At 48.4% G+C, this 144,179-nt stretch overlaps 1 protein-coding gene and 2 non-coding genes across 3 annotated transcripts; 1 reads left to right on the top strand and 2 right to left on the bottom strand.

The window, feature by feature from the left end:
- Positions 1-28,597: 28,597 nt before the first annotated feature.
- LOC114812591 lies at positions 28,598-28,735 on the top strand. Its single transcript, XR_003760242.1, has one exon. It is a non-coding gene; the product is annotated as a small nucleolar RNA SNORA7 (small nucleolar RNA).
- A 15,174-nt stretch (positions 28,736-43,909) lies between these two features.
- Positions 43,910-106,956, bottom strand: ACTL8 (actin like 8). The gene is made up of 3 exons (XM_029066301.2): positions 106,908-106,956; positions 47,730-48,183; positions 43,910-44,983 (listed from the first exon to the last, which is right to left on the bottom strand). Exons 2-3 carry the CDS (start codon positions 48,093-48,095, stop codon positions 44,219-44,221), a joined length of 1,131 nt encoding a protein of 376 aa, XP_028922134.1. The 5' UTR covers positions 48,096-48,183; positions 106,908-106,956; the 3' UTR covers positions 43,910-44,218.
- Positions 64,768-64,905, bottom strand: LOC114812759. Its single transcript, XR_003760407.1, has one exon. It is a non-coding gene; the product is annotated as a small nucleolar RNA SNORA7 (small nucleolar RNA).
- Positions 106,957-144,179: the final 37,223 nt, after the last annotated feature.

A 144,179-nucleotide genomic window follows, 5' to 3' on the forward strand; every position in this document is an offset into this window, starting at 1 on the left:
ATCTCTACGTGGACGTTATCCCGTCACCTCAAGCCTCACGTGTCCAAAACAGAGCTCCTTATCTTCCCATCCAAACCCTGTCCTCCCCTGACTTTCCCACCACTGTAGATGGCACCACCGTCTTCCTGCCCCCCAAACCGGCAACGTTGGTGTTATGCTTGGCTCCTCTCTGTGCCTTCTCACTGTGCCTCGATCTCAACTATCTCATCTCCGACCCCTAGCCCACGTCCTGATTCTGGCCTGGAACGTCTTCCCTCCTTAAATCCGACGGACGATTACTCTCCCCCGACTCCAAACCTTATTGAAGGGACATCTCCTCCAAGAGGTGTTCCCAGACTAAGCCACCCCGCCCCTTTCCTCATCTCCCACTCCTTCTGTGTCACCCTGACTTGTTCTCTTTGCTCTTCCCCCCCCCCCAAGCCCCATAGCACTTATGTACACATCTGTTATTTATTTATATTGGTGTCTGTCTTCTCCTCTCTGGACTGTAAGGTCGTTGTGGGCAGGAAATACGTCTATTTATTGTTGTGTTGTACTCTCTCAAGCAGTTAGTACAGTGCTCTGCACACAGTAAGTGCTCAATAAATACGATTGAATGAATGAATGAATGAATGAGTAGACATGTTCCCTGACAAAAGCCAGCTGACAGTCGGGAGGAGGGGCAAACATTAATTTAAAAAAGTCATGGATATGGACATAAGTGTTGTGGGGCTGAGGAAGGGGTGAATAAATGGTGCAAATTCAAGCACGAGGATGACGTAGATGGCCGAACACCGGGGCAGTCTGAAAAAACTCTCCCTGGGCATCTCTACGTCCGGTAGTGACAATCCAGGGTGTTTTCCTCCTGTGACAGTCCTTGCCAAATGGGGGAGACATTCCTTCTTCCTGACAGAAAAACAGACATTTCCACACCTTCACTTCAGCATGTACAGGAACAGATCCATCCCCACTCCTCAAGAACCTCCAGTCGTTGCTCATCCACCTCCGCATCAAACAGAAACTCCTCACCACTGGCTTGAGAGCACATAATCACCTTGCCCCCTCCTACCTCACCTCCCTGATTTCCTACACCAGCCCAGCCCACACATTTTGCTCCTCTAACACCATCCTCAATCTGTACGTCGACCTCATCTTATCTCACCTCCTACCCTCTGCCCACTTCCTTCCCCCTTCAAATCCGACGGCCTGCAATCCTCCCCACCTTCAGAACCTTATAAAAATCATGTTTCCTTCAAGAGGCCCTCCCCGACCGAGCCCTCATTTCCCCTACTCGCTCTCCCTTCCGCATTGCCCGAGCGTCTGGATCTGTACCCCTTAAGCCCTTGATATTCACCCTACCTCTCATATATTTATCTGTAATGTATTTTAATACATTAAAATAGTTAATACGCATTTTAATACATTCTCCCCCTACAGACTTTGCTCCTCGTAGTCAGGGATCACGTCTACTAATTCTGTTAATCTGTACTTTCCCAAGCGCTTAGAACCCCTCTCAGGATCGCGCCCGGAGACTTTCCGGTACTCAGCCAGTCTCGGCTATGGGAGGGAGAGTCAAGGAGAGCCACGCCCATTCCATTCCTAGCACGGCCAGTGACCAGTGAGGGGAAGGCAATCCGTTACAGGTTAGAACTCACCTTTGCTGGGCAGCGGCGGCACGGGAGAGATTTGAGGCCGGAGGCTCGGGTTTACGGTACGGAAGGAGGCGACGATTAAACCACTTCCGTATTTTTACCAAGAAAACTCTACGGATACACTACCAAAACGATCGCAGATGGAGGTGGGCTGTTCTGGAGTCGCTATACGTCGGAGACGGCTCGACGGCATAGGACAAGTGCTTAGAATAGTGATATTTCAGTACATACCATTGATTGCTTGATTGAGACTGTCTCCCCGCCAAGACGAGCCATCACCAACTCAACCCTCTATCATCTTTTCACAGTGCTCGCTTTTTTTTTCCCAATAATAATAATAATGTTGGTACTTGTTAAGCGCTGACTATGTGCAGAGCACTGTTCTAAGCGCTGGGGGGGATACAGGGTGATCAGATTGTCCCATGTGGGGCTCACAGTTTTAATCCCCATTTTACAGATGAGGTATCTGAGGCACAGAGAAGTGAAGTGACTTGCCCACAGTCACACAGCTAGCAAGCGGCAGAGCCGGGCTTTGAACCCATGACCTCTGACTCCCAAGCCCAGGCTCTTTCCACTGAGCCACGAAGTACTTACTACTCCAACAGGGCTGGCAAAAATACTGTAATCCCTAGGGAAGCAGAGTAGGAGGACCTGGCTTCTCTTCCCATTATTGCCACTTGTCTGCTGTGTGACTTTGGGCAAGTCACTTCCCTTCCCTGGGTCTCGGTTACCGCATCTGTAAAATGGGGATTTAAGGCTGTGGGCCTCCCGTGGGACAGGGGCCAAGTCCAATCCAATTTACTTGTAATAATAATAGTAATAATAGCATTAAGTGCTTTCTATGTGCCAAGCACTCTTCTAAGCACTGTCGTAGATACAAGGTAACCAGGTTGTTCCACCCCATCAGCATCAGGTTGTATCCACCCCAGATAAGTCACTTCACTTCTCTGTGCCTCAGTTACCTCATCTGTAAAATGGGGATTAACTGTGAGCTTCACGTGGGACAGCCCGATTACCCTGTATCTCCCCCAGCGCTTAGAACAGTGCTCTGCACATAGTAAGTGCTTAACAGATACCAATATTATTATTATTCTTAACAGTGCCTGGCACGTAGTAAGCACTTAGCAAATACCGTTATTATTATTATTAGTGGTAACTGTCGAGTAGTAGTATTTATGGAGGGCATACTACGCAGAACACTGTACTAAGCGCTGGGAGAGAATATATAGGGGAAAATTAGACATGATCCTGGTGGGGTGGGAGGGGTTAGGCTCACAATAGTCCCGATCAGCTTCCTGACCAAAGCTTTGTACTGACCAGACTCCTCAACATCCTGGTCTCCGTGATGAAACTGACAGTAATTTAACACCCACAGACCTCCGGGAGACTGGCAGCCGTTTCCCTGAGCGAAGAGAAAATAGCTCTGAATTCAACCTGAAATCAACAAATGCAAAGCAAACCCACTCGGTGCTCGTGGACTTTCTGTTAGCTGGCTGCGGGAGGGAGGGTTAAGGTTAGGGATAGAGTCAATAACTGAGTATCCTGAGCAGAATCCAGCGGATGGAATGCAGTCTAAAGTCATTCCTGATGTGATTTAAAAGGTATCCGGGAGACCTGAAGTGATTCGGGAGAGGAGAATTTATCGGATGACAGTATTGAAGACTTTCAGAGTCTCCTTTCTTCATCAACTGGGTTGCGACTGGACAGAGAGTACGATTTCATAAGATGGGTGTTAAATCCTTGATTCCAGTGTTACCATCAGGATCAGTGTATTATATAAAAAGGGGGACGTCTCCCGTTTTGAAATACACTCAGTTATGCCCAGTGTGTGTTTCCACTACACACTTTTAGGTAAAAAGGAGACAGCAGAATTACCGAATGTTCTTCCAATAACCCAGGTCTATCTTAGATATGGCACTGCACACTGCTGGAAGAAATGGTTGCACATGTGGTGTGTTTTTTTTAATGATTCATTTGTTAAGGGCTTACTATGTGCCAAACACTGTACTAAGCGCTGGGGTGGATACAAACTATTCCGATGGGACACAGTTGATGTCCCACATGAGCTCACAGTTTTAATCCCCATCTTACCGATGAGGAACTGAAGCACAGAGACGTTTAGTGACTTGCCCAAAGCACTTGAATCTTCTCCAGAGCTTAGTACAGTGCTTGGCACGTAGTAAGTGCTTAACAAGTACCACAATTATCATTCAGCAAAGAAGAAATCCAGAACCCAATCCCATCTGCTCACAATGTGAAATGGGGAAAATATCTAGGAAAGAGTCAAAACAAGGATAGAGAACAGCTGCTTAATGGAAAGAGCACAATCAGGAGTCTTGAGTTCTAGTCCCGGCTCCACCACTTGTCTGCTCTATGACCTCGGACAAGTCATGTCACTTCTCTGAGCCCCAATTACCTTATCTGTAAACTAAGGACTAAACAGCGTGGGAAGCAGCGTGGCTCAGTGGAAAAGAGCCCAGGCTTGGGAGTCAGAGGTCATGGGTTTGAATCCCGGCTCTGCCACTTGTCAGCTGTGTGAGTGTGGGCAAGTTACTTTACTTCTCTGTGCCTCAGTTCCCTCATCTGTAAAACGGGGATTAAGACTGTGAGCCTCACATGGGACAACCTGATTACCCTGTATCTACCCCAGAGCTTAGAACAGTGCTCTGCACATAGTAAGCGCTTAACAACTACCATCATTATTATTATTAAGCCCGTGAGCCCAAAATGGGACATGGACTGTGCCCAACCTGATAATCGTGTATCTTAGTACAGTCCTCTGTGCATAGTAAGGGCTCAGTAAATACCACTGATTATCTACTCCAGAGCTTAATACAGTGGAAAATAGTAAGCGCTTAACAAATAATCATAAAAAAAAACACGCAATAGATGAGTGCTGAAGCCAGGATAGGAATTCAAGCTATCTGAGTCCCGATTCTGTGCTCCTATCAACTAGGCCATGAGACTTCCCCTACATGGCTCTGGAATCAGGGTTCCTACTATGACATGGGTTTTCCTTAATCTGAGATCTAAAGAACACAACTCCCGCATTCTAGAAAAAGTGGAACTATACTTGTAATATATATATATATATACATATTAAGCTCTCAATATTTGGGAGATACAAAATAATCAGAATTGACACAGTCCCTGTCCCAGATGGGGCTCACAGGCTAAGACGCAGGGAGGTTAGATATTTTATCCCCATTTTACAGATGAGGAAACTAAGGCACAGCAAACTTAAATGAGTTGCCCAAGAACACACAGCAGGCAAGGGGAAGAGCTGGGACTAGAATCCATTCTTTCTGATTCCTGACTGTATTTTTTGTTTTAGGCAACTGTATTCCACCCGAATGTGATCCCAACCTAGATATTTTCTACTTTTCACACATTTTAGTGTATTTGCTAAGTGCTTACTATGTACCAGGCACTGTACTAAGCTATGGGGAAGATAAGCACCTAGTACAGTGCTCTGCACACGGTAAGCGCTCAATAAATACGACTGAATGAATTAAGCTAATCAGGTTGGACACAGTCCATGTCCCACATGGGGCTCACAGTACCAGTTCCCATTCTACAGATGAGGCGACTGAGATACAGCGAAGTCAAGTGACTTAATAATAATAATAACAATCATTATATTTATAGAGTACTTCTTATGTGCCAGGCACTATACTAAGCACTGGGGTGGATAAAAGCAGATCGGTTTGAACACGGTCACTGTCCCAAGTGAGGTAAGTGAGGCCCAGAAAAGCAAAGTGACTTGCCCTAGGTCACACAGCAGAAAAGTGGTGGAGTCAGGATTACAACCTCAGTCCTAACTACGGGGCTTGTGCTCTTTCCCTTAGGCCATGCGAACTCTGTGCACAGCTGGATCTGGGTTTTCGATTTTGCCTTAGCCGACTGGGACTTCCTGGCTGCAAAGAGGGCTTTATGAAATCGTTCACCCTTCTTGACTCTGTTCAGTCAGTCAGATGATGGTATTTATTGAGCGCTTACTGTGCGCAGAGCCCTGTACTCTTTGCCTGGGAGAGTACAGTACAACAGAGTTGGGAGACTCAATCCCTGCCCTCAAGGAGCTTGCAATCCCATGGGGGAGATAGACATTAGAATCAATTGCGTATCAGGGAAGGGGCAGGGAGCACGGGTGGGGTATCAAAGTGGTTAGGGGGTTCAGCTCCAATCGCACAGAAGGAAGGGAGAATGAGGTGGGGGGAGTATGTCACCCTCCCTCAGATCATGGTTTTCTGTCCCCTCAGATTAGCCTCTTTCGGGCTTTTTTTCATCACCGACCGTCTTCAAGCTCCCCTGTTCCCAACTTCTCTCCTAACTTTTAATTCTCCTTTTCAGCGATTTGGCAAATGGCCTTCCCAGAGTCCTCTATTCCTCATCCTTTCGTCCTGCAATTTCGATGCCCTTCCTTCTCACCCCCATTATCAGCACCTACTTCTCGACTCTCTGCCTCTCTCCGGGCGCCCGTTTTGATTTCGCCCTATTTGCCAATGAGCTTATTTGTGCCAGGAACACTTCCCGATCTCCGTCTCCATCCCCGGAGGATGTCCGGTTGAGGCTCACGGCACGCATTTCCTCCTCAGACACCTCTTGGCTAAACCGACCCTTCCACATCGACTTCAGAGCCGTTTAATTCGGTCTTCTTGGACCAGGATGATTATTAACTTCTACTGCAGCATTCCGTAGTTTGAACCGTGCAACTCATACCCTGTCCTGTCCTCGAGACCCAGGGGAAGATTGTCTAACTCCTCTGGCGTCATTAAAGGCCCCTTGCAGCTCAACAAACACCGACCCCTTTTGAAGCCCATCTTCCGTTTCCTCAATGAACCCTTTGTGTCTCCTCGTCCTCAGCCTGCTACGTTGGCCCGTTTCCCTTGTTCTATTTTCCATGGGCTCTGATATTTAATGCACAAGATAAGGGTCACTTCTCTCGCAGAGATGAAAGCTCAGCTCTCTGCCAACAGCCCTAAATCCCCTTTTGCTATAAACCCAACGCTCGCATTTCTGCCACTGATATTTCCTGCTGTGTCGAAGAAGACGCGATCGGCATGGTGCCGCTGCCCACCCCCCGCCCCAGCTAGGCCAGCCCACCGCTCTCTCATCTACAGAAATATCCTAAAACTCCACCTCTTCCAACAGGCTCCATCACTTCATTCATTCAATCGCATTTACTGAGCGCTCACTGTGTGCAGAGCACTGTACTAAACACTGGGAAAGTAGAATTCAGTGACAAGCACAATTCACTTACCTGCTACGTGATCTGCAACGAGCTACTTAACTTTTCTGGGCCTCAATTTCCTCGTCTGTAAAACGGAGCTTAAATACCCACTCTCCCTCCTATTTAGACTGGGAGCCCTGTAGGGGAGAAGGCTTGAGTCTGACCTGATTTCAGTGCTGGGCACACAGTAAGTACTAATAATGATAATAATGTTGGTATTTGTTAACCTCTGACCTCCCTTCTTCCTCTCTCGCCCCGCTCCGGTCTATTCTTCACTCCGCTGCCCGGCTCATCTTCCCGCAGAAACGATCTGGGCCTGTCACTCCCCTTCTTAAACAACTCCAGTGGTTGCCTATCGACCTCCGCTCCAAACAAAAACTCCTCACTCTAGGCTTCGAGGCTCTCCATCACCTTGCCCCTTCCTACCTCTACTCCCTTCTCTCTTTCCACCGCCCACCCCGCACGCTCCGCTCCTCCGCCGCCCACCTCCTCACCGTCCCTCGGTCTCGCCCATCCCGCCGTCGACCCCCGGGTCACGTCCTCCCGCGGTCACGGAACGCCCTCCCTCCTCACCTCCGCCAAACTGATTCTCTTTCCCTCTTCAAAACCCTACTTAGAAATCACCTCCTCCAAGAGGCGTTCCCAGACTGAGCTCCTCTTCCCCCTCTACTCCCTCTGCCATCCCCCCTTTACCTCTCCGCAGCTAAAGCCTCATTTTCCCCTTTTCCCTCTGCTCCTCCACCTCTCCCTTCCCATCCCCACAGCACCGTACTCGTCCGCTCAACTGTATATATTTTCGTTACCCTATTTATTTTGTTAATGAATTGTACATCGCCTCGATTCTATTTAGTTGCCATCGGTTTTTACGAGATGTTCTTCCCCTCGACGCTGTTTATTGCCATCGTTCTCGTCTGTCCGTCTCCCCCGATTAGACCGTAAGCCCGTCAAACGGCAGGGACCGTCTCTATCTGTTGCCGACTTGTTCATCCCAAGTGCTTAGTACAGTGCTCTGCACATAGTAAGAGCTCAATAAATACTATTGAATGAATGAATATTTGTTAAGCGCTTACAATGTGCAGAGCACTGTTCTAAGCGCTGGGGTAGATACAGGGTAATCAGATTGTCCCACATGAGGCTCACAGATGCCCATTTTACAGATGAGGTAATTGAGGCCCAGAGAAGTTGGCCCACCGTCACACAGTACCTAAATAGTACCTAAATACTATTATTTTTATTAATGAAATCAATGGTAAGAGTGACATTTTCATCATTACCATTAATAAATAATAATGATGGTATTTGTTAAGCGCTTACTTTGGACCAGGCACTGTTCTAAGTTCTGGGGTAGATACAGGACAATCAGGTTGGATACAGTCCCCGTCCCACGTAGATCTCACATTCTCAATTTTCCATTTTACAGTTGAGGCAACTGAGGCACAGAGAAGTGACGTGACTTGTTCAATATCACACAGCACACAAGTATATTTACGTATTTGTTAAGCGCTTACTATGTGCCGAGCACTGTTCTAAGCGCTGGGGTAGACACAGGGGAATCAGGTTGTCCCACGTGGGGCTCACAGTCTTAATCCCCATTTTACAGATGAGGTTTACTGAGGCGCAGAGAAGTTAAGTGACTTGCCCACAGTCACACGGCTGACAAGTGGCTGAGCTGGGATTTGAACCCATGTCCTCTGACTCCAAAGCCCGTGCTCTTTCCACTGAGCCACGCTGCTTCTCCAACACAACACACAACAACACACAAGTGTTAGAAGCCGCGTGGCTTAGTGAAAAGAGCCCGGGCTTGGGAGTCAGAGGTCATGGGTTCTAATCCCGCCTCTGCCACTTGTCGGCTGTGTGACCTTGGGCAAGTCACTTAACTTCTCTGTGCCTCAGTTACCTCATCCGTAAATGGGGGTGAAGTCTGTGAGCCCCCCATGGGACAACCTGATTACCTTATATTTACGCCAGTGCTTAGAACTGTGCTTGGCACATAGTAAGCGCTAACAAATACCAACATTATTATCATTATTACTATTATTAAGTGGTGGAGCCGGGTTCTAATCCCTTCAGACTCCCAGGCCCATTTCTCTATCCACTACACCACGCTGCTGCTCTCAATAGTAATAATAATATAGCTTTTCTGATTGGGGAATATAAACCTAACAGCCACCTCTTCTTCTTCAAACGCTATCTAGTCGTTTCCAACCCATAGCGACTCCGTGGACACACCTTCTTCAGAATGTCCCATCTTCTGTTTAAAAGTCACTCTGGTAGGTGTCGTCCATAGAGTTTTCTTCGTAAAGCGATAGAAGTGGTTTACCGTTCCGTTCTGCTGCACACTAAAAATTTGAGTCTCTGCCCTTGTCTTTGATCAACGTCTTTATCACTTGATCATCCACCTTTGACTCTTTCCCCTGCCGCCCAACACGGGTCAATTGACACGGACGCTTCATCTTAGAACTTCATTTAAGGGCAGGCCTATATAGCATAGCCCTGAGCTGTATCAGTGACCGCAAATTCTCCTGCCGCTATAAAGCATAGATTCATAAGAGAGAAGAGTTATCCTTAATCCCTAAGAAATTCACTTGAGTCAGAAGGTCACGGGGTCTAATCCCGGCTCTGCCACTGGTCTGCTGGGTGACCTTGGGCAAGTCACTTCAATTCTCCGAGCCTCAGTTCCCTCATCTGTAAAATGGGAATTGAGACTGTGAGCCCCATTTGGGACAGGGACTGCGTCCAACCTGATTTGCTCGCATCTACCCCAGCACTTAATGCCCGGCACATAGTAAGTGCTTAACAGATACCATAATTATTATACCACTTGAGGGTTCCTCTGACCTTTATCTTTTTTTAACGGTATTTAAGTGCTCACTATGTTCCAGGCACTGTTCTAAGCACTGGAGTAGATACAGGATAATGTCCCACATTCATTCATTCATTCAATCATATTTTCTGAGAGCTTACTGTGTGCAGAACACTGTCCTAAGAGCTTGGGAGAATACAATATAACAATAAGCAGACACATTCCTTGCCCACAACAAGCTTACAGTAGAGAGGGGGAGACAGACATTAATATGAATAAATAACAGCTATATATATATATAAGTTCTGTGGGGCTGGGAGGTGGGGGATGAATCGAAGGAGCCAGTCAGGGCCACACAGAAGGGAGAGGGAGAAGAGGAAAGAAAGGCTTATTAGGGGAAGGCCTCTTGGAGGAGATGTACCTTCAATTCCCATTTTACAGATGAGGTACCTGAGGCACAGAATAGTGAAGTGACTCGTCCAAGGACACACAGCAGACAAGTGACCCAGCCAGGACTTAGAACCCAGGACCTTCCGATTCCCAGGCCTGTGCTCTATCCACTAGACCACGCTGCTTCTCTAGGAAGTAGCAGGTGTTGGTCTGGCTGATGTAGAAATTCACTCCTGTTTTCGTGGGTCATATGATATGGAGCTGCCTTCCGAGTGCCCACAGGCTGTCCTTGCTCCCTGCCCTCTAACCGGACCGGACTTGGGATGATCGGGGCACCGTTAAGTCCAGGTTTCTCACACCAGGGTCCTAAAAGCCCCGGGCAATTCCTTTTTGGGTTAAGAACTCTCTTGGGGTTCCACACCAGTGCACCTCAACACTATCGGCTGTAATCTCCTTGTTGGCAGGGATCCCATCTAGCCCAGCATTAGTACAGTGCTCTGCACCCAGTAAGCACTTGATAAATGTCATTGATCGACTGATTGATTGTCTTCATAATTTACCACCGTCCTTTCACTGAAGTCATGGGGAGGATTCAGAGTCCAGCTATCCAGTCCTGTCTTTTTAAGGATTGGCAGCTGAGGTTTGCAGGCATGTCAAATCCCCCCCCCCCCCCCCACTGGGACACCCTGATGGCAGCCACCTCTCCGAAGGTGCAGGAGACATACGTTCAGATGACTTGGGCACTCTCTTCAATTATAAACAGACAATTAGACAGATGATTAGCATTTGAAGTTTCCAACAGTAGTTGTATAACAGAATCTTAAACTGGTTCTGATCCGGTACCGGTCATGAATTTAAATCCAGGGTTACTGCCTCCCCTTCCCCTGCCAAAACACTGCTATGCTTCCTTTAGAAGCTCTTCTGCGGGGTCCCCATATATATATATATATATATCCCCTTTCTGATAGTTCTCCCCACGGAAAATCTACGCTCGGCCAACACCAGCCTCTGGAAGCCTGAAGGGCTGATTCTCCTCCTGGCTCTGGACTTTCCTTCTACTTTCCTAGTCCTTCCTCCTTACCTAATTCTTCCCTCTTCATTGGCTGGGCTTCAGCTTCGCTCTCCAACTGGATGATTGAGAGTCAATGCGAAAGAACTTTCCTTCTTGAAGGGGTCTTGAGGAGAGAGAAGTCTCTCTGCCCTACAAGCCTCCAGGCCTTAATTTGGACCTCCCAGGATCCTGCAGACCATCAGTGCATTCATTGTATTTACTGAGCGCTTACTCTATGCAGAGCACTATATTCAGCACCTGAGAGAGTACCAAGGAGCCTAGGAATAATCAAGTCATTTGTTTAGCACTTACTAAGTGCAGAGCACTGTCCTAAGCGCTGGGGTAGATACAGGGTAATCAGGTTGTCCCATGTGGGGCTCACAGTCTCAATCCCCATTTTACAGATGAGGTAATTTAGGCACAGAGAGGTGAAGTGACTTCCCCAAGGTCACACAGCAGACGAGTGGCAGAGCGGGGATTAGAACCCACAACCTCTGACTCCCAAGACCATGCTCTTGCCACTAGGCCGTGCTGCTTTTGGGACAACCTGATTCCCCAGTATCTACCCCAGCGCTTAGAACAGTGCTCTGCACATAGTAAGTGCTTAATAAATACCAACATTATTATTATTATTATTATCATTCTGGATCACATACCCCTCCAGACTCAATCAAGCAATCAATTGGAATCATTGAGCTCTTATTGTGGCTCAATGGAAAGAACATGGGCTTGGGAGTCGGAGGTCATGGGTTCGAATCCCGGCTCTGCCACTTGTCAGCTGTGTGACTGTGGGCAAGTCACTTCACTTCTCTGTGCCTCAGTTCCCTCATCTGTAAAATGGGGATTAAGACTGTGAACCTCACGTGGGACAACCTGATTATCCTGTAATTCTACCCCAGCGCTTAGAACAGTGGTCTGCACATAGTCAGCGCTTAACAAATACCGACATTATTGCGAAGCAGCATAGCTCAGTAGAAGGAACATGGACTTGGGAGTCAGAGGTCATGGATTCGAATCCCGGCTCTGCCACTTGTCAGCTGTGTGACTGTGGGCAAGTCACTTCACTTCTCTGTGCCTCAGTTCCCTCATCTGTAAAATGGGGATGAAGACTGTGAGCCCCACGTGGGACACCCTGATTACCTTGTATCTACCCCAGTGCTTAGAACAGTGCTCTGCACATAGTAAGTGCTTAACAAATACCAACATTATTATTATTGTGTGCAGAGCACAATGCTAAGCACTTGGAAGTCAATAAATGAATTAGCCCACGTGTACCCTGTCTTCAAGAAGCTTATGATTGAACAAAGAGACAGTCACTGAGAAGAATAACAGAGAGAATTATTCAATCAGATTCATCAAGCACTCACTAGGTGCAGAGCACTGTACTAAACACTTCGAAGAGTACAACAGAATTAGCAGACACGTTCTCTGCCCGTAACGAGCTTATAGTTTAGAGAAACCTCTACGGGAACCCTGAGGAGGAAGAAGTGAGTGAGAGAGGAATAGAACACGGGCAGCTCCGGCTCAGAAGCGTTCACATCACTGAGATATCCTGTTAATCGTCCAGTGGATCACAAAGTTGCGGGAATCTGCTCTGCTGAAGCCCAGTGGAGTAGAAGAATTTTCAATAACCCTCCGGTGACGTGTGCTGCAAGCACGGGGACAATTTCAGTGAAACGGGGATATGATCGAACACATTCATATCGGCCTTCCCACCGCCCGAAAGCCAATACCCACACTGCGGAAGAGGTCGATACCGGCCTGTCGACGTTTAGTCGCAGAACTCAGCCTGATGGCTGCTGATGCAAATTTTTTACCAGTGCCACGAGTTCGCTTTCCGATACAGGTTTCATTTAATCAGAGAAGAATACCGACAACTGTTCTCCAGTGGGGCCCTGAGAGGGATGCAGAGATGAATTAAGAACCCCATGGACGTCCTCTGACGGCTTGAGCAAAGGCTGGGCAGTGGGGAAAGAAGGCTGCCTGGAGGGACCCCACTCCACCATTCAGTGCCTTCAGGCAGGGGCAGGGCTGACTTGTGGAAGTCACTGAGGCTTTTTGGTTTTGTTTTTAATGTGTCATGTACCGTACTAAGCGTTAGAATGGATACAAGAAAATGAGGTTGGACACAGTCCCGACCCACACAGGGCTCACGGACTTATTCCCCATTTTACAGATGAGGTAACTGAGACGCAGAGAAGTGACTTGCCCAGGGTCATACGTAAGGTTCGTGGTGGAGCCGGAAGTAGAAGCCGGGTCCTCTGACTCCCAGGCCTGTGCTCTTTTCACTAGGCCACGCTGTTTCTCAAGACTCTCGCTGTAGGAGGCAGAGGCTGCTCAGGGCAGGGGGCTTCCCATAAAGCCTGAGGAAAAAGCTTTTTGTGGAGGGGATGAAGTGTAAGGGAGAAAGCCAAGGCCTATTCATCACCAAAACCTGTTTTTCTAACATCACTGTTTATGTTTCAGAACACGGGAGGCTCAAGAGTGGCTGAGGAGAGCACTCCCTAGTGAATTACAAGCTCCCTCCCTGGTGGTCCGTTGGAGAGATTCTGAATTTCGGCCCTGAAGCCTGTGCTCGAAGACTGTTCCAGAGGTGCCAGACTGGGCCTGGGACAGCCTGCCCCTTTAAAAGGTAAGTTCCTAGAGGAGCGGAGTTTAAAACCCATCAGGTTCAGGTCCTGGGGAACTGGGCAGAAGTGGGAGGGAGGGTTTCGTAATTGGAAATCTTAGGAACAGAGCTGCTCCTCTTAGCACGGTCCCCACTGGCATCCTCGGCTCCTCATTGTTCACCCTCAGAATTGTACCCCTACTCTTTCCGCTAGCCCGTGGGAAGCAGCTTGGACTAGCAGAAAGAACACGGTCTTGGGAGTCAGAGGATCTGTGTTCTAATCCCGGCAGCCTGCTGCGTGACTTTGAGCAAGTCACTTACCTGTACCTCGGTTCCTTCATCTGCAAAATGAAGATCCGATTCCTGTTGTCCCTTCCACTTAGACTGCGAGCCCCATGGGGGACCTGCTTATCTGATATCTACCCCAGTGCTGAGTACAACGTTTGTCACATAGGAAGCACTTGACAGATACCACAGTTAGTATCGTTCCTGACGACTTTTTTCCTGCTGTCAGTGTTGCAGGTGAAAAGCTTCAGGAAATCAGCGACCCCCAACGACTCTTTCCCAACGTCCAACCGGCCAGCCACCTCTGAGTCCCTCCTGGTATCTTTCTGCTCCTCCATTGCTTTTTCTATAGAATGAATCATTCAAAAGCCCCTGTCACTGACAGTTACCTGCCATGACCCCTCATCCCCCTGACGTCAGGTTGACCCAGTCCACAGGGAATTGAGACTAAGTTGCAAGGTGAACCATCTGAATCATCCAGAACTAAAATAATTACCCTGAACGGTCAGGGTCATTGTGGTTAGTGCTCCTGAATTCCTGCCCCCGCCCCTCGCTTCCCCGCGACAGAGGTAAGGACAGAGTGTTTCGACTCCGTACCTTCTCTGGCGCTCCGATTCCAAATCCTAAACCACAACAATGATCCGACAGTGCCTTAGAGTGGAAAGAGCTCCCAGATTCAGTTTGCCCTCCAATTTTTCAGATGCTCTCAGCAGGAGAGGTACATTTTTATGACAGAACAGTGACTTGTCCTATTAAAAGAATAATTTAATTAACTTGAAGAAATGCAATTAATTTTAATTGTTCGTGATAATTCATTGTTTAATACGATATTAATAATTATTAAAATCCTAAAGCCTAGTAACTGTCCTATAATAGGATAATTAAACACTCGTGTGGGAGACACTTAATTTGTAGTGCTTCCAAAATCACTTTAGTCTTCAGAGGGAAAGCTCGGTGCCCCAGTCAGAAGGTGCGTGTGCTCACGAAGGCACCGAAGGGGTTTCTGGAGGTTGTGACTTTATTTTAGTCTTCGAATTTCATTTACTTTTGAAGAAGAACCTTGTGGTGGATCAATGGCTGTGGAATGAATAGAGCAGAGAGTTCCCTGGGGGGCTATTATACTTAACCCTTAGATTCACAGAATTCCATGGCAGGAAGGGACCTCCAGGTCATCTAGTCCAACCCTCTGCCTCCACATAAGGCTACCCATCTGGAATTGTGTCCTATTTTGAGGAGTTTGAAGAGAGAGACTTTGGTTCTTAGAAAGGACCTGGGTTCTAATCCCACCTCTGCCACTTATCTGTTGTGTGACCTTAGGAAAGTCACTCGATTTCTTTGGCCTCAGTTACCTCATCTAGACCACTGGCCTACAGTAGAATGAATTAGTGTGTCTCCTGCTATTGCTCTCATTCCGTTCCTGCCGAATGGGCTGACTATGAAAAAGAGAAGGAAGTTACTTGCAGGATGAAAAACACGCTGACCGATCAAATGTGCTTCCTCCCTTCACCCCACCCCAGATCTCTGGGGGTTTGGGGGGCGGGGGGTTTGGCTTTTAGGTTTGGGGTTTTTGATTTTTTTATGGGATTTGTTAAGCACTTATTATGTTCCAGGCACTGTACTAAGCACTGGGATAGATCCAAGGTAATCAGGTGGGTCACAGTCCCTGACCCACATGGAGCTCATGGTCTTCATTCATTCATTCATTCATTCATCCATCCATTCAATAGCTTAATCCCCATTTTACAAATGAAGTAACCGAAGCAGAGCAGCTAAGTGACTTGCTCAAAGATCACACAACAGCCAAGTGGCAGAACCGGAATTAGTACCTAGATCCTCTGACTCCTAAGCCTGTGCTTTCTCCACTAGGCCATGCTGCTTCTCCGTTCTCCTCCAGTTCCACTCACTGTCAGTAAATTAATTCATTAATGTTGGTATTTGTTAAGAGCTTACTATGTGCCGAGCACTGTTCTAAGCGCTGGGGTAGACACAGGGGAATCAGGTCGTCCCACGTGGGGCTCACAGTCTTCATCCCCATTTTACAGATGAGGGAACTGAGGCACCGAGAAGTTAAGTGACTTGCCCAAAGTCACACAGCTGACAAGTGGCCGAGCCGGGATTTGAACCCATGACCTCTGACTCCAAAGCCCATGCTCTTTCCACTGAGCCACCCTGCTTCTCTAAAGCAGCATTTCTTACTGGAAGAGAGTAAATCTCTCTTCCAGAGACAGACACCTTCAGCAGTGCATATAAAGACTCATTAATTATTCATATGCATCAGTTTTATGATAAGAACAGTACTGATGGTATTTGCTAAGTGCTTACTACGCATCAAGCACTGTTCTAAACACTAAGGTAGATACAAGGTTAACAGATTGTCCCACGTGGGGCTTACAGACTTGTTAAGACTGTGTCTTAATCTTAATAAATCTTAATAACTGTATGTGCCGGTCCCTATTCTGGTGAGCAAATGACTTCACATTTTCCAGTGCTCTCAGGGAAAATCCATCTACCTTTGGCATCATCAGAGGCCGCAAGCAGAGAAGTTACCAACTTGGCTTACGGTTTTTTTCCCTCTAGACTCTAAGCTCCTTGTGATCAGAGAATTTACCCACCAATTCCGTTGTCTTGTATTCTCCCAAACATTTAGCACAGCGCCCTAAACCCAGTAAGTGTCCGATAAATACCACTGTTTGATTGATTGATTCACCGTCTCTACCTTCCATCTGCCGAACCCATTCAGGCGGAAACGGGAACCCTTTCGGGAGGAGGATAAGGAGGGCACCCTGCAAGTCTTTGGCCAAGCACGGGAGCCACTTCTGAGGCATTGTTTTTTATTTAAAATAATAATCGTTGTGGTATTTAAGTGCTTACCATATGCCAAACACTGGGCTACGCGCTAGAGTGGATAGAATGCAACCGCGCTGAGAAGCAGTGTGTCAGTGGATAGAGCACAGGCCCGTAAATCTGGTTCTAATCTCTGTTCTGCCACTTGTGTGCTGTTTGAATTTGGACAGGTCATTTCAATTCTCTATGCCTCAGTTACCTCACCTGTAAAATGGGAATTAAGACTACGAGCCCTATGTGGGACAGGGACTGTGTCCAGCCTGATCAATTTGTATCTACCCCAGCGCTTAGAACAGTGCCTGGCACATAGCGAGCACTTAAATACCATAAAGAAGAAACAGTTTGGAACAGTCCCTGTGCCACATGGGGCTCACAGTCTAAGTAGAAGGGAGAACAGGAACCGAATTTCACTGATGTGTAGATTGAGGCACTGAGAAGTTAAGTGACGTGCACCATTCACACAGTAGGCAAGTGGAAAAGCCAGGATTAGAACCCAGGTCCTCTGACTCCCAGCCCCGTTCTCTTCCCACTAGCCGATGCTGCTTCTCGTTGTCCTGGATTGCCCTATTAACCAGAGTGGCTTAATGGAAAGAGCAGGGCTTTGGGAGGCAGAGGTTATGGGTTCTAATTCCGGCTCTGTCACTTGCCCAAGGTCACACAGCGGGAAAAGTCACTTAACTTCTCTGCCCCTCAGTTCCCTCATCTGTAAAATGGGGATTAAGACTATGAGCCCCACATGGGACAACCTGATCACCTTGTATCTACTCCAGTGCTTAGAACCGTGCTTGGCACATAGTAAGTGCTTAACGAACGCCATCGTTATTATTCTCTCGTGTCCTCTGTCCTGTGCCCCTCCTGGGTGGGTCCACTGAAGCAAAATGGGACACCAGCCTCTCATCCACACTGAGAAGCAGCGTGGCTCAGTGGAAAGAGCCCGGGCTTGGGAGTCAGAGGTCATGGGTTCGAATCCCGGCTCTGCCACTTGGCAGCTGTGTGACTGTGGGCAAGTCACTTAACTTCTCTGGGCCTCAGTGACCTCATCTGTAAAATGGGGATTAACTGTGAGCCTCACGCGGGACGACCTGATGACCCTGTATCTATCCCAGCGCTTAGAACAGTGTTCTGCACATAGTAAGCGCTTAACAAATACCAACATTATTATTATTGTTATCCGGACACTGATCGCCAACGGGTCCTGAAGTTACATGTACCAGTCCCTATTGTGGCGTGCAAATGACTTCATGCACACCACGCTTCCTGCTTACCAGACAGGGCCCCAGAGTGCTCGAGTCAATGACGGTCCCTTGGGGGTCTCCAAGGAGTCACCCCTTCCCCACCAATCAGCGGAGGCAGCATCTCCCACCTCCAGAAGCCCTTCATCCCCTTTCCAAAAGCTGCCTCTTCCTGCAGCTCTCGTCCGAGCCATCCCTAGAAGCCTGGAGAGAATGCAGGACTTTCAAGACGGGAAGGTATCTCAAGAGACCACCCGGTCCGGGCTCCTGCCTCCAGGCAAAGCCACACACAACCGGGCACAGCCGGGTGCCTCTGGATGCCCAGGGAGAGCCCTCATTCTTTTGTCTCTTTCCAGATTGCATTCTCACCAGGCGGTGGCCGTCGCTAATGTTTGACTTTGTATGGGGCCGGGCATATCATCCCAGCTAAATCAAATAGTAAATGAGAATTTCAGCTGCCACGAAACCTCCGTGATCAGTGCTCCGCGGGAGCAAGAAAGCCGAAAAAAGGAAGTCACAGTCAGGACAAAACTGAAGTCCAACCTCCAGCCTCCGGGGTGAGTGAATGCTTAGCTGTTCAGTCTTCTCTGTTAATCAATCAATGTTATTGATTGTTTACTGCGTGCAGAGCACTGTACTAAACAGTCGAGAGAGTACGATACAAGAGTTGATAGACACGATCCCTTTAAATAACTTGCAATCTGGTGGGGAAAACCGACATTAAAATCAATGACACCTATTAATAGGTTGAGAGTATAACATAATTGTGATTCTTCAGTCACTTCATCTGGGGTTTAATATTCCGGAGAGTGAGAAAGGGCTTCCTTGTGTCTAACCAAATTCCCTCTTGCAGAATTTGAATCCCGTTTCCTCTTGTGCAGGAGTCAGATGGGTGAAGAAACCTATCCTAATCTTGACCGTGGTTATTAAGTCTTCCCTCAGTCACTGCCTCTCCTGGCTAACATCACTCCACACTCAGCAGGTCCCAGGTTAGATTTCCGCACGAAGGCCCAAGGCCGTTAGGCCCCAGGAAGGACCAGGAGCTGCTAAACCAGTACTACTCTTTTCTTCCCTCTCTCTCCTCCTTTCTCTTTCTCCTCCTCTCCTCTCTTCCCTCTCCTCCTCCCCCTTCTCTCTCATCCTCCTCCCTCCTTTCTCTCTCTCTCCTCTTCCCTCCTCTCTCTCTTCCTCCTCCCCTCCCTTCTCTCTCTCCTCCTCCTTCCTTCCCTTCTTTCTGTCTTCCTCCTCTTCCTCTCCCTTCTTTCTCTTCTTCTTCCCCTCCGTTCATTCTCTCTTCCTCCACCTCTTTCCCACAGAGAACCCCTAAATTAATCAATTAATAATGATGGTATTTGTTAAGTGCTTACTATGTGCCAAGCACTGTTCTAAGCGTTGGAGTAGACACGACGTAATCAAGTTGTCCCAAGTGGGGACCACATTCTTAATCCCCATTTTCCAGATGGGGTAACTGAGGCACAGAGGAAAAAAAATGTTGGTATTTGTTAAGCGCTTACTATGTGCAGAGCACTGTTCTCAGCGCTGGGTTAGATACAGGGTAATCAGGTTGTCCCACGTGAGACTCACTGTTAATCCCCATTTTACAGATGAGGTACCTGAGGCACAGAGAAGTTAAGTGACTTGCCCACAGTCACACAGCTGACAAGTGGCAGAGCCGGGATTGGAACCTGGCTCTTTCCACTGAGCCACCCTGGGAAGTGAAGTGATCTGCCCAAGGTCACACGGCAGACAAGTGGCGGAGCTCGGATTAGAACCCACTTCCTCCGACTCGCAAGCCCGCGCTCTTCCCACTAGGCATGGTGGGAGGTTTTTGAACCCTTGGAGCCCCAAACCTACTAATTTCCATAGGCCAGCCTATGCCACGGCTCATATAACCGTCCTAAGTGTTTAAATATACAATTTATTTGAAGGAATTATATGCTTCTGGCTGCTTTTAAAATGGAGAAAAGACCCCCTACAGAACTGTTTACTTTCCTCAAGTGGTATAAAATGTGTGAAGAATTTGTTCTTGTCCTCTAATTGCACCGTCTGTGCTGGGAAAGGGCTCGATCCTATTTTTTTTTTTAAATTCCCTCTCCCTAAATGTAGGAATTGGGAAGCTCCAGGTCTGTGCTCTGAGCTGGCTGCCCTCTTCGACCCCGTCTCTATCTCCCCCCCTCCTCCTCCACCCCGGGCCTTCACTAGGAACTACATCCACATGGACTGTCCTGTTGGGAGCGATAGATTCTTGTTCTTCATCCTTCATTATTATTTATTTTAATGTCTACCTCCCCTCGTAGACTGTAAGCTCACTGTGGGCAGGAAACGACTCTACTGAGAAGGAGCGTGGCCTAGTGGAAAGAGCACAGGCCTAGGAGTGACAGGACCTGGGTTCTAATCCCCGTTCCACGATTAGTCACTTCACTTCTTTCTGCCTCAGTTCCCTCATCTGCAAAATGGGGATTCGGTACTTCTTCTCCCTTCTATTTAGATTATGAGCCCCATGTGGGACATGATTACCTTCTATCAACCCCAGTGCTTAGAATAGTACTTGGTACATAGTGAGTATTCAACAAATTTGACAATTATCATCACCATTTTCACCTCTGGTGGTCACACCTAGAGAGTTGGCGGTATTCTACCAGTTTTGACTATGGGAGGGAGCGTCAAGCAGAGGCATACCCATTCCATTTCTGGCTCGGGCAGTGGCTAGCGAGTGGAAGGCAGTCGGCTACAAGTCAAAACTCACCTGGGCTGGGCAGCAGCGGCATGGGAGAGAGTCAAGGGCGGAGACTCAAGTTTCCTGCACGGAAGGAGGCGGTGGTAAACAACTTGCATATTTTTACCCAGAAAACTCTGTGGATACACTACCAGAACGATTGCAGTTGGAGGTGGGATGTTCTGGGAGAGATGCGTCCACGGCGTCGCTATGGGTCGGACACGACTCGACAGCATAAGACAACAACAACAAATTACCGCTATTATTATCTCCTTCCCAGCTCTCTCCTCTGCTCCTCTGCGCCTACTGTGGGCTTGGCTGTGTACCCCTTAAGCATTTTGATGCTCACCTCAGCCCCACAGCCCTTATAATCTGCTGTTTCCCCTATCTATATTTTATGTTAACGCCTCCCACTGTAGACCGTGAGCTCATGTTGCACTTTCACAAGCACTTAATAGACTGCTCTGAACAGTAAGAACTCAATAAATACCATTCACTGAGAGATTGATTGGGCAGGGATCATATCTTTTACATCTGTTGTACTTTCTCAAGTGCTTGGCACAGTGTGTTGCTCCCAGTGGGAACCATTCAATAAATGGCTTCGCAGTCACTTCAGGTCGTGCCCATTTGGCAGGTGGGTCTGTTTCACCTGCTTTGGGCAGCATCATTACCAGGCGGGGGGTCTTATAAATCCCCATTACTCGGAGTCCTTGGTCACCGAGGTAAAACCCCTCTCCTCTGGCCCCCAGAGCTCCATATGCCCCTCCCCCCTGCCAACCACCTGACACCGCCCAGTCCACCCTGCCCTGCCAGCCAAGGTCCCCAACACTGCCAGCCCATCCTCCAACCCTGCCAGCCCGGCAGCTGCCACTGCCAGCCCGTCTCTTGACCCCGCTAGCCCATCTCCCAGTACCACCAGTCCCTCTCTTCACCCTACCAGCCTGTCCTCCTACTCTGCCACCTCATCCCCCCACCTTGCCAACCGGTGTCCCAATCCCACCAGCCCATTTCCGGACACTGCCAGCCCAGTTCCCCACCCCCGCCGCCCCATCTCCCGACCCGGCCAGCCAGTCCCACAGACTCTGCCAGCCCATCCCCTCACTCTGCCAGCTGGTCTAGTTTAGTCTACCACCTGGCTTTGCCTAGGAGTCTTCTCCCTATCTTTCTGCTCAATCAATCATATTTATCGAGCACTGACTGTGAGAAGAGCAATATGCTAAGTGTTTGGGAGAGTATCATGTAAGAGAGTTCGTAGATGTTTCCAGCCCACAGCAAGCTTATCGTCTAGAGGACAGTAATGGAGGAAACTTAAAACTGCTCATACTCTTGCCTTCTATTCCAATGCTACCCTTCTCACTGTAACTCCATCTCACCGCCGACCCCTAGGCCACACGCTGCCTCTGGCTTGGAACTTCGCCCCTCCTCATATCCAACAGACAATTACACGCCCCCTCCCCCGGCCTTCAAAGCACATCTCCCCCAAGAGGCCTTCTGTGTCTTCCTTTCCTCTTCTCCCACTTCCTTCCGTATCACCCTGACTTGTTCCCTTCTCTTCATCCCCCATCTCAACCCCGCAGTATATATCTGTAGTTTATTTATATTAATGCCTGTTCCCCCCCCTAGACTGTAAGCTCTCCATTAGCAGGGAATGTGTCTGTTTATTGTTATACTGCATACACTACCAAGTGATCAGTACAGTGCTCTGCATACGGTAAGTGCTCAATGAATACGACTATTCCCACTTCTGCCCCACTCCTCTGCCGGGCTGTGAGCTCCTTGAGAGCAGGGACTGAATCTACTTACTCTATTGCACTCTTCCAAAGGCCTTAGCACAGTGCTCTGCACACAGCTCAGGATTCCTCCCGCCACAGCCTTGCCCCAGTTTCCTCCGGTGAGTCAGCACACAGCCCTCACCCCCAACGCGGGCCTGGAAAAAGGGCCTAAGGAGGAAGCATCTCTGCTGAGCTGTTTAACACCTATGGCTATTCATTCAATAGTATATATTGAGCGCTTACTATGTGCAGAGCACTGTACTAAGTGCTTGGAATGTATAAATCGGTAACGGATAGAGACAGTCCCTGCCCTTTGACGGGCTTACAGTCTAATCGGGGGAGACGGACAGACAAGAACAATAGCAAGAGATAGAATCAAGGGGATGAACGTCTCATTAAAACGATAGCAAATAAATAGAATCGAGCGCTACCTGCCACAGCAGTGGAAGAACACGTCGAGCTGGGCCTCCTTGCCACGCTCCTCCTCTCCCTTTAACCCTAAGCAGGGAATACATTAACACCTAATTAATTCCTTACAAGGGGAAAGCAACAAAGGCAGCGGAAATCCCCAAGAGAGTGGAGGCTATAGAGGCAGGGCATCTGAGCACTTCGAGGGATTGGGTCCTGTCTGTTCTGTAGGTTCAAGTGTTATTCTCCGGTATGCCATAATTTTCCTGTAGGCGCACCAAGTCTGAGGCCCATTGGGAAACTCTGGGGTGTCCGGTCGAAATGGGTCAGAAAGTGTAGATATAGCGAGGAGACATGGTTCCTGGTATTGCCCTGATCCCTCTCTGCAGAGGAAGTTGAGAACGAGCTCTGGGGACCGGGACCACCCGACCTCATCATCAGGGGGAAGTTGGAGCTTGACCAGGAAGGCAGGGTCTTGCTATGACTGGGCAATCATTCAATCAATCATTTTATTGAGTGCTTACTCTGTGCAGAGCACTGTAGTTCACGCTTGAGAAGTACAATATAACAATATAACAGAGTTGGTAGACACATTCCCTGCCCACAGTGAGCTTACAATACCCCTGAACTCTGTGACTCAGGAGGGAGCCTGATTGTATCTATATTTGGGGGTGGATGGGAGAAGGGAAAGCTTGTCTTGTCTTATGCTGTCGAGTCATTTCTGACACACAGCGACACCACGGACACATCTCTCCCAAAACGCCCTGCTCTCCATCTTCAGTCGTTCTGGTAGTGTATCCACGGTTTTCTTGGTAAATAATAATAATAATAGTAATAATGTTGGTATCTGTTAAGCGCTTACTATGTGCAGAGCACTGTTCTAAGCGCTGGGTTAGATACAAGGTAATCGGGTTGTTCCACGCGGGGCTCACAGTCTTAATCCCCATTTTACAGATGAGGGAACTGAGGCACAGAGAAGTTAAGTAACTTGCTCACAGTCAGCTGACAAGTGACAGAGCTGGGCTTTGAATCCATGACCTCTGACTCCCAAGCCCGGGTTCTTTCCACTGAGCCACGTCGCTTCTCACGCTGACCAGCATGGGGGAGTTTTGACTTGTAGCAGGTTGTCTTCCACTCTCTCGCCACTGGCCAAGCTAAGGATGGAATGGGCAGGCCTCCTCTTGACTCTCCCTCCCGTAGCCGAGACTGATAGAGCACTGGAGACTTTCCAGGCAAGGGGAAGCTAGTGGGGACTCAAAACACAATTCTGTCCCAGGTTCGGGCAAACTTTGGAACTGCCCTGTACAAATGTCTGCCCTATCATTAGGGGGAGCCCCAAGGACATATTGTGAGTGTGTCTGTGGAGGGATAGAGATGAGAACTCTACCCATGTGACCCCCCAGCTCATAGATCCTTCCTCTAGGTCACAGATTCCCTGGGCCCCATCCCTACATCCAGTGCCAGAGCAGTAGGTGACTAGGATCCCAATCCTATATAAAAAAGGGGCAGAGATTAAACTCCCTCAGATTTAGCCAGAACCCTTTGCTTCACACTCACCACCATCTATAAATGACAACCACGTTCGTGGAATTCCAAAATCCCTCTGGAGTACGAAGATAAGGTTGCGACAGCAGAGGTGAGAGGAATGTGAGGCAGGGAGACCACAGAAAGCCATGTTCCAGAATTAAGCCAGGTATTCCTAAACCCACCATAAATGCTTATCCTATATCCTTCTCTCAATTTACATCTCCTGGATTAACTCTCCTTTTGGCCCAGGGCTGTTAGATTTCGGGGGGAGATGGGGTCTCTGTAGTCGAGAAGCAGCACGGCTTAGTGGGTAGAGCTTGGGCCTGGGAGTCAGAAGGGCCTGAGTTCTAATCCCGACCCCATCACTTGTCTGCTGTGTGACCTTGGGCGAGTGATTGAACTTCTCTGCACCTCAGTTACCTCATCGGTAAAATGGGGATTAAGACTGAGCCCCATGTGGGTCTGTGTCTAACCGGATTATCTTGTATCTATCCCAGCACATAGTAAGCACTAAACAGATATCATTTAAAAAAAAAAAAATTCTCATCTAAATCAATATCACTGAAGACAACACCGCTGTCCTCCTGTCTAATAAGCCCACAGTCTTGACATCTGCCTAGACTCATCTTTCTCATTCAACCCGCATATTCAGCCCGCCACCGACTCGTATCAGTTCTACCTCCACCACATCTCTAGAATCCACCCCTTGCTCTCCATCCAAACTGCTATCCTGCTGATCCAAGCACTGATCACTTCCCGCTTTGACTACTTCATCAGCTTTCTGGCTGACCTCCTTGGCTTCAGTCTCTCCCCACTCCAGTGCATCCTTCACTCAGCTGCCCTGACCATTTTTCTAAAAAGATCACTCCTTGCACATTTCCCCACGTCTCAAATCCCTCCAGTGGTTACCCATCCATCTCTGCATCAAGCAGAAACTCCTTACCTCAACTTTAAGTCACTCCAATATCTCTTCCCTTTCTATATAACCGTGTACATAATTATGGATTTATGAGGGTGGGAGGGAGGGTCATTAGCTCAAGGCCTTTGGCAGCAGGCCCTAAAACCCCTGAATTAGTCCGGCCCCGCCCCAGGCCCTGATAGCCAGATGCTCCGTCGAATCTCATCCCAGCTCTATCCCAGGCATCGTGGGGCTGAAGCTGAGCCTGGGGACCTTTGCTTTAAAAGGTTCCAAACAACTAAGCCAGCTCCTTTGTGCCTCCTGGCTTTAATATCTTCTCTATCAGGGCTCACCCATGCTTCCACACCTTTAAAAGTTTCCTTCAGGTAGACAATCTCCCACCGGGCCTATGACCTAAATCAGATGTCAAGGGAGCCGGGGCCTGGATGAATCAAATCAAGCAGAGTGAGAGCCTACTCTCTAACAGCTGAGGCTGTAATGCAATAAAATGAAGTGAGAAAGGAGCAGGCATACTCCCGTATCTGCCCAAAATGCTGGGCAGGGAGAAGCTGAAATGGGAGAAGCAGTGTGACCTGGTGAATAAAGTACAAGTCTAAGAGTCAGAGGAAGCAGATTCTCACCCTAACTTCACTACGTGTCCTCTATGTGACCGTGGGCAAGTCAGACCTATTTCTGAGCACATTCTGTGTGCAGAGCACTGTACTCCGTGCTTGGGAGAGCACAATAATAACAAGGTATAACAAATACGATCCTTCCCAAAATGACCTTACAGCCTAGAGACAAGTTTACAGTCTAGGGACTCTGTGTCTCAGTTACCTCATCCGTAAAATGGGGATTAAGAGTGTGAGCCCCGTGTGGGACAGGGACTGGGTCCAACCTGATTAGCTTGTATCTACCCCAGTACCCAGTACAGTGTCTGGCACAAAGTAGATTCTGAACACATACCATAAAAAAATTGGGTACCTGCTCCTTTAAGTGTTAGACCGAGTCCGTCCTTTGTAGGTCTGTTCACGGTTTCTCCTGGACTGTAACAGCGATGCTTGCTTTTTAGCAGTAAAGTGGTAGTGCACTGTAAAAGTTTCTAAGAAAGGGCTCAGATTAAAGGACAAGTACACAACACCTTAGAGCCCATTTAACAGCGAGAGGGAGTCAAATCTCTGAGTTCATCTGAGTTCCTGTATGGGCAGTTATGGGCAGGGAACGTGCCTTCTAATTCTGTGTATTGTGCTCTCCCAAGCACCTAATGCGGTGCTCTGCATGTAGTAAGCACTCAATAAATACCACTGATTGACTGGTTCCTCTCCAGATTTTTCTGTGAGCCTACAGGTAAGTCAAATCAACCCTCAGTCTCAATTGTCTCTCCATAAAATGAGGTCCCCCGTGGCGGGGAAAAAATAATATGAAGAAGAGTGCTTGCATTTTCCAAGGTTCCACAAATCCTGGATACATAAAGCTTAAAAGATTCACAACCACAAAAATGCTACCAGCCCCTTGTTTAATCCAAAAAGTACAAACAAAAGACTTTTATTAACTTTCATTACATCTGACTCTTCTGTGGCGAAAGGCCGTCAGACTTGCGGGAGCTCTGACTTGTTCTCGAGCAAGTCCTACTTCCAACACCCCATTTGCCCACTTCCCAGTAGCGAAAAGTCTGGCTTATGTCTCACACTGCACCTCATGCCCTGAAGTACCAGACCCAAAATCGCAGACGCTCCTTCTGCAACCTCGGCCCAGACAGCTGCCTCCTGCTTCTGTGATCTCTCCTTCCTTCGACATCCATTCGGCATTACATCCTCTCTGGGTAAATTCTCGGTTCAGAGCATTTAGAGAGAGAATTTCAGAACTGAGCATGGGGAGACTATGAAGGAGAGTAAATTAGACACGATCCTGGCCCATGCAAAGACCGACAATCTAAGCTTGTTGTGGGCAGGGAATGTGTCTGTTTATTGTTGCGCTGTACTCTCCCCAGCCCTTAGAACAGTAAGCGCTCAATAAATATAATTGACTGACTAACCAGGCGATGGATATAAAAGGAGGGAAAGAAACGGAGACAAGAAGCGGCTTGGCCTAGTGGAAAGCACCTAAGGCTGGGAATCGGAAAGCTCGGACTCCAGTTCCGGACTTCCCACTTGCTGGCTGTGTGTCCATCATCAAGTCATTTCACTTCCTCCAACTCCTACTCTGAAAAATGGGGATGAAATACCCTCTGGACCGGAAGCTCCTTGTGGGCAGAGAACGCGTCTACCAACTTTGATATATCGTACTCTTCCGAGTGCTTAGAACAGTGCTCTATACACCGTAAGGGCTCAATAAATATGACCAATTGATTGACTGATTGACTGTTCTTCCCTCCTCCTCAGACTGTGAGATCCTCGTGGGCCAGGGACCATCTCCAACCTGATTGTACCGTATTAAGCCCAGTGCTCGGCACATAGTAAGTGCTTAACAAACACCACAATTAAATGATGAAAACAATGAATTGCAAAAGAAAACCCTGTTATGAACAGCAAGCGCTCATGTGAGTTTCAGACAAGGGGGGCATTATCAGGAGCAGCCGTCTAGGCCAGAGCCCAGCAAGTGTGGCCTTCCCAAACTTCCAATTGTTTGTACTGAGGGTGACACCTTGTCTGGGTTCCTGCCCGGGCGGGACCGGTCCCCACGGTTGTCCCCGCTCCCACCACTTTAGAGTGTCTTGGAACAAAGTAGGGAAGCTTTGGGAAGCAATGTAGTCTGGTGGAAAGAGCACAGGCCTAGGAGCCAGAGGACCGAGGTTCTAATCCCGGCTCTGCCACTTGACTGCTGTGTAACCTTGGGTAAGTCATTTCACATCCTCTGTGCCCCAGTTCCCTCAGCTGCAAAACGGGGATTCAATATCTGTACTCCCTTCTACTTAGAAAGGGAGTTCCCATGTGGGCCGGGGACTGGATCCGGCCTGATTAACTTCTATCTAATAATGTTGCTATTTGTTAAGTGCTTACTATGTGCACTGTTCTAAGCGCTGGGGTAGATACAGGGTATTCAGGTTGTCCCACGTGAGGCTCACAGTCTTCAGCCCCATTTTACAGATGAGGGAACTGAGGCACAGAGAAATGAAGTGACTTGCCCACAGTCACACAGCTGACAAGTGGCAGAGCGGGGAATCGAACCTCTTTCCACCGAGCCACGCTGCTTCCCAGTGCTTCCCCTCTCAGGGTTGCACCTGGAGAGTTTCCAGTACTCTACCAGTCTCGACTACAGGAGGGACAGTCAAGGAGAGATATAGCCATTCCATTCCTAGCTTGGATAGTGGCTGGCAAGTGGAAGGGAGTCTGCTACAAGTCAAAACTCCCCTGTGTTGGGCAGCAGCAGCTTGGGAGAGAGTCGAGGGCGGAGACCCAAGTTTCCTGCACAGAAGGAGGCGATGTGAAACCGCTGCCTTATTTTTACCAAGGAAACTCTGTGGATCCACTGTCGGAATGATTGCAGACGGAGGTGGGGTGTTCTGGGAGAGATGTGTCCATGGCGTCGCCATGGGTCGGAGATGACCCTACAGCATATGACCGGACCCGGTGCTTTGAATAGCGCTTGGTACATAGTGAATGCTTAACAAAGATCATTCAAATAGAAATCACGGTCTCTCTCTATTCCACTGCGGCTGCTGCAGCCTAACCCTATAGGGCCTTCCTCTTTCCCGTCTTCTCACCAAGGAAAAGTGGGAAAAGACCCCCACGTTTCCAAGTTCCAGACCAAACCCCCCCCCAAAACAGGCACAATTGACCCATGTCAGGGTCACCCACCTGCTCTCTACAAAGAAGGTCCTTTCGTAATCACCATGGCCCATCTCATCCAGGGTCTATTAAACTATTAAAAACCACAACGAAAGTTCCCAGAACCACCTTCACCCTCCCCCATTCAAACCGCCGCTCCTTCAGCCCCAGTGGTGGTCACGACACAATTTCCCAGCAGAAGTCAAACCCGGGAAGTAAGGGGGCCGGAATTAGACTGTGGGTACGGCACGGAGCGAGTCAATACTGTGTGACGTCAGAACTCAGGAAGGATGCGGGGGAATAAGAGTGAGAAATCAATCCAGCAAAACTGCCTGAGTCTGTCAGGATGCATCCACCTCCAGTGGGAGCCAATGGAGAGGTGTGGGTGGAAGAAAGAGGGGGTGCAGGTGGTGAATGGTGGGAGGGAAACAGTTGTATCGAACATCTGCAAGGGGAAAAATCCCCACAACATGCCTTTGTTGGTCTGTAAGACTTGCACCAGGGAACTGGATTCTGAACCAGTATGGCCCAGTGGATAGAGCATGGGCCTGGGAGTCTAATCTCGGCCCCACCGTTGGCCTGCTGGGTGACCTTGGGAAGTCATTCGATTTCTCTGTGCCTCGGTTACCTCATTTCTCAATTGGGGATTAAATCCTCTTCCCTCCTACTCTCTGAGCCTCAGGTGGGACAAGGACCGAGACCAGCTTGATTAACTTGAATCTCCACGGCGCTTAGAACAGTCCTTGACAGATATAAGCGCTCAAAAAGTCCTATCATCATTAGTTATTATTATTCTGGGCTCCATCATTGATCTCGGACAACATCTTTCCCTCTCCAGGCCTTAGTTTTCCTAGCTGTGAGATGTAATAGTCCCTGACTCTTCATCTCTCACAACTGCTTACTAACTCTCTTCCCCACTTCAAAGCCCTACTGAGAGCTCACCTCCTCCAAGAGGCCTTCCCAGACTGAGCTTCCCCTTTCCCCTCTGCTCCCTCTCTGCTCCCCCTCCGCCCTCTGCTCCTCCCCCTTCACCTCCCCTGAGCTAAGCCTCCTTTCCCTCTGCTCCTCCCCCTCTCCCTTCCCCTCCCCTCAACCCTTTGCTCATTTGTATAGATTTTTATTCCCCTATTAATTTTGTTAATGAGGTGTACATCCCCTTGATTCTATCTATCGTGATTACGTTGTCTTGCTTTTGTCCATCTGTCTCCCCCGATTAGACTGTGAGCCCGCCATTGGGCAGGGATTGTCCCTATCTGTTGCCGAATTGTATATTCCAAGCGCTTAGTACAGTGCTCTGCTCATAGTAAGTGCTCAATAAATACTATTGAATGAACTTCTCAAGGCGGCTATGGGGTCGGGAGGAGGTGGGGACTCCTGTAATCTGAATGAGTGGTACTTTTTTTTAATGTTGTTTGTTAAGCACTTACTATGCGTCAGGCACTGTACTAAGCACTGTGGTAGATAATAATACTAATAGTAACATTTGTTAAGAGCTTACTATATGCCAGGCACTGTTCTAAGCGCCGGGATGTACACAGGCTAATCAAGGTGAACACAGTCCCTGTCCTATGTGGGGGCGCATAGTCTTAATCCCCATTTCACAGATGTGGTAACTGAGGCAAAGAGCAGTGAAGTGACTTGCCCGAGGTCACACAGCAGCCAGTGGAGGAGCTGGGATTAGAACCCAGATCTTTCGGACTCCCAGTCCAAGCTGCTTCTCGATATTGTTGGGAAGTCCCCAAGTATGATATTTATTCGAATCTCTCCATCCTACCCAAATCAATCTATAAAGCTGTTTTCCAGCACAGTCGCGGATTCATGTGTACAAGCATCATTCCTACTGCCAATATGAGAAGCAGCACGACATAGCGGATAGATCACGGACCCGGGAGTCAGAAGGTCATGGGTTCTATTCCCGGCTCCGCCCCTTGCCTGCTATGTGGCCTTGGGCAAGTCAATCACTTCTCTGTGCCTCAGTTACCTCATCTGTAAAATGGGGATTGAGGGTATAAACCCCACGTGGGACAGGGACTGTGTTCAATCCGATTGGCTTGTAACCACCCTAGCACTTAGTACAGGACCTGGTACACGGTGAGTGCTTAAATACCAATAAATTATTTTGGTACTTTGGGTCATATTTTCCAGATCCTAGAGGGGTAATTCTTATTAATACACTCTTTTCCTTCTTCCTCCTAACTGAAAATTATTCTGTTGCCTATCTTCCCCATTAGATTGTAAACTCCTCGAAGGCAGGGAACTTGGCACAGAGTAATCACTTAACAAAAACCACAGTTTTTAGAGCTTTAGGGTGTACTACTCTACTGTCCTCTCCCAAGCACTTGATGATGATGATGTGATGTATTAAGCGCTTACTACGTGCCAAGCACTGTCCTAAGCGCTGGGGTAGATACAAGGTAATCAGGTCGTCCCACGTGGTGCTCACAGTCTTCATCCCCATTTTACAGATGAGGTAACTGAGGCACAGAGAAGTGAAGTGACTTGCTCAAAGTCACACAGCCGGCAAATGGCGGAGCCGGGATTAGAACCCACGACCTCCGACTCCCAAGCCTGAGCTCTTTCCACTGAGCCACGCTGCTTCTCTAGTCCACACTCCTTCGCTTAGTCCAGTGCCCTGAACCCAGCAGGAGCTCGATCAGTACTACTGAAGAACTGATTGTAAATCAACACAGGGAGCCGCATACGATCATAGCAGCATTTCAAGAATTTCAAGATACAGAAGTGGAGACTGGAATCGGAAGTGGAAAGATGGGGACAGAAAAACTAGGTCTCATGGGAGACTGGGAAGCATAATGGCGTAATAGAAAGAGCACGGGCCTGGGAGTCAGAAGGTCAAGGGTCCTAATCCCGGCTCTGCCGCTTGTCTGCTGTATTACCTTGGGCAAGTCAATTCACTTCTCTGTGCCTCAGTTATCTCACTGTAAAATGGAAATTGAGGCTGGCTATGTGGGACAGGGATTCTGCCCAACCTGAATAACTCCTTTCTACCCCACCACTTAGAACAGTGATTGACGTATGGTAGGCGCTTAACAAATACTATACTAAAAAAAATCCAAGATATATACCCCTTCTGAAGCACCCTTCGCACTCAGATGCTCAGGCCAAAGCTCACAGTTTACAGGAATTCTTCCATTTTATGAACGCTGTAACGGCCTCTAGGTGCATAGTGGTGCGTGGAGGGGGACTCCGTCAGGCGCCGTATGAAGGATCTGCTAGTGAGTCCACCCCCCCCCCACCCCCGGACCTAAGCACGCTGGTGGATCCCGCCCATCCGCTCACACAGGGCACATCATCTCATCACCAGTGGTATTTATTGAGTGTTTTTTATAGGCAAAACACTGTCCTAAGAGCTCAGGCGAGCACAATACAACAGAGTTGGTAGACATATTCCCTGCCCACAGCGAGCTCGCCACGTAGAGGGACCGTGGCATGTTCTGGGTCTCTCAGAGGCCTCCTCCACCCTACGGCCGGGGGCAGCCTCGGATCTGCGCTGGGGTTAAGGGAACCGAAGATGCCCGGCTCCGGAGCTGGCCCTTCTCAATGGGTCACCATGGATCGTAATTCCCCCTCCTTCCCCGTGCAAGTCAGACTTGCACTGCTCCGGGAAGCAGCCCCGGCCTTTCCATTTCCCACCAGGATCCATCCATGGCTCTGAATGACTCTCACCCATATCTCTACCTCTGCAGTATGATGACCCGCAAGTCTGACTGGGTTACTATCGCTTTCATCATCATTAGTAAGACTATTATTGACACATTTGTTCGGCGCTTTACTCTGTGACAAGCACTGTACTACACGCTGGGGGTTGATACAAGACAATCAGGTGAGGCACAATCCCTGTCCTTCATGGGGCTCACAGTCTTAGTAGGATTTAATCCCCAAGGAAACCAAGGCCCGGAGAATGCAAAAGGTCACACAGCAGGTAATTGGCAGAGTCAAGATTAGAACCCAGCTCCTCTGACTCCAAGTCAGGGTTCTTTCCATTAGGCCAATTAATGGAATATATTAAGCACCATTTACTAAAAATAATGGTATTTGCTAAGAACTTACTATAGGCCTGACACTCAACTAAAAGCTGGAATAGGTGTAAGAAAATCAGGTTAGGCATCAGGCACAGTTCCTGTACCGCACAGGGCTAAGAGGGAGGGAAAATGGGTATTTAATCTCCATTTTACAGGTGAGGAAACTGAGGCACTAAGAAGTTAAGTGATTTGCCTAAGGTCACACAAGTGGCGGAGCTGGGATTAGAACGCAGGTCCTCAGTGTCCCGGGGCTATGCTTTTTCACTGGGTCATCAGTGCACTGAGTTAGATCGGATTAGAAATGTTTCAGCACCGTACACTGATGCTTGCAGGCATGGGGAGGAGGCGGCCCAGGGACAGATTATAACCACTTACACATGTTTCCTGACCCCCACCCTTGAAAAAAAATGGTATTTTTTAAGCACTTACTACATATCAAGTGCCGTTCTAAACCCTAGGGTAGGTACAAGTTAATTAGGTCGGACACAGTCCCTATCTCACATCGAGCTCCCAATCAAATTAGGAAGGAGGACAGATATTTGATCTCCATTATACAGATGAGGAAACTGAAGCATAGAAAAGTGAAGTGATCTGCCCAAGGTCACAGAGCAAGCAGTTGGTAGAGTCGGGATCAGAACCCAGGTCTTCTGAATCCCAGGGCTCCACTCTATCTGCAAGGCCGACGGGCCCTCTCATTAGACACGGAGGGATCCCTCAGCCTCAGCTGAGCAGTGTCGGGGTTTTTGATGACAAGTGGAGTTTAATTATTTATGACCAGACTTTACAGCACTCTGGCGGCCCCACCGCAGCATATTTTGTAGAAGCAATGAAGTCTCAGCAAAGCGAGAGCTCGCCTCGGCTCCCGCCACTAAATCTCTGCCAGAGAGTAGGCGCTGACAGGCTTCCCCTCCCCTGCCCTTCCCTGTCCCTCGCTGGGGGAGAGTTACGGATTTGCACGTTCAGGAGGCTGGTGTGGATAGCTGATTGGAGGAGGAGGAGGCGGCCCCTGTCACTTAAACGGCCCCCGACCTGGTCCCTCACGAGACCACCTTGCAGGTGACCTGTGAAGAAGGCGGACCCGGGTGGAAAGGGGCACGGGACCGGTCTCAGTGGTGGGGGAGGGCCCGGTGGGGTCGGGTGACTGCAGGATCGCAGAGCCGGGAGGAGGGACTGCAGCTGCTCAGGTCCAGGGCCCAGATCGCAGCGGGCCGGGGGGAGCGGGGAACCGGCACTAGCCGGGGATCCGACCTTTAGGGAGCGTCCGGCCCGGGAGGGAGGGAGGGCCAACAACCTTTAGGTTTTTCCCCTATTTCTTATCCTCCCCACGCCTCCACGATGTTGCAAGGCAAAGCGGCGTAGCCTAGTGGAAAGAGCCGAGAACTGGACGTCCGGAGACATGATTCCATTCCCAACTCTAACACTTGCCCACTGTGCGATCGTGGGCTAGTTGCTTGGTGGCTCGTTTGTTCTGTGGTACTTGTTAAGCACTTACTATGTGTCGAACACTGTTCTATGTGGCTTGCCCAAAGTCAAACCACAAATGGCAGAGCAACTGCCGGAGGTGGGATTAGAACCCAGATCCTCTGAGTCCCAGGCCCGTGCTCTTTCCACTAGGCCATACTGCTTGTCTACTAGGCCAAGCTGCTTAATTTTTCGGTGCCTCAGTTTCCTCACACATTCAGTGAAGATGATATTGCTGTTTCCTTTCCCCCCCACCCTTTAGGTAGGGAGCTCTCACCACTGGACAGGGACTGCGACGATCAAATGATCCTGCATCTGCTCCAGCACTTGGCTCAGTGCTGGGCACACAGAAGGCGTTTAACAAATACCGCCATTACTGTCGTTATCCTGACAGTGTACAGACCTCTCCAGGTCCCAACTGCCTCGTTCCTGCAAGGCAACACCAATGAGGCTGGGCCAGGGAACAAGTGCTAGCCAAAGTGGCAACCAAATCACTGTACCGCGATCTCATCTATCTCTCCACTGACTTCTTCCCCACACGCCCTACCTCTGGCGTGAAATGCCCTCTCTCCTCAAATCTGACAATTACTCTCTCCCTCTCCAGAGGCTTATAATAATATTTATTATTATGGTATTTGTTGAGTGCCCACTATGTGCCAGGAACCGTACTAAGCCCTGGGATAGATACAAGCAAATTGGGTTGGGCATAGTCCCTGCCCCACACGGAGCTCACGGTCTCAATCCCCATTTTACAGATGAGGTAACTGAGGCACAGAGAAGTGAAGTACTTGCCCAAGAAGGCACATCTCCTCCAGGAGACCTTCCCTAACTAAGCCCTCCTTTCCTCTTTTCCCTCTCCCTTCTGCATCTACCTGACTTGCTCCCTTCATTCATGACCCCCTCCCAGCCCCACAGCACGTATTCATTCCAAGCCGACTTGTTCATTCCAAGCGCTTAGTACAGTGCTCTGCACATAGTAAGCGCTCAATAAATACTATTGAATAAATACTATTGAATGAACTTACGTAGAAGTCTGTAATTTATTTAATGTCTCTCTCCCCCTTTAGACTGTAAGGGTCACTGTGGGCAGGGAATCTGTCTGTATTTTTATATCGTATTCTCCCAAGAGCTTGATAGAGTGCTCCGCACACAGTAACTGCTCAATAAGTACTACTGAATGAATAAATGAAAGTCGGGGTGGGGTGCAGTGATAGAGACAGTCTCGCTGAGCTACAGTTGAAGCCTCGTCTCTTGTGAGTGGGGCTTTGGAGAATTACTCAGTCAGTGGGATTTAATGAATGCTTACTGTGTGCAGATGATGATGATAATAATAATAATTGAGGTATTTGTTGAGCACTTACTACATTCCAGGGACTGTACTAAGCCTTGGGGTAGATACAAGATAATCAGATTTGACACTGTCCCTCAAGGGGTTCACAGTCTTCATCTCCATAATGTAGATGAGGAAACTGAGGTGCAAAGAAGTGAAGTGACTTGCCCAAGGTCACACAGCAGACAAGTGGTGGAGCCCAGGATTAGAACCCAGGTCCTCTGACTCCCAGGCCCATTCTCCTTCCACTAGGTCATGCTGTTTGGGAGAGTACAATACTGCAGAGTTGGTAGGCCTGTGCCCTGCCCTCAAGGAGCTTAAAGTCTAGTGCTAATAATACTAATAATAAATGTGGTATTTGTTTAGCACTTACTACGTGCCAGGCTCCGTACTAAGCGCTGGGGTAGATACAAGGTAATTGGGTTGGATACAGTCCCGGACCCACGAGGGCCTCCCCGTCTCAATCCCTGTTTTACAGACGAGGCAGCTGAGGCACGGAGAAGTGAAGTGACTTGCCCAAGATCACACAGCAGACAAGTGGCATGAAGTCCAGGGAAGAAGAAAGGCAACTGATAAACTAAGTACGTGTGCAGGGCACCGAGCTGGGCACTGGGGGAGACGAGCAAAAGAAAGGAAACACGTTCCCAACCCTGAGTTTACATTCCAGACTTGCTGACTGTTCCCAAGTCATCTTGGAGCCCGAGAGCTAGTTTGTGCCAATATCGGAAGCCGCAGAGGGTCCAACGTTGAAAGCCCAGAGTCAAGAAAGCTAAGCCTCCATCGTGCCGGAAACAGAGCGGATAGCGGATCCAGACACTTGCATCGCAGCTCCAGAGTTAGGGACGTGGACATCTGCCAGTCAGGAATTTGACCTTTGACGTTCGCCACGAGGCCTGAAGCCCCTTGTAGAGAAGCCCGGCTCGACCACTTGTCGGCTGCGTGACTTTGGGCAAGTCACTTCCCTTCTCGGTGCCTCGGTGACCTCGTCTGTAAAATGGGGATTAAGACTGTGAGCCCCACGTGGGACAACCTGATTCCCCTGTTTCTACCCCAGCGCTTAGAACGGTGCTCGGCCCATAGTAAGCGCTTAACGAAGGCCAACGTCATTATTACTTTCTCCTGGCTTTCATGTTCTGTTCCGTGGGGGCTACACATCCCCCTCCCAGGGGAGTCTGGATCAGAGCTATGTGGGTGAAGACCCCCCCCACCACTCCCATCCTCTTCCCTCCCTCCTCCCCGCCTCTGCCCCATCCCGTCCCTGTTTACCTTCCTCCTGGCTAGGTGTTTTTTCATTTCCATTATCACTGCAGAGCTGCAAGAACTATAGCCCAGCGAGCAGAAGTCTATTCCACAGTGACAAAGGGGAAAGAAAAAACCTTAGCAGCTAAGTTCTGGCTGCTCAACCTTTATTAGTGGTGATAAAAGGCAGAGAAACGAGAGCACAGTTTTCATCTCCCAGGTGGAGGCTGCAGTCCCAGGAATTAGTCATATTTTGACTGGTGGAGTTATGGAATTTATAATGGATGCCCTGGAGAAATTAACTATGGATTATAACCCCCGCTTCCCTGCTAGAACTTTCGCAGGAGGGCGAGAGCAGGGTCTGAAGCTCGGGCTCTCGTGGGGTCTCAACGGGGAAGGCAAGGAGCAGGTAAATGTGCTTGGCTCCTCTCCCCCGCCCCTCAGGTAGCCGGGGGCTTCGAGGGGGAACTGGAGACCTTCCTCAGACCACCCAGGACACTCTGGGAATTAAGTCATCGACCACATACGCAGTCCCACTGAAGTCGGAGGCAGGCTTCTCACTCAGTCCATCAATCAGTGGCATTTACTGAGTCACTGCTATGTGTAGGGTACTATAGTAAGCCCTTGGAAGAGAACGATAATAGAACTGGGAGACCTGATTCCTGAACTCCTCTCTAGACTGTGAGCTCCTGTGGGCAGTGGACTTGTCTATTGTGTCTATTATGATGATAATATTTGTTAAGCGCCGACTATTTGCCAAGCACCGTTCTAACTCCCGGGATAGAGAAAGGCTAATCAGGTTGGACGCCGCCCCTGTCTCTTTTGCGGCTCACAGTCTCAATCCCCACTTTACAGATGAGGTAACTGAGGCCCAGAGAAGTGAAGTGACTTGCCCAAGGTCACGCAGCAGACAAGTGATGGAGCTGGGGTTAGAACCCAGGTTCTTCTGACTCCCAGGCTCCACCAGGCCATGCTATGTCCCTATTATACTCTCCCAAGGGACTAGTACCGTGCTTGTCACATGGTAGGCGCTCAATAGGTACCCATCATTGACTGTAGGACTTTACAAACCTCAGCCTTCGATGAGAGGGCAGAACCTGATCCTTTCATTGACCCTTCCCCCCATACACATCCTTTTATCCCATAAGACGTGGCGATAGAGATGCAAACTTATAGTGCCTGTCACTCGGACTGCCTTGGAAACTTTAGCACTAGAAGGGAGAGACCACAAAGCCCCAAGACTACTCCTTGGACCTTCCCTTAGTCTTGCAAGTTTGAAGGCCCAGGGTTACTTTGGGTTGGCAGAGTCACGATCTTCCCCATAGCCGCCCCAGCACCTCTGATTTCCACACCAGGGAAGACCCACGCAGCGGACCCTTTTGCCTCGGACAGGCAGACATTGCTAAAACATTACCAGCTGCAGCCAGAGCCTCAAAGAGAACCCAGCGGACCCTATGCGGTCTCCCTCATCCTGGCCTGGATCCCCTCCCCAGAAGCATAAGGAATAGTATGACCCAGCAGGCCCAGGGAAGTCCTTTTCTATCCCTCATGTAGCAGCCCCCCAAAAAATATGATGCTCCTTTCCTTCCTGAAATACCGCCGGCCCGCAGGCTCCTCAGCCCTGACTCCCCCACCAAATCTCCTACCTCTCCTGAGTCTTGGTTCTTCCGTACGCCCTTCAGGCCTACGAGGAGGGCCACGGGGCCACATCTCCAGACTCCCCCAGCTCTTCCTGCTGCAGCTCAGGTTCACTTCCCTTGTCCCGTTCTGGCCTAGCCCCCCTCCCCAGCCCAACGGAGGAAACTCCGTCCCTCCACGGAAAAAGCTGCCATCTCCACCGGGCCGACAACCTACGAGGTTCCTGTTGCATGATGGAGGGGGATGTGGCGGGCACGATGAGGGGCGGGAAGAGTGTAGCCAGGCCTCAAGTCCACGGACCCCAGACTAAGGGCCAGCCCCAGGCGCAGGTGGGGAAAAACATCCACCTGTTGGAACTGAAATAGGAGCTGCTTGGCCAGACAGCGAAGGCCTGGCCAACAAGCAGCAGCTGGAGTAGTGAGAGACAGCAAACTTTCCCAGACAGACCTTTCTGCTTTCCTGCACTGCCAACCCATGCAGGAAGATTACCGGTACCCAAGATGCACATTCACAATGAGATGAACAAAAAATGGCCCTGCTTTTACCACACACCTGGCCTAGACAATTACTGACCTGTGGCTACTAACTCTGAAAAAAAAAAATCAAGGTGGTTTTTTTTCCCCTATAGAGGTATTATTCCAAGACCCTCTCAGAATCGCACCTGGAGTTTTCAGTGCTCCACCAGGTACGGCTATGGGAAGGAGAGTCAAGCAGAGGTGTATCCATTCCTTTCCAAGCTCGATCAATGGCTGGCGAGTGAAAGGCAATCTGCTACAAGTCGAAACTCACCTGTGCTGGGCAGCAGCTGCGTGGGAGAGAGCTGAGGATTTGAGGGCAGAGACTCACGTTTACTGCGTGGAAGGAGGCGGTGGTAAACCACTTCCATATTTTTACCAAGAAGACTCTATGGATACACTATCAGAACTATGGCAGATGGAAGTGGGGCGTTCTGGGAGAGACGAGAGAGTCGCTATGGACCGGAAATGACTCGACAGCATAAGACAAGATGTTATCCCCAAGTGTCCTCATATTTCTTATTTCCTCTTGGCCCGCAGAATGACCCTGTGAGGCAGGTAGAAAGGCAGATACTAGAATCCGCATTTTGAAGATGAGCAAATTGAGGTAGAGAGGGGCCCAGTGCCTCATCAGCGTGGCTCAGTGGAAAGAGCCTGGGCTTGGGAGTCAGAGGTCTGTGAGTTCAAATCCCAGCTCTGCCACTTGTCAGCTGTGTGACTGTGGGCAAGTCACTTCACTTCTCTGGGCCTCAGTTCCCTCATCTGTAAAATGGGGATTAACTGTGAGCCTCACGTGGGACAACCTGATAATAATGTTGGTATCTGTAAAGCGCTTACTGTGTGCAGAGCACCGTTCTAAGCGCTGGGGTAGATACAGGGTAATCAGGTTGTCCCACGTGAGGCTCACAGTTAATCCCCATTTTACAGATGAGGGAACTGAGGCACAGACCCTGTATCTACCCCAGTGCTTAGAACAGTGCTCCACACATAGTAAGCGCTTAACAAATACCAACATCATTATTATTATTATCCAGGTTCACCCAGCTGACCGCTAGCAGATCCCGGAGTGGAACCCCAGTCCTTAGCTTCCTGGTTCTCTGCCACTGCATCATGAAACTGAGGGCAGCTAGGAGAGGCAAGAAAATGATCTTCTTCTAACTCCTACGCTAAGGAGCCATTCCACCCCCCAAATTAGAGCTCATTCTGCTCCCTAGGAAGGATTTGAAGTAGAGAAGCTGTAGGGAAAAGCAGGGGCAGGTGCAAGGGGGGAGTGGGGGGAGGAGAAGTGGTCACTCTTACCCCGAGTCCAACTATCAAACTATCAAAGGGCCCCCCCAAGCCCACAAAATGGAGGGGCCTGTGGAACCATCCAAAATACCACACCAATAAAATGCTATAAGCCGGTGAACTACTTTGGGCTTATAGCGTAGAGGACAGAGCACAGGTTTGGAAGTCAGAAGGTCATGGGTTTTAATCCCGGCTCTACCACTCGTTTCCAGTATGGGAAAAATCACTTCACTTTTCTGTGCCTCAGTTACCTCATTTGTAAAACGGGGACTAGGACTGTGAGCCTCATGTGGGACGGGGACTGTGTCCAAACCGATTTACTTGTATCCACGCCAGCACTTAGTACAGTCTCTGGCACATAGTAAGCACTTGAGCACCACAGTTGTTGTTACTTTTCAGGGCTGCGCCCCTCCACTTTGGCACAAGTAAGCACTTACTGAGTGCAGAGCACAGTATTAAGTGCTTGGGAGAGTCCGTGCATTTCTTCCCCAGTGTTAGCACATAGTAAGCATGTAATAAAGCAGCATGACTTAGTGGGAACAGCACAGGCTTGGGAGTCAGAGGTCGTTGGTTCCTCACGTGGGACAACCCGATTCCCCTGTATCTACCCCAGCGCTTAGAACAGTGCTCTGCATATAGTAAGCGCTTAACAAATACCAACGTTATTCTAATCCCACTTTCTCCACTTGTCAGCTGTGTGACTTTGGGCAAGTCACTTCTCTGGGCCTCAGTTACCTCATCTGGAAAATGGGGAGTAAGACTGTGAGCTCCACGTGGGACAACCTGATTCCCCTGTATCTGCCCCCGCGCTTAGAACAGTGCTTGGCACATAGTAAGCGCTTAACCAATACCACAGTTATCATTACTATTACTACTATACTCTAATCGAGTGTCTGCTCCTGCAGGGGAATGAACTGCTCCAGGCCACACAGGGGAAGGAGGCAGCCAGTCCATACATCTGCTGATAATAATAATGACGATGGCATTTGCAAAACGCTTAGTATGTGCCAAGTGCTGTTCTAAGCACTAGGGGAGATACAAGGTAATCAGGTTATCCCACACTCTTACTCCCCCTTTCACAGACGAGGTAACTTGAGGCACAGAGAAGTTAAGTGACTTGCCCAGAGTCACACAGCTGACAACTGGTGGTGCCGATCCAGTCCCTTCAGGTGTGAAGCCCCCAGCTCGGATCCTATGGGGATCCTTTAGACCTGGACGGAATAAGGACCAGCCAAAGCTGCCCTTGATAACGATAATAATAATAACGGTACTTAGTAAGTACTTACTATGTGTCAAGGACTGTTCTAAGCACTGGGGTAGATTCAAATTAGTCAAGTTGGACACAGTCCCTGTCCCACATAAGGCTCACACTCTTAATCCCCATTTTACAGATAAGGTAACTGAGGCCCCGAGAAGTGAAATGACCTGCCCAAGATCACACAGCAGATATGGGGTGGGGCCAGGATTAGAACCCATGACCTTCTGACCCTGGCCTGTGCTTTATCCACGCCGTCTACTGTAGTTCTACCCAAGTGACCACTGCCATGTTTTAAGTCTCTCACCCCCCATGCAACTCCTGCTCACCTGTTCACCGTTCCTGCCCCCTATAACCTTCTCAATTCCTGATCTCATGAGGGAAAACTTCACAGTTGCCCCATATGGCCCCCAAATGGACCACCTCACTCTTCATCCCTCCCCAGTCAACACCGTGGAAGAGGTCCATACAGTCTCCCGGTAGCAGCTGCATCTCTGCCCTGGCTGCTGGTCGGCTGTGCTGGAGTGCGGGAGAAGGTGGCGAGCCAAGAACCATCGTCGGGCTGTGACTGTCCACCCAGCTGTCAACTAACGTCCTCCGGGGGGGGTCTCTGGCCAACCGGCCCTCCGACAACCACTCAGTCTGCTAATACTCGTCCAAAGCCGCAAGGCCTAACAACGAGGGAAAGTGGAGAAGAGGGATTTTTCCCAGACAGGGAGGCAGCACAGGGAGGTGGAAAGGGGTAGGAAGAGAATGAGAAGGAAGAAAAGGGAGGAGGAGGGCGTCTCTCTCGGTAGGTGGAATCTACCCCTCCAACCTCAGCCCAATCCCTACTCCCCCCGCCAAATCATTAATTTTCCTCTTCCCCTACCTTCGCCACTCACTGTGTTGGGCCCCTCTGACCCAACGCCAACCCCCCGAATCCAAGCCGATCCTCTGTAGCCATTTTTCATTTTGTGGACCTGGACAGAGCCGGCCAGGACCTTCCGAACACTCAATCGATGATATTTATTGAGGACTTAGTACCGTGTCCAACCCGCTTTGCTTGTATCCACCCCAGCTCTCAGTACAGTTCCTGGCACATAGTAAGCGCTTAAATACCGCAGTTATAATTATTACGCACAGAGCACGGTGCTAACAGTTAGGAGAGCACAATGCAACCGAATTAGCAGACGCGTTCCCTGACCGTAACAAACTTACTCCTCCCCACCTGGCCGAGTCCGGCCTTCGGTCAACTCGCGCTCACTGACGGCCCCGCTCAGCATCGCTAATCTGCTATTTTTAATTTAATTGGGAAGTCAGATGAGAGATTTGTTCCACGGTGAGGGAGTTCTAAAAGCCGGAGAGGAGAAGAGTTCTTAATTACACAGCCGCATTTGATGCTCAAGCATAAAGGTTAAACTTCATATCTGGATTTGATGAGAAAGAAGAGTTTGTTCTGATCCCCACCTTGCCTGAAGCGGAGGTTAGAAGGGAGCCTCAGTCCAACTTTTCCCGAGATAGATGTCTCTCCTTTTAAGGAAGCCCTCGGCTCTGACCTGCGGCCACAGAGTTCCTCCAGCTGCCCGAGTAGTGATAATAATTGTGGTTAACCACTTACTAGGTGCCAAGCACTATGCTAAGCACTGAGGTAGTTACTAGGTAATCAGGTTGGACCCAGTCCTTATTCCAAATGGGGTTTCAGTCTAGCGGGGAGGGAGAATGGTTACTGCAGTCCCATTTTACAGATGAGGAAACTGAGGCACAGAGAAGTGACTTGCCCAAGGTCACCCAGAAGACGAGTGATGGAACTCAGATTAGAACCCAGGTTTCCTGTCTTCCCAAGGGAAGAATCCAAGGCAACACATACAGCAGAGACTTTGGTCTCCACCGCCCTGCAGTTGCTTTCGAGTTCACGGAGGGATCAGACCCTAGTCCCAGTCTGCCACTGAGGCCCCTGCCCTCTCCCCCCATCTCCCCCTCCACACACACACACCATCTGAGACGATACATGCTTCCGTTTTTATTTTACAGTTCCCGTATAAAAATATAAAAACACTCCTGTACCTCCCAGCCGCCCTCCCTCGATGTGGACGAGCGACGACCGAAATTAAAGCGCGACCCGATAGACCAACCGCCCCCCCCCCCCCCCCCGATCGGGTCCTGCGGGTCCCCTCAGTCATACAGGGGTGGAAGAGAAGCCCAGATGGATTCTGACATTGCCCTAAGACCCCACCCCAGGAAGAAACATAAAACCTCCCTCTTTGGCCCCAGCCCCTCCAGGACCAACATCCGGCAAAGACGGTCACCCTTCACGGGGACTTTTTCTGAATCATCAACGATCCCATCTCATCATAGTCCTCACGGGTCACCCACATGTTCTGGAAGGTGGACAGGGCGGCCAGCATGGACCCACCCATCCAGGTAGAGAAGCAGCCCCCCGGCGCGTTAACCAACTGGACTCTGGCAGTGGGCGGGGCCAGGGCCGTCATCTCTTTCTTCATGCGCTCCAGAAAGCCGCAGAAGCGGGTGTTGCCCCCGGAGAGCACCAGGTGGGAGAAGAGGGAGTTGTGCAGGTGGGCATCACACAGGGCTACAGCTTCGAAGAGGCTGTGGTGTAGACCACAAGAGCCCTGCCCCAGGAGGAAGGGCCGGAAGAGAGCCTCGGGGCAACCGAACCGATCCTCTTCCGGAACGGAGATCGCGTTGCCATCGGGGAGCTTGTAGGTCTTGATGGAGGGTGCCCTAGCGGAGTTTCGCATGGCCATTTCGAAGTCTCTGGCGACGTAGCACAGGTCCTCCTTGATGTCCTGGATTACCTGCCTTTGGGCCAGGCTGCAGAAAGAGTACATGGGGCCCAACAGTCTCTTCATGAGGAAGTGGGAGAGGTCGTGCCCCCCCAGCTCCTGGCTCAGGGTGGCGTGCGGAATGCCGAAGCCCTGGTGGACGGGCACCACGTGGGTGGCGCCCGCCCCAGACTCCAACACCACACCGGTCACCAGGCCACACGCGTAGAGTGCCAGCAGCCCCTGAACGCCCAGAAACGTGCTCGGGACGTTGAAGGTCTCAAACATGATCTAAGGAGAGAAGGAAAGAAGATGGCACGCTGGGGAGAGGGGCTTCCAGGAGCGACAAGGAGTCCTTCTAGCTTCACACTCCTCTCCAAGCCCAGTTTTCCACCCATGGCTTCCCAAATTTCTCTTGGGAAGGAAAGGTGTCTGCTCCTCATCTCTCTCTCCTCCTCATCTATCTCACTGATGACATCTCACCCGTGTCCTGGAACACCCTCCCTCTTCATATCCGACAATTACCCTCCCCCTCTTCAAAGCCGTATTAAAGACACATCTCCTCCAAGAGGCCTAAGCCCTCTTTTCCTTTTCTTCCACTCCCTTCTGCTTCGCCCTGACTTGCTCCTTTTAGTCACGCCCCCTTCCTCCCTGCTCCACAGCACTTTTCTGGCTTGGTGGGACGAGCACGGGCTTGGAAGTCAGAGATCCTCCGTTCTAGACCCGCCTCTGCCACCTGTGTGACTTTGGGCAAGTCACTTAACTTCTCTGTGACTCAGTTACCTCCTCTGTAAAATGGGGATCAACACTGCGAGCCCCACGTGGGACAGCCTGATTACCTTGAATCTACCTCAGTGCTTAGAACAGTGCTTGGCACATAGAAAGGGCTTAACAAATACCATCATTATGTACATATCAGTAGTATATTTATATTAAATGTCTGCCTCCCCCTCTAGACTGTAATCTCACTGTGGGCATGGAATGCGTCTTATATTGTACTCCCCCAAGGGCTTAGTACAGTGCTCTGCACACAGTAAGTGCTCAATAAAATTGATCCTCCAGCCCATTTCCGCAACTCAGTTTGACCTTTGGGCCACTTCTTTTAAGACTAACCCAGGTCTCCCCTACTACTATTTAGATGAACCTTGCTTGGAGATTAGACTTCACTGTGCTACTTCCTAATCCTAAAAACTTCTCCTTGCAGCCAGATACAGTTAAGAAAGAAACCTTAGGCATCATGACTAGTCCCCCGACTAGACTGTAAGCCCATCCGTGGGCAGGGATTGTCTCCATCTGTTGCCAAATTGCCCATTCCAAGCGCTTAGTACAGTGCTCTGCACATAGTCAGCGCTCAATAAATACTATTGAATGAATGAAACTGTCACCAAAGCGTCCCAGGCATGACCAGGGGGCCCGGGCTAAATGACGTTTTGGATGGTTTTTAAGTCCTTCGCCACAGTGGAGGAGGAGAGCAGATAGTCTTTAGAATAAAGGAGGAACAGAGTGGAAATTTCATTTTAAGTCTCTCTCCCCCTCTAGATTGGAAAGTCCTTGTGGGCAGGAACACACATCTACAAAGCCGCGTGGCTCAGTGGGAAGAGGCCGGGCTTGGAAGTCAGAGGTCATGGGTTCTAATCCCAGCTCTGCCACTTGTCAGCTGTGTGACCGTGGGCAAGTCACTTCACTTCTCGGGGCCTCAGTGACCTCATCTGTAAAATGGGGATGAAGACCGTGAGCCTCACGTGGGACAACCTGATTCCCCTGTATCTCCCCCAGCGCTTAGAACAGTGCTCTGCACGTAGTAAGCGCTTAACAAATACCAACATTATTATTATTATCATCACTCTGTTGTATTATAGTAGATCATTCCATCATATTTACTGAGTGCTTACTGTGTGCAGAGCTCTCTATTAGAGAAGCAGCGTGGCTTAGTGGAGAGAGCCTGGGCTTGGGAGTCAGAGGTAATGAGTTCGAATCCCGCCTCTGCCACTTGTCAGCTGTGTGACTGTGGGCAACTCACTTCACTTCTCTGTGCCTCAGTTCCCTCATCTGTAAAATGGGGATTAACTGTGAGCCTCACGTGGGACAACCTGATGACCCTGTATCTCCCCCAGCGCTTAGAACAGTTGCTCTGCACAGAGTAAGCGCTTAACAAATACCAACATTATTAAGCACTTGGAATGTACAATTCAGCCCAAACGCTCAGTACAGTGCTGTGCACAGAGTAAGCACTCGACAGAATACCACTGATTTATTGGCAGACTGTTGCAAAGACAGATTTGTCTCCTGTATAGTTTGTGGTGCTGCTTTTCTTTTGTTGTTACCACATTCTTATATTGAGACTGTCAGCCCCTTGAGCACCGGGGACCATGTCTAATTCTCATCTCTGTAACTTATCCTGTAGACTGTAAGCTCCTCACGGCCAGGGGTCGAATCTACCGATTCTGTTGTATTGCCCTCTCTCAAGTGCTTAGTACAGTGCTCTGCACAAAGTAAATGATTAATAAATACCACTGATTTCCCTCAATGCTTAGTACGGTGCTTCACACACGGTGGATGCAGAATAAAAAAATAATAATAAGTAATAATCGTGGTATTTAACCACTTACTATGCGCCAGGCCCTGTACTAAGCACGGGGGTGGAGGCAAGCTAATCAGCTAGGACGCAGTCCCTGCCCCACATGGGCTCACATTCTTAATCCCCGTTTTACAGATGAGGTAACTGAGGCACAGAGAAATAACTTGCCCACAGTGGAGGAGCCGGGATTAGATATGACGACTCCTATTCCTTGCCGCCTACCCCACCCAAGGAAATTAACCCGGTCCCTTTACCCCGTGCCAGCAGGGCTCTGCCCAAGAGGGTGTTAGGAGAGGCAGCCTGGCCTTCTTCTGCAAGCATCTGCCCAACCCACCCATCCGACCAGCACTTCCTTGTTCATTCCAAGCGCTTAGTACAGTGCTCTGCACATAGTAAGCGCTCAATAAATACTATTGAATGAATAGTAAGCGCTTAACAAACGCCAACACCGTTACCCACCTGCAACAGTTTATCACGATCGGCCGCTCTGTTCTTGGGGGACTCGGTGAGCAGCACGGGGTGTTTCGTCGGCCTCGCGTGGAGCTTTTGGAAAACGTAACCCCACAGCCTCTCCATCTCGTCCCAGTCCGTGACCACCCCCCGGGTAACGGGGAAGGTCAGGGCCAGAGTGGGGCCCGGCTCCAAGAGGCTCCGGGAGGTCTCCCATCCCGTCAGTATGTTCCTGTTCTGCAGGCCGGAGGCCGTCATGTTGTCTGGGGAGATCTGGATGCCGACGGCCGTGGGCACCACCAGTTTGGGAGCATTATCCCCCGCAAAACCGGCCTTGCACAGCCCCGTCCCATTGTCGATGACCAAGGTTGTCATTGTGGTGGGTGCTGAGTCAGGCCAGGGGTGACAAGGAGAGGGCAAAGAGCCTGGGACACAGGGTCTGGTGGGAGGGCACCCTGGAGCTCTGGAAGAATAAGAAAAAAGAAAATTAAAAAAAAAAAGTCAGATGGACTTGGATCCCAGCACCGGCAGGGATGGGCCACGGAATGGGTTTTCCCTCTTAGAATAGGAGATTGTAAAATTGTCTGTTCCTTGAGGAAACGGATTTTGCTTTCTGCTCCGGAGCTCTTTCCATCTGATCAGGCTACTTAATAGAAGGTAATTCCGACTGTTTCTCATCTCACCTGTTTGTACCCCAGCTCAGGAGTGGGGGAGAAGTGAGGCTGCTTGCACCTATTCTCCAGGCGGTGTCCCGTGACTGCCAAGGGCCATCTTCCCCCTTGACCCTATTGCTGCGTGACTCCGTGATGCCATATTGGCAGTCCGAAAGAAAATATCCAAATGTCCCACGACCTAGAGATGCCTTCCATCTGGGGCTGTCCCCAGAAGAACCTGTGTGAGAGCTGGCTCCTTGGTCAATCATATTTATTGAGCATTTACTGTGTGCAGAGCACTGTACTAAATGTTTGGGAGAGTCTAGAGGTGAGAAGCAGCATGGCTCAGTGGAAAGAGCCTGGGCTTCGGAGTCACAGGTCATGGGTTCGACTCTCGGCTCTGCCGCTTGTCAGCCGTGTGACTGTGGGCAAGTCACTTCGCTTCTCTGTGCCTCACTTACCTCATCTGTAAAATGGGGATTAACTGTGAGCCTCACGTGGGACAACCCGATGACCCTGTATCTCCCCCAGCGCTTAGAACAGTGCTCTGCACATAGTAAGCGCTTAACAAATACCGCAATTATTATTAACATTCCCTCCACGCCCTGCCCCCGCATAGCCCCTCAGCAGAAATTCTGCTTACCTATCTAGGATCCTGAATCAGCCTGTCAAAAGGCCCAGCATCCCCTTTATTTAATAGCATTTGTTAAGCACTTACTATGTGCCAGACACTGTACTAAGCACTGGAGTAGATACAAGGCAAACACGTTGGATACAGTTCATAGCCCACCTAGGGTTCACAGTCTTAATCCCTATTTTACAGATGAGGTAACTGCGGCAGAAGAATTGATGATATTTAAGAGCTTACTATGTGTCAAGCACCGTTCTAAGCGCTGGGTAGATACAAGGTGATCAGGTTGACCATATGGAGCTCACAGTCTTAATCTCCATTTTACAGATGAGGTAACTGGGGCACAGGGAAGTTGAGTGAGTTGCTCAGAGTCACAAAGCTGATAAGGGGCAGAGTCAGGATTAGAACCCACAGCCTCTGACTCTCAAGCCTGTGCTCTTTCCACTAAGCCAAACTCCTTCCCCAAAGTCACAAAGCAGTCAAGTGGAGGAGCCAGGATTAGAACCCAGGTTATTCTATCTCCTGAGAGCACAAAGCAGTGGAGATAGAGACTCCATAATACTCAAGGCTTAATAACTTAAACAATACTAATGATAATTATTAAGTGCATACTATGTACCAAGCAGTATACGAGATCATTCCTGTTCCACACAGAGTTCACAGTCCAAATAAGAGGGAGAACAGGTATAGATGTTGAAGTATGGAAAAGTTTATTGATTTGCCCACCGTCATACAGCAGAGACAGGATTAGAACCCAGGTCCTTTGACTCACAGGACTGTGCTCTTTCCATTAGGCTACACTGCTTCTCGTGGCATACTGAAAAGGGCACCGGCCAGTATGTCAGTGTACAGACTACAGTGCACTGTTCTAGATGTGTAGGAATTTACAACAAAATGAAGATTCATGGTTCCCTGCCCACAGGATTCTGACATTCTAATAAGAGCAGACAGAAAAAGAGATGTAATCAGCAATATATATTAATAGCAATTGGAATTATTGAATGGACAATTGAATAAGCAACCGTTAAGCAGGTGGGGAGTGGGATATCAATCCATTCATAGTGTATATTGAGGGCTTACCGTGTGCAGAGCGCCGTGTACTAAGCACTTAAAGAGACAACATTACAATAGCTGGAAGCCATTCCCTGCCCTCAAGGAGCTTACAGAAGTGCCAGAAGTTGCTACTTTGGAGATGGTTCAAGCTGTGCTGTTGGAAATGAACTGGGGAAGGATTGTTGGAGGAAATGGCAATTTAGGAGGGCCTGGAACATAGGGAGAGCTGTGGTCTGTCAGGTGTTTTGGGGGGAGGGAGGTAAAAGGAAAGAGAAAGGGGATGCGGTGATGCAAATATTTCCCAACTAACTTCTCCCCAGTGACCACTGGGGGAATAGTGTGTTGGCAAAAGTCTCTGCCAGTGGGAACGTGCTTGGGGGTTGGGCATCCTTCACCAGGAGTCTGGAGATTGGCTAAATCCCCAGGTACTCGGCTTTTGGGAAGGAAATAGAGAAAAATTTGACCTGCTTATAAAGGGCCCCCTAAGCAAACAAACACCACAGGTAGGAGGATTTCTCCATCCATTGCCACAAACCACAACAATGAGAGGTCTTGGTTCTCTCCTAGTGGGTTATTGGCTTTTGGAGATACTCCAGTCAAGGACTCCAAGTAAATCCTCTCTCATGCCGATAGAGCCCAGAATAGGCATAATAATAGTAATAATCAATAAAATAATAATACTTGATAGACACTCACTAGGTAGTATGTTTAGATACAAGATAATCAGTTCTGACTCAGTCCCAATCCCCAAGAGGCTCAGTCTAAGGGGGTGGGAGAACAGGTATTGAATCCCTATTTACAGATGAGGAAATTGCTACCCAGAGAAATGAAGTGACTGGCCCAAGATCCCACAGCAGGCAAGTAATAATAATAATAATGTTGGTATTTGTTAAGCGCTTACTATATGCTAAGTACTATTCTAAGCACTGGGGTAGATACAAGGTAATCGAGTTGTCCCATGTGGGGCTCACAGTCTTAATCCCCATTTTACAGATGAGGTAACAGGCACAGAGAAGTGACTTGACCAGAGTCACACAGCTGATCAGCGGCGGGGCCGGGATTAGAAGCCACGACCTCTGACTCCCAAGCTCGGGCTCTTTGCACTAAGCCATGCTGCTTCGGCAAGTGACGGAACAGGCATCCGAAACCAGATGGTGCCACTCCTAGGCCTGTTCTCTTTCCGCCAGACCACACTGCTTCTAGCTGTGGTCACAGGAGCCATATCCTGGAAAATCTCTCTTCCCACCCTCCTTAGATGGCAAATCCCAGTGCTGCATCAGAAAGCTTTTCGATACCCCTGCATCTAATACTGGCATCTCCAAAGGCCTCTATTAAGGACATCTGCAGCCGATGCAATGTCGACTTGATTTCCCTGCCAAGTCTGCCCGTCCCTTTCATTCAGTAGTATTTGAGCCGTTACTATGTGCAGAGCACTGTACTAAGCGCTTGGAATGAACAAGTCGGCAACAGATAGAGACGGTCCCTGCCGTTTGACGGGTTTACGGTCTAATCGGGGGAGACGGACAGACAAGAACAATGGCAATAGAGTCAAGGGGAAGAACATCTCGTAAAAACTTTGCCTCAGTTGTCCTGCACTCCCCTCCCCACACCCACCCCCTACCAGGCATACCCAGACCCACTTTCACCCAAGAAGAAAGCCTACTTGGAGCAACAAGTTTGGTGAATCAAATTCCCAATTCGCTCCAACGGTCTGCACCACATGAGAGATTTTCTGTGGTATTTCTCCAGCAATAGGCTGCCCCTAAATTGAAGTCTGCACCGAGTAGCTCTGCTGACAGTGATAAGGACCGTTAACATCACTCGAAAAAGTGTTCAGGGGAGGACAATGCTAAGTCTGCTCACTGGCTCTCAGCTGGAACTTACTAAAGTTAATCTCTTCGGGACACGCTAACTCAATTGCCGGCAAATTTCCGCTGCAGAATCCAGGGGCGGGGTGGCCCGGACAAAGGGATCCCGAGGCTGAGGGGCCGGTGGGGGTGGCAAAGTGATATCGACAAGGAAGTGAGAAACCCTGGGCGTTTCCAAAGGGTAGGAGAGTTGTCCTTCCGCTCAAAAGATGACACTCTCAGAGAACTACTGCCGGAGGACTTCATGATACTAATAATAATGATATATGGTATTTGTTCAGCACTTACTATCCCAGCTCCGCCGCTTGTCAGCTGTGTGACTTTGGGCAAGTCACCTAACTTCTTTGTGCCTCAGTTACCTCATCTGTAAAATGGGGATGAAAACTGTGAGCCCCAAGTGGGACAACCTGATCACCTTGTATCCCCCCAGCGCTTAGAACAGTGCTTTGCACATTAGTACGCGCTTAACAAATACCACGATTATCATCATCAGGCACTGTACTAAACTCTAGGGTAGAGACAAGACAATCAGGTTGGACACAGCCCTGTCCCATACGGCACTCACAAGAGCGAGAACGGAGAACGGGCACTGAATCTCTCATTTTGCAGATGAGTAAAGAGGCACGGAGAAATGAAGTGACTTGCCCAAAAATCAAACAGCAGGCAAATGGCAAGGCCAAAATAAAAGTCCAAAAGCCGTGCCAAGACAAGCAGTATCCTCATTCAGCCGATCCATTAATTTGAACCCCGAATGCCCTCTATAGCGGTTTGCAATTTGAAGCATCCCCTAATCCCCAGTGGACCAAATGAAACGATGTTCTGACCACCGGGGTGGAGGAAGGGGGTGTGGTTGCTAAGACGCCTCTTCGCTCCTCCCTCGTCCGCCAAACAACACACTGAGAACACTTTTCAGGCCAAAGAAACTAACTCATAGCAGCTCTGATCTCCTGTGGTTCAAGGGAGGCAGCACATCGCTCAAAACTGTTTTTTAGAGAATCCCCTGAAGTCTAAGGGAATGAGATTTTACTTTTACCAAGTACTCTCCCCCACCTAGCCCCTCCAAGCAACATTCCTGGCTAGAGCAGACCACAAAGGGGAGAGCAACAAGTTAGTTTTACCCTCCCACTCTTCTTCCCACTGCTGAAGAGCCAGAACTCTAGCCTGGATAGGTCAGTCGTTTGATCCAGTTTGGCATTTCCTGGAGCAATGGACATATAAGCACACAGGCAGCTTCACACATTGACAAGTACATTAAAAATCAGTTGCTTTATTTGATCTCAGGAAAAGGACTAGAAAGAGAGTTTCCCAATGGTATTTGGCATTTGATCTCAGGTTAGTACTAGCCGCTAGTGGCTATTAGAGAACCTCTCTCCGTATCACGGATCCATCAAGTCAGAGAAGCAGAGCTTCTCAAAATAGCTTCCGAGGTAGAAAGGGAAGGAGAGCGTTAGGCCGAGCGTCATTATCCCCCAACCTTGGCTTTGAACGAAGACCTTACTTTTAAAGGAGACCAGTTCCCAATTCTCCAAATCCCCATATACAAAATCCTCACCATTAATCAAGTGACCTCTCTCGAATACCCCAAGTCAGGACGGCAGATGGACCAAGCTTGATGACCAGAGAAGTTTGAATCCTATAGAGTGACAAACCATCACAGCTCTTCTAATTAGCATCTGGATTTCTTTTGTGCATCCTGTAACGGAGGGAGAGAGGAAGCCAAGTAGCACAGAAGGAAATGACACCCAACTTGCATGAGGGAAATACGGGGCTTTAATCACTTCTTTTCTTAACCTCATTGTACCTTGAGGTATTTTAACATTACTCTCCATAGCAGCAAGGATTGATTGATGGTCTCTTGGCATTCAGAAACCCTGATTAATGTAAAACTAACCAGTCGTTCTGAACTCTGGGGAATTAATCACTTAAATGTGGGAATTACTCAATAAACCGTTCAAACACGCAATAAACCAAGCCATTAAAAATTAATCGCTCGACATCTCTGCCATGTAAACACAGCTAATAAGATTCTGGCAGCCAGGAGTGTAGGGGGGAGCGGTGGGGAAAGAAAAAAAGGAAAAAGGAAAAAATAAAAAGAGGTTAACCAGCTGCGTAAGGCAGATGAAGCGAATGGAGGAAACCCAGGAAGGCAACCCCAGCATATGTCACCCTCTCCTTTGGGCATCTTCCAATTCACCAGCTTTTCCCTTCAAGAGGGAATGATCATTGATCAAAGCAAGGAGGAGAGGGAGCTGTACCTCACCCAGCCAATCTCAGGAGAGAATATGATTCTCAGGACTGTCAGATGAGTCTCCTGCCTGAAGGCAGCAGGATGGGTGAGATGACCTTTCCAAGTTCTTTCCAGTTTAAAAAGACAATCGGATTCCCGCTAAGAGGACTTTCATCATTTGCTGAAGCCATCTCCTTATGGTCCCTTTCAGCAGAAATTCATTCTTGGGGGTGATGAACTTTGGAAGGGCCATCAGTGGGTAAGTCCCACACGGGAGGGGTCAGCTTTGACTATCCAACAGTCCCTTAGTGAATGGTATTTATTAAGAACTTACTGTGTGCAGAGCACTCTACTAAGGGCTTGGGCGAGTACAATACAGAGTGATGGGAAATGAATCAGGAAGGTTTGCTAGAGGATGTGGGATTTTAGGACAGGTTTAAATGTGGGGAGAGCTGGGGTCTGTCTGATGTGGGGAGAGCTGGGGTCTGTCTGATGTGGGGAGGGAGGGAGTTCCAAGTCAGGGGAATAGTATGAGTGAGGAGCAGGAGACAGGAGAGTTGAGATCAAGGTATAGCTAGGAGATTGGTTTGGGAGTAGTTAGGACAGTGGATTGGGTGATAGCTGAAGACAGCTGATGGGGAAGACTGGGCCAGATTGTGGAGAGCCTAGAAGTAGGTTGTGACAGCCCCAAAAAGCCATTGGAGAGTTTTGAGGAGGGAGGAGACTGTGGGCAGAGCAATGCTCCAGCAAGATGCTCGGAGCAACAATTTGCAGTATAGATCGGAGGAAATAGAGACTGGAGGCTGAGAGAGCCGGGAGGAGTCTGATGCAGCAGTGCAGCTGTGGAAAGACCAGAGCTCATACCGGGATGGGAGCAGATTGGGAGCAGAGGAAGGAGTGGACTCGGGAGATGCCGTGCAGGGAAAATTTGGCAGAAGACTGAACATGAGAGTTGAGCAGTGGCAAATGGTGGAGGATGACACCAAGGTTGGGGTGGGGAAGATAGTGGTGGTGTTAGATTGGAAAGTGAGATGCAGGAGTGGGGGAAAGATAATGAGTTTTATGTTTGACATGTTGAGTTTGAGGTGCTGGCAGGACATCCAAATGGTGTCCTGCAGGCAAGAGGAAATAGACAATTGTTAAGGGAGGAGGGAAGACATCTGGGAGTCATCTGCAGAGAGGTGGTGGCTGGAGACACGTGAGAGAGTCAGGGTCCCCAGAGATTAAGTGTAAAGCAAGAAAGAGAGAGAAGCAGCCTGGCCTAATGGATAGAGGACAAGCCTGGGAGTCAGGAGACTTGAGTTCTAATCACATCTGCCACTTGCTTGCTCTGCCACTTGCTTGCTGTGTGACCTTGGGCAAGCTGCTTAACTTCTCTGGGCTTTCATTTCCTCTTCTGCAAAATGGGGGTGAAATACTTGTTCTCCCTTCCCCTCAGACTGTGAGCTCCATGTAGAACAGGGACTGGGTCTCACCTGACTGCACCGAATCTTCCCAGCGCAAGATACCTAGGGAGCACTTAAAATATACCACAGTTGTCAGAAACCGCAGTGGAGCTTTCAGGGACGGGAGTGATAGAGAAGGAATCAGTGAACGAAAGCAACCTTAACAACCCAAGACATCCTCTTGGCTTCCAACCTCCCACTTTAAAGAGCCTCCCCATTAAAGTGTCAGTGATATCTACTCTAGGTGTATATATGCACAGATTTATTATTCTATTTTATTAATGATGTCTATATATCTATAATTCTATTTATATTGATGCTATTGATACCTGCCTACTTGCCCTTCTCCCACCTTTAAACTGTGAGCCCATTATTGGGTAGGGTTTATCTCTGTTTCCAAATTGTACTTCGCAAGCGCTTAGTACAGTGCTCGGCACACAGTAAGTGCTCACTAAATTCAAATAAATGAAAGAATGAATACTCTCCTCCTACTTCTCTGGCCTTCTTCCGTTCTGCCTCAAATCCACTCTCTGCTACCTCCTTCTCCCTCCCAGCCTCTCTCTCCCAGTCACCCACGTAGCTCAAACGGGTACTTGGCCTCGTGTATAGAGCCCAGGAGTCAGAAGGATCTGGGTTAATAATTATTGTGGAATTTGTTAAGCGCTTACAAATGTATCAGGCACTCTACTGAACACAGGGATAGATTTGGGATGATTGGGTTGGGCACAGGCCCTGTCCCATTTGGGTTTACAAGTTCTAATCCCAGCACCACCACATCTGCTGTGTGACCTCAGGCAAGTCATTTAACTTCTCCCTGACTCAGTTATCTCATCTGTAAAATGGCGGTGAAGACCGTGAGCCCCACGTAGGACATGGATTGGGTCTAACCTGACTAGCTGGTAACTATCCCAGCGCTTAGTACAATACTTGGCACATCATAAATGCTTCAATAGCATAAAAAAAAAACCACAGGTGATGGGAGCAGCACCTTTCCATGAGCCAACGTTCCCACCCTGCAGCTCCTCTCAATGAAAAGTCCTCCCAACTCAGCAGGGCGGAGGGGAGAAAACGTTCATTTCCAGCAGCTTCTGCCGATCCCAGGAAACTTCCTGCTGAGTCCGCCTTACTCCATTAACTATGTAAGTTTTCAATCGTAGGGGAGCCCATCAGGAAGAATAACAGCCACCCCCACCTCACCACCCTCCCCAAGCCAGGACTGTGCCCAGAATTGTTACCATCCCGGAATGGGAGACAGCTGAATTTCTCACCTGAAAGATCTGGCGGGTTCACTGGGGTTTACTTTCCCCATTGGAATTTGGGGGCGATAAAAAAGCCTGTCCTAGAAATGCAGGCACTGCAGAAAGGATGGGCTGGAGTGAGCCTGCACTGGTCATCCCCAGAAAGTACCTCACATGAACCGTCCTCAAACGAATGACTCATAAGCAGGGATGGAGTTGTTCCAGGCCCATTCCTAGGGTGAATGATGGTGATGGTCAGGAAATTATTCGGGAAGAATCTCATCTAATGCCTCATCTAAATGCCTTTTGCTGCAGAGTAAACTCAGCTCAAGCAGGAGCCTTGGAAGGATTAAAAAACCAGGGGCAGTCAATAGGAAACGCATCCGTACAGAAAGTGATCCCTGTGTGTACGGAGGTGATGATGGTGGTATTCGTTACTGGCATATTCTGTGTCAAGCACTGTTCTAAGCGCTGGACAAGATAGAAGCTAATCCATTTGGAAACAGTCCCCATCCCACATGGAGCTCACAGTCCTAATCCCCATTTTACAAATGAGGTCACACTGAGGCACAGAGAAGTGAAGCGACTTGCCCAAGGTCACACAACAGACAAGTGGCAGAGCCAGGATTAGAACCCAGGTCCTTCTGACTCCCAGGACCATGCTGTCTATCCACTAGGCCATGGACAGATTGTCAGAGACGGATCCCAACCCCGTGAATAAAACCACCTTGGTCAGCACCTTCCGTCACAGGACAGATATACACATGCAGTGAAACATTTGGATCACTTCGGGGAGTGTGCAGGTTAGATAACTTCTTGTGTTTTTTATTTTTTCCATCTATGTTTCCTCAATTACATTCAAGAGGCTTCCTGATTTCTGACAGCCTGTTTGAATTTAGGAGTATCTTTGCTTGGTCCCGTTTCAGGGGAAGTACCCACTGAGGCAAATGTGGTCAAGAGGTTCTCCCACATATTCAATCTGTCCCCAAATCCTGCCTGTTCAACCTTTACAACATTGCTAAAATCTGGCCTTTCCTCTTCATCCAAACTGCTTCCATGCTGATCCAAGAATTTATCCTATTCCACCCGATGACTGCTTTGCCTTCTTCCTGACCTCCCTGCTTCCCGTCTCTCCCCTCTCCAGCCCATACTTTCTTCTGCAATGTATGAACTCCTCAAGAACCTCCATTAATTGCCCATCCACCTCTCTGTCAAAACAGAAACTCCTTTCCGCTGACTTAAAAGCACTCAGTCACCTTGCCCCCCTCCCCCCACCTCACCTGGCTGATTTCTCTCAATCAATTCATATTTATTAAGCGCTTGCTGTAAACAGAGCACTGTACTAAGAATTTGGGAGAATACAATACAGAGTTAGTAGATATGTTCCCTACTGGAAACAATCTTACCATCTACAGCATGCTCACTTCACTCCTCTAATACCAACCTACTCACTGTAACTTGATCTCACTTAACTCACCACTGATTCAATTAATTGTAATTACTGAGCCCTTACTGTGTGCAGAACACTGTACTGAGAGCTAGGGAAAGTACAATGTAACAGAGACGGATGACACGTTCCCTGCCCATAACTAGATTACAGTCTAGAGAAAGGAGCCTACAGTTTAGACTCCTCTCCCAAGTCCTGCCTCTGGCCTGGAATTCCCCTACACCACTCCGTCATGTATGACGGACCATCCCTCTCCCCACCCTCAAAACCTTTTTAAAGTTAGCATCTCCTTCTTTAAGCCCCAATTTCCCCTTCTCCCTCTCCTTTCCGTATCAACCTCACACTTGGATTCGTACTTTTATTCATCCCGACCCTCAGTCCCACAGCACTTATGTACATATCCAAAATTTAATATCTGTTCCCCCCTCAAAACTGTAAACTCAGCCCGTCAAAGGGCAGGGACTGTCTCTATCTGTTGCCGATTTGTACATTCCAAGCGCTTAGTACAGTGCTCTGCACATAGTAAGCGCTCAGTAAATACTATTGAATGAATGAATTGATTGATTCTGGGACCAGAGCTGGTTTTGGAAACTGAGTCCCTGTTTTGGGTGAAGCTGTAGCATCAGTGCACTCCTGCAGTCACCCAACTGTGAACGTGCCCATGGGCAAGCCCGAAATCGAGTTCTCGGTACAGACACGGGTCCAGGACCCTTTTCAAATCGATCAATCCATGGAATTCATTGAGAACTTTCTGTGAAGAGCACTGTGCTAAACATTTGGAAGACAACAGTGGAATAGGCATATGTGATCCCTATCCTCGAGGAGTTTTACAGTTTAGTCGGGGAGACAGGTGCTAAAATAAATCACAGGTAGGGGAAGGAAGAGAATATTAGGACATGGACAGAAGTGCTGGGAGGGTGGGGGTGAGGAAGTACTAAATTGTTTAGGGGACGTGGAGATTTTTTAATGGTATTTGCTAAAATCTTACTCTGTGCCAGGTACTGAATAAAGCACTGGAGTAGATACAAGCTAATCAGGTTGGACACAGTCTACGTCCCAAATGAGACTCACAGTCTTAATTCCCATTTTAAGGACGAGGGAACTAAGGTAAAGAAGTTAGGTGACTTGCCCAAGGCCATATGGCAGACAAGTGGCACAGCTGGGATTAGAACCAGGTCTCCTGATTCCCAGGCCTGTGTTTTACCCAGTATATGCGGCATCTCCGCCTTAACTGCCCAGACAACACAGTAGAGATGAGAAGCAGCCTGGCTCAGTGGGAAGAGCCCGGGCTTGGGAGTCAGAAGTCATGGGTTCGAATCCCAGCTCTGCCACTGTCAGCTGTGTGACTGTGGGCAAGTCACTTCACTTCTCTGGGCCTCAATTCCCTCATCTGTAAAATGGGGATTAACTGTGAGCCCCACGTGGGACAACCTTATTACCCCGTATCTACTCCAGCGCTTAGAACAGTGCTCTGCACATAGTAAGCGCTTAACAAATGCCAACATTATTATTATTATTGTTATTATTAAGAGAGGAAAAGTAGGGTGGAGAGATGAGACATTAGTCACCTTGGTCACCACCCTTTGCATATCATCATCCAGAGCTCCTCTTTAGCCATCTCTTGGCCAAGCTAGCAAAATAAGCCACCGTTCCAAACGTCATTACCTTTCACTAATACAACCCGGGAGTCAGGATGACAGGTTTGTAACCCCAGCTCCACCACTTACCTGCTGCGTCACTTGGCGACTCTCTGCTTCAGTTTCCTCATCTGTATAATGGGGACTCAGTACCAGTTCTCCCTCCTATTTAGACTTTGAGTTCCATGTGGGTCAGGTACTGTATCCAACCTAAGTTGTATCTAGCACTACCCGAGCAGGGTCTAGGAGTCAGAGGACCTGGGCTATAATGCTAGCTCTGCCACTTGCCTGATATTTGACCTTGGCCAAGTCACTTCACGTCTCTGGACTTCAGTTTCCTCACCTGCAAAACGGGGATTCAATACCTGTTCCTCCTCTCTTTTGGACTGTGAGTTCCAAATGCAATAGGGTCTTGTCCAAGTTGATTACTTTGTATCTATTCCAAAACTTAGTACAGTGCTTGGCACATCAGCACTTACCACAATTACTAATTATTATTAGTAATAGTAGTGAATAGCTACTGCTTCACCATTCCTCCCTCCATCCTACACTGGGCCCTCTCCTTCGAATGAGGATGGGACACAAACAACACATCATTAGTTTAGTTCCTGCTTGGGGAGGTAACAAGCAAACAAGCAGTAACCAGCACCGTCAGCTGAAAGCAGTTTTCACAAGAGACCCAGACGATTAAAAGGATGGGAACTTAACCAGATGAGCGAGCTTCTTTGCAGAGGAAGAATTTCCATTTTTACCCAGGGTTCCCAATGGAGGAATTGGTGTGCTCTGCTAAGCATGTTGCCGGTGTGGTGAGATGAACTACCTGAAGAAAGAGCTCAGATGGAGTTCACAGGACAGGGCCTCTGCCTCAAGTGTCTGCCCGGTCCACTTGATCTTCAAAGTAGGATGGTTACGTAGCCATGTCCTTCTCCTCTTTCCTCTCCCCTCAACCCAAGATGGACAGAATGAAGCACTTCCCACAGACAGCCTGGGAATAGTTGCTTCAAAACAGTATCAGATTCCTGGGGACACTCTCACTCTGACTTAAGAAGAGAGAACAGTTTGGCCAGAGGAACCGACTTAAGTAAGCGTGCCTTGAACCCTGCAAATTAATATCATCCGCAGACTCGTCCCCTTCCTAAACAACTCCTCAAATCAGAACCAGGATCTTCGCAGGGGGCCCCAGGACTGGGAAGTGACACTCCGTTGACACACAGCCCTAAATCCTGCTACAGAGACTGGACTCCCGTTAATGTCCATTTGGATTCTAAAGCCCTTCCTATAAGTAATTATGGTAATTAAGTGCTCACAGTGTGTCAACTGTATTTACTGAGCAGGTACTTTGTGCAGTCCACTGTACTAAGTGCTTGGGGGAGTGGAATATAACAGAGTTGGTACACAAGTTCCCTGCCCACAATGAGTTTACAGTCTACAGGGAGATACAGGCATTAATATAATAAATGAATCATGGATATGCACATAAGTGCTGTGGGGCTGAGGGAAGGATGAATAAAGGGTGCAAATCCAAAGACACAGGTGACACAGAAGGGAGTGGGAAAAAAGGACATGAGGGCTTAGATAGGGTAGGCCTTTTGGAGGATGTGTATCTTCAATAAGGCTTAGAAGGTAGAGGGAGTGATTGTCTGTTGGATATGAACGGGGAGGGTATTCCAGGCCACAGGCAGGAGGCGGGTGAGGGGTCGACGGTGAGATAGATGAGATCGAGGCATTAGAGGAGCAGAGTGTGCAGACAGGAGTGCAGCAGGAATTCAGGAAAGTAAGGTAGGAGAGGGCTGGGTGATTGAGTGCTTTGAAGTCCACGGAAATAAGTTTCCATTGGATACCACACCTTCTCACTCGCCTCCTCTCCGACACTCCTCTTCCCCATAAATCTGTTGGAGAAGCAGTGTGGCTCAGTGGAAAGAGCACAGGCTTGGGAGTCAGAGGTCATGGGTTCTAATCCCAGCTCTGCCGTTTGTCAGCTGTGTGACTTTGGGCAAGTCACCTCACTTCTCTGGGCCTCAGTTACCTCATCTGTAAAATGGGGATTCAGACTGTGAGCCCCACGTGGGACAACCTGATCACCTTGTATCTCTCCCAGCACTTAGACCAGTGCTTTGCACATAGTAAGTGCTAAACAAATGCCTTCATTATTACTATTCCCCCACAGAGACCTCCACTCTCAACCCCTTTCATCTCTCTCAATGCATCACACCCCACCTAGCCTCCATACCCACTCTTAATGACCAAACTGATGCTCTCAACACCACCCTCTCTACTCATCTCACTCGTTCCCCTATCCCTTCATCACTCTCGCACCACTAACCCCCTGCCCTGGATCGCCTGCACTGTCTGCCTCCTTCACCCTTATGCTCGAGTGGCTGAACACTACTGGAAGGAATCTAAACCTCAGGCCAAGCTGGTTCACTTGAAGTGCGTCCTTTCTTGCCGAAACTCTGCCCTCTCCTCTGCCCAGCAAAACTATTTCTCTTCCCCTGTTAACACCCATGCCCACCCTTGTCGGTTGTTCCGGACATTTAACTCCCTCCTCTGGCCCCCTGTCCTCCTCCCCTCCCCCACATCCTTCACCACCAGTGATCTGGCCATCTACTTCATTAAGAAAATTAACACAAACAGGTCTGAGCTCCCCAAAATCAGCCCCCCACGCCCTTGCCTCTCAACCCCCTTTTCAACTTTCCCATCCTTCCCAGCAGTACTTTTAGAAGAGATCTCCTGCCTTCTCTCAAATGCCACCCCATCCACATGCGCATTGGACCCCATTCCTTCTCACATTATAAAAGCCTCTCATCCCTTCCTTCCTTCACTACCAATTTCAAACTGCTCACACTCCAATAATTTCTTTCCCTCTGTCTTCAAACATGCCCTCATCACCTCCTCCAGCAGGCCTTACCAGATTGAGCCCTCCTTTTCCCACTGCTCCTCCTCCTCTCCCCATTGCCCCTACTCCCTCCGTCTGCTCCTCCCCCTTTCTCTCCCCATAGCACTTGTGTATATTTGTACATTTTTATTAATGGTGTATATATCTATGATTCTATTTATCTATTTTGATGCTATTGATGCCTGTCTACTTGTTTTGTTGTCTCCCTCTTCTAGACATGAGCACTTTGCTGGGTAGGGATTGTCTCTGTTGCTGAATTGGTCTTTCCAAGTGTTTAGTATTCTCTGCACACTAAGTGCTCAATAAATACAATTGAATGGCCACATCTTCCCCATCCTCAAAAAACCCTTCCTTGACCCTACTGCCCCCTCCAGTTATCTCCCTCCTATCCTTCCTCTCCATACTCCTTGAGCGAGTCGTCTACACTCACTGCCTTGAATTCCTCTCCTCCAACTCTCTCCGGGACCCCCTCCAATCTGGCTTCTGCCCTCTCCATTCCTCTGAAACCACCCACTCAAGGTCACCAATGGCCTTCTTGCCAAATCCAATGACTCCTACTCCATCCTAATCCTCCTCGACCTCTCAGCTGCCTTTGACACTGTAGACCAACCCCTTCTCCTCAATACGTTATCCAACCTTGGCTGCACTGGCTCCGTCCTCTTCTGCTTCTCTTCTTATTTCTCTGGCCCTTCATTCTCAGTCTCCTTCGCAGACTCCGACTCCTCCTCCCATCCCCTAACTGTAGGGTTTCCTCAAGGTTCAGTTCTTGGTCCCCTTCTATTCTCCATCTACACTCACTCCCTTGGAAAACTCATTCACTCCCATGGCTTCAACTATCATCTGTATGAGGATGACATCCAAATCTTTATCTCCTCCCCTGTTTTCTCCCTCCCTCTAGGCTCACATCTCCTCCTGCCTTCAGGACATCTCTATTTGGATGTCCTCCCGCCACCTCAACTTGTCCAAAACAGAGCTCCTTATCTTCCCTCCCAAACCCTACCTTCTCACAAACTTTTCTGTCACTGTGAATGGCACAACCATCCTTACCATCTCACAAGCCCACAACTTTGATGTCATCCTTGACTCCACTCTCTCATTCACCCCACATATCCAATAGGTCACCAAATCCTGCTGGACTCACCTTCACATCATCACCGAGATCCTCCCTTTCCTCTCCATCTGAACCACTACCATATTAGTACAATCACTTATCCTATCCCGACTGGATTACTCCGTCAGCCTCCTTTCTGTCCATACTTCACTCTGTTACCAGATTATCTTTCTCCTCCAAGAGGCCTTCCCAGACTAAGCCCCCTTCTCCTCAGCTATCCCTCCCTTCCACGTCACCTTGACTCGTTCCCTTTGCTCTTCTCCCCCTCTCCCCATCCAGGGCATTTATGTATATATATACACATTTCTATAATTCTATTTATTTATACTGATGCCTGTTTACTTGTTTTAAGGTCTGTCTCCCCCACTCTAGACTGTAAACCCTGTTTGGACAGGGATTGTCTCTCTTTATTGCTCAATTTAACTTTCCAAGTGCTCAGAACAGTACTCTGCACACAGTAAGCACTCAAGAAATACAACAATGAATGAATGGCCGGACAACCTGGAAGTTCTTGAAGAGTAGGGAAACATGGATTGAACAGTTTTGTAAAAAGCATTTAAAAAAGTCTGGGGAGCAGAGTGAAATGTAAAGTGTCAAGCACTATTCTAAGTACTGGGATTGTTGCCTTATGCTGTCGAGTCGCCTCTGACCCATAGCGACCCCACGGACACATATCTCAAAACACCCCACCTCCATCTGCAATTATTCTGGTAGTGTATCCATAGAGTTTTCTTGGTAAAAATATCAAAGTGGTTTACCATTGCCTCCTTCTGCACAGTAAACTTGAGTCTCTGCCCTCAGCTGTCTCCTTGCTACTGCTGCCCAGCACAGGGGAGTCTTGACTTGTAGCAGATTGCTTTCCACTCGCTAGCCACTGGCCAAGCTAGGAATGGAACGGGTATGCCTCTGCTTGACTCTCCCTCCCATAGTCGAAACTGGTAGAGTACTGGAAACTCTCCAGTTGTGACCCTGAGAGGGTAAGTGCTGGGATAGATACAAAATAATCAGCTTGGACAGAGCCCCCATCCCCCAGTGGGCTCAACTGTAAGCAGGGAGAGAGAACAGGTATTGAATTCCCATTTTGTAGATAAGGAAACTAAGGACAAATGTTAAAAGTGACTTGCCCAAGATCACACAGCAGACAAATGGCAGAGCCGGAATTACAACCCAGGACCTCTCTCGGGCTTGTCCTCGCTGCACTAAGCCACACTGCCTCTCCCTCTCTTCTCTCCCCAAGATGGATAGGATTGGAAATTCCAGTCCAACTTCTACTGCCGCTGCTGCTAACTACCTTTGTCACTCAACCTAGCTCTGCTCTGAACAGCAAAGAGAATATTCAGACTCTAGCCAGTCATCCCCCTGCCCCAGAGTTGGCTCCAGGAAGCTCAGGGGAGAAAGGACTCCCTCCCCACTCCCAGGAAAAATCATTTCCTACAGCCCCCCGGCCTTCCCCAGCTGGTACTGCTGGCAGACACACCGGTTAAAGATGTGAATAGTCTTTTTAATAGATGCCTTGTAAGTATTATTCCCTCATTAATCAGGTAACATGCTGAATGGAATTCTAATCCAAACTGCTCTTCTGTTCCTTTCGTAATACATTTCCTCCTTCCCCAGAACCCGTTCAATTTCCATGTCGGCGTCCTGGTGCACACTTTCTTCTGGTCTTGTCCCCTTTTCAGCCCGGGTTCCAGTTAATCCCCTCTGAATCCTTTCCTTAGGATCTTTAGGTGCCAGGATAGATCTGTCAATCTTTCCAACTGCTTCTGCCCCTCTAGAGCAGGAGCTCTGTTTCTTTGGAGTCCTAACTTCTGGACCTTAAACTTTCTAGGATCACCTCAAGTCCCTCTCCGGGCCCCGTGTCCTTGCAGGATCACACTTCAAGTCCCTCTCTGGGCCCTGTGTCCTTCCAGGATCATGGGTTAAGCCTCCTTTGAAGCCTGACCTCTCAGGGTCATAGCTCGGGAACCTTCTGCCCCAAAATGACTTAAGGGCTCCTTTCCCAATTACCTAGCTCCTTCAACTCTTCCTCCTTCCCCAATCCTTCTCTGGGTTCCAGGTAGACATTTTATAAGGCTTAGATCCTAATCCCATTAACCTTCCCTCTGGGATGGAGGGCAATTCCTTAGGAGTGAACATCCTCCTTTTCTAGAAGTTTCTTAGGTTTCTCCTCCCGGAGAAACCCAGACCAACTCAAATTCATCCAATGAAGCCACTAAAATGAGCAAAGAAATGCAGGACATCATAGGGGCTGACTGGGAAGCTAGACTATGTCTGCTGGTAAACATTCCACACTCTAGAAGGGTCCTTGTCAGAGGAGCACCGGGGAGAAGTGAAAAGGGTTTTGGTATTTTTTTTTTTGGAGGATTGTGGGGGGAACAGGGCAAAGAGAAAGGCATAAAAGACCACTTGTAGAAGTCAGGACCCCCATAAGTGTTGGGAAGGCTGGAGAGGTGAATGGGAGATGGGGTCAGCTCGATTCAGAGGTTCCATCTGGCCTTTTCTACCTTCGCCTGTGGTGCTAGGAGTCACCCCCATCCGCCTAGACAATTGGGCTGGCTTTCAGATACACCCACAGGGTAATACATATGCCATATTGAAGGGATCCATCAAAAGAGCCAAAGACTCTTCTACCTGCAGCCAAACAACTTGTTCAGCAGGATCCCGCCAGGAAGGTTAATAGGCGGGGGGGCGCGGGGGGGGGGGGGGGATTCCACTGTTTTCAAACCAAGGAAGATGAAAGTTATGAAAATTGCACATGGCATGGGACCAGCCCCGCCAAAGGAGATGTGCTTCCAGTTGGAGGAAATCAAGTTGGCTTTTTCTAACCCTTTGCTCTCGTAATGCATTTCTGACACTAATCAGGGATGCGTCCCCTTGGGAAGCAACAATAATGATTAATGATGTTAAATATAGCGAGAGATTGCTGGGGTAAAATTAGGCGCCATGCATAAAACATTACCGCTCCTCATTAGATAGTCAAATTAGCCCCTTTAATGCTTCAGATGTTGGCTCACAGTGACTTTGACCCAGTCGGCATGGCTGGGGCACCCAGCCCCCCGTCCACTGGTCCGATAGCGCAGGCCACAAGTCAGTAGCTGAACAGAGCTAAATCGGCCTCCCTCGTATGGGGAAGACCTTCTACAGTGGTTACCCTTCCCGCCCTGAAAGTTTAGGGAACCAGAATAATGACAATAATAATTATAATGATAATAATTGTCATTTAAGTGCTTACTATGTGCCGGGCACTGTACTAAGCAATGGGATGGATACATGGTAACTGGGTTGGACACAGTCCCTGTCCCACTCTGGGCTCACAGTCTTCATCCCCATTTTACAGACAAGGTAACTGAGGCACATAGAAGTTAAATGAGTTGCCCAAAGTCACACAGCAGGTAAGTGGTGGAGTCAGGATTAGAACCCAGGACCTTCTGACTCTCTGGCCCATGTTCCTTCCACTTGGCCATGCTGCCACAGTCACTCCAGTGGACGGAGGGTGTCTCACTCCGAGAAGCTGAGATGCTGCCACTGATATTTGGGGGCAGTAAAGTGAGGGATGGAAGCATCACTAACCCTAGTGGATATCTATCTTTGCGGACCTGCTGTTCTCATCACATAACAATAAGAACAGTAATAACAATAATAATAATGATGATGGTATTTGTTAAGCACTTACTCTGTGCCAAGCACTGTTCTAAGCACTGGGGTAGATACAAGGTAATCAGGTTGTCCCACTTGGGGTTCACCATCTTCATCCACGTTTTACAGATGAGGTCACTGAGGCACAGATAAGTTAAGTGACTTGCCCAAGGTCACAGTTGATAGGTAGCAGAGCTGGGATTAGAACCATTATTATAATTAATAATAATAACTGATATTTGTTAAACTCATACTATGTGCCGAACACTACACTAACCACTGGGGCAGATACAAGATAATTAGGTCCTGCAAGGGACTCGCAGTCCAAGTAGGAGGGAGAACAGGGATTGAAGCCCCATTTTGCTGATGAGGGAACTGAGGCACCGAGAAGTTAATTAACTTGCCCAAGGTTTCACAGCATAGCTTAGTGAAAAAGAGCATGGGCTTGGGAGTCAGAGGACCTGGGTTCTAATCCCAGCTCCTCCACTTGTCTGCTGTGTGACCATGGGTAAGTCACTAAAATTCTCTGTGCCTCAGTTCTCCTATTTTCTCTCCTACTTAGAATGTGAGCACCATGCAGGACAGGGACCGCGTCCAATGTCTCTATCCCAGAGCCTAGGTCAGTGTCTGACACGCAGTAAGCACTTGAAAAATACCATTAAAAAAAAAAAAAAAAAAGGTGGCAGAGCCAAGATTAGAACTCAAATATTCTGACTCCCAAACCCGTGATCCTTCCACTGGGAGATTCTATTAGGGGAAGATTCCTTCACAGACCTGGCAATGCCCACCAATTCCAAGATCCCGAGACCCTGGGACTGGGGAGCTCCAGTCCTCTAGAAGGGGTGCTGAGTTATGAGGCCACCCCTACTTCCAGTTTCCTCCCCCAGTTACCCTGTGCTCATGCCCAGGCTTGATGCCATCCGCATGTTCCAGGCTCCATCTAAACCACGTAGCTCCTTACCTCCCCACCAGGAAACATTTCCAGGCACAAGGGAAATCCACTGCTGTCAAGCTTGAGTAAAGTTGCTCTATGGGAGCTCTCTGTAAAGAATCAGCTAGTCCCAGAGAAGCAGCATGGACTAGTGGATAGATCACGGGCCTGGGAGTCAGAAGGACCTGAGTTCTAATCCCAGCTCTGCCACTTGTCTGATGCGTCACCTTGGGCATATCACTTACCTCATTACCTCACTTATCTCATTTGTAAAATTAGGGATTAAAGACTGGGAGCCTCATGTGGGACAAGGACTGTGTTCAACCTCTTTGCTTGTATTTACCCCAGTGTTTAATACAGTGCTTGGCACAAAGAAAGCACTTAAATATAACAATAATAATAATAGGATTTCCCTTTAGCTAGGGAGGAAGGAAGCTGTCAATTGAATTAAGCTTCCAGAAGCATGTGAGTCAGACATGTCAACCAGGAGCCCACCCTCTAAGAGTTTAAGGACCCTTGAGAGTTCACCCTTCCCTATTCCCACCCTGAAAAGTCCCTATTATCCATCAGTGATAAAGCAGGGAAGGATTTCTAAACTGTTGAGAATTAAGAACCACTTTCCCACAGCCTGTGTTGGAATCTGGAATACATAATAATCTAAAGGATAAGGCCACAACTGAAGTTCATTAAATGCTGTTGACCGACAGGTTATGGGACCGGGGCAGCGGGGACTGGAGAGCAGATGAATATGATAAGCAACCTGCTTCTTTGGGGTACTGACAGCAGGAGCTCAATAAATCAGACTCAAACCACTGAGACTGGGGAGACGAGGAGGATAGAGGAGAGAAAATCCAGAAAGAGTCGACAAATCCCTCTGAGTCTCTCCTTCCAGCGTCCACAAGCCCATCTCAGACCAACAGAGTCTCCTATGGCACACGGATTCATCCAGTAATTCAGTAGTAATAATATTGGTATTTGTTAAGCACTTACTATGTGCAGAGCACTGTTCTAAGCGCTGGGGTATTAGAACAGTGCTTTGCACATAGTAAGCGCTTAAATGCCATCATTATTAGTAGTATTCATTGAAGGAGTGTGGACTAGTGGATAGAGCGTAGGTCTGCGAGTCAGAAGGACTTGGGTTCTAATCCCAACTCAACCATGCCTCTGTTGTGTGACCTTAGGCAAGTCACTTAACTTCTCTGTGGCTCAGATACCTCATCTGTAAAATTGGGATTAAGATTGTGATCCCCACCTGAGACATGGACAGTGTCCAACTTGATTAACTTGTATCTACCCCAGAGCTTAGTACAGTGCCTGGCACATAGTAAGAGCTTAAAGACCATAAAGTGGAGTGAGTGAATTCTGAGCACAGAGCCCTGTATGACATGCAGACCCCACAGGCTTGTACTTCAGTTTCCCCTTCCGAGAAACAGGCTAACAGAAGGCACGATCTACGGCTTCTAAAAATCCGGTAAACCCTCTGTGCCTAAGTAGAAACTGTTGAGGATCTTCTCACACAACACCTGATCAGCCATCTGCTATTAGAGGCAAAAACAGACTGGCTTAGCTACTCTCAACCTTTATTACCGACTTTGTCACGTTGTACTTTCCCAAAGCTTAGTACTGCACTCTACCCATAGAAAGCACTCAAATAGCACTGATTGATTGACTAAGAATCCTAAATTCACTAAACGCAGGAGGTCTGGTTGCCCTCACACAGCTTCTCCTCCGCCTCCCTTGCTGACACTTCCACTAGCACCAGATCGAAGATCTCCCTGACCAGCCGGACCTCGGGGTCCTGTCCGGAAGCGAGGCTCCACTCCCTGAGAAGTCATCATGAAGCCCCCTGGAGCAAACCCGTACTCAGCAAAACATCCTGCTTTTCAGAAATGAGTGAAGCAATAGTATGTACATATGTATGCCTTTATGTATGTTTTGAGCGCTCACTTGATGCAGTGCACTGAACTAGGTACTTGCAGAATACAAAATAAAGCAGTGATACATTTCCTGCCCACAGGGAATTTACACTCCAATGGAAGACACAAATTCAAAACTTTTAATACTAGATCAAAATAATTGAGTAAGTGCACATAAATGAATGCTAAAGAAGGTGTAAATTAGTGCTAGAGATGGCTGAAGGGCTAATATGGATCAGAGTGGTGGGAAATGAATGAGGGAATTCATTTATTTATATTAATGTCCGTCTCCCCCTCTAGACTGCAAGCTAGTTGAGGGCAGGGAATGTGTCTGTTTACTGTTATAATGTACTCTCCCAAGTGCTTAATACAGTGCTTTGCACACAGTAAACACTCAAACACAACTGAATGAAAACATGCTGGGGGAGGTGTGATTTCAGGGGGGTTTTGAAAGTGAGAAGAGCTGTGGTCTGTCTGATCTGCGGAAGGAAGGAGTACCAAGCCAGGGGAACAGCATGAGTGAAGCGAGGGAGGCTGGAGAGCTAAGCGCGAGGGACTGATACAAGGTGGACTCGGAGGAAGGAAATGGCGAGACGGGAATAGCAGATGAAGAGAGCAGACAGGGAAGGTGGAGCCAGATGGTCGTGAGCCTTCAAGCCGGGTGGGAAGAGCTTTTTTGAAATGCAAACAGACCCAAGGAGCCAGTGGAGGGTTTTGAGGAGACAAACTGTGTGTAAAATGACTTGTTATCCCCAGACAGAGAGAATGCCTTCCAATTACGCCCAGAAGTCAGCCTGGCTCCTGGAAATACCAGGCTCAGCACTTGTGAAGCTTAAGACAAAGTTTTGGAGAGAGGCATCTGGAGCTGCTAAAAGAGAACGTCTGAAAATAATTATTGGAAATCAAAATAGGAACTGTTTTGAAACAAGAAACTCCTAGACAACCTAGTGCCAGCTCAGGATAATTCAGCAGGAGTTTGAGTGGCTGGTATTGCTAGCCCAAAAGGAATTTAAAAAGCAGACCGAGTTGTATGAAATAGTAGTAATGGAATGTATTAAGTGATGACGGTATGCAAAGCCCGAGGCTAAGTGCTGAATGATTATGGTGGCGTCTCCGAGTGCTTCCCTGGAATCAATGGGATTCAACTGAATTAATTAAATCAATTAATCAATGGTATTCATTGAGTTTTACTGTGTGTAGAGCACTGGACTAAGCACTTGGGAGAGTATAATACAGACTTGGTAGACCCGTACCCTCCGTATACAGGATCTGCCCACTGAGACTTGGTCAGTATTCATTACATGGCTCTCAGGCCTAATCCATTATCAGCAAGTTTAATAATAATTATAATAATGATGATGATGATATTTGTTAAAACGCTTACTATTTGCCAAGCACAGTTCTAAGCACAGTTTTTTGGTATAGGCAGCTGGTCTGTCTCCCCCGATTAGACCGTAAGCCCGTCAAAGGGCAGGGACCGTCTCTATCTGTTGCCGACTTGTTCATTCCAAGCGCTTAGTACAGTGCTCTGCACATAGTAAGCGCTCAATAAATACTATTGAATGAATGAATGAACAGGGTTGTATCAACACCATCACCAACACCATATTTATTAAGCACTTAGAGTGTGCTTTACGCTGTACTAAGCACTTGGGAGAGAACAGTCCAACAAAGGTGGTAGACAGACTCCCTGCCCACAACAAGCTGACAGTCTACAGGGAGACAGACATTAATAAAAATAATTCATAATGTATAGCTTATAGAGATGAATAATTCATGTGCAGAGCAGGACAGTCAAGATATGGGTTTCCAGGAGGATGGACACACCCATCCTAAACGTTTTGTCCAGTGCTCTGCACATAGTAACAGCTCAATACCTACAACTGAATGAATATGATGGCAAAAGGTCTTGTGCCTTGGTTTGTGAAAGTCTGTATTCTCCTTTTCCCTTCACTTCCACTGGGAAGAAACAGTGGGATTCAACAACTCCATCTCTTGCCTCATCTCCCAAATATTTCATAACAAGCCACTGTCATACCCTCTGATTCCATCCACAGAGTTCCAAGGCAAAATATTTCAGTCTGCCAATCTACAGGATCAAGAAGTTCTTCCTTCTATCTGACTCCAGTCTCTCCTGTTCTGGCATTTCTTACAGTGCTAAACACTGTATTAAGTGCTGGGGTAGGTGTAAGGCATTAGGGAAGACACAGTCTCTGTCCCACATGGGGCTCACAGTTTAAGGGGGAGAGAACAGGTACTGAATCCCCATTGTAAAGATGAGGGAATTGAGGCATAGAGGAGGTAAGTGACTTGTTCAAGGCCACAAAGCAGACAAGCTGGGGAGACAGGATTAGAACTCAGGCCCCTGCTCATTCCACTAGGTCACGCTGCTGCTCCAACTGCCTAGTGGTGAATGTTCTGTGCATTTCCAGATCCAGGGACGTTGCCTCATGAAGGGGAGAGAAACGTGAGAAGGGGAAATTCCACAGGGACGCTTTATAATCAAATTCTAAGTTAGGCGAGTCAGCAAGGAAGCCCGAGAGACAAAATGGTTTTGCTCCTGCCTCAATCCATTCAAGAAGTTCAATGAAGTGAAGCCCAAGGCATGTGACAATCCATCCTCCCCACACTTCCGAGAGGCAGACTTCAGCTGCGGGCCTACTGAGAACCAGGAGAAAGGGAGGGTAACAAGTTAAACTCAAGCCAAAGTCCTCCCCAGAAAGCGATCCCAACTCACCCCAACAATAACGGTCCCCACTCCCGCTTACCAAGACACAACGCCACACGGCACACAGTCCGTGTGCATGCAGAGAAGCAGTGTCGCCCAGTGGAAATAACACAGGCCTGGGAGTCAGAGGATCTGGGTTCTAATGATGACATTGCCATGTAACAGGTCACTGCCCCCCCCACCTTTTTTTCTTTTTATTATTATTATTTCTTTTATTATGCCCACACACTGGGCATACTGTGTGCAGAACATGGTATTAAGTGTTTGGGAGAGTACAACAACAGAATCGGTAGACATGTTCCCTGCCTAAGAGCTTACAGTCTGCCCCGTGGCAGCACATTGACGCAATCAGTGGTTTTGACCACTTACAATGTATAGAACATTGTACTAAATGCTTGGAAAAGTACAATAGAATTGGTAGTCCAGTCTCTACCCACAAGGAGCTTAAAATCACCAACGGACTCCCATGTCCATTGACACACTTTAGTTCACTGTAATGTCTCAAAACCGTTCTGTGATGCAACACAAATTTACTTTGATATCCCCCTTTTCAAGGAACTGATGACGTTGCGATGGATGAGAAGTATTCACTCGTTGCCTGCTTCTCTCTCGCTCTATCCTCCAGCTCAGTTTTGATACTGAGCACCGTGCAACTTTTTCTACGGCACGAAAAGCCGCACGGCCTAGTGGATAGAGCACAGGCCTGGGAGGCAGAAGGACATGGGTTCTAGTCCCGGCTCCATCACTGGTCAGCTGTGTGACCTTGGGCAAGTCACTTCTCTGTGCCTCAGTTATCTCCTCTGTAAATTGGGAATTAATGCTGTGAGCCCCATGTGGGACATGGACTATATCCAACCTGATTAGCTTCTACCTACCCCAGCACTTAGAACATGCCTGATACATTGTAAGCACTTAAATACCATCATCATCCTCTGTCAGTGATAGAGCCCTTGTTCCCAGGTTCCCAGTTTCTGATCCACCTAAGCCACGTGACACGCTCATACTATATTTAGCAATAAATTCGTAGTGTACAAGAGATAAAGGCAAGCAAAACCCACCTCATACTAAAAATATAGAAGTTTTCACCTTTTTTTAATTTTCTTCAGAAAAACCTCTCTCTATGTCCCCTGGTGAATGTCCCATTGTGGGCAGCAGTGTAATAAACACCGTACTCTTTTCTTCCAAGTGCTTAGTACAGTGCTCTGCACAAAATAAGCACCCCAATACAGTTGACTGAAGCAGAGCCCTGGTGATACGAAAGAGTTCATGCGAAGGACTAACTTTAGATCCAAGGGGATGAGGTTTGGAACCACTAAAATCTCCCTTGGCTTGGGGAGATCAGGGATCTCTCTTGAAAGCTCAATTAGACCTTGTAGGAGGAAAAGGACAATGGATATAAGCAGCAGCAACAGGAGAAAGCTCAGTCTGTTCCCTCCCCCTCTATCTTCCCTCCCACATCCTCCAGCGACAGGGAGGTCAATGAACTTACTCTTCTGCACAGTCCCAAGCTAATAAACCTTCCTCAGCCAACCAGGCTCTGAAGAGCGGGTTTCCTTCCCTGTTTCTAGTCTGAGACAACTCCTGCTTGAGATGCCAATTAGCCGGATTGTGACATGTAAACTAATCTCCTTCCCCAGGAGACACAGCCCTTTCTCCTTCCAGAGAGCCAGGGTTTTAAGTTTGATTAAGTGGAGGTTTGATTTCTGATCTCAGACTCTGTTCCGTCTGCACCACTTTCCCTCCCCAGACCCAAGCAGAGCCTTCTTCGTGGCTCCGGCCGCTCGCACTGTAGCATGGCCTAGGGGAAAGAGCACAGGTCTGGGAGTCGGGTGGCCTGGGTTCTAATCCTGCCTCTGTCACTTGTCTGCTGCGTCACTGGGCAAGTCGCTCAACTGTTCTCTGTCTCAATTATCCCATCTGTAAAATGTGGTTTAATAATAATAATAATAATAATGTTGGTATTTGTTAAGCGCTTACCATGTGCAGAGCACTGTTCTAAGCACTGGGATAGACACAGGGTAATCAGGTTGTCCCACGTGAGGCTCACAGTCCTAATCCCCATTTTACAGATGAGGTAACTGAGGGACAGAGAAGTGAAGTGACTCACCCAAGGTCACACAGCTGCCAAGTGGCAGAGCGAGGACTCGAACCCATGACCTCTGACTCCAAAGCCCGTACTGTTTCCACTGAGCCACGCTGCTTCTGGGAGCCCCACGTGGGATATGGACTGAGTCCAATCTGATTATCTTATATTTGCACCAGAGCCTAGTACAGTGCCTGACGCATAGTAAGTGCTTAACAAATACCATAAAAAGAAGGCTCTTAAGAGTTTTAAGGTTCAAGTTCAAGACTGAGAGTTCTAGCTTGAGTAAAGTCCATTTGACCCCCATCATTCACCCTGCTTCTTGGAAGTCCCTCCTAGCCCCTCGGAGATCTGGGTCTTTTATTTTAGGGGCGGAATTTCCTTGGTTGATGGGAAGAAAAGCCCCTCCAAAAACTGCATCTCCTCCATAAAACCTTCACTGCTGAAGTCCTCAGCTCGGACTAAGCACTCACTAAATACTCTTAGAATAAGGGGAGGGGGGAAAAACAAAAAACTTCATGGACTACATTTCTCCCCCTTACTAAAAATATACCTTGAAACAGTCTACTCCAAGGCCCAAATCTAGCTGGTTAACCTGATGGGAGGAAGAAGGGGATTGGCAAGAGAAAGTGGAAAAGATTCTTCAGTAAAATTGATCCAGGAGATGGAAGCTGGTGAGCGTTGCACAGCTGTTTGACAGTGATAGAGCAGAATGTTTCTTTTGTTCTGGTTTAATTTAAAAACAAAAAAACCCAACTTGTCTTTTCTAGCTAAGATGCCAGCTGTTGACTGTTGACATTTATGGAGCCCCTACTGGTATTTTTCCATCTTTCACACTTTCCCTGAACAGAGACATCCAATTTCTACAGAATAAAACCCCCAGCTCTTGGGGGTCCTTTCATATTTGAAGAGGTGAGATTCTTCCATGTGTGTGGCTGATATTACAATCCACACTGTGAATGCTTGAAAAGGTTGATGTTTGCCTCAGTAAATGGCTTACCACCTGTGGTTCCTGTCCTTGTTTTCTAAACTGTCTCCGGGTTTCCTGATTTTCCTGAAGGATTTGCTCAGGAAGAGCAAACCATCTCCACCGACTGGCTCAGTCCTTCAAGGTAAACAGTCGGTCTGCCACGGTAGGCTCCTTACACTCTGCTCAGATCCCTCATTGTCCAAGACTGCACTTCCCTAGGCCTTTAAAAATGGGTACATGAGAAGGCCACGCCTTTGCTAAAGTATGAAGGATCAAAAAACATCTGGTCCCCAGATCGTATTCCACCAGCCAATCGTATTTATTGAACACTTACTGTGTGCAGAACACTGTACCAAGCACCTAGGGGAGTACCTTGTAACAATAAACAGACATCCCCTGTCCACAAGGACTGCCTTAGAGGCTGCTCACGGGCCATGTCCCCTTACTGGGTCCCACAGACAGGTCGTAACTGGTGGGCACGTCTGCCAGTCAAGGCCACGTCCTCTGACTGCTTCCCGCTGACAGGATGTGTGTGAGGCGGCGCATTGGTGGGAGCAGGATTTTTCAGGCCCAGGCCAGAATGCCATTCATCAATGGCATAAAATTCCAAATGCCCTTCATTGGAGAAGCAGCACGGCGCAGTGGATAGGGCACGGGTATGGGATTCAGAAAGTCATGGGTTCTAATCCCTGCTCCACCACTTATCTGCTGGGTGACCTTAGGCAAATCACTTCCCTTCTCTGTACCTCAGTTACCTTATCTGTAAAATGAGGATTAAGACCGTGTGCCCCATATGGGACAGGGACTGTGTCCAACCCTATTTGCACATAACCACCCTGACACATAGTAAGAGCTTAACAGATACCATAATAATAATTAAATAATAAAGACCTACTTCCTTCGTGGAAATATTCATTTTCCCACAAGGGGCACTGGGAAGGGGCCGCTCTGGTTTTGCCACTGGATCTGGCCTAGACAAAACTGAAGGATCCTAGTCCCATACAGTGACATCTGTGACGTTTGGACTTTTGGTATTTGCCCCACAACACTTATGCATATAAATCTTTCAGTTATTTATCATAAATTTATATTAATATCTCTCTCCCACTCTGGATGGTCACCTCTTTGGAGGCAGAGAACATTTCTACCAATTCTACTGCACTGTACTCTTCCCAAGCTCTTAATTAGTCTACGCATAGTAAGTTCTCAGCAAATACCAATGATTGATTACAGAGCAACAAGTCTAGGCAGTGACTCACTTGAATTGCATCCAGTGTATTCTCCAGTTCAGTGGTGGGTTAATTCACTGAAGCCAAGTGACTGACTTCCCATAGTTTATAAAATGACAAGGCTCCTCCCACCCTTTTGCAAGCTGGCAGTTCAGGACCTCCCTCCTGGGGCCCGGGTGGAGATGGCTGGGTGTGAAGGGCAGGAGGAAAAGAGGCAGGATAAAGAAGAATCCCAGTTACATCTCCTTATTACACCCACCCATCTTCACTGGGGCACACGTCCCCTCACCTCTGCGTCCAGCAAAGCTGTGTAACAATAAATGGGCTGACTTGACTCTGACTGGGCTTTTTTTTGTTTCTTGGATTTCTTTTGTGTGTTTTTTTCTTTAATGATAGTTGTTAGGCACTTACTATGTGCCAGACACTGTACTGGGGTGTAGATTCAAGCTAATTAGACTGGAAATAGTCCATGTCCTACCTGGGGCTCAAAGACTCAATCCCGATTTTACATGGTAACAGGCACAGAGAAGTTAAGTACTTGTCCAAGATCACACAGCAGACAAGTAGTGGAGCTGCGACTAGAACCCAATTCCTTCTGACTCCTAAGCCCACACTCTATCCACTAGCCCACACAACTTCTCACACTCCTCAGCTCACTTGCTCACACTTCTCACGCTTGCTCAGCTCACGGATGCCGATGAAACCATTCCAGATTGGGTAATTTTGAAATTTCTTAAGCACTTACTATGTGCTAAGCACTGTTTAAGTACTAAGGTCTAGATACAAATCAATAGTTTAGACAGTCTCCATCCCACCTGGGGCTCACAACCTAAAGGAAGCTGGATGTGCCTTCTGGAGAAGGACTCCGTCTCAACAGACTAACCATGACCACAGCTTGGAAGACCTTCAGTTTGATGGCTGGAGCCCCACTGCAGTCTTATTCCATCTTGATACTCTCCTAGTTCACCTACTTGTAATTTAATTCAACGTCCGTCTCCCCCTGTAGACCGTAAACTCCTTGTGGACTGAGAAGAAGCGTGGCTTAGCGGAACAAGCATGGGCCTCAGAGGCAGAAGACCTGAGTTCTAATTCCAGCTCTGCCACTTTGCTGTATAACCATGGGTAAGTCACTTCACTTCTCTTGCCACAGTTATGACACCTGCAAAATGGGAATTAAGACTGGAACTTTGGCTGTGTCCAGCCTGATTTTCTTGCATCTATCCCAGGGCTTAGTACAGTGTCTGGCACAAACTAAGAGTTTAACAAAAGCCACTTAAAATAAAAAAAACAAACAACTGTATTGTACTTTCTCCAAGTGCTTACTGCAGTGCTCTGCACACAGTCAGCACTAAATATCACTGATGGATTTTTTTGATTCCATCAATCTCCCCAAGTAAGTATGGTCGTCTTGTTTCTGCTTTTCACCTTCGCTCTCCAGAAATTGTTGCCCTTGGCCCTGCCTAGGTAGAAAAATTCGGTGAGGGCACTGAGTGCCTTCACCAACAGAAATCTTTCAGAGCAAATTTCCCTGCCTTTAGCTGGAAGAAAATCTCCCCTTTCTTCAGGCTCATCGCCAACCCACAGAGCTGTGCTGACTCCGCAAAGTGGCTTCTAATCATCTGCACACCGGCTTGCGTCTGTGCCTCGAGAGCTGAGCTGAAAGCATTCAGCCGTTCCCGCGCTAGGGCCTCTCAGATGCTGCCGATGCCCACAGCTCGCCAAGTCGGAAGTTTTCTGTCGGAACAGAAGCACAGGCGGAAACGGTTCTCTGGGCACCTTCTTGTGGTGCTGTGGATGGTGTCCTGGAACAGGTGAATGGGAATGGACTGCCCAGCTTGTTTAACCTCAGAGGGGGTGGGGAGAGTCCAAGGACATTCGTGTTGAGGCAGTTGTGACTATATATCAAGTTTTCACCACATACAGCTGAGTCCTCATGCCTCTGAGACGTCCAGGCCCGCAGGAGGTCTTGTCCCCTCCCGCCTCCCCCATTTGCGTTACTTCCCCCTAGCACCTCACCCTTCCCCCTGCTCCCACTATTTTAAAACTCTGTCCCTTTGCCTCCCCTCCATTCGATGGTTAATCATTCATATTTAATAATAATAATGATGTTGGTATTTGTTAAGCGCTTACTATGTGCAGAGCACTGTTCTAAGCGCTGGGGTAGACACAAGAGAATCAGGTTGTCCCACGCGGGGCTCACGGTCTTAATCCCCATTTTATAGATGAGGTAACCGAGGCACAGAGAAGTTAAGCGACTTGCCCGCAGTCACACAGCCGACAAGTGGCAGAGCCGGGATTCGCACCCATGATCTCTGACTCCAAAGCCCGTGCTCTTTCCACTGAGCCACGCTGCTTCTCTGCAGCGTGTGCTTATTAAGTGCTTACTTTGTGCAGAGCACTCTAAGCGCTTGGGAGAGTACAGGAAAACAATATAACAGACACATTCCCTGCCCTGTAATTCACCTTCTAGACCGTGAGCTCGTTATGGGCAGGGAATGTGTCTGTTGCTATGTACCCTCCCAAGTGCTTAGTTTGGTGCTTTGCACACAGTAAATACGATCGAAAAATTGAATGAACATGTTTGCAAACCAGCACATTCAGCAACAGAAGGTCTGGCAACGAGGGTTATGAATTAGAGAGCAACTGGGTCCTCGGATAACATCAGCTAAGGGACCGTGAGATAGGTCTGTTGAAACTCTGCAGGATCTCGGTATTTAAGACCTTAGCCTACTTGTTTCTTGCTGCAATCCTTCTGTGGCTGGAAGTCGAGCAGTGGAATTTATCAAGCACATGTTTTTCTGGTATTTGTTAAGCACTTACCATGGGTCAGGCACTGTAATAAAAGCTGGGGTAGATACAAGATGATTGGGTTGGACATAGTCCGTGTCCCACGTGGGCCGCCTAGCCTTAACCCTCCTCATTTTACAGATGAGGTAATTGCGGCCCGAAGAAGTTAAGTGACTCGCCCAAGGTTACCCAGGAGACAAGTGGCAGAGCCAGGATTAGAACCTAGGTCTTCTGATTCCCAGGTCCTTGCTTTGGCCACTAGGCCTTGCTGCTTATTACACGCAAAGCACTGTACTAAACACTTGGGAAAGTACAACAGAGGTGGTAAGGGCATCCCTGCCCACAAGGAGTTTACAGCTTATAGTGGGAGATGGAGATTAAAATAAATAATGATAAAAAAATAGCAATGGTAGCTTAAGTGGCTCTGCCGCTTGTCAGCCATGTGACTGTGGGCGAGTCACTTCACTTCTCTGTGACTCAGTTATCTCATCTTGAAAATGGGGATTAAGACTGTGACCCTCACGTGGGACCATCTGATGACCCTGTATCTACCCCAGTGCTTAGAACAGTGTTCTGCACATAGTAAGTACTTAACAAATACCAACATTATTCAACACTTACTAAGTGCAAAACATTGTTTTAAGCACTGGAGGAAAAAAGCAGATAAGCAGTATGTCCTAGTGGAAAGAGCATGGGCCCGGATTCTAATCCCATCTCTGCCGCTTGCCTGCTGTGTTACCTTGGGCAAGTTGCTTAATTTCTTTGGGCTTCAGTTTCCTCGCCAGTAAAATGGGGATTAAATCTTACTCCCTCCCACCTAGACCGAAAGCCCCGTGTGGCCCAACCTGATAACTTTGTATCTATCCCAGAAAGTGCCTGGCCCATAGTAAATGCTTAAAAAAATACCATAAAAAAAGATAATCAGATCAGACACAGTCCTCGTCCCTCACTGGGCTCGCAGTCTAAGTAAGCGTTAGAACAGGTATTGAATTCCCATTTTGCAGATGAGGAAGCTGAGGCACAGAGAAGTTAAGTGACTTGCCCAAGGTGACACAGCAGGCAGGTAGTGGAGTCCTGATGAGAAGCCAGGTTCTCTGACTTCCAGGCTCTTTCCACTAGGGAAAATAGTAAAGTAGACGAATAGATACATAACTGTTTTGGGGTTGAGTATCAAAGTGTTTAAGAATATGCAGTCGTGTATATTTGAAGCAGAGAGGAAAGTGGAAGGAAAATAAAGGGATTAGGCCCGGAAGTCCTCTTGAAAGTTACTTGCAAGACTATAAACTCTTGTGGGCAGGGAATGTGTCCATTTATTGTTATATTGTACTCTCCCAAGTGCTTAGTACAGTGCTCTGCACACTGTAAGCACTCAAATATGGACTGAATGCACAACTGAAGGAAGACAAGCAACCCTAGCTCAACCTAGCTAGCTGACCCTTTGGGGCCCAAGGCAGAGGTAGAAGAGATTCAGAACTGAGATTCCACTGGAGTCAGGACTCTGGCACTGGATCAGCTCAGGGGCGCTGGGGTGGGGGTGGGGGGTCAGCCTATGTTGGATTTCCATGGGTCACCAGAGTCACCAGGTGGAGGAATCGTGATATGGACCAGTCCAAAGAAAAGAAGCCAAGCAAGAAATTACCAGTTTGGCCCACCAGCCATCTCCTCAGACTCAGGGGCCCCACAAGGGCAGAAAAGCAGGCTGGCGCCGAGGGTCCTGCAGAGAGCCAGAAAACAAGGAACTCCCAGCCAGTTCAAGCTCATTTCCCTTCCCTCAACTGCTTCCCCTCTAACTCGTTTCAGGCAGGGAACGTCTGCTAATTCTCTTGTAACGTACTCTCCCAAGCACTTAGTACAATGCTCTGCACATAGTGAGCGCTCAATGAATACCATTGATTGATTGCGAAATGGGGCCGATGCTAACTTTTTAGGCTGGGGATCCCCATATCCTCCCACCAGAAACAAGGGTTCCCAGCCTGTGTGACCTTGAGCAAGTCACTCAACTTTCCTTGCTCTAAGGGTCCTTGTGTCTACAATGGGTATTCAACATCTGTTCTCCCTTCCCCTTACAGAGGGAGCACAGGGTGAAACAAGGGCTGGAAAAACCTGATTATCCTCTACCTATCACAGCATTAGCACAGTGCTTGGCTTCTAGGAATCATTTCAGTGCCATAATGGTTATTTTTATGGGGGGGGCGGGGGGAAGATCACGGTGCCCGCAGCTGTCCACACATGCTCAGAACAGACTGCCGAGGGGAAGAATTCCATTCCAGACCATCTGACTCTTCAGTGCAATAGAGAGCATTCACTAACCACCCTTTTACCGACATGGTCGGGATTATGAGAAACATCACGGCCTAGCGGATAGAGCACAGGCTTTGGTGTCGGTGGACCCGGGTTCTAATTTGGATCCTCAACTTGTCCTCTGTGTGACTTTGGACAAGTCCCTTAACTTCTCTGTGCCTCAAGTTTCCTCCACTGCAAGATAGCGATTCAATGTCCATTTTCCCTCTTACATGGACCGTGAGCCCCATGAGGGAATGTATTTGGCCTGATGAACCTGGATCTACTTCTGTACTTAGAACAGAGATTGACAAACAGAAATGCTTAAAAAAACATACCTAAGAGCCCAGTTCTTTGGCATTAGAGCTAGGACTCCCCCCGCTGACTCCAGCTCCTTGTGACTGTGTGGGAACCGAGCGTGATATCAAGATATTTATTGAGTGCTCACCGTGTGCAGAACGCTGTACTAAGTATTTGGGAAAGTACAGTACAACAGAGTTGGTAGGAAAGTTCCCTGAAGAGCCCCCCAACAGCTTGTCTCTAATTTTGGTACTCATTAGGCACTTTCTTCGTACTACACACTTACACCACTTTTAGCAGCAAGGCCTAGAGGAAAGAGCACAGGCCGGTTATTCAGAGGATCTGGGTTCTAATTCCAGTTCTGCTCTACTGCTCTCCAGCTCTACTGTATGACCCTGGGCAAGTCACTTCACTTTTCTGTTCCTCAGTTACATCACCTGTAAAATGGGGTTGAAAATCCTACTCCCTCCTAGACGGTGAGCCCCACGTGGGACAGGAACTGTGTCCAAACTGATTATCGTGCGTCTACCCCGGTGCTGTCAGCTGAGCATGGAGCAGAAGCAACTGGCCTGGAAACAGCAGTGTGGCCTAGTGGAAAGAGCACAGGCCATTGGTCAGATATCCCGGGTTCTTATCCTGCCTCCACCACTTGTTGCTGTGTGACCTCTCCGTGCCTTCTCCGTGCCTGAGTTCCCTCATCTGTAAAATGGGGATTAAGACCGTGAGCCCCGTGTGGGACACGGACTGTGTCCAACCTGGTATCTTGGGTCTATCCCAGCACTTAGAACAGTGGCTGGCATGTAATACGTGCTTAACAAATGCCATAATAAATAAAAAAATACTATTATTCTAGATCATCCCACTTCCTCTGTTGAATGTGTAGACTTTCAACACTTGAAAATCCCTACCGTCTCACCACCCCTCTCCAACCAGTTTGACCAATCAAGACACGATAGACTGAGGACAAACTCAGGCAGTTGTCTTGCAGGAAACGGGCAGGGCAGCGGGTATTAATAATGATAGGACTAGCAATGGTGTTTGTTAGGTACTTACTATGTGTCAAGCACCGTTCTAGGCACTGAGGTAGATACAATTTAATCAGGTCGGACACAGTTCCCATCACTCGGGGGATTGCAGTCTAAGGAGTCGGGAGGACAGGTAGCTTTTGAATCAGAAGCTCTGTTCCACCCCAATAAATAAGAACAAATCTGTATCGCTCGTTATTAATGTAAATAATAATCTAGTACAGCAAAGCAAGCTCCCCTTCTTTTCCAAAATAGGCATCTGGGGGATTATGTATACAATGTCCAACTCGAAGGGGGACAATAGCCAATTGACTCTTATTAAAACTCCAATAATGTCTGGATGATTGCAGCTTTGATAAGTGCACTGCTGGGCCATGGAGGTCAACTGCATTAGGAAAATGTAATTAGACTAATAAATTCTGGGCTTTTTTTTTTTTCTCTATGGAGGGAACTGCCTACCGTGCCTCATTAACTGTTCAGAGCCCCAGGATCGTGAGCCTGGTTGGCCCAGCCACAATCAAGAAGACAGCTCTCTGAGCTTCTGGAAAGCAAGATTCCAGCCTTCCTTCCTGAAATGATGTGGAAAGAGAGCAAGAGAGAGCACACCGTCTCCCTGAGAGCAGGCCAAGTCAGAGACCCCAACTGAGCACTGTCTGGGACACCTCGAGTCCCCCACTACAATCATACCACTTAAATGCTTTCTATGTGTCAAACACTGTCCTAAGCACTAGGGTAGGTACACGATAATCAGGTCGGGCACAGTAATAGTTTAAGTAGGAGGGCGTAGGATTTCTCTGCCACTTGTCAGCTGTGTGACTGTGGGCAAGTCACTTGCTTCTCTGTGCCTCAGTTACCTCATCTGTAAAATGGGGATTAAGACTGTGAGCCTGACGTGGGACAACCTGATTACCTTGTATCTACCCAGCGCTTAATAATAATAATAATGTTGGTATTTGTTAAGCGCTTACTATGTGCAGAGCACTGTTCTAAGCACTGGGGTAAACACAGGGGAATCAGGTTGTCCCACGTGGGGCTCACAGTCTTAATCCCCATTTTACAGATGAGGGAACTGAGGCACAGAGAAGTTAAGTGACTTGCCCACAGTCACACAGCTGACAAGTGGCAGAGCTGGGATTCGAACTCATGAGCCCTGACTCCAAAGCCCGTGCTGTTTCCACTGCGCCACGCTGCTTAGAACAGTGCTCTGCACATAGTAAGCGCTTAACAAATACCAACATTATTATTATCATCATTATTATCAGCCAAGGGTCAAGACTCACCAGCCCCATACTCCTGCCCCGGGGGATCAGTTGGAAGAAGCCAGTGAGCACCATGATGCCCTCTGCTCTGTGCCTAGGTGTCTTTAGTACAGAACACAGCTTGCCCGTCTGCTGTTGCTTAACCAGGCTGGGATCCTCACTTCCTCAGTGCTGACTGCTGTGGGGGTCGGGAGATAAGAGGGGCAGCCAGTCAAACACATTTATTGAGCGCTTATCATGTGCAGACCACTGTACTAAGCGTTTGGGAGAATGCAACAGAACAAACAGACACATTCCCTGCCCACAGTGAGTTTAAAGTCTAGAGGGGGAAACACATTAATATAAATGATATATACATAAATGCTGTGGGGCTGGGAAAAGGGGGATTAAGGAAGGGAGCAAGTCAGGGTGACACAGAAGGGAGGGAGAGAAGAGGAAAGGAGGGAAGTCAGGGAAGGCCTCTTGGAAATGTGCCTTTAATAAGGCTCTGAAGGATGGGGGAGAGTTATTGCCTGACAGATAATGAGTACTGCCTGCCCCCTCCTACCTTGAAGTCTTCCTGCATTCAGAGAAGCTAAGAGCTCATTCTACAAGTGGGGAAACAGAGGTAATTTGATATGTCACAAAGCAAGTCAGTAGAACTAGATGATAGCAACAACAATAATAATGACTAATAGTAGAGAAAATACTATCAGAGCAGGTGCAGTCCCAGTCTTACATGGGCTCACAGTCTAAGACGGAGGGAGAGAAGGTATTTAATCCTTATTTTACAGATGAGAACACTGAAGTATTAAAGCAAAGTACCACGCCCAGAGTCATCCAGCAGGCAAGTGGAGGAACCAGAATTAGAATCTAGGTCTGACTCCCAGTTAATAATAATAATAATAATAGTGGTATTTGTTAAGTGCTTACTATGTGCCAGGCACTCGACTAAAGCTCTGGAGTAGATGCAAGCTAATTGGGTTGGACACAGTCCCTGTCGGACAGAGGGCTCACGGCGTGGAAAGATCTCTGCTTGTAGATCAGAAGGAACGCGGTACGAAGACTAAACAGAGAATGTATTCCCACCACGTTCCAGAGGAACCAGAAGCAGATTCAAGGAGCAGCAGGAGAAACTTAAGTTAGATAACAGAAGGAACTTTTTGACTGGATCAGACATGAACTGCTGGTAGCTATTAATTACCAAGGCAGGGCTTGGGATCTATGGAGATTTGTGGACAACAAATGTGATTGCTATATTGTTAAATTCTATTCTTCCAGGTGCTTATTACAGTGTTCCACACACAGTAAATGCTCAATAAATATAATTGAATGATTTGTAAGAAGAGGGTAGATAGCACTTAAATACACAGGTGTAATGTCGGTCTCCCTCTCCAGACTGCACACTCCTTGTAGGCAGAGAATGTTTCTGCCAACTCTGTTGCGTTGTACTCTCCCAAGCACTTAATAATAATAATAGTAATAATGTTGATATTTGTTAAGCGCTATGTGCAGAGCACTGTTCTAAACGCTGGGGTAGATACAGGGGAATCAGGTTGTCCCACGTGGGGCTCACAGTCTTCATCCCCATTTTACAGATGAGGTAACTGAGGCACAGAGAAGTGAAGTGACTTGCCCAAGGTCACACAGCTGACAAGTGGCAGAGCCGGGAGTCGAACCCATGACCTCTGACTCCGAAGCCCAGGCTCTTTCCCCTGAGCCACGCTGCTTCCCCCATACAGTGCTGTGCATACAGTAAGCACTCAAATTCCACCGACTGACTGATGACAGCCTCTTGGACAACTCGAAGGCAACCCTAGCTGGAGTTTCCAAGTTAGGTCCCTCAGCTGGGAGACCAGTAGATCGCCTCTCCCTAGAAAGCAGCAGCTTATTACTGTCTCTCTTTCCCCATTCCTCTCGGCCCCAGGCCTCGGCTCGCTCGTATTTCACCAGTAAAGACGCAGAAGCACAACCACGTCTGTCCCTGTTTATTGGGCAATAACTGGTTTTGGATTAGCCTGGCACCTTAGCCTTGGGCCCCAGAGTTAATTAGGCCAGGAGAGTCTTATTACCTCGTAAACACTCAATTCATCATCAAAATATGCCAGGTCTTTAGAGAGCCTGGAATGACTGACCACTTCCCCAAGGGCCAGCCCGGTTAAAGGGGCGGTTCAAGCTGGCAGAGTCGCTGTTCTGTCAGGGATGCTGGATGGAATGGGTCTACTGTTACATCGCATGCTCCCAAATTCTTATTATAGTGCTGCTAATATAATAACATAATAGTATATTACATCTGCACATAGTAAGTGCTCAATAAATATGAATAAAATAAAGTCATCGGCAGGGGTGGCGGGGGAAGTGGAGCCACGGGTGCCCCCATCCAGGAAGTAGAGAGAGGTGAGCCCATTGGGGTGGCAAAGGAGAATGGTGCTCAGCCCCTGCTCCTTCTTTTCGATGGCCTGCGCGGGGAGCACCAAGCCTCCGTACCGAGCCTGGCGTTTGACTCTAATTGAACTGCAGTCCCCCTCATCTCCCCTGGAGAACCTCTTTCCCCTCTTATTTCCCCATATGCTGCTGCTGCTTCTCCCTCCTAAAAATGCTAGTAATGATAATAATCATGGTATTTGTTAAACACTTCCTCTGTGCCAAACACTGTACAGAGCGCTGGGAAAGATACAAGATAATCAGTCAATGGTATTTACTGAGCACTTACCCTATGCAGAGCACTGCACTAAGTGCTTGGGAGAATACAACAACAAACAGATGCATTCCCTGCCCCCAGTGAGCTTATTCAGGTCAGACACAGTCTCCATCCCACTTTGGGCTCCTAGTCTAAGAGGGAGGGATAACAGATATTTCATCCCTATTTTACAAGAGGAATCTGAAGCCCAGAAAAGTGGCTTGCCCCAGGCCACCCAACAGGCAAGAGGCAGAACCGGATTATCATTAACAATAATGATAGTAATAATAATGGTATTTAAGCGCATATGTGCCAAACAGTGTTCTGAGTGCTGAGGTGATACACACTAATCAGGTTGGACACAGTCCCTGTCCCACATGGGACTCCCAGTCTTAATCCACACTTTACAGAAAATAAGAATAATAATAATAACGTAGGTATTTGTTAAGCGCTTACTATGTGCAGAGCACTGTTCTAAGCCCTGGGGTAGACACAGGGGAATCAGGTTGTCCCACGTGGGGCTCACAGTCTTAATCCCCATTTTACAGATGAGGTAACTGAGGCACAGAGACGTGAAGTGACTTGCCCACAGTCACACAGCTGACAAGCGGCAGAGCTGGGACTCGAACTCATGACCTCTGACTCCAAAGCCCGGGCTCTTTCCACTGAGCCATGCTGCTACAGGCTCAGAAAAGTGAAGTGATTTGCCTAAGGTAACAAGAGATACGTGGCAGAGCCGGGATTAGAACCCAGGTCCTCTGACTCCCAACCAGTGCTCTTTCCACCAGGCCAGGCGGCGGATCTATCTCACCTTACCGAAGGCCCTTTTCTCTCCTTTGGTCCGGGGCCACATTTGCCCCTAATTCAGCCAGCCCACAAACTACGATCCACCTAAGCCCCTACAAATTAGAGGCTGGGGGTGGGCGCAGAGTGAATTCCTTATATGAGTGGAAACAAAAGTCAAAGCTGGGAGGAATGGGGCTCCTTTGCCAGGTTTCAAGCTGCTCACGCGACAGTTTAAGGGCTAGTTACCCGCTCAGCCGAGGTCAAAGGTGATTTCACTGCACGAAGGAGGAACGTGCGCTGATGCTTCTTCAGTCTAAAGCGAAAAACAAACAAGCATCGCCTGGTAGCCCCGGCTTCCTCTGTCCTGGGACCTGAGCAAAGGTTGTCCCTGGACTTTCTGAGTAACAGCAGTGAACAGGAAGGGGGATTGTCGGGGATGTGAAAAAACTTTTTTTTTTTTTTTTAATAAATAACTAGCATTTGTTAAACTCTTACTAGTTAAAGTACCAAGGTCTGAGGTAGATACAAAATAAATCAGAGAAGCAGCATGGTCTAGTGAAAAGACCACAGGCCTGGGAGCCAGAGGTCCCAGGTTCTAATTTCAGCTCCAACATGTACATGCTGGGTCACCTTGGGCAAGTCACAACTTCTCTGCACCTCAGTAACCTCATCTGTAAAATGGGAACTAAGACTGTGAGCAGGGATGTAAGAATGGGGATGCGGGACATGGACTGTGTCCAACCTGAGTAGCTGGTACCTATTAGGTACCTATTAGCTGAGCCCTACTGAGAGCTCACCTCCTCCAAGAGGCCTTCCCAGACTGAGCTTCCCCTTTTCCTTCTGCTCCCTCTCTGCTCCCCCTTCACCTCCCCTCAGCTAAGCCCCCTTTCCCCCTGCTCCACCCCCTCTCCCTTCCCCGTCCCTCAGCGCTGTGCTCATCTGTATATATATTTTTATTGCTCTATTAATTTTGTTAATGAGGTGTACATCCCCTCGATTCTATATCGTGATTAAGTTGTCTTGTTTTTTGTCCATCTGTCTCCCCCGATGAGACTGTAAGCCCGTCAATGGGCAGGGACTGTTTCTGTTGCCGAATTGTACATTCCAAGCGCTTAGTACAATGCTCTGCGCATAGTGAGCGCTCAAATACCATTGAATGAACCTATCCTAGCAATTAGTACAGTGCTTGGCCCATAGTGAGTGCTTAACAAATATCACTAAAAAAAAAAATTCAGACAGAGACCCTGTCTCACATGGGGCTCACAGTCTGAGGGAAAGGGAGAACAGCTATTGAATCCCCATTTTCATAAGTGAGGAAACAGAAGCCCAGAGAAGTGACCAGCAGGACCAGCGATCAATGGAAGTGACCAGTAAGGAGGACCATGGCCTAGTTGAAAGAGTACAGGTCTGGGAGTTAATAGATCCGGCCTCTAATCCTAGCTCTGCCACTTCCTCGCTGTGTGACTTTGGGATTAAATCCTACTTGGTTCATTCAATCCTATTTATTGAGCATTTACTGCGTGCAGAGCGCTGTTCTAGGGCTTGGTAGAGTACAATGATGAAAAGACACATACCTTGCCCAAAACAAGCTTACGGTCTAGAGGGGGAAGAGACTCCCACCGGGAGCCCCATGTGGGACAGAGACTGTGTCCAACCTTGTAAACTTGTATCTACCCCAGTGCTTAGGAACAGGGGTGGACACACAGTAAGCACTTAAAATTTCATTAAGGAAGAAAAGGAGACCTGCCCAAGATTGCAAAGCAGGCCAGTGGCCAACCTGGAACTGGTAGAATCTGTGTTATCTGACTTCCAGTATCATGTTCTTTCCAATAGGCCTCCCTGACTGCTTAGCCAGTTCGATCTATGAAGCTAAGAGGCCAGCTTAGCTCACCCTTATGGTCATAGCATGAAAAGGAACTCAATTTCAGGTCCATAGTACTGGGACCTTGGGCTTGGGAGATCTGGAAGCTAGCTGAGGAAGAAGTGAACTAGCTCAGGGTAATTCAAATGTGATTTCAAAATTCAAACTCCATTTCAAATGTAGGATGAGCCCTCAATTGCAGCAAGAAGCCTGCTAAAAGCCCAGAGCCACAGTGCTGCAAAATGTCACCTGAGCCATAATGGATAGATTAAGGCCCATTTGGTTCTAAAGTACATTTCCCTGAGAAATTTCTCCACTGCAGTGAGGAACCCGACGGTTCAAAGAGGCGGGTGGGTGGACGGAGATTTTAGAAATGTTTTAAAAGGTTAAAAAAAAAGAATTGGAACCCCACTCTCCCATCCTTTCTTTCCGTGGCATTGACGGTCCTCGACAATGCAGAGATCTGTCATCTGTAGGAAGAGGTGGAGGTATAAGTCAATAGCATAATGCCGATCACTGTGGGTGAGGAATGTGACTGCTACATGGTTGCAGTGTATTCTCCCAATGTTCTGCACACAGTAAGCACTCAGATATGATTGATTGAAAACTGACCCGGCTGGCCTACAGAGAAGCAGCGTGGCTCAGTGGAACGAGCCCGGGCTTTGGAGTCAGAGGTCATGGGTTCGAATCCCACCTCTGCCACTTGTCAGCTGTGTGACTGTGGGCGTCACTTCACTTCTCTGGGCCTCAGTTACCTCATCTGTAAAATGGGAATTAAGAACGTGAGCCCCACGTGGAACAACCTGATTCCCCTCCGTCTACCCCAGCGCTTAGAACAGTGCTCTGCACCTAGTAAGCGCTTAACAAATACCAACAGTATTATTATTATTACAGACCCAGAGCTAGGTAAAGGGTTTGATCACTCAAGGGTATTCATTAAGTGCCAAACATGGTACTAAGCACTAGGAAGAGTTTGAAACAGAAGTTGTGATCCCTCTGCTCTCACAAAGTGTACAATGTAATGGAGGAGCTTAAATGTTTTTCGGTTATACGATTTCACTTGAGTTTCAAAATGAACCTGGGTCAGGAGAAGGTGTTAACAGATGTTGGTGCTCATTTTGTAGCAATAGCTTAGAAGGAGTGTGGCCGAATGGATTTAGCAAGGACCTTGAAGTCAGCAGGACCTGATTTCTATTCCTGGTGCTGCCGCTTGACTGCTGTGTGACGTTGAGCAAGTCATTTAACGTCTCTGGGCCTCAGTCATCTCTTCTGTACAAGGATTTAAGCGCTCACCCAAAGCAGGTTGGCTGTTTTATTGTACTCTCCCAAGAGCTCAATAGAGTGCTCTGCACACGGTAAGAGCTCAATAAATACGACGGATTTATTGGAGTGTTGCCCTTGGAGAACTGGAGCCTTCCAGAGCATCAGAGGATCGGAACAACAAAAAAATGCACCAATCCAGCGGCGGTATGTATCAGGCACCCACTCATAATTACAACATTACTATAATGCTTACATTAGGCTAAGCACTGGAGTATGAAGATGGCTATGTGTCTTATCTCACTAGAGGCTCCCAATCTCATTCCTATTTTAGAGATGAAGAGACAGACTCAGAATGGAAAGCTATGCAACTTAGTGGAAAGAGTACAAGACCAGGAGCCAGACGACCTGTGTTCTAATCTCAGATCCACCACTCACGTGCTGCGCAACCTTGAGCGAGTCAGCTAACTTCTCTGGGCCTCAGCTACCTCATCTGTAAAACGGGAATTCGAAACCTCTTCTCTCTCCCCACTAGACCGAGTCCCACGTGGGACAGTGACAGCATCTGATCCGAATATCTTGCATCTACTCCAGTGCTTAGTTCAATGCTTGGCAAACAGTAGGAACACAACGAACACCAAAGTCATTATTATTAAGGTAAGCGACTTGCAAAAAGTCACAAAACGGCAAGTCGGGAGCGGGATTGGAGGTCTAAACCCAGGTCTCCTGACTTGGAGATGCATATCGTATAGACTTCACCCGAAGTGAACTACTGCATTCCAAGCCCCATATTTGCGTTGGCATTTGCTTCTATAAGAGCCGGAGATATATCAAACCATTTTAGAGACATGGGTTATAGGTGTGAAAATACGATAATTGCTATTTTGTAAGTGCCAGTTTCATGAACTTTTTCTGGGCAGGTTTTTCTATCTAGAGATTCTCTGGGAGCTGTGGAGGAAGTCAGGGGAAATGAATCCAATGATCAAGTTCAATAGACTCCTCAAATTAGTTTTCTTTGGAAACCAAAAGCAGGACCAGAGGTCAGCCAGCTAGCAAAATTAAATTAAAGAAAAGAAACCATCTACAGAAAGAAAAACAAGCTCCCACTTAGAATGATTCCAATGTCTTTGCACTTCCAGAAGGCCTTTCATGTACGCATCTCAAAACGCTCGGCTAATTATTGTAAATTAACCGCCACCAACACCCCCCAAGGAATCCCAGCTACTCTGAAGAACAGAGGAGCAGGGAGAGATGGAGAAATAGGGAACCGAGGAGGATACATTTATCATCTAAGACCTGAGGTGAAGTCAGTGGACAGGGAGGTCTGATTCTAGACTTCTGGTCAGGTCTACCAGAATCCCCGTCCCTTGGCCACCCACCCCAATTCTTAGCTCCTTTCCTCTTCATGAATGTCTCTTAAGTCTGCAACATCCTACCCTTTCTTGTCCTCCAGGTTCTCTCCCTTCCAAGAAGCTCTCTTGTCTTCCCTCAGCACCCTGAAAATCAGCCCTCAGAACCTAGAGGCCCCAATCTAAGTCACATCTGGCCTAGCATCTGCTTAAGAAGTCATTTTATGTTGGTTTCTCTCCAGTGATAGGTACATCTAATAACGGTGGTTTTTGTTAAGCATTTACTGTTCATCAAGTTCTACACTAAATTCTGAGGTAGATGCTAATATAAACACGTAAGACACAACCCCTGACCCACATGAGGCTAACGGGGAAAATGGCTCTCAACCTCATTTTTACAGATGACCAATCTGAGACCCAGAGAAGTTGTGACTGTTTTTCAAAAAAAACGGTATTTGTTAAGAGTTGACTATCATGCACTGGATAGATTCAAGTTAATGAAGTCACCCCATGGGGATCACTCACAGTCTAAATAGGAGGGAGAATAGATTTGCCCAAGGTCACATGGTTGGAAAGGGGCAGAGCCAGGAATATGAGCTAGAGGGTAACCTTACTATTTGGTAGGCTCTCAAGCACCTCATGCCGGGCTCAGTGCTCAGTCAGTGCCTGGCTGGCCATCCATGGCACTCCATTTTTTTTTTGTTTTTATAATGCTATTTATTAAGCACTTACTGTGTCCCAGGCACTGTTCTAAATGTTGAGGTAAATACAAGATAATTGGGTTGAACACAGTTCCTGTCTCACACAGAGCTGACAGTCTTAATCCCCATTTTACAGATGAGGTCACTGAGGTCTAAAAAAGTGAAGTCACTTGCCCGAGTTCACACAACAGACAAGTGGATGAGCGGGGATTAGAACCCATTACCTTCTAACTCCCAGGCCCGTGCTCTATCCTCTAGCCACACTGCTTCTCTAATTCGCCGGCCCCAATATGCCCAGAGTGCCACAAGGGGTACAGCAGCATGCAACACAATATATTGATGATGATAATAATAATAGTATTTGTTAAACACTTACTCCGTGCTATGCACTGTACTAAGAACTGGAGTAGATATAAGATAATCTGGTCCCACATGAGGCTTGCAGCCTCAGCAGGAAGGAGAAGAGGTATTGAGTCCCCATTTTCCAGTTGAGGGAACCGAGGCACAGAAAAGTTAAATGACTTGTTCAAGGTCACAGCTTGTTACGGGATGGAGCCAAGATTATAACCCAGGTCCTCTGACTCCCAGACCCATGCTCTTTCCTCTAAGCCATGCTAACGTTAAACATCGCAGCAACACGGTTGAGGAGAAAGAGCATTGTTTTATGTGATTGATTTATGACAAGACAACCTCAATTACAATGTTTTTCATTAAATCAGTGTCGCTGGAATTCCGCCCACACATAGAGCATTTCATCGAGAGACCCTAGTGCCTGCCTCTAAAATGCTCCAGAGTCACTGTCTTCCTCTACCAGGGTCTGCTGAATCTCTGCAGGGGGAGGCAGCAAAAATATTAAGCACAAAACAGGTAATAATAATACTGATAGTACTTAAGCACTTACTATGTGCCAGACACTGTACTAAGTGCTGTGGTAGATACAAGATCCAAGGATTTGGACACAATCCCTGGCCCACATGGGGTTCTCAGCCTAAATCCCCCTTTTACAGATGAGGAAACTGAGGCACGGAGAAGTTAAATGACTTGCCCAAAGTCACACAGACAAGTAGCATAGGCAGGATTAGAACCTTAGTCCTCTGACTCCCAGGCCCATGCATCTTCCACTAGGCCACGCTGCTTCCCATGGTATTTGCTGAGTACTTATTATGCCCAAAGAACTATACAAAGTGCTGGGATAGATACAAAATGATCAGGTCAGACAGAGTCTCTCTCCCACGTGGGATTCACAGTCTCAGCGGGAGGGAGAACAGGTATTGAATCCCCAGTTAGAAGAGGAGGCTGAGGCACCGAGAAGCGAGTTGCTCAAGGTCACCCAGCAGGCAGGCGGCAGAGCTGGGATTAGAACCCAGGTCCTCTGTTTTTCAGGCCCTGGCTCTTGCCACTAGGCCACACGACTCCTAACTGAAAACTGGACGGCCCTCTATAAACCAGATGGCCGATTTTGTCAGCACTCAATGTACGCGGCCTAAGCCGATGGCAAGAATACATCTGGACCGCTTCCGTGGGCCAGTTTAGATGGTGTAAAGTAACTAGAGGGCAAAGGTCGCGATCCCTTAACCCGCTTGTTCAGGCCTGGGTGTACGTGAGCCCTCGGTGCTTAGGTGACGGGGAAGTGCATCGTGAACAAATGCTACTGCCAGGTTTGAGATCTTCCACAGTCAATCACCCTGAATGTCTCTCTCCCCTCTCCCTCCCTCCCTGCTCTGCTTTGGTATTTCATCTATAATTTCGTTTCTAAACAACTCTCTCCGTTAAGGACAAACATCCCTGACCAGCCATCAGTTATACAGTCTACAGCCTGGATTTCTGGAGATCTTGTTATAGCCTCGGGACATCTGGGAGGCAGGGAGAGGCAGGAGGGGTAAGCCCATTTTACGGATGGGGAAAGAGAGACCTTAAGACCCACCAGCGCACCGGCTCGATCTTTACGAGTGGCGGCCGAACTGTTCTGACTGATCGTTAATTATTGGAATGGCTTGTCCGGGTGCGTCACCATGCTTCACTTTCAGAAACTCCCTGAGGACACTGAATGTATCTTTCACCTCTGTTGTGCTCTGCCAAGAGTTTAGTACAGTGCTCTGCACCCAGAGGGCACCCAATAAATAGTACTGACCGAGCAGCCCAGGATGCATGGTTGAAATGTGCTGTGGCAGCCACGAGGTCCATCCAGAGAACCCGTGTGGCCACTGTTCAGCCATAATGGATAGAGAATGGGCCTCGGAGTCAGAAGATTGTGAGTCTGATCCCGACTCGGCCACTCATCTGCTGTGTGAGCTTGGGCAGTCGCTTCACTTCTCTGTGCCTCAGTTACCTCATCTGTAAAATGGGGATGGAGAACTGAGAGTCCCATGTGGGACAGGGACTGTGTCCAGTCTGATTTGTATCCACCCCAGCGCTTACTACAGTGCCTGGCACACAGTGAGTGCTTAATACCACAATTATTATCGTTATTACCTGAGAGCTGTGAACCAGCAGCAGAATGAAAACCAACACACAGACCTTCTGACTTTCAAACCAGACCTTTCCCACTGTGGCCTAACCAACTCCCTGTGTCCATAGTGACCCTTGAGAAAGGGATCAAGAAAACATATAGTGTGTCTCAAGAGGAAGTTCACTAAAGGGGAGCATAATTAAAAACTGTACAATTATTAATAATAATAATTGTAGTAGTTGTGAAGCGTTTACTATCTGAACATTGTATCAAACCCCGGGGCAGATGAAAGATCATCAGATCAGACATTCCATCCCCATTTTATAGAGAACGGAGGCACAGAGAAACATAGGGATTTGCCCAAGGTCACACAGCAGAAACTAGGATTCAAATTCAAGTCCTCTGACTCCCAGGCCTGCACTCTTTCCACTAGGCTGCGCTTCCTCTTTTTTCCTTTTTTAAAAAAATTCCCTCCCCACCTTTTCCTCGAACAGGAGGAAACGTGGGATTGGGATTTTTATTTTGGAAATCCATGTTCTCTTGACCTTCAGAAACCACTCCAGAGCCACATCCTTCTGCTCCATCATCTTAGAGAAAGTTTTCAGCTCAATCAGGGCATCACCTGGCACACTATTGTTTCCTGGAATCTGAGCCAACATTTCAAAACAGGCAAAGAGTGCCCGCATTATCTCATCACACTCAGACTCCAATCCACTCAATAAGTCAACCTGGGTAAAAGCTTCATGGCTGCTGGTTCTCTTCAGTGGTATTTTGCATTCAACCACTTCCCCTCTCCTGGAAGCGGAGAGCTCAGAGAGTCAAGTGATAGCTCGGGGTTGCCAGTGGCAGCCACGGATTAAAAGGCACAAGAGGCAGTGACCCTCTCGGGGCGAGGGCAAGTGGGGAAACGGAAAGAGGGGGGGTGACCATTTAGACGTGATGAACATCTCCTGCACGAGGTCCAATTGAATTGGGAAGTGAGCTCTGAAGGGAAAAAGCCTCAGGAAGTAGGAATTTTTTTTTGAAAAAAAAAAAAAAAAACCAAGCAGCGCGGTCTAGCGGATACGGCACGGGGCCGGGAATCAGAAGAACCTGGGTTCTAGCCCCGGCTCTGCTACCTGTCTGCTGTGTGATCTCGGTCAAGTCGCTTACCTTTTCTGTGCCTCAGTTGCCTCATCTGTAAAATGGGGTTTAAGACTAGGAGCCCCATATGGGACAAGGACAGTGTCCGATCTGATTAGCTTGTATCTACCCCAGCGCTTAGTACTGTGCCTGGCACATAATAAGGGCTCGAATACCAAAAACAAACAAAAAAATCCAGCTTCCTAGCTCTCAAGCCAACCCGGGAGTCAGTTACGGAATAAGTTACGGAATGAGAAGCAGCGTGGCTCAGTGGAAGGAGCACGGGCTTGGGAGTCAGAGGTCATGAGTTCGAATCCCAGCTCTGCCACTTGTCAGCTGTGTGACTGTGGGCAAGTCACTTCACTTCTCTGTGCCTCAGTTCCCTCATCTGTCAAATGGGGATTAACTGTGAGCCTCACGTGGGACAACCTGATTCCCCTGTATCTACCCCAGCGCTCAGAACAGTGCTCTGCACATAGTAAGCGCTTAACAAATACCAACATTATTTAAGATTTGTCCCGGATGTGGTATGGCCCCTGTTCTTAAGCATGATGGACGGGAGATCAGAGGATGTGCCTTATATACAGAAAGGGAGCTCAAAATCAACTCTGACCAGATGACCGCGACAGAAGGAACAAGTTCAAAAAGTAAAATTTAGGAGGTGGTGGCGGAAGGAGAGAAGCAGCGTGACTCAGTGGAAAGAGCACGGGCTTAGGAGTCAGAGGTCGTGGGTTCTAATCCCGGCTCCACCACCTGTCAGCTGTGTGACTTTGGGCAAGTCACTTCACTTCTCGGTGCCTCAGATTCCTCATCTGTAAAATGGGGATTAAGACTGCGAGCCCCATGTGGGACAACCTGACTCCCCTGTGTCTACCCCAGCGCTTAGAACAGTGCTTGGCACATAGTAAGTGCTTAGCAAATTCCAACATTATCATTATTAGGAATGAGCAACTAGGCACAAGCATATGACTGTGCCAGACCACAGCTGTTGATTACTGTAGAATCTGTTAAGCACTTACAATGTGCCAAGCATTGTTCTAAGCACTGGGGTAGATACAAGTCAATCAGGTGGGACACAGTCCCTGTTCCAACTGGGGCTCACAGTCCACGTAGCGGGGAGGACAGCAGCGTGGTTCAGTGTAAAGAGCTCGGGCTTGGGAGTCGGAGGTCATGGGTTCGAATCCCAGCTCTGCCACTTGTCAGCTCTGTGACTGTGGGCAAGTCACTTCACTGTGCCTCAGTTCCCTCATCTGTAAAATGGGGATGAAGACTGTGAGCCTCACGTGGGACAACCTCATTCCCCTGTATCTACCCCAGCGCTTAGAACAGTGCTCTGCATGTAGTGAACGCTTCACAAATACCAACTATTATTATTATACTCAATCCCTATTTTCCAGATGAGGCGAGTGAGACACTGAGAAGTTAAATGGCTTGCCGAGGTAACCCAGCAGGCACTTGGCCGAGCTGTGATTAGAACCCAGGTCCTCTGATTCCTAGACCGAGTTTTTTCCCTTAGGCCACACTGCTTCTTCTGGACTATAAGCTCGTCCTCTTGAATCTGAGCTCGTTCTGACAGGGAATGTGTCCGTCCGTTGTAGTGTACTCTCCCAAGCTCAGCGCAGTAAGCTCAATAAATAAGATGGAATGAATGAATGAGTTCAGGGTTCAGAGTGGACCACAAGATAAATACCAAGGAGTAACATTGTTCTGGAGTTTCACAGCCAGCGGTATGTCTGGGGGGCTCGGGAGAGTGCGGCTCTCCATTTTGATGTGGAGAACTGAAGAGCCTGCGAAAGCAGAGATGTAAGGAAAATCATTTGGCGGTTTGAAAATTGGATTCTGTTTAGAAAAGCTAAAGGAGCTGGAATTTGCTTTCAGCCTGAAAGAGACAAAGGGAGTAATAAAAACGTTTCTATTTGTATAAAGAGGCACTGGCTGAGTTTCAGTAAAGCTGTTATATGGGACTTCCATGCTGTTTAACTTGGTTGACAGCTGTCACTCATTCTGTAAACGCTCATTTGAATGCAACGCAGAACAGAAAGTCCAGCAGCCAAAGGGCTTTGCAACGCATCCCTGCAATGGGGGAGGGGAGAAGGATAGAACAAAAAGCTAGACCTGGATTTCGGCACATCCCGTGCTCCTAATCGAAAAGGAGCAGAAGAGTCCAGTCGGCCACAGGCATGACTGGATCTTAACCATTTCACTCCACTGCTAGATGCTGGTTCTTCTCCCAAGATTGGCCACCCCCTCCACACCCCACACTTTCTAAAAGGTGTTTAAATACCTACTATATTCCAGGCAATGTACTAAGAGTAGATACAAGCTAATCCGGTTGTACGCAGTCCGTATCTTAAATGCCATCATTATATCCCGCACGGGGCTCAGTCTTAATCCCCACCGTCTTAATCATTCATTCATTTGTATTTATTAAGCACTTACTCTGTGCAGAGCACTGTTCTAATCCCCATTTCACAGATGAGGTTCAGAGAAATTAAGTGACTTGCCCAGGGTTACATAGCAGACAAGTGGCAGAGCCAGGACTAAAACCCAAGTACTCGACTGCCAACCCTAGGCTCTTTCCTCAAGCTATTTCGCTGGAAACAAGGGGCAACTGAGGAAAATGCTAGGCAGTGAGAAACTATCTGGGTCCCCTGCAATTTTCTCTTGTTTTATGCTGTCACCTCCACCCCATAACGACACCCTGGATACATCTCTCCCGGAATGCCCACCTTCATCTGCAATCATTCTGGTAGCATAGTCATAGAGTTTTCTTGGTAAAAATATGGAAGTGCTTTACCATCACCTTCTTCCACACGGTAACCTCGAGTTTACGTCCGCGACTCTCCCCCCTGCCACTAATGCCCAGCATGGGTGAGTTTTGACTTGTAGTTGATTGCCTTCCAAGCTTGGAATGGAAGCGCCTCTGCTCGACTCTCCCTGCCATAGTCGAGACTGGTAGAGTACAGGAAACTCTCCAGTTGTGACCCTGAGAGGGGCTTTGACAATCACTCCAATATTAATGGAAAAAAATCACTGCTTTCAAGACCCAGGACCAAATCACAGAAGTCTGAATTATAGTGCTTGGCCAGAAGGGAGCTGAGTTCAAGAGGGTGCTGTTGATGGAGAGGACTTGACAGATTTCCGTCGCTCCCTACACCTACCAACGTGAACAGAGGTCGCGGGGGTCACGGTGGGCATGGGAAGTAGGGCAGTAGGGTTCCTGGAAGGTTTGGGGTGGACGAGCCAGGACATGGCTAGCCTGAGCCAGAATTCAGACGGCAGAGAGAAGGCTTTAATAATAATGAATGTATTTGTTTAGTGCTTACTATGTGCCAGGCACTGTACTAAGCACTGGAGCAGATCAAGGTGATTGTGTTGGTCATAGTCCCCGTCCCCCATGGGGCTCACAGTCTTAATCCCCATTTTACAGATGAGGTAACTGAGGCACAGAGAAGTGATGTCCACAGTGTCACAGCAGACAAATGGGGGAGTCAGGATTAGAACCCAAGTCTTTCTGACTCCTAGGCCCGTGCTCTACTCACTAGGCCATGCTGCTTCTCTGCTTTATCAGAGAGAGATTGGGAGAGAGCTTCATGGGAGGAAGGAGACAGGTGACGGAAGGATGAAGCAGGGGTCAGGAAGAGAGAGAAATGGTAAGGAAATAGAGCTCGTGGTTTTCCTTCAACAGCGGTGAGATAAGGAAGCTTGTCAGTACACGGACTGGAAGAATCCTGACATGAATCTCGAAGACTCACCATCCCCCCCAAATATAGGTGTCTGGACTCATTCCCTGAGGGAAATGTACAAAAGCTTACTGGCCTGGATCATTCGCCCACCCCAGTTTGCCCATCTCTGCACCATCTCCTCCAGGATCGGGGCTGCCCAGGAGACCGCTAGAGAAGGGAAACACCCACTAATGAAGAATTAGAAAAATGTAATCAGCCTAATTACGAAAACTTCTTTAACAAGCAGAATGATTTGCGAGCGACCTCGGAGTCGTCCCTTCGGAAGAGAAATCGCAGTGGATTCTCCGGTGCCAGTGGCAGAAGAAGGGGCTCTCTGCAATTAGGATGCTATTCTCCCAGGCAAGGAGGAGGGAGGGAGCCCCAGAAGCTGCTTTTCATTGTCAGACGGGTCCACGCCTGGCACGCTTCTCGGGAGATTAGAGAGGGCCGACGATGTGTCCCAAACAGCTGGGCACTGGGCTTGTCAATAGCGCTGGTACCAGCTGGCGCAGGCTCCACCTTCACCAGGATGGCAGCTGCAGAGTGCGACCCGGAGCCCCGCCTTGCCAGCCTGACTTCTGCTTGTCCCATCCTGCTTCTTGGGGTGCCCTGAGAAAACTGGACTCCAGAAAGCTGGCTTGCAGGGTACCAGGAGAAACAAGTCAGTCAGTCGTATTTATGGAGCACTTATTGCGACCAGAGCCCTGTGCTAAGTGCTTGGGAGAGTACAACAGATACATTCCCTGCCCACAACGAATTTACAGTCTAAAGGGTGAGACATTAATATGAGTAAATAAATTATGGACATGGACGTGTTATGGGGCCAGGACGGGGGCGGTGGATGAATAAAGGGAACGAGTCGGGGCGATGTACAAGGGAGTGGAAGAAAAGGAAGAGGGCTTAGTCGGGGAAGGCCTCCGGGAGGAGATGTACCTTCAATATGGCTCCGTATGGGGGAGAGAGGGCATTTCGGGAGGGAAGGCATTCCAGGCTAGAGGCGGGCGAGAGGTCGGTAGCGAGATAGATGACATCGAGGTAGAGTGGGAAGGTTAACACTAGAGGAGTCCTGTGGTGGGAGGGTCAGGGAGTCTTGCTAACCAGCAGGCAGGGTGAGATTATCAAAGATTTGGGGCCCAAGGGAACTGTCCTATTGACAGTGGGGTAGGAACGGCTTAGGGAGGAAGAGGGAGGATGACGATTTTTCACTAAAGAATAAGGACACTCCACTCCATCCTTTGTATCACTGTGGGCAGGGAATGTTTGTTTACTGTTATACTGTACTCTCCCAAGTGCTTAGAACGGTGTTCTGCACGCAGTAAGCCCTCAATAAGTACAGTTGAATAAATTGAATGAATATCCTTTTCTCTGCCTTCCCACTCTGGCCCACTTGAACCTTTCTTCTTAAGAGAAGCAGCGCGGCTCAGTGGAAAGAGCACGGGCTTTGGAGTCAGAGGTCATGGGTTCGAATTCCGCCTCTGCCGCTCGTCAGCTGTGTGACTGTGGGCGAGTCACTTCACTTCTCTGGGCCTCAGTTACCTCATCTGTAAAATGGGGATTAAGACTGTGAGCCCCACGTGGGACAACCTGACTCCCCTGTGTCTACCCCAGCGCTTAGAACAGTGCTCTGCACATAGTAAGCGCTTAACAAATACCAACATTATCATTATTCTTCTTCCCAGCCCATTTTTAGTGAACAAAATGCCGGTCAACAGAATAATGATAGTTAGTAATTAGGAGGATATTTTTAAGCATTTACCATCTAACAAGCACTGTTCTAAGTACTGGGGTAGATACAAGAATCTCGCTGGGCACAGTAGGAGGGATAAGCACTTAGTACAGTGCTAATCATTTAGTACAGTGCTCTGCACACAGAAAGCACTCAATAAATACAACTGAATGAATGAGTAGGGTTTAATCCCCATTTTACAGATGAGGCAACAGGCACAGAGAAGTTGTGACCTGCCCAAAGTCATGCAGTAGATACGTGGCCAAGCTGATAGAAGAACCCAGGTCCTCCGATTCCCAGTCCATGCTCTTTCCACTAGGCCTCACTCTTTCTCCTAAAAGGAAAACCCCCAACCTAGAAGCACATCCGGATACTGGTGGGTAGGATTGGATGGTGTTACGACAGCTGAAATGGACACAGAGGCAACCCCCTCTTCAGATTACACGTAAGACTCCAGTCAGATGCGGCCCCGCGGCCAGAATCCACGAGGCTGTGGGAGCTTTCATTAAACGGTCCTGTAGCTGTCGCTTTTGAGAGGGTGAAGAGCTTTTTATGAAGCTGGAGACGCCCCACTCAAGTCAAAAGTAACTTACAACCGACTGCAAGAGAGAACGCCTCTGGTGTCACCCATATTGTCTCTGTTTTCCTCCTTCTACAAAGCTCCTCTTGGTACCCGTGTCCAATGGATGAGATGCACAGTGGCACTGGGACAAGCATGGGCTTGGGAGTCAGATCACGGGTTCGAATCCCAGCTCTGCCACTTGTCAGCTGTGTGACTGTGGGCAAGTCACTTGCCTTCCCCGTGCCTCAGTTCCCTCATCTGTAAAATGGGGATTAAGACTGTGAGCCTCACGTGGGACAACCTGATTGCCCTGTGGGTACCCCAGCGCTTAGAACAGGCTCTGTACATAGTAAGCGCTTCAATACCAACATTATTAGAAGCAGCGTGGCTCAGTGGAAAGATCAAGGGCTTGGGAGTCAGAGGTCATGGGTTCGAATCCCCAGTCTGCCACTTGGCAGCTGTGTGACTGTGGGCAAGTCACTTGACTTCTCTGTGCCTCAGTTTCCTCATCTGTAAAATGGGGATTAACTGTGAGCCTCACGTGGGACAACCTGATTACCCTGTATCTACCAGCGCTTAGAACAGTACTCTGCACATAGTAAGAGCTTAATACCAACATCACTATTATTATCGCTAGGAAAGAAGGTCCAGTCCAGGAGTGGGCTCGGCTCCCACTTGCCAGAGGTTGATGGGAGGAAGGAGAAGGCAACTGTCTGAGGGGAGGCAGCAAAGGAAGTCACCTATGACCTAGTGGATAGAGCACGGACCTGGGATTCCAAAGGATCAGAGTTTTAATCTCAGCTCCATCACTTGTCCACTGTGTGACCTGGGGCCAATCACTTAACTTCTCCATGCCTCAGTTATCTCATCTGTAAAAATGGGATTAAGCGTGTGAGCCCTATGAAGTTCGGGGACTGTGTCCAACCTGATTAACGTTTATCTACCTAGCTCTTAGAACAGCACTTAACACAGACTAAGTCAGAGTAACATCATTATTACTCTCCCCGGGAATGCCTTCCCTGCTTCTCAATAGCAGAGAAATAAATCTACCGCTTCTCTTATGATACTCTCCCAAGCACTTAGAACAGTGCTCTGCACATGGTAAGTGCTCAGCACGTTCCATCGGTTGATTTATAAGTGAAGAATGAGGGGGACCAGAGAGCCAGTCAGAGTTATTTGCTTGCTCACTGTGTGCAGAGCACTGTACTATCAAACTCTCAATCTGACCCCTTCCTCCACTGCCCCAAACTGATTTTGAAGGAGCTCGATTCATAAAACCCCTGGAGAAAAAGTACCCAGCAATAAAACCAGTGAGCCTTTCTTCCTTCAGTCAGGAACCAGGAAAGAGAATCCCTCTCCATATTTTGATTTGCTTCAGTTCCATTCCATGTGGCAGGGGAAGGAGACTAGGGGGTGAGTGCAGCATTTAGAATTAGTCTAATTCCATTTAGAATATCTCCACAAAAAAAAAAATCATTTAGTGTTGACATTTCCAGAACACGTGGGCAATTGTCTGAGGCCAGACTCCATCTCCCCAACACGGCAGTTATCTCCGAGTCAGGCTTCTACTCTGTATCCAATGCAAATTGAAAATTCTCTTCTGCTGAATTAATTTCAGGCAGGGAGCCAGTGTGGAAGATATAATATTAGCACATATGTGGCGCCAAATCTCCGTAGTAATGGCCCAATTCAATTACTTCCCAATATCAGTTGCCGTTTGCTTGTCTCTATGGCAGCGGTGTAGCCTAATGGAAAGAGCGCCGACCCGGGAGACAGAGGACCTGGGTTCCAATCCCAGCTCCCACATGTGTCTGCTGTGTGACCTTGGGCAAATCATTTCCTCTGTGCCTCAGTTTTCTGAACTGTAAAATGGGGATTCAATATCTGTTCTCCATCCTACTTAGACGGAGAGCCCTTTGTGGACACAGACTGTCTCTCGTCTCTACCCCAAGCTTAGAACGGTGCTTAACACATAATAATAAAGGCATTAAGTCCTTACTGTTATCATCATCATCACCTGCAGTGCTAATTCTTAAAGACACTGATCTCGTTCCTCCCTTAGGGCAACCCAAATGGAGATCTCCCCACATCTGGTTAGCAGGAGTAGTCAGGAATGAAGAGTGAGTTCCTAACTCCTCAGAGGAGAAGGGATGACCACATTGTGGATGCTCAGTAAAAGTCAGCAGCCACAGAAACAGTGTCAACACACAGTCAAGGAAATCAAGTGGGGAGAGGAGCAGGGGGCCTAGTGGAGAGAGCATGGGCATCAGGAGATCTGAGTTTTAATCTCAGCTGTGTCACCTTGGGCAAATCAATTAACTACTCTTTCAGTTTCCTCACCTGCAAAATGGGGATTCAATATCTGAACCTCCTAGACTGAGTTCTATGTCGATCGTATTTATTAGTCACTTACTGTGTGCAGAGCACTGTACTGAGCACTTGGGAAAGTACAATATCATCACAGACATTCCCTGCCCGGAAGGAATTTACAGTCTAGAGGGAGAAACAGACAACATTAGATAAATTACAGATATGTACATAAATGCTGTGGGGCTGGGAGGTGGGGATGAATAAAGGGAGCAAGCTGGGGCAATGCAGAAGGGAGTGGGAGAAGAGGAAAAGAGGGCTTAGAAAAGGTCTCTTGGAGATGGGTCTTCAATAAGGCTTTGAAGGAGGAGGAGGAGTCACTGTCAGATATGAGGGAGAAATTAATTCAAATTTACTGAGCACCTACCACCTAAGATGTGATTATCTTGTATATATCCCAGCACTCATTACAGTGCTTGACACATAGTAAGCTCTTAACAGATACCACAACTATTATTATTGTATTTTTAGGAGCTCCCAAAGCCTGAAGACACAAGTCAGCTCGTCAAAAAGCCCTCCTTTCCAGCCAGTCCCTAAACCTACCACTCCATCTCCCAGCTCAGGCCCTATGATAGGGGAAGCGAGGGGACCCACTTTCCTTTCCCAAACAGGCCCCCTTCCCTCCCCGGCTCATTCTCCTTCCCACCAGACACACCGTCAACTCGCACCAGCAATCGGATCAGGCGGAGGGCAAGGGGTCCTTGAATCCATCAGAAAGAGAAACCAAATTTGGATGGGTCCCCTCTGCAGCCGGCTCTCCCTCGGGGTAGTTGTCCCCAACTCCGCCATCCTCTGCCACTCCCCAGCTCAGGAGGAATGTGACACCCTTGGAGGGAAGACGTGGCATTCCCACCTAAGAAAAAGGCCACTTAGAAAAAGCGGCTTGAAAACAACAGGGGAAGAGCACCCTAGGGGAGGGAAGAACAGGAGAATACTATGCTTCTTCCAGGTGGCCGGGCCACCGTGCAGAAGGCTTTTAATCCCCCAGAAGTCTTAATTATGTTTTCCACGACAGAGGCAAGGCAGGGAGACAATCCCACCGAGCTCCTCGCAACTCCACGCTCAGCAGTCTGACTCTCCCACCCGCTGGGCTCATTTAGAGGGAAAGCCGCATCCCAGCACAGTTGTCCCCATAAATCAAGCGCAACTCCACCAATTCCACAACCCGGCATACGGATAACATCCGAGGACGGCTCCTCTTTAAACGGCAGCTTCTCCAGGACCCGCACAACTTCTCAGAAAGCCAAAAGGCCCGTGCCCGGGCTCTTACCTGCTGCAGAGCTCAAGCAGCCACCGAAGCCCACACGTGAAGGTACCCAGGTGTTGGCTTTTGAGCAGCACCTGGCTTCACCGGAGAAGGGGAGGGGCGTACCTTAAAGGGTCCCTTGGGAGGGAAGGAAGAAAAGAAATTGTTTGAGGGGGACCCCGGTTACCCACCCTCGACCTTGAGACCATTGTTGGGTAGGGAATGTCTCTATTTGCTGCCGGATTGTACTTTCCAAGCGCTCAGTACAGTCCTCTGCACACAGTAAGCACTCAATAAATTCGACTGAATGAATGAATAACGTGACTTCATCGAGGGTGGGTGCGAGGCCCGGCCAGAGCTCCTATCTGCCTCCTCTAGTGAACTCTGCTGAGCGCTCTCTACAGCGGTCTGCACCCGGCCGACGCTCACTAAATACTGTGGATCGGTTGGCGCAGCTGGAGCTGGGGTCGGCTGTGCCTCGCTTTTGGTCTCTCTCCCCTCATCCCTTGCTCACTTCTCTTTTCTGCCTGGCATCCCCTCCCTCTTTGTAAATGACAGACCAATCAATCAGTCGATCGTATTTATTGAGCACTTGCTATGTGCAGAGCACTGTGTTAAGCCCTTGGGAGAGCACAGTGCAACAGAATTGGCAGAACAACACGCTCCCCATCTCCAAAACCCTACTAGGAAAAAAAAAACCAACCCATCTCCTCCAGGAAGTCTTCCCTGACTAACCTTTCATCTTCCCACCCTGTTTTCTCCCTACTGTGTTAACTGTACACTTCACTGTGAACCCACTAAGGATTTTGATGCCCGACCCAGCCCCACAGCACTTCGTGTACATATAGAAGCAGCACGGCCTAGTGGATAGAGCGCCGGCTCCGGAGTCAGAGGACGTGGGTTCTAATCCCAGCTCCGCCACTTGCCTGCTGTGTGACCTTGGGCAAGCCACTTAACTTCTCCGTGCCTCAGTTACTTCATCTGTAAAATGGGGATTAAGGCTGTGAGCCCCACATAATAATAATGTTGGTATTTGTTAAGCGCTTACTATGCGCAGAGCACTGTTCTAAGCGCTGGGGTAGATACAGGGGAATCAGGTTGTCCCACGTGAGGCTCACAGTCTTCATCCCCATTTTACAGATGAGGGAACTGAGGCATAGAGAGGGGAAGTGACTTGCCCACAGTCACACGGCTGACAAGTGGCAGAGCCGGGATTCGAACCCGTGCCCTGTGACCCCCAAGCCCGTGCCCTTTCCACTGACCCACACTGCTTCTCACGCTGACCAGTGCATAGGAAACAATCTGATTACCTTGTACTCCGGCACCGAGAACAGCGCCTGGCACATACAAGTGCCTAACAAACACCATCGTCATTATTATCATCATCATCAACTTTACATTCCGTTGCTGCCTCTGCTTGGAATTCATTATAATGTTGGTGTCCCCGGATAGATTTTAAGCTTCTTGAGGGCAGGAATCATTTTTATCAACCTGTTTGCACCCTCCCAAGTGCTCACTAACTACGACTGATTAATTGGGGAAAGGGGTCTCGGCACCCGCCTCTCCGTTCAAACCTGTGTCCAGGGTCGTGGAGATGCCTGCCTGAATTGAAATCTTGCCTGAAAACAAAAAGCCAGACGAGAGAGGGGTTTCGAGCGGCCCATAAGACAGTGAAACTTTATTTGCCAAGCCCCTACTCTGTTGAACTAAACCATGAAAGGTGGGGAAGATAAACCTTAAATAACATCCCTGCCCTCTGGGAAGTTACTGTCCTCAGATGTGAATCCCGAAAGGGCGCTGGCTGACAACGTGGTCGGAGCGGCAGCAGGAGGAGAGTCAGGGGAGTCTGCATGGATGTGGTGGTTTCGATTAGATAATAATAATAATGATGGTATTTGTTCAGCGCGTACTACGTGCAAAGCACTGTCCTAAGTGCTGGGGGGTTACAAGGTGTTCAGGTTGGCCCACGTGGGGCTCACAGTCAGATGTCTGGGTTGTAATCCCGGCTCTGCCACCTGTCAGCTGGGTGGCTTTGGGCAAGTCACTTAACTTCTCTGGGCCTCGGTTACCTCACCTGTAAAATGGGGATTAACTGTGAGCCTCACGTGGGACGACCTGATTACCCTGTATTCATTCATTCAATAGTATTTATTGAGCGCTTACTATGTGCAGAGCACTGTACTAAGCGCTTGGGATGAACAAGTCAGCAACAGATAGAGACAGTCCCTGCCCTTTGACGGGCTTACGGTCTAATCGGGGGAGACAGACAGACGAGAACGATGGCACTAAACAGCGTCGAGGGGAAGAACATCTCGTAAAAACCGATGGCAACTAAATAGAATCAAGGTGATGGACAATTCATTAACAAAATAAATAGGGTAACGAAAATATATACAGTTGAGCGGACGAGTACAGTGCCGTGGGGATGGGAAGGGAGAGGTGGAGGAGCAGAGGGAAAAGGGGAAAGTGAGGCTTTAGCTGCAGAGAGGTAAAGGGGGGATGGCAGAGGGAGTAGAGGGGGAAGAGGAGCTCAGTCTGGGAACGCCTCTTGGAGGAGGTGATTTTTAAGTAAGGTTTTGAAGAGGGAAAGAGAATCAGTTTGGCGGAGGTGAGGAGGGAGGGCGTTCCGGGACCGCGGGAGGACGTGACCCGGGGGTCGACGGTGGGACGGGCGAGACCGAGGGACGGCGAGGAGGTGGGCGGCGGAGGAGCGGAGCGTGCGGTGTGGGCGGTAGAAAGAGAGAAGGGAGGAGAGGTAGGAAGGGGCAAGGTGATGGAGAGCCTCGAAGCCTAGAGTGAGGAGTTTTTGTTTGGAGCGGAGGTCGATAGGCAACCACTGGAGTTGTTTAAGAAGGGGAGTGACATGCCCAGATAGTTTCTGCGGGAAGATGAGCCGGGCAGCGGAGTGAAGAATAGACCGGAGCGGGGCGAGAGAGGAGGAAGGGAGGTCGGAGAGAAGGCCGACACGGTAGTCTAGCCAGGATATAACGAGAGCCCGTAATAGTAAGGTAGCCGTCTGGGTGGAGAGGAAAGGGCAGATCTTGGCGATATTGTAGAGGTGAAACCGGCAGGTCTCGGTAACGGATAGGATGCGTGGGGTGAACGAGAGGGACGAGTCAAGGATGACACCGAGATTGCGGGCCTGCGGGACGGGAAGGATGGTCGTGCCATCCACGGTGATAGAGAAGTCTGGAAGCGGACCGGGCTTGGGAGGGAAGATGAGGAGCCCAGTCTTGCTCATGTTGAGTTTTAGGTGGCAGGCCGACATCCAGGTGGAGACGTCCCGGAGGCGGGAGGAGATGCGAGCCCGAAGGGAGGGGGAGAGGACAGGGGCGGAGATGTAGATCCGCGTGTCATCTGCGTAGAGATGGTAGTCAAAGCCGTGAGAGCGGATGAGTTCACCGAGGGAGTGAGTGTAAATGGAGAACAGAAGAGGGCCGAGAACTGACCCTTGAGGAACTCCAACAGTTAAAGGATGGGAGGGGGAGGAGGCTCCGGCGTAGGAGACCGAGAATGATCGGCCAGAGAGGTAAGAGGAGAACCGGGAGAGGACAGAGTCCGTGAAGCCAAGGCGAGATAAGGTACGGAGGAGGAGGGGATGGTCGACAGTGTCAAAGGCAGCAGAGAGGTCAAGGAGGATCAGAATGGAGTAGGAGCCATTGGATTTGGCAAGAAGGAGGTCATGGGAGATACCCTGTATCTCCCCCAGCACATAGAACGGTGCTCTGCACATAGTAAGCGCTTAACAAATACCATTATTATTATTATTATTATTAATCCCCATTTTATAAATTAGGTAAATGAGGCACAGAGAAGTGAAGTGACTTGCCCAAAGCCACCCAGCTGACAAGTGGCAGAGCCGGGATTAGAACCCAGACATTTGACTTCCAAGCCCGGGCTCTTTCCACTGAGCCGTGCTGCTTCGGGTGGATCTTGCAGGAGGGACAGAACATGGTTCAAGGGAAAGCAAGATGGGAAAGGCACTTGACATGGGGGAATGCTATGAATATTGGGGCCAGAGAATGGAGAGTGGTGGTCGATTAGACCGTAAGCCCGTCAAACGGCAGGGACCGCCTCTATCTGTTGCCGACTTGTTCATTCCAAGCGCTTAGTACAGTGCTCTGCACATAGTAGAGAAGCAGCGTGGCTCAGTGGAAAGAGCACGGGCTTTGGAGTCAGAGTTCATGGGTTCGAATCCCGGCTCGGCCACTTGTCAGCTGTGTGACTTTGGGCAAGTCACTTAACTTCTCTGTGCCTCAGTTACCTCATCTGTAAAATGGGGATGAAGACTGTGAGCCCCACGTGGGACAACCTGATTCCCCTGTGACTACCCCAGCGCTTAGAACAGTGCTCGGCACATAGTAAGCGCTTAACAAATACCAACATTATTATTATAGTAAGCGCTCAATAAATACTATTGAATGAATGAACGGTCAGTGGGAGCAGAGTTGGCCCATGTGGGACGGGGACTCTGTCAAACTTGATGGTCTTGTATCTAACCCAGTACTTAGTGCAGCGCTTAACCCAAAGTAAGCACTTAACAAATACCTTAATTATTATTATTATTATTACAGTCTCAGTAGGAGGAAGCACAGGTACTGAATCACCATTTTACAGTTGAGGACACTGAAGCCCAGAGAAGTTAAGGGACTCGCTCCATGTCACACAGCAGGTAACTGGCAGACCTGGGATTAGAACCCTCATCCTCTGGCTCCCAGGACTGAGCTCTTTCCATTAGGCCACACTGTTTGCTCCAAGCGGTGAATGTTTATCAAAGATTCATTCGTTCGTTCAATCGTATTTCTTAAGCACTTACTGTGTGCAGAGCACTGTACTAAGTGCTTGGGAAAGTACGGTACAGCAATAAAGAATGACAATCCCTGCCCACAACGAGCTCACAGTCTGGGGGGGGAGGTGACAGACATCAGTACAAATAAACAGACATCAAAATAGATAAATAAAATTGCAGATCTCTTTTGCATCATGGCAGCTTCTCTAGGAAGATTTGAGTAGCATTTCCCGCCTTGGTGGGAAAAAGGCCCGGCAAGGTCAAGCGACTTGCCCTACGTCACACAGCACAACAGTGGTAGAGTGAGAACTTGGGAAGCAGTGTGGCCCAGTGGAAAGAACGGGGTCTGGGAGTCAGAGGACTCAGGTTCTAATCCCGCCTCTGCCACTTGTCCGCTGTGTGACTGCGGGCCAGTCACTTCACTTCTCTGTGCCTCAGTTACCTCATCTGTAAAAGGGGATTAAGACTGTGAGCCTCACGTGGGACAACCTGATTACCCTGGGTCGACCCCAGTGCACATAGTACTCTGCACATAGTAAGCACTTAACAAATACCAACATTATTATTATTAATCTCAGCTCCACCGCTTGGCTCCTGTGTGATCTTCATCATGTCATTTCTCTTCTCTGTGTTTCAATTTCCTCATCTGTTAAGTGGATATTAAATACCTGTCTTCCCTCCTATTTAGATGTGCGTGCCCTTGTGGGGCAGGGACAGTGTCCAACCTGCTTAACTTGTATAATAATGTTGGTATTTGTTAAGCGCTTACTACGTGCAGAGTACCGTTCTAAGCGCCGGGGGAGATACGGGGTAATCAGGTTGTCCAACGTGAGGCTCACAGTTAATCCCCATTTTACAGATGAGGTAACTGAGGCACAGAGAAGTTAAGTGACTCGCCCACGGTCACACAGCTGACAAGTGGCAGAGCCGGGAGTCGAAACCATGACCTCTGACTCCGAAGCCCAGGCTCTTTCCACTGAGCCACGCTGTATCTACCTCAGTACTCAGTATAGTGCTTGTTACACAGTAAGTGCTTCACAAACACCAAGGTCATGATTAGATGAGTCTCTTGATCTTCAGTCCATTGTCTTTGCCAGCGTCCCTCTCCTGGCCCTGCCCAGCTCCCTGGCTCCTTCCCTTGCAGGAATCTCAGGGGAGCTTCCCTATTCCTTCAGATCCCAGGTGGAACCAACCCAACTTTCTCTTCCTGGCCAGCGCTCCCCGGAACCAGGCCCCAGACTGGCAGAAAGAGGAAGAGAGGACTAAGGCAGGGCTAGTCAGGGACAGATGCAACCTTACTTAAAAGTCACTTTTGCTAGAAATTGGAGACATTTACCCCCTCGGATCCATCCTTTCCCTCCAATCTGCTTTATTGCCAGTAATAACTCTAGTAAATTCCTCAGCAGATGGAAATTTTATTTGACTAATCATCGCCGTCTGACTTAGTGCCTGGCTGAGTCCCGGGGCTCTGCTGGCCCAGTTCCAGGTGGGGTTATCGTCAGGGGGCTGGGACGAAGGCAGGATCACCAAGGCCACCTTGAAAAGCTGCTGTTTCTGAGGGTGCCTGGGAGAAGAGATGTGAAACGGAACATTGCTTTCCTCCTGGAGACCCTTCAGCGGGCGCTGGACCTCGTGACTGGGCTCCTTCTCTCCGGAACATAATAATAAAATTAATAATAATTGTTAAGCATTTACTGCGTGCCAAGAACTGTACTAAATGCTGGAGTAGATACAAGATAATCTAGGCATACAGAGTCCCTGTCCCACACAGTCTAAACTAGAGGAAGAACCAGAATTTAATCCTCATTTTACAAATGAAGAAACTGAGGCAGAGAGAAGCTAAGTGACTTGCCCAAGGTCAGGCAGCAGGCAGGTGGCTGAGCCAGGATTAAAAGCCAAGGCCCTGTTCTTTCCACAGGCCACACTGCTTCTCTTGCACTAGCCACTAATCCACTAGTGGGGAATGAGGCTCGATTTACACCTGCATTCTGATGTGATGACTTCCCAACCTTGACCCTAGAGTGTTTATCAATCAGTCATATTTATTAAGCACTTAATGGGTGCAGGGTACTGTATAAGTACTTGGCGAGGACTCCAAATCTGCCCCACTCTGCTCCAGGGCAATTGAATTCCCCACCCCGGTCCCTATCTTTCTTAGTGCTATTCAGTTTTTTTATTCGTTTTTGTTTTTGTCTTCAGTTGATTTTTTTTTAGTGCTTATTATGTGCCGGGCACTGCACTAAGCACTGGGTAGATACAAGCTCATCGACCTCCCTCTAGACTGTGAGCTCATTATGGGCAGGGAACAAGTCCATCAATTCTGCTGTATTACACTCTCCCAAGCAGTTAATACACTGTTCTGCACATAGTAAGTAAATACCATTCATTGATTGACACAGTTCTTGTCCCACATGGGGCTCATAATCTCCATTTAGGAGGTAACTGAGGCCCAGAGAAGTTAAGTGACTTGCCCAAGGTCACACGGAAAACAAATGGGCCTTTTGACACCTCACTTTCCACCCAGGAAGTCATAGCCTCAAGCTATCTTCCCTTTAATTAATTAATGTTGGTATTTGTTAAGGGCTTACTACGTGCCGAGCACTGTTCTAAGCGCTGGGGTAGACGCAGGGGAATCAGGTTGTCCCACGTGGGGCTCACAGTCTTAATCCCCATTTTACAGATGAGGTAACTGAGGCACAGAGAAGTGAAGTGACTTGCCCGACGTCACACAGCTGACAAGTGGCAGATCCGGGATTCGAACCCATGACTTCTGACTCCAAAGCCCGTGCTCTTTCCACTGAGCCACGCTGCTTCTCAAAGCTTCCCTTCATAGCTGACCCTTCAAAGCTAACCCTGTGGGGGAGCGACTTTCATCAACGAGTGTGAATAAGGCTAATAAAACCACCTCTTCTGAATGGAGTCTGTTTTAGGACTGCCCCTTGATGCACTCTGCCTTGGTCACCCAGGGGAGCCGAAGTTGTTTTTGTCTGTCTCACTCCCTTGGAGTCAGGATCTTCCCAAAGCTTTAATTGGAGAGCATGACGCCATTCCTGGTCCCTGAACCAGGTAGGCTGGTGTCTTCTATTGCTGTCTTCCAAATGCCTTTTCAATCCACATCTGTCTCCCCAGCTCTTGCAGGATAGGGACCATTATCTACCAACTCCACTGTATGTTGCTCTTCAAACGTTTAGTACAGTGCTAGTCACAGAGTAAGTGCTCACTCAATCCACTGAATGACGGATTGGATGTTCAGGGTGAGGGTGGTCCAGGGTACACTGGGGCAGGCCGGAAGGCCACAGATAGTCTCAGCCAGTCTCAAGGGCTTAGTACAGTACCCTTTACACAGAAAACACTCAACAAAAGCCACCGATAGATTGATCTGCGTTTTTTTTCCATTTTCCCTGACTTTCCTGCCCCCCTCGGGGCTGGGGTTGAGGCCCAAACTTGTCAAATGGCTGCTCAGTGTCAAAAAGCAGGTTCACGGCATTTAGGGCTAGATCCTTGATCTCCTGACTCCAAGCCCCCTCTCTGTCCACCCTCACATTGGGGTAACAGAACAACCAGAACACAAACGCCACCAAGATGAGGATGAGGTATGTGAGGGTGGTATATGTGGGGGTATTATCATTATTATCACCGTCATTATCATTACATCTGTCATGTGCTTATCGTATGTGTCAAGCGTTGTTCTAAGTGCTCGGATAGATAAAGTCTGTCAGGTCAGACACAGTCCCGGTCCCACAGGGGACTTACAATATAAAGAGGAAGGAGAACAGATATTGAATCCCCATGTTACAGGTGAGGAAACTGAGGCATAGAGAATTTCAGTGATTTGCCCAAGGTCATTCAGCAGGCAACTAAGTGGTAGTGCCAGGTTTCGAACCTGCCTCCAAGGCCCATGCACTTTCCACTCGGCAATGACGCTCCTTATTTTTAAAATATGTATTGGGGTATAAAGTGCTTATTGTGTGCCAAGCACTGTACTAAGTGCTAGGATAGCATAAATAAGTGGGAATTAGACACAGACCCTATCTCTCAAAGGGTTCACCGTCCACTAGAGAGTCTGAGAAAGTATGAGTTTGTGTTGGGGTGGGGGGGGGGGGGGTGGAGGAGGGGTTCTCTGGGCAAATCCAGAATAACAAGAACATATGTGTTTATTAATCCCTTACTTTGTGCCAAGCACTGAGATTGATACCTAATAATCAATTCAGACGCAGTTCCTGTCCCACATGGAGCTAATAATCTAAGGAAGAGAGAGAGTAATATTAAACTCCTTGAGGGAAAAATCCTGTTAACAATCTCTATTGAATTGTGCTCTCCCAAGGCTTAGAAGAGTGCCCTGCCTACAGAAGGCATTCAATAAATGCCATGGATTGATTGATTGATTGGAAACAAGAATTTAATCCTCATTTTAATCCTCATTTCATTGACCCTGTATCTCCCCCAGCGCTTAGAACAGTGTTCGGCACATAGTAAGCGCTTAACAAACACCAACGTTATTTTACAGGTGAGGAAACTGAGGCACAGAGAAGTAAAGTGAATCGCCCGAGGTCACCCAGCAGGCAAGAGGCAGAGCCAAGATCAGAATCCCAAATATATGACTCCCAGGCCCTTGCTCATTCCACCAGGCTTTGCTATTTCTCTCCCAGACTTTGACTGAGGAAAAAAAGAGGAAATATGTGCCCTATACCCTTTTCTGTCTTACATCCTCAAGCTCGGGAGAGCTCAGAGCTTCTTAACTAGATAAGACTCTGGCAATACTATCTCTGGTATTTCTGGGTTAAACTACAGAATTTTCCAAGCGGTTAACTCATTGACTTGATTCTTTGTTTTATTTTTGACACTGTGTCATACAGGTGTCCCAGTGTCAATGCCAGTCTTATGCTTGGCAAAGATCTCCTACGGTTATGACTTTGCGCTGTGACTGAATTTTCAGGTTCGTTGACTGTTCCTGAGAATCTGAGGGCCTGGAGACCCTTAAAGACAGAGAGATTCTCACCTGTCTGGGACAGTTCAGGTGATGCATCCACCTGGAGCCAGGGGAATGGATGAGATAACCTCTAAAGGCCTTTTCCAGTCTTGTGATTTAATAACAGAAAGAAAAAATGAATGTGTTTTGAATTTCCCTCTGACACCATGGGAAAAAAGTCTTTTAAAATCCCATCACCCTCCTAATTTCAGTAAATCTGAATAATAATAATGATCACTGTGGTGTTTGTTAGGTGCTTACTATGTGTCAGGCACTGTACTAAGCGCTGAATGTGCACAGGACAAACCAGACATTGGGTTTTAAGTATTTCATATATAATAATAATGGTGGTGTTTGTTAAGCACTTGTAAGCCAGGAAGTGTACTAAGTCTCTGTCCTACATGGGGCTCATAGTATAAACAGGAGGGAGAGGTACTTAATCCCCATTTTACAGATGAGGAAACCGAGGTGCGGAGAAGTTAAGTGACTTGCCCAAGGTTACACAGCAGGCAAGTGGCAGAGCGAGGATTAGAATTCCCTGCGGGCAGGAATCGTACATTTGCACTGTAGTATACTCTCCCAGTCCCTTAGTACAGTTCTCTGCCCACAGTAAGCACGCAATAAATACCATTCGTAGGTTGCTCCTTTGAAGCCAAGTCCTCTGACTCCTAGACACATCCTCTTTCCACTAGAGCATGCTGCTTCTCACAGATTGCCACATTCATTACCCTATTTATTTTGTTAATGAAATGTACATCGCCTTGATTCTATTTATTTGCTATGGTTTTAATGAGATGTTCATCCCCTTGATTCTATTTATTGCTATTGTTCTTGTCTGTCCGTCTCCCCCGATTAGACCGTGAGCCCGTCAAAGGGCAGGGACTGTCTCTATCTGTTACCGATTTGTACATTCCAAGAGCTTAGTACAGTGCTCTGCATATAGTAAGCGGTCAATAAATACTATTGAATGAATGAATGAATGAATGAATGAATGAATTTGGCTTAATGCCCCATAGATATCTGGCTTAGTAGAACAGCTCAAAATGAGAAGATTTTCAACTTCTCCTTGGGAGCCTCATTCAGCGTGGAAGGGCCCAAAATCATTCGGTTGTGGATGTGTAGCCAAGGCTGGAGTGCAGCCTCATTCATGCCTCCAGTTTGGCGGAGAAGTCCATGCAATTGGAAACTGTTGTCCAAGGGCTTAGTGGCCCTCTCCTGCCCCTTTCCAGCCCATTCAGGATCAGGTCTCATCTTGGAGGTGAGATCCAGATGCATCCAGAAGAGCAGAAGGGTGAAAGGATAGGGCTGCGGGGAGGGAAAGCTCATAGCAGACAATCAATGGTATTTATTCAACATTTACATTTACTGAGCACTTGGGAGAGTAAAATATTCATTCATTCATTCAAGCGTTAATTTATTGAGCGCTTAGTATGTGCAGAGCACTGTACTAAGTGCTTGGAATGTACAATTCGGTAACAATATAAAAGTAAAATATGAGAGGAGGCAAACAAGTTTCCGGTCCACAGTGCTTTTTGTCACAGAGTGGGCAAGCTAACGTTACTCAGAGGTGGTTTCAGAGGACACACACATATATAAAACCATCAGACAAGACTGTAATTGTGGTATATGTGAAGTGCTTACTATGATATTAATAATAATAATAATAACTGTGGTATTTGTTAAGTGCTTATTATGCTCCAAGCACTGAACTAAGCACTGGGGTGGATCCAGTAAGCCAGGTTGGACATAGTCCCTTTCCCCTGCGGGGCTCTCCGTCTCAATCCCCATTTTACAGATGAGGTAACCGAGGCACAGAGAAGTGAAGTGACTTGCCTAAGGTCACCCAGTGGACGAGTGGCGGAGCCGGGATTAGAACTCATGGCCTTCTGATTCCCAGCCCTGTGCTCTATCCACTACGTCATGAGGCTGCTATGTGCCCAAAATTGTATTAAGCACTGTGGTAGATATAATCAGGTCCCACATGGGGCTCACAGTCTAAGGAGGAGGGAGGACAGGCATTGAATCCCCATTTGGAAGATCTGTGCCAGGAACTGGGGTATAGGACCATCAGATGAGGCACAGTCCCTTTCCTACATTGGGCTCACACTCTAACAGGGAGAGAGAATAGGTATTTCATCCTCATTCTACAAATGAGGATAGTGAGACCCAGAGCAAGTGACTTGCCCAAGATCACACAGCAGAGGAATGTTGGAGCAGGACTAGAATCAGGTCCCCTCACTCCCCCGACTCCCTGCCCCGGGCTCCTTTGACTAGACCACGCCGCTGACAATTCCTGCTGACCTGGAATTACTGCTGAACATTAAACTTCACCCAACCTGATTATCTTGTATCTCAACCAGCACTTAGTACAGTGCTTGACACATACTAAGCGCTTTACAGATATTGTTATTAGTATTTTCTCCTTGCAGATCAGCATGAAACAGCATGGTCTAGCAGACAGAGCATGGGCCTGGGAGTCAGAAGGACTTGGGTTCTACTCTCACCTCTGCCACTTGTCTGCTGTATGACCTAGGGCAAGTCATTTCACTTCTCCGGGCCTCAGTGACCTCATCTGTAAAATGAGGATCAAGACACTGAGCCCCATGTGGGGGAGGGACTGTGCCCAACCTTATTAGGTTGTTTCTAACCCAGTTCTTAGAAAAGTGCCTGGCACATAGTAAATGCTTGACAAATACCATTAAAATAAAATGATCAGGGGCAAAAGAAATATTTTCCTTTGGAAGATTCCTCACTAAAAATACCCAATGTAGACCAAAGTAGGTATATCGCCCCATTCTTGAATTGCATTCCTTTCCAGGCATTTTAGTCAGTCACTTGTATTTACTGGGCACTTACTGTGTGCAGAACACTGGGATGTAGTGGGAAATCAGAGAGGTAAGGTAGGCGGGGAGAACCAATTAGAAACTGTTTTCAGGCCGGTGGTTGGCTCATCCCTGCAAATTGCTACTGGTCTGGGATGTTGGTACCTTTCCTAACCCACCTCACCCTGCTCACCTTCTCGCCCCACCCTCCTCCGACCTGTCCCCCTCACCCCCCACTCCCACCTCACACCTCTCACGTCCTCGTGTCCCATTCTCCCGGATGCCCCTTGCAACCTTGGCCTGCTTCTCTCCCCCTCCAACCCCTAGCCCTTGTCACCTGCCGGACCCCACCCTCCCCTTACCCCCTCATCCTCTGTTGAGCTGCCCAGCCTCACTGCCTCTTCCATGGCCGCAACCCAGCCACTGCTAACCCCGCCACCAGCACTGAACTGGTATATTCTGGAGCCATGCGGGATTAATAGAGTTCCAAATTGGGGACCAATAAGAGGATTTTAGAAAATTCCTAGGAATGATGCGATCTCTCGCTTGGGACCCCACAGGAAAACTCCAGTTACTTAGGCCAAGCCTCCAAGTATAAAGGTTTTGAACGCCCTCTCTCTTAGGGCTGATGGGGGCCCTCAACAAGCTCTCAGGTGGGCTCAGGGTGAGACACCCTCCCATTCTTGGGGGACTGAACAAATGTCTCCAGCTGAACCCCCCCCCCCAGTCCTGGAGAAAGAGTCTTTCCTGGCAACACAAACACACAATCATAAACGCATATACACGTACACGCAAACACACCTCACTATCAGCAGAAGATCATGGGCAAATCCACTGAGTTCAATTCCCATCTTCTTCCTCTCAGTTTCCCCTGGCCTCCAGCCCTTTTACCCTCTTACCTCCTCTAAATCCAATCTTTTTTTACTCCTTCCTCCCTCATCACCCTCATGTCCTGCCCTTGAAGAATGGCACCAATAAATGGCGTCAACAAATACCATTGATCGATTGGTTGATTCCCCAGGAGTAGCAGAACCAGCTCTCTCTATGGGAGTTCTTTAGAGCTGGATCTTCTGGTTCTCCCTCAAAAGAGAGAATTTCCCCGTTTCCCTCCAGCCCAACCTAGGAACGACCTTCCTGTTCCTGCAATATCATCTTGAGATCAGCTGTGCTGTTCTTGGCCTGCGGAAGGTCTTGCATCAAGTAACCTCTCCTCCGTACATCAGTTTCTTCTCCTGAAAAATGGGACTAATAATACGAGTTTCTACCTTCTTCCCATTGCGTGAGCTTGCACTGCCAAGACCCTATCCATTGGTGTTGCGGTAGCTGGAGAGATTCATTTCTCAGACAAATCCAGCCTGGACACATTATAACAATCTGCGCAATAGCCGAGGACAGTACGCCTGTCTATTCTCGTGCTTTCCAGATGGAGAGAACTAAAGATATCCCCAGATCCATACAATAGTTGAGCTATGAGTGTTCAATAACCAAGGAGGTAATTAGTTTTCTATTTGAGATTTTATATTTATTTGAACATCTCCATCCTACACAAATCAATCCATTATAGCCGTTTTCCAGCATAATCTTGGGTTCATTTGTAAAGGCACTATTCCTATTGCCGTTATAAGAAGCAGCATGGCCTAGTGGATAATACACTGGCCCAGGAGTCAAAATGACCTGGGTTCTAGTCCCGGTGCTAATACTTGTCTGCTGTGTGAGCTTGGTCCTCAGTTACCTCATCCGTAAAATGGGGATTTAGTCTGTGAGCTCCAAGTGGGCCAGCGACAGTGTCCAACCACAGCCACTTGTCAGCTGGGTGACTGTGGGAAAGTCACTTCACTTCTCTGTGCCTCAGTTACCTCATCTGTAAAATGGGGATTCATAATGTTGGTATCTGTTAAGCGCTTACTATGTGCAGAGCACTGTTCTAGGCACTGGGGTAGATACAGGGGAATCAGGTTGTCCCACATGAGGCTCACAGTCTTAATCCCCATTTTACAGATGAGGGAACTGAGGCACAGAGAAGTTAAGTGACTTGCCCACAATCACACAGCGGACAAGTGGCAGCGTCAGGATTCGAACCCATGACCTCTGACTCCCAAGCCCGGGTTCTTTCCACTGAGCCACGCTGCTTCTCAAGATTAAGATGAAGACTGTGAGCCTCAAGTGGGTCAACCTGATTATCCCGTATCTACCCCAGTGCTTAGAACAGTGCTCTGCACATAGTAAGCGCTTAACAAATACCGACATTATTATTATTATTTGCTTTTATCTACCCAAGTGCTTATTACAGTGCTTAGCGCAAAGTGCTTAGCAAATACCACAGTTATTATTATTACCAATTCACCTCGCATCATTAGATGTTGTTGTACAGTCTCAGGGACATCGTCGCATGGCATAATCCAGTTAGCGCTTAGCTCCGTCCGGCTTCTAAATCATCTAAAATCCCAGATATCTTGGTATCCCAAGCACATCCAGCGGCAGGACAGAACTCATCTTACTCCTGATCCTCCAAGCTACTTACAGAAATCAAGTTTCATTACCAAGGCTGAGTCCGCATGCTGTGGAGGCTATCGATTCACTTCAATTCGGTCGCATGTATTGAGCTCTTACTGTGTGCAAAGCACAGCACTGAACGCTTAGGAGAGTGCAATACAACAACAAACAGACACATTCCCTGCCCACAGTAAGCTCACGGTCTAGAGGTTGTCCAGTGGTGGCCAGTCAATAGTATTGATCGGGCACGGACCCCGGGCAGAGCCCTGTGCTAAACACTTGGGAGAGTACAATTGAGTTGGTAGACATGATCCCTAACCTTTAGGCGTTTCTAGTCTAACTGGGGAGATGGACTCTAAAATGAATTACAAATGGGAGAAGCAACAGAGGTTAAAGATGCGTGCGTAAGGGCTAACTATCTGGATGACATCGAAATCTACATCTCTGCAGTCTCACATTTCCTCCTGCCTTCAACACATCTCTACTTGGATGTCGTGGCTCAGTGGAAAGAGCCCGGGCTTGGGAGTCAGAGGTCACGGGTTCTAATCCCGGCTCCGCCGCTTGTCAGCTGTGTGACCTTGGGCAAGTCACTTGACTTCTCTGGGCCTCAGTGACCTCATCTGTAAAATGGGGAGAAGACCGTGAGCCCTACGTGGGACAGCCTGATTACCTTGCATCTATCCCAGCGCTTAGACCAGTGCTTGGTACATAGTAAGCGCTTAACAGATACCAACATTATTATTATTATGTCTCTGCCTCTACAGTGTAAGCTCACTATGGTCAGGGGATGGGCCTGTTTAATATTATATTGTACACTCCCAAGTGCTTAGTACACAAAAAAACGTGATCCGCACCCAATAAGCGCTCAACAAATACGATTCAATGAATGAACGAAAGGAAACTGGCCAACTCAGAGTGATACTCAAACAAGTGTTCCTGACCCCCACCATCGGCCAACCGGGCATCATCCTCTCTCTGATACCGACTCCGGAAAGACCCCACCACCCAGTGCACTCCAAAAGACCCTCCAGAATCAAAAGACTTTGCTCTCTTTCTCATCTTGCTCGACCCTGGCAGCAATTAGTGCAGCTTGCTTTAATTGCTGGTTTGTTTCCATGGTTATTTCCTATTCCTCTCAGCTAACAATGCCCCGAAACCATTTGATACCTCCTTGTCACAGAGACCTAATTACCCTCTTCAAGCTGGATTTGCGACAATAATGTCCTGTAGGTTCTTATTCTTTGATTTTGTTGGATTCTGTTCCCTAAACTGGGGTGACAGTTTCTCAAAAAGGCTCAGTGCCCTGTTTCTCTCCCCTGCATCCCCACTCTGATCATTGGTTTGCAGTGAACCCCACGTTTCTCCCTCCATCAGTGAGGCAGTGAGGTGGTGATCAGTTAAAACGCGTCCTTTGAGCCATCTGCAAGCTCGGAAAGAGCCTCGGTGGCCTGGGTTTGAAGAGTGCAGGCCCGGGACCACAAACCCAGGATGAATGTTGGTCGCCCAGAGATAGAACTGTAAAGGCCCCTAATAGCTGAACTGGGGTCAGATCCCTTTGTTGATTTTATGTGTGTCTACTCTGCCCTTTTCCCTCAGATTCAAAGCTTCCCAAAGTCAGGGAGTGGGGCTATTTCTTCAACTGTACCTCTTCACAGGACCTAGGAGAGAGTTCTCCACACAGCGACTGCCTAGAGATTGAACTGGGAGCACTCCTTGGCCTTCCCTGGGAAAAAAAAGTGTTGCCTAATGGCTAGAGGACGGGCCTGGGAGTCAGAAGGACCTGAGTGATTCTGCCACTTGTCTGCTTTGTGACTCTGGGCAAGTCGCTTCACTTTCCTGAGCCTCAGTTACCACGTCGATAAAATGGGGATTAAAACTGTGAGCCCTGTGCGGGACAGGGACTGTGTCCAACCTGACAACCTTGCATCTAACCCAGTATTTTCTTCGGTGCCTGGCATGCGGTAAGTTTTTAATAAATACCACAGAAAAGGGTGCTGACGGCCGGAAAATGTGGCGCGGGGGGTTCACACATAATGCAGTGAGTGAAGAACTTCAGGTCCTGGGGAAAGCATGAAATGGTGATCACTGATTCAGCTGGGAGCGATGGGAAGGGGGTGAATGCTTTAAATACACCGCTGCAATTGATATCTATCGGTACACATTTTTTTGATAGTGTTTGTTGAGCGCTTATTATATGTCAAGCGGCGTTCTAAGTGCCGGAGAAAATATAGGTTAAGGAGGTTGGACACAATCCCTCTGCCACATGGAGCTTATAGTCTGCATCCACCATGAGCAGACCCCTTTATACCTTTGCCATTCAGTGCTATCTGACTATAAATTTACAAGAACACGAAGTTCGGTTCATTCGTTCATTCATTCAATCAATCGTATTTATTGAGTGCTTACTGTGTGCAGAGCACTGCGTGGCTCGGTGGAAAGAGCACGGGCTTTGGAGTCAGAGGTCATGGGTTCGAATCCCTGCTCTGCCACTTGCCAGCTGTGTGACCGTGTGACTTAAGTGACTTAACTTCTCTGTGCCTCAGTTACCTCATCTGTAAAATGGGGATTAACTGTGAACCTCACGTGGGACAACCTGATTACCCCGTCTCTACCCCAGCGCTTAGAACAGTGCCCTGCACATAGTAAGCGCTTAACAAATACCAACATTATTATTACTAAGCACTTGGAAAATACAATTCGGCATCAGAGACAATCCTACACCCAACAACGGACTCACAGTCCAGAAGGGGAGACAGACAACAAAACAAAACAAGTAGAAAGACATCAATAGCATCAAAATAGATAAACAGAATTATAGACATATACACATCATTATAAAATAAATATGTACAAATATACACACGTTCTGATGGGGTTGGGGAAGGGGGTAGAGCAGAAGGAGGGAACGGGGCAGTGGGGAGGGGAGGAGGAGAAGAGGAAAAGGGGCGCTGAGTCTGGGAAGGCCTCCTGGAGGAGGGGAGCTCTCCGCAGGGCTTTGAAGGGGGGAAGAGAGCTAGTTTGGCGGAGGTGAGGAGGGAGGGCATTTCAGGGCAGAGGTAAGACACGGGCCAGGAGTCGACGGCGGGACTGGCGAGAACGAGGCACAGTTAGGAGGTTATTGGAGGCAGAGGAGCCGAGTGTGTGGGCTGGGCTGGAGAAGGAGAGAAGGGAGGTTCGGTCCAGCGTTGTAAAGCTAAGGCAGGGGCTGGAAACTGTAGCCATATCACACCTTGACTAATAGCATTGAGCTGAAGCACAACTGAATCTACTTTTCCAATTCAAGGGACCAGAGCAGATTCGTGCTGTGGGATGCATTCATTCATTCATTCCTTCAATAGTATTTATTGAGCGCTTACTATGTGCAGAGCACTGTACTAAGCGCTTGGAACGTACAATTCGGCAACAGATGGAGACAGTCCCTGCCCACTGACGGGCTTACGGTCTAATTGGGGGACAAGTCTAATCGGGGGAGAAATGTGACTGAAGGCAAATTAGGAAGAGATTCAGGACCCAGCAAAGAGCTCTTATAGTCAAAGAGTGGGAACTACCTCCTGCCCAAATCTACTTGCACAGAAATCATCCGAACAACCCCTCATTTGAATGTGCCCTACTTCTTCCAGTGTGTCCTGTCCAGATTGGGTAATGAAAACCTGTGTTGCAGGAGAGCTGAGTGGCTTCTTACTGACATGCCTGTCATCTATCTCACCGACTACCTCTTGCCAAAGTCCTGCCTCTGGCCTGGAATGCCCTCCCTCCCCATATCTGACAAACAATAATGATGATAATAATCGTGGTGTTTTTTAAGCGCTTACTACACTGAGGGGAATCCACGCAAATCAGGTTGGACATGGTCCCTATTCCATGTGGGCCTCATAGTCTCAATTCCCATTTTACAGATGAGGTAACTGAGGCACAGAGAAGCGAAATGACTTGCCTAAGGTCACACAGTAGACAAGTGGAGGAGCCGGCATTAAAACCCTGGATCTTTGGACTCCCAGGACTGTGCTCTATCCATTAAGCCACACGGCTTCTCCCTGTCTTCAAAACCTTATTGAAGGTACCTCTCCTCCAAGAGGCCTTCCCTGATTAAGCCCTCATTTCCTCATCTTCCTCTCCCTTCTGTGTCACCCTTCTACTTGTATTTGCACCTTTTATGCACCCCTCCCTCAGTCCACAGCACCTGTGTACATACCCGAACTTCATTTAATTATATTCATATATTTATATTTTATTCATTTATTTATATTAATGTCTGTCTCCTCCCTCTAGACTGTAAGCTCACTGTGGACAGGGAACAAGCCTACCAATTCTATTACATTGTGCTCTCCCAAGCACCTCATACGGTGCTCTGCCCACAGTAAGTGCTCAGTAAATACGACTGATGGATTGCAGAGCCGTGAACTGAAGACTTGAGAGAGGATATTAAAGTAGAAACCATCCCTGTCTTCAAGGGGCTTACATTCCATCAGGGGAGACAGACAGTAAAATAAATTACAGGGAGAGGAAATAACTGAGTGTCAGGGTAAGGCCCAGACTAGGCCCAGCACCAGAGGACCAGCCTCACGGCTGGGGGCAGCCATGCTGGACAGTCACGCTGGACTTGCCATTTCCTTGGCATGCAATGGCCCGCAGCTTGGCTTTGGTCTCCCCGGGGAGGGCTTGGATCCGGGCAGTTCCTAATAATAATAATGTTGGTATTTGTTAAGCGCTCACTATGTGCCGAGCACTGTTCTAAGCGCTGGGGTAGACACAGGGGAATCAGGTTGTCCCACGTGGGGCTCACAGTCTTAATCCCCCTTTTACAGATGAGGTAACTGAGGCACAGAGAAGTGAAGTGACTTGCCCACAGTCCCACAGTTGACAAGTGGCAGAGCCGGGATTCGAACCCATGACCTGTGACTCCAAAGCCCGGGCTCTTCCCACTGAGCCACGCTGCTTCTCCAGTTCCTCATTCTGGCCAGAGAGACAAGGCCTCTCTGAGACCGTCTCTGATTCTCTGAGTTGTCGTTGGGGTGTAGCTCCTCCACCCACAGGCCTCCCACGATAAACAGCCCTTCAACTCCTCAGGACCATCTGATCGCAGATTTGAGGAGAGCAAAGACTCACTTGGTAAACAGTGACCTTGCACAGAATTACTACAGAAGGAAGGACATCTGGAATCACGGGAGAAGCTTTGGGAAAAAAAAAAGAAAAAAGAAATTAAAGGAAAAAAATTGCCTTTGTAATAACTTTAATCATGATAATGTTCCCGCTCAGAATTCATGGGGAATTCTTTAGTTCTTCAGGATGAACCCCAGGGAGCCAGCAAGTCCTCCGGCTAAGAAACCTCTTCATCGCTGGGCCCCCCAGCACAGTTTCAGTCCTTTTTCCCTCCTGTCACAAAATAATCCTCCCTCCTCCATCACTCCTCATCCTCTAGCCCCCTCTGTCCAGTGGAGCTCAAGGTTCAGTGCTCAAAGCCTTGTTCAGCCCAAGCGCTTAGTACAGTGTTCTGCACAGAGTAAGCGTTCAATAGATACGACTGAGTGAATGAATGAACATCCCCCGAGCCTCTGTTTCCTCTCGTGAGGACCTGAGAGTATTTTCAGAAATCTTTAACAGGAAAAACTCCTCGAGCCAGACGACACAGGGTTTAATGAAGGGTTTTCTTCTGCTGTTCGCAACGTGTGACTCAAGAACAAAACTTCTCACTCTGGCAAACCCCGGGCAGAACGTGATAGAGACAGGTGAGTCTGCCGCCAAGGGGGCCTTGAGAGAGGATATGATGATCAGCTGAACTTTCAAAGAGTCGGAGAAGCATCCTAGGTACCTTAGACGTTGGCATGACCTCTGCCCTCAAGGAGTTTAAAATCCAGAGGGTGTTGTCTAAGTGGGTGAATATTAGTTCTCATGAATCTGCGCCTCTGAATCTTCTAAACATTTTACAAAATGCATGTCCATTTATACTCGCTGTCACGGAAGGGCCTCGAACAAGTGGGATTATGGAAGATGGGAAAATCAGGGAGGGCTTCTGGAGGATGTGGGCTTTGAGGTCCCAAAGAGCAGAGACTAATAATAATAATAATAATAATAATAATTATAGTACTTGCTAAGCAGTTACTACATGTCAAGCACTGTTCAAAGTGCTGGGGTAGATATAAGTCAATTAAGTTGGACACAGTCCCTGCCCCACGTGAGGCTCACAGTCTTAATCACCATTTTACAGATGAGGTAACTGAGGCCCAGAGAAGTTAAGTGACTTGGCCTAAGGTCACACAGCTGGGATTAGAATCCAGGTGATTCTGATTCCTAAACCCAAGCTCTACCCATTAATCCACACGGCTCCTCTAGAGTGCTATGAGGGATTCTCACCTGAACGAAAGCTCCAAGGTAGGAGCTCATTCGATCGTATTTATTGAGCTCCTACTGTGTGCAGAGCTCTGTACTAAGCACCTGGGTGAGTACAACCATAAACAGACACATTCCCTGCCCATAAAAAGTTGACTGTCTAGAGTACGTGAGAGGGCAGTCCCCAGGGTGGCCAGGCCAGAATAGAGATCAGAGGTTTCTCATCTCCCACTCCCTTCTGTGTCATCCTGACTTGCTTCCTTTGCTCTTCCCGTCTCTCAGCCCCAGAGCACTTATGCACATAACTATAATTTTATTTATTTGTATTCATATCTGTCTCCTCCACTCTAGACTGTAAGCTCATTGTGGGCAGGGAACGTGTTTGCTTATTGTTGTATTATACTCTTCCAAGTGCTTAGTACAGCGCTATGCGCACAGTAAGAGCTCGCTAAATACAACTGAATAACGAATGAACATCTGAGGAGTTCCAGGATGCACCCCCTACCCTGTCGCCCCTCCCCAAACCATAAAAAACAGAGAGGAGCATCCCTTCCCTGACACCAAGAGATCCCTGCAGTTCTATGGCAATTTCTATGGCAAGAGAAGCCGCGTGGGCTTGGGAGTCAGAGGTCAAGGGTCCTAATCCCGGCTCCGGCAGTTTGTCAGCTGTGTGACTTTGGGCAAGTCACTCAACTTCTCTGGGCCTCAGTTACCTCATCTGGAAAATGGGGGTTAAGACTGTGAGCCCCACGTGGGACAACCTGATTACCCTGTATCTCCCCCAGCGCTTAGAGCAGTGCTCGGCACATAGGAAGCGCTTAACCAATGCCATCATTATTATTTTCCTCTCAAAAAACCCTGCCGGAGCAGGTTAGGATTTAGCTGCCACAGTAAGCACTCAATAAATACAAATGAATGAGTGAATGAGTAGCAGGGAAACAAATCCTGGGGTGAGTTTCCTGGTCCCCAGCCAGGAGCTCTCCTCTAAGCCCAGGCTTTGCCAGAATCCATTTCCCGCCCAGCCCTCGATGGGACCGGAGCACACAGCTTCTTTAAATTTGTGGATCTGGACTATTTTCTCCACCATTGGTTTGTGTGAAGATAGATTTCTATATTTGAACTTTTGTTTGCTGTTGTTTTTTAATTATTCTTTTTTTTTTTTGGAAACCAATTAGATTAGCCCATCTCTAAATTAATTTGTGGTGTGGAGTGGAAATCCCGATCTTCCACTTGAGAGCTCACACAGGAATTGCCAGGAAACAGCCTACCTCAGACCTGGAAGGATTTGAGAGGCGGGGGGGAGAGAGGATGGAGGGAAAGTTGGAATTCTTGGCTCTGCCAGCTCCTACCCTAGAAGAGGAAGACAAGTTTGAGGAATTTACTGATCACCTTCTTCATTTAGAAGCAGGTTTGACCCCTTCTGTCTTCCCAACCTCCCATCTGACCGATGATGGGGTGGATACAAGTTAAGTCAGACACTGTCCCTGTCCCACATGAGGCTCACACTCTAGGTAGGAGGGATTTGATCCCCATTTGACAGATGAGGTAACTGAGGCACAGAGAAGTTAAATGACTGCCTAATGTCACAGCTGGCAAGTGGCAAAGCAGGGATAAGAGGATAAGATCTCAGGCCCTCTGACTCCCGGGCCTGTGATCGGTTCACTAGGCCACCCAGCTCCTCTCATCCAGCTGGAGCAGTAGTTTTGGGAAACAGATGAGTCCCTGGACTTTGGTTAGAAGGGAAATGGAAGAGGAGGAGGAAGAGGCACAACATTCATGCGGTGAATCAGCTTTGTGCTTCCTGGAGCTGTTTAGAGGAGGCCAGCTCCCCAAGCGATGGGGGCTTGGGATTAGATAAGGCGCAGCCTGAGGTGAAATGGAGCCCCAGGGGAATACCCCCAGGGGTGACGGGTCCCCGTAACCAGAATGAGGGGCATGGAGGTTAAACTCGGGTTTGTTGGATACTTCTAATCCCTCTTAACGTCTCTGTCCTTTCCTCTGCCAGGGTCGCATGGCTGTCTCTGCGCCTGCCACCCCGGGTCCACCCACCACGCGTGATTTGTGCCCCCCAGAAGCAAGGCTTGGCTCATCAAACAGCGGGCATGGGGCGCACGTGAAGGGGCCGGGACAGGGACCTCCTGCCTCCCCAGGTGATCATTCCTGTTATCTGTCTTCCTTTTGAAAGACGGGGGTGAGCGCTCTGACCCACTGTTCCGTTGTGCTGTGAGATGACAGCCTTTTAAAGGTCTTGCTTTGGTAATAAATATCCACTACGGAGCATCTGCAGGCGAGGTTTGACTGTGTTCTGCGTTTACCCTGTGGAAAGCGGCCCAGCCAGCTGGGATCTTGGGTTTGACGAGAAGAAAAATGGAACGCGGCTGAGATTGTCTCACTCTCCCGGTTTCTAACCGGTGTCCCTCGTCTCGCTTCGCTGCCGCTGCTCTCACACCCCCAGAGAGTCTCCCCATCTACCAAGTGATAGTGTGAACAGGGAAATGGGCAGCAAAACTCTGATTCCCAGGGGAAAAGAGGAAACTATCATTTATTTATTTACATTAATGCATGGCATAGTGTTTAGAGCACGGGCCTGGGAGTCAGAAGGTTATGGATTCTAATCCCGACTCCCCCACTCGTCTACTATGTGACCTTGGAAAAGTCACTTCACTTCTCTGGGCCTCAGTTACCTCATCTGTAAAATGTGGATTCAGACTGTGAGCCCCATGTGGGACAGGGACGATGTCCAACCCGGTTGGCTCGTATCCAAACTCAGTATGGCGCTTAGTACAGAGCCTGGCACATTGTAAGTACATAACAGATAACATCATTATTATTACTATTAGTATGTCTGTCTCCCGCTCTAGACCGTAAGCTTGCTGTGGGCAGGGAATAGCTCTGTTACATTGTTATATTGTACCCTCCCAAGCGCTTAGTAAAGTGCTCTGCACACAGTAAGCGCTCAATAAATACGACTGAATGAATGAACTGGCTGAAATGGCCGCAGCAAGTATTCAGATTTACTACTTAAAGTGCTTACTAGGTGCCAACTACTATCTTGGGGGGGATACAGTCCATTCAGGTCAGAGAAAGTCCCTACATGGCACAGAGAGGCTAAGGAACTTGCCCAAGGTCACACAGCAGGCAAGTGAGGAGCTGGGATTAGAATCCCAGACTCCCGACTTCCACTTCTATGCCCTTTGAACCTGGAGGCACCGCTTTATTTGTTTAGAGGAACCTCCGATCCAAAAGCGTCGTGAGGAGGTGTTTCTAGGGGAGCTCAAAGAGACAATAAGGTAAAGAGAAGCTGCGATCTTTCAGGTGTGATCCATTACAAGCCTGTCTAGACCCGGGCGGTGGTGGATGTGGGGGGACCGGATGAGAGAATAGATGATGGTGACCGTAGTATTAGTTGAGCGCTTTCTGTGTGCAAGATACTGCACTGAGCACCGGAGTGGATACCGCGTAATCGAGTCGGACAGAGTCCTTGACCCACATTAGGTTCATAGTCTAAAAGGAGGAGTGGTCACATCTTAGTCACCCTATAATTTGAGCATCGCAGTCTGGCAAAACCTGGTGTTTAGAACTCAAGCGGTAACACTGACCTGTCATGACACCACACGCAGGTACACAATCTGTTTCTTCAGATACCTCTCTGTGCCACAGCTAAACAGGTTCACAAAGTCAGGGGAACACTCCCAGATTCCCTAGCGACGTTCTAGTCAAAGTGGGTCGGAAAAACACTTTCTGGATCGGGTTTCCCAGGGAAAGTTTCCTCCAGTCGGTCGATGACATTTATCGAACACTTACTGCGTACACAGCTCCTGTAATAAGGGCTTAGGAGAATACAATATTACAGAATAGACACGTTCCCTGTCGCCAAGGAGCTTACAGTCTAGGGGGCACTTACAGTCCAGAGAGGAATTTATATTCTCCAGAAAGTCAATTCTCAACAATTCTCAATCCCATCAACTCACCACCCGCTCTCAACAACTGCATAACTGATTCTATCATCTACGCTTTACATGCATACATATATTTTTATACATTTGTGCATTTACACAGACATTTGTATATTCAATTATTTATTCAGCTATTTCATCCCGATACCGTGGTGCTGTTTCCAACTAGATTCTTATTTTTCTTCTTGCTACCCACTACTTGGAAATCATTTTTGTCTGTCTCCTCACTTAGAGCAGCGTGGCTCAGTGGAAAGAGCCCGGGCTTGGGAGTCAGAGGTCATGGGTTCGAATCCTGCCTCGGCCACTTGTCAGCCGTGTGACCTTGGGCAAGTCACTTCACTTCTCTGTGCCTCAGTGACCTCATCTGTAAAATGGGGATGAACTGTGAGTCCCACGGGGGACAACCTGATTACCCTGTATCCACCCCAGTGCTTAGAACAGTGCTCTGCACATAGTGAGCGCTTAACAAATGCCAACATTATTATTATTATTAAACCACAAACTGAGGGTAGAAAAAATGTATATGTGTTTTCCTTCTGTTGTTGCCTAGTGGTTAGAACATTGGCCTGGGTGCCTGAAGGACCTGGGTTCTTGCCCAGGCTCTGCCACTTGTCTGCTGTGTAACCTTGGGTAAATCAGTTCACTTCTCTGTGCCTCATTTATCTCAGTAAACTGTAAAATGGGGATTAAGACGGTGAGCCTCATGTGGTACAGGGACTGTGTCCAGCCTGATTAACTTGTATCTACCCCAGTGCTTAGAGCAGTGCTTGACGCATAGTAAACCCCTAACAAATACCATCACTATTATCATCGGCAGTGCTTGGCACATACTGAGTGCTTAACAAATGCCATCATTAGTATTATTATTATTACTCTCCAAGCAGCGTGGCTTAGTGGAAACAGCACGGGTTTGAGAGTCAGAGGTCGTGGGTTCTAATCCCAGCTCTGCCCCTAATCAGCTCTGTGGTTTTGGGCAAGTCACTTAACTTCCCTGTACCTCAGTTACCTCATCTGTAAAATGGGGATGAAGACTGTGAGCCCCACGTGGGACAAACCTGATTACCTTGTATCTCTCCCAGCGCTTAGAACAGTGCTTGGCACATAGTAAGCGCTTAAGAAATACCATCATTCATTCAGTAGTGGTGCAGTGGAAAGAGCACGGGCTTTGGAGTCAGGGCTCATGAGTTCGAATCCCAGCTCTGCCACTTGTCAGCTGTGTGACTGTGGGCAAGTCACTTAACTTCTCTGTGCCTCAGTTCCCTCATCTGTAAAATGGGGATGAAGACTGTGAGCCCCACGTGGGACAACCTGATTCCCCTGTGTCTACCCCAGCGCTTAGAACAGTGCTCTGCACATAGTAAGCGCTTAACAAATACCAACATTATTATTATTATTATTACTATGTGCAGAGCACTGTACTAAGCGCTTGGAATGAACAAGTCGGCAACAGATAGAGACGGTCCCTGCCCTTTGACGGGTTGTTATTATTGTTACGGTGCTCGATGAATGCATCGCTTGACTGGTTGGATGTCACAACGGGCCACTCTTAAATGGTTCTTCCAGTCAGAATTTGCCACCTCCCACCGGGGACCAAACACTGAGCTGGATGGGCCCTGTGGTGCTCCTGGGTGACTACATTTATCATTTTATACTCTGTGGTCCTCCTCTTCCCCCCAACACAAACCCTACACAACCACTGGGCATTAACTCCTTCACCCCCACTCAATCTCAGCTCTCCCTGGGGTGCCATACCGGTGGAGAAATGATTGGCACAAAAGGGGCAGGAGTGGATAGCTGTTGGGAGGTTGGGGGGTTGGTGGGGTTGGACCAAAGCGGAGTTGCATGGGGGATCAGCAAAATCAGTGAGAGAATAAGCGGGGTGACCTGATTATCTTAGATTTATCCCAGCACTTAGTACAGGGTTTCGTACATAGTAAACACTTAACAAACACCATTATTATTATCATTATCATTATTTTAAGAAAGAGACTTAGGCAAGGTAAGAAATGGCACAGTTGCCATGGCCCAAAATTCAGTAAGCTCCCTCTGTGAGGAGAATACGTTGCAATGTCCAGAGCCATGGACCAGGAATTCAATTCAATTCAATAGTATTTAATAATAATTATTATTATTATTATTATTATTATTATTATTACGGTATTTGTTAAGTTCTATGTGTGGTGGATAAATGCAAATCGGGTTGGACATAGTCCCTGTCCCATAAGCGGCTTATAGTCTCAATCTCCATTTTATAGATGAGGTAACTGAGGTCCAGAGAAGTTAAGTGATTTGCCCAAAGTCACACAACTGACAAGTGGCAGAACCAGGATTAGAACCCATGACTTTCTGGCTCCCAGGCCCGTGTCCTATCCACTACGCCATGATCTATTGCGTGCTTACACCACTGAACGAATTGCTTGAGAGAGTAAAACAATAAATAGACATATTCCCTGCTCACAACGAATCTCTGTGCCTCAATTATCTCATCTGTAAAATGGGGGTTAAGACTGTGAGCCTCATGTGAGACAACCTGACTACCCTGTATCTACCCCAGCGCTCAGAACAGCACATAGTAAGCGCTTAACAGCTACCAACGTTATTATTATTCACAATCTCATTGTTCAGCCCCGGTCTCCACCACGGACTCCTTGTGTGATCTGGGGCAATTCTCTTTACCTCCCTGTGCGTCTTCCTTCCCCTCAGCCATCCTGTGCCAGTGACAACCAAAAAGGGGGATGAGACGTGAAAGCGCTTTGCTTTCAGTGTCCTGTGTCTGTTCGGCACCTTGAAAGGAGAATGAAAATAAATCACTTCTCACTCCGGCTGTTTCTTTTGCCTTCATCCCAATCAGAAGCGGTTCCCTCATCCCAGTCCTAATTGGATAACCGAAGCTTGAGGACAAAGAAAGAGAAATTAGATTTGCCCAGCCCGCGGCAACCCACGGGTCTCATCGCTCTCCGGGCCGACTGGGGGCGGATGAGCGGAGACCTCATTCTCGGGGGCTGGAAGCACGATGAAAAAGGGCCATCCTTTGTGTGCTTGCCGATGACGGAGCTGACAGCGAAATCTTATCTCGGTGTGCAGGTGGGCTTCCTTCCAGTGGCTGAGGGGGAGATGACAATCCCACATAAAGAGCATCTTTTGTTGTACTGTTGCATTTGGCATTTTCAGGAACTGGTCAGGATTTGGATTCTGTCTCTTGGTCTCATGACCTCAAAGCCTCCGCTGGTGGAATGAGCCACCCCACCTGCTGAGTGTCACAGGCCAAGACGGTGTATCCACGGTGCCGACTGTCACACGCAAGGTGGCGTGTCCATGGTGCCGACTGATGCACGTCAAGCTGATTTGTCTGGGGAGCCAACTGTCACAAGCCGAGCTGGTGTGTCCATGGTGTCAGTTGCCATGTGCCAGGCCGGTGTGTCCACGGTGCTGATTGTCACACGCCAAGATGGTGTATCCTCGGTGCTGATTGCCTTATGCCAGGATGGTGTGTCCAAGAGGCCAATCGTCACTTGCCAAACGTGTGTCCACGGTGCCAACTGCCACATGCCAGGCTAATGTGTCCATGGGGCTTATTGTTACATGCCAGGCTGGTGTGTCCTTGGTGCCGACGGTGTAACCATGGGACTGACTCCCAGAAGCCTCTAGCTAAGCCATTTCGCTTTTTTGAATGGTATCTGTGAAGCACTTACTATGTACCAGGCACTGTATTAAGCTCTAGGGTGGATGCAAGGAAATCGGGTTGGACACAGTCAGTGTCTCAAATGAGGCCTCACAGTCTTAATCCCCATTTTACAGATGAGGTAAATGAGGCACAGAGAAGTGAGGTGATTTGAGCAAAGTCACACGGCAGACAAGTGGCAGAGCTGGAGTAAGAACCCAGGTCCTTCTGACACCCAGGCCCATGCAGTGTCACTAGTCCATGCTGCTTGGGTCTGGGCCGATTATTTTTAGGTTTTCTTCTCTCTTCAGGGTGAATGTGATGTTCTTAGTTTGGATTCCTACTCAGACCCCCAGGGTGCTCTTGGACAATGCCACTGACACTTCAGTAACTCAGCTGGGGTAAGATGTGTCTCTTGGAAAGGACGGCTGTTGGCATAGCCTGTTTGCACATACGTATCAATTATTTATTTATATTCATTCATTCATTCAATAGTATTTATTGAGCGCTTACTATGTGCAGAGCACTGTACTAAGCGCTTGGAATGAACAAGTCGGCAACAGATAGAGACGGTCCCTGCCGTCTGACGGGCTTACGGTCTAATCGGGGGAGGCGGACAGACGAGAACGATGGCGATGAATAGAGTCGAGGGGAAGAACATCTCGTAAAAACGATGGCGACTAAATAGAATCGAGGCGATGTACATTTCACTAACAAAATAAATAGGGTAATGAAAATATATACAGTTATGCCTGTCTCCCCATCTACAGACTGTAAGCCCACTGTGGGCAGGGAACATGTCTGCCAACTCAGATGTAGAAGCAGCGTGGCTCAGTGGAAAGAGCCCGGGCTTGGGAGTCAGAGGTCATGGGTTTGAATCCCCGCTCTGCCAGGTGTAAGCTGTTTGACTGTGGGCAAGTCACTTCACTTCTCTGTGCCTCAGTGACCTCATCTGTAAAATGGGGATGAAGACTGTGAGCCTCACATGGGACAACCTGATTATCCTGTATCTACCCCAGCGCTTAGAACAGTGCTCTGCACATGGTAAGTGCTTAACAAATACCAACATTATTATCATTATTATTATGTACTGTACTCTCCCAAGCACTTAGTACAGTGATCTGCACACAGCAAGCACTCAATAAATAACATTAATTCATTGATTGATTTGTCACCCTGCTCAGCTTCCTATTGACAGGGGAACTGCAGGGGAGGGACTGAAGAGGAAGCAGGAAACCTTTTCTTGCCATACTTTTTGCCCGGACACTACATTTTCCGGAAGCAGGAGGTCTTGGATTCTCCTAAGAGAAGCAGCATGCTGTAGTGGATTGAGCATGGGCCTGGGAGTCAGAAGGTCACGGGTTCTAATCCCAGCTCCGCCACTTGTCTGCTGTGTGGCCTTGGCAAGTCACTTCACTTCTCTGTGCCTCAGTTACCTCAGCCGTAAAACGGGGCGTAAGACTGTGAGCCCCATGTGGGACAGGGACTGTGTCCAACTTGATTAATTATCCCAGTGTTTAGAACCGTGCTTGGTACATTGTAAGCGCTTAACAAATACCATTATTATTATCTTAATCATCTGGGAATGCAACTCAATCAGCTGACCAAGCCTATCCTTTTAAATTCAGACAAGGGAATGGTCCGCCCGCCCATGCTCTCTCTCTTCCTGCCTGCTGGAACCCCAGATGTCTGAACGTAAGCTCGTTGAGGACCAGGAACGTCTCCACCAACTCCCTTCTATTGTCTTCTCCAAAGCAGTTAGCACAGTGCTCTATACACAGTAGCCCCTAACTACTGTTTGACTGATAGATTGCACTTAGGGTCAGCTGTAAACACGTTCAGAACCGTGTCCGGGTGTGTGTGCGCGGATATTTATAATTGTTCATTCATTCATTCAGTAGTATTTATTGAGCGCTTACTATGTGCAGAGCACTGTACTAAGCACTTGGAATGTACAAATCGGTAACAGATACAGTCCCTGCCCTCTGACGGGCTTACGGTCTAATCGGGGGAGACGGACAGACGAGAACAATAGCAATGATAGAAACAAGGGGATGAACATCTCATTAAAACAATAGCAAATAAATAGAATCAAGGCGATGTGCATCTCATTAATAAAATAAATAGGGTAATGAAAATATATGCAGTTGAGCAGACGAGTTCAGTGCCGAGGGGAGGGGAAGGGAGAGGGGGAGGAGCAGAGGGAAATGGGGGAAAAAGGGGGTTTAGCTGCGGAAAGGTGAAGGGGGGCGGTAGAGGGAGTAGAGGGAGAAGGGGAGCTCAGTCTGGGAAGGCCTCTTGGAGGAGGTGAGCTGTAAGTAGGGTTTTGAAGAGGGGAAGAGGATCAGTTTGGCGGAGGTGAGGAGCGAGGGCGTTCCGGGACCGCGGGAGGGAACGGGGGACGGTGAGGAGGTGGTCGGCAGAGGAGCGGAGCGTGCGGGGTGGGCAGTGGAAAGAGAGAAGGGAGGAGAGGGAGGGGGGGGCGGCAAGGTGATGGACAGCCTTGAAGCCTAGAGTGAAAAGTTTAATAACTGTGCGTGGGTTCAGTCTGTGGAAGCCAATATGCCCTAGGAGTGTACAGGCATTTAATGTTCCTGTTTTTCACTCAGTTCTGAGTGTTTGGGAAATATCTGGAGGGGCAGTGAACGTTCTCAGGCTCCTCCTCCCACGATAACTCTGAAAGACCAGCTCCCCCTGAGGTTGGGCCTCTGTGAGTCTCGCCACTGGGAACAGACATAGTTTTAGGACTGCTGAGACCAGCGGGGCCTAGGGTGGCGGGGGCAAGCTCCGGTGGCTCTACCCACCTGGACACTGAAAACACTCAGTTACTGCCAAAAATAACTCTCTACCTTCCCAACTAACCAAATAACTAGAGATGCAACATGGCCTAGTGGAAAGAGCAGGAACCTGGAGTCAGAAGGACCTGGGTTCTAATCCCAGCTCTGCCAGTTGTCCGCTCTGTGACTGTGGACAAGTCACTTAACTTCTCTGGGCCTCAGTTACCTCAACTGTAAAATGGGGATGAAAACCGAGCCCCATATGGGACAGGGACGGTGTCCAACCTGATCTGCTTGTATCTTCCCCGGCCCTTAGCACAGTACCCGGCACATAGTAAATGCTTAACAAGTTTCATTCAAAGAAAAAAAAACTAGTCAACCAATTAATTAAGCAACCAACTAGCCAACTAATAACTAATCAATCAAGGAACCAGCTAGCAATCAATTAACTAGCCATCCAAAATAATAATAATAAAAATGACATTTGATAAGCACCTACTATGTAGTAGTACTGTAAGAGTGTGGCCTAACGGTCCAGCAGAAAGAACTCGGACCTGGGAGTCAGGAGACCTGGCTCTGTCACTTTCCTTCCGTGTGACTTTGTGCAAGTCACTTCACTTCTCTGAGCCTTGACTCTCCTCGTCTGTAAGATGGGGATTCAATACATGTTCTTCTTTCTGCTTAGACTGTGAGTCTTGTGTAGGACGGGGCTGTGTTCCATCTAATTGAACTGCACATATCTCAAGGTTTAGCTCAGAGTTTGTCACATAGTAAGAGCTTTTAAATACTCCGATAATTATTATTAGTCCCGAATTATAGTGATGGTGTTCTTTTAAGGTATTTGTCAAGTGCCTACTATGTGACAGGCACTTGTACTAAGCGCTGGGTTGGGTACAAGAAAATCAGGTTGGACACAGTCTATGTCCCTCTTGAGGCTCACAGCCTTAATCCCCATTTTACAGAGGAGGTAACTGAGGCATAGAGAAGCTGAGTGACTTGCCCAAGGTCACATAGCAGACAAGTGGGCAATAATTATTTATATGAATGTCTGTCTCCCCGTCTGGACTGTAAGCTTGTTATAGGCAGAGAATGTGGCTAATTCTGTTGTATTGTACTCTCCCAACTGCTTAGTACAGTGTTCTGCAAATAGGAAGAGTTCAATAAATACCACTGATTGATTAAAGTGAAGGAATCAGGATTAGAACACAGGTCCTTCTGATATTCAGGCCCATGTTGTATATACTAGGCCCCGCTTCTTCTAGGGAAAGAGCACGGGACTGGGAGTCAGAGGACGTGGGTTCTAATCCCAGCTCCCCCACTTGTCTGCTGTGTGACCTTGTGGCCCTCTTCTGTTCTCCATTTACACTCACTCCCTCGGTGAACTCATCCGCTCTCACGGCTTTGACTACCATCTCTACGCAGATGAGACGCGGATCTACATCTCCGCCCCTGTCCTCTCCCCCTCCCTTCGGGCTCGCATCTCCTCCCGCCTCCGGGACGTCTCCACCCGGATGTCGGCCCGCCACCTAAAACTCAACGTGAGCGAGACCGAGCTCCTCATCTTCCCTCCCGAACCCGGTCCTCTCCCGGACTTCCCTATCACCGTGGATGGCACGACCGTCCTTCCCGTCTCTCGGGCCCGCGATCTCGGTGTCATCCTTGACTCGTCTCTCTCGTTCACCCCACGCATCCTATCCGTTACCGAGACCTGCCGGTTTCACCTTTACGATATCGCCGAGATCCGCCCTTTCCTCTCCACCCAACGGCTACCTTACCGCTACGGGCTCTCGTTATATCCCGGCTAGACTACTGTGTCAGCCTTCTCTCTGATCTCCCTTCCTCCTCTCTCGCCCCGCTCCGGTCTATTCTTAATAATAATAATAATGTTGGTATTTGTTAAGCGCTTACTATGTGCCGAGCACTGTTCTAAGCGCTGGGGTAGACACAGGGGAATCGAGTTGTCCCACGTGGGGCTCACAGTCTTCATCCCCATTTTACAGATGAGGGAACTGAGGCACAGAGAAGTTAAGTGACTTGCCCACAGTCACACAGCCGACAAGTGGCAGAGCTGGGATTCGAACTCATGAGCCCTGACTCCAAAGCCCGTGCTCTTTCCACTGCGCCACGCTGCTTCTCGACTTGACTCGAGAAGTCAAGTGGTTTCTCGAGTCAAGTGGTTGACTCTCGACTTTCTCGAGTCAAGTGGTTGCCTATCGACCTCCGCTCCAAACAAAAACTCCTCACTCTAAGCTTCGAGGCTCTCCATCACCTCGCCCCCTCCTACCTCTCCTCCCTTCTCTCTTTCTACCGCCCACCGCGCACGCTCCGCTCCTCCGCCGCCCACCTCCTCGCCGTCCCTCGGTCTCGCCCATCCCGCCGTCGACCCCCGGGCCGCGTCCTCCCGCGGTCCCGGAACGCCCTCCCTCCTCACCTCCTCCAAACTGATTCTCTTCCCCTCTTCAAACCCTACTTACAGCTCACCTCCTCCAAGAGGCCTTCCCAGACTGAGCTCCCCTTCTCCCTCTACTCCCTCTACCGCCCCCCTTCACCTCTCCGCAGCTTAACCCTCTTTTCCCCTCATCTCCCTCTGCTCCCCCCCCCCCCTTGCCATCCCCTCAGCACTGTACTCGTCCGCTCAAGTGTATATATTTTCTTTACCTTATTTATTTTGTTAATGAATTGTACATCGCCTCGATTCTATTTAGTTGCCATTGTTTTAATGAGATGTTCATCCCCTAGATTCTATTTATTGCCATCGTTCTCGTCTGTCCGCCTCCCCCGATTAGACCGTAAGCCCGTCAGACGGCAGGGACTGTCTCTATCTGTTGCCGACCTGTTCATTCCAAGCGCTTAGTACAGTGCTCTGCACATAGTAAGCGCTCAATAGATACTATTGAATGAATGAAAGTCACTTAACTTCACTATGCCTCATTTACCCCATCTGTAAAATGGGGGTTAAGACTGTGAGCCCCAAATGGGACAACCTGATTATCTTGTATCTACCCCACTGCTTAGAACAGCGCTTGGCACATAGGTGCTTAACAAATGCTATCATTATTATTATTATTATTATTACTGTGAGCAGAGCACTGTACTAAGCATTTGGGATAGTACAGTGCAATGGAGTTGGTAGACACATTCAGCAATCCAAACTTTTCCAAAGGGGAGAGATGGAGCTGAGACCTTCCCCAAGTGATGTCTCACCGGACATTCCCGGAAAGCCCTGCCCACTAGCCAAGACTCCGTGGGCATGGGCCAGGCAGCTGGAAGGAGGTTGTCTGGTCCTTCTTGGGCCACCGCTAGTTCCAGGATTCATTCATTCAATAGTATTTACTGAGCGCTTACTATGTGCAGAGCACTGTACTAAGCGCTTGGAATGGACAGTGCGGCAACAGATAGCGACAATCCCTGCCCAGTGACGGGCTCACAGTCTAAACGGGGGAGACAGGCACCAGAGTAAAACAGAGCAAAACAAAAACAAGACATCATCATCAAGATAAACAGAATCAAGGAGATAGACACCGAGATCCCTCTGAAGCATTAGCATCCTGGTGCTAGATGCCCTGTCTTTCAAAAAAAAAATGCTATAATAATATTTAAAAAATAATAAAAATGACATTTCATAAGCTCTTACTATGTGGCAGACGCCGTACTAAGCTCTGGGGTGCGTACAAGGTAATCACTTTGAACACGGTCGGTGTGCCACACGGCGTCCACCATCTTAATCCCCATTTTACAGATGAGGTAACTGAGGCACGGAGAAGTGAAGTGACATCCCCAAGGTCACACAACAGATGCGTGGCAGAGCCAGGATTAGAACCCAGGTCCTTCTGCCTCCCAGGCCCGTGCTCTACCCACTGATGTCACGCTGCTTCCTAAGGTGACTGATAAAGACATGGTAAAAGACTGAAATACAGTCAGACCAAAGCTATAAATACAGTCTGACTAGGCAGGCTTGGGCCAGGGACTGAATTACTGGCTGAACTCATTTCAGATTTTATGCCTTCACTAGCCACTAGATATTTCACTCCTGTCAGCCTGCAAGACCCAACCTGAAAGTGGGAGGAAGAGGTGACCAGCTAGTACAGTGCTCTGCACAAAGTAGGCTCTCAATAAATACCAATCATTTGTTCGCTGATTGATTCACAAGATCCCGGGCCCCTGGAGGGAGCCTTTGAAGATGGAATATCACCAGGGGTTGGTGATTTCTTACAAGATGTCAGTCAGCCGTACTTATTGAGCGCTTACTGTGTGCAGAGCAATGTACTAAACCCTTGGCAGAGAGAAGCAGTGTGACTCAGTGGAAAGAGCCCGGGCTTAGGAGTCAGAGGTCATGGGTTCTAATCCCAGCTCCGCCACCTGTCAGCTGTGTGACTTTGGGCAAGTCACTTCACTTCTCGGTGTCTCAGTTACCTCATCTGGAAAATGGGGATTAAAACTGTGAGCCTCACGTGGGACAACCTGATTACCCTACACCTACCTCAGCGCTTAGGATAGCGCTCGGCACATAGTAAGAACTTAACAAATACCAACAGTATTATTATTATTATTATTAAAAGAAACATTCCCTACCCTCAGCAAGCTTACAGTCTAGGAGGGGAGACAGACATTAATTAAAAAATGAGTTACAAATATGCACATAGGTGCTGTGGGGCCGGGAGGAGGTTGATGAATAAAAGATGCCAAGGCAAGGCGGTGCAGAAGGGAGTTGGACAAGACGAAGGAGAGCTTAGTCTGGGAAAACCTCTTGGAAACCCCTTGCCTTCAAGGAGAGGGGCTGAGCAGAGGGCAGAGGTGAAGGCTGGAAGATGCCACAGCCGTCCCTCTAGCCCAGAGGCTTACACGTCCTCCTGGGAAATCGAATGTTCTCTCACCGCCTTGGGATCCGCGTCCACCAGAATGAGGGCCGTGGCAGTCACAGCATTTAGGATCTCCAGATTCCTGGTATTGCCTCGTTTTGCAGTGGGGTAGATCACGGTTCTTCCTGCTGGCTGCTGGTCCCTTCTAGTCCTCACTCCCCATGTGGGAAGATAAAGTTCCATCCCAAAACGCTTCCGCCACCAGGGTCCATTCTCCTGTGGCCTCCACTCTCGTGGTGGGGGTGCTCGCCAGATAACTTTCTGGGCTGTTGAAAGGATCTGTTGGAATAGTAAGCGTGGGGTTTGTTTGTTCGTTTATTATGGTATGTGTTGAGCGCTTACAAGGTATCAAACACTATTCTAAGTACTAGGGTAGATTCAAGTGAATTAGATCGGACATAGCCCCTGTCCTGCATGGGGCTCATAGTCTAGGTAGGAGGGAGAACAGGACAACTGAGCACAGAGAAGTGAAGTGACTTTGCTAAAGTCACAAAGCAAGCAATAGGTAGAGTCTGGATTAGAACACAGGTCTTCTGACTACCAGGCCTGTGTTCTTTCCGCGAGGTCATACTGCTTCTCTCCTTCCAGGCAGGACCAAGCCGGGCATTTTAGCCCTAATGCATGATTCCCCTCACTTCCTCTC

Source organism: Ornithorhynchus anatinus, chromosome 5, assembly GCF_004115215.2.
Source record: "Ornithorhynchus anatinus isolate Pmale09 chromosome 5, mOrnAna1.pri.v4, whole genome shotgun sequence".
Classification (NCBI taxonomy): domain Eukaryota; kingdom Metazoa; phylum Chordata; class Mammalia; order Monotremata; family Ornithorhynchidae; genus Ornithorhynchus; species Ornithorhynchus anatinus.

What these genes read in the sequence shown, in the direction of transcription:
- ACTL8 (XM_029066301.2), bottom strand. Translation starts at nt 48,095, where the DNA reads ATGACAACCTTGGTCATCGACAATGGGACGGGGCTGTGCAAGGCCGGT. An exon ending in ATCGTGATAAACTGTTGCAG is followed by an intron (nt 44,984 to 47,729) that starts GTGGGTAACGGT and finishes TTCTCTCCTTAG; the next exon opens with ATCATGTTTGAGACCTTCAA.